The 144,179-nt window shown below is 40.1% G+C and overlaps 2 protein-coding genes, 1 long non-coding RNA gene and 1 pseudogene across 6 annotated transcripts in view; 1 reads left to right on the top strand and 3 right to left on the bottom strand.

Annotated features, from left to right (window-relative positions):
• Positions 1 to 18,984, bottom strand: part of LOC127445369 (von Willebrand factor A domain-containing protein 7-like) — a 19,589-nt gene extending 605 nt beyond the window's left edge. The window contains exons 1-15 of the mRNA XM_051705407.1: positions 18,854 to 18,984; positions 18,294 to 18,493; positions 12,403 to 12,687; positions 12,076 to 12,169; positions 11,759 to 11,887; positions 10,960 to 11,146; positions 9,825 to 9,994; positions 5,267 to 5,379; positions 4,913 to 5,029; positions 4,500 to 4,709; positions 2,636 to 2,768; positions 2,280 to 2,429; positions 1,923 to 2,012; positions 1,312 to 1,577; positions 1 to 1,082 (exon numbers count right to left, since the gene is read on the bottom strand). The exon at positions 1 to 1,082 is cut by the window's left edge and continues 605 nt beyond it. Coding sequence (XP_051561367.1) covers positions 702 to 1,082; positions 1,312 to 1,577; positions 1,923 to 2,012; positions 2,280 to 2,429; positions 2,636 to 2,768; positions 4,500 to 4,709; positions 4,913 to 5,029; positions 5,267 to 5,379; positions 9,825 to 9,994; positions 10,960 to 11,146; positions 11,759 to 11,887; positions 12,076 to 12,169; positions 12,403 to 12,687; positions 18,294 to 18,493; positions 18,854 to 18,896 — 2,568 coding nt within the window. The 5' untranslated portion in view covers positions 18,897 to 18,984 and the 3' untranslated portion in view covers positions 1 to 701. The remainder of the gene's footprint in view (positions 1,083 to 1,311; positions 1,578 to 1,922; positions 2,013 to 2,279; positions 2,430 to 2,635; positions 2,769 to 4,499; positions 4,710 to 4,912; positions 5,030 to 5,266; positions 5,380 to 9,824; positions 9,995 to 10,959; positions 11,147 to 11,758; positions 11,888 to 12,075; positions 12,170 to 12,402; positions 12,688 to 18,293; positions 18,494 to 18,853) is intronic.
• Positions 16,960 to 18,442, top strand: LOC127445395 (uncharacterized). The gene is made up of 3 exons (XR_007897984.1): positions 16,960 to 17,016; positions 17,473 to 17,517; positions 18,296 to 18,442. It is a non-coding gene; the product is annotated as an uncharacterized LOC127445395 (long non-coding RNA).
• Positions 18,985 to 33,619: 14,635 nt separating the features above from the next.
• LOC127445370 (von Willebrand factor A domain-containing protein 7-like) lies at positions 33,620 to 49,914 on the bottom strand (annotated as a pseudogene).
• A 45,447-nt stretch (positions 49,915 to 95,361) lies between these two features.
• Positions 95,362 to 141,901, bottom strand: LOC127445366 (von Willebrand factor A domain-containing protein 7-like). Of its 4 annotated transcripts, none has more exons than XM_051705402.1 (17): positions 141,851 to 141,901; positions 141,605 to 141,650; positions 141,033 to 141,240; positions 134,677 to 134,961; positions 132,708 to 132,801; positions 132,409 to 132,537; positions 128,392 to 128,523; positions 119,617 to 119,803; positions 117,249 to 117,418; positions 116,780 to 116,892; positions 116,409 to 116,525; positions 110,123 to 110,332; positions 100,736 to 100,868; positions 100,392 to 100,544; positions 100,072 to 100,161; positions 99,542 to 99,807; positions 95,362 to 96,001 (listed from the first exon to the last, which is right to left on the bottom strand). In XM_051705402.1, the coding sequence occupies exons 3-17, from the start codon at positions 141,234 to 141,236 to the stop codon at positions 95,630 to 95,632; spliced, it is 2,655 nt and encodes an 884-aa protein (XP_051561362.1). In that variant the 5' UTR covers positions 141,237 to 141,240; positions 141,605 to 141,650; positions 141,851 to 141,901; the 3' UTR covers positions 95,362 to 95,629. The 4 variants fall into 4 exon arrangements, with proteins under 4 accessions (XP_051561362.1, XP_051561363.1, XP_051561364.1 ...); XM_051705405.1 differs by having other exon boundaries at positions 95,802 to 96,001; positions 99,502 to 99,807; XM_051705403.1 differs by lacking the exon at positions 100,072 to 100,161.
• Positions 141,902 to 144,179: the final 2,278 nt, after the last annotated feature.

The raw sequence follows: 144,179 nt of genomic DNA, 5'->3' as shown, positions 1-144,179 counted from the left end.
TTAACTTTCCATGCAGTGCAGACATCTGTCTTTTTGAGCCAATCTGAGCTTTTTCATAATAAAAGTCTCCACTCAAACCAGCGCTTTACTAAGCAGTTTCAAATTAAAGGTCCCCAACAAGACACTTTAAAAATAATTAAATAAACAAGAAATACAAACTGACTTCTAAGACAGGTACACTAGCATTCATAATATGTTAATATGAGTATGCTAGTTTAAAAAAAACAAAAACACTTTTAAATAAATTCATGAGAGAACAGTCATTCACGAATCACTATTAAAGGAAAAGTTCACGCAAATTGAAAAACATTTTGTCACACAAAGCTGTCTTATGGCTTAAGAAGGCTTGGAGTACAATGCATCAGTCATATGGACTAGTCAATAGTAATTAGAGTTTGGAATGACATGAAGCTAATGATGACAATTTTTTACATTTTGCATGAACTATTCCTTTAACTGTAAAATGTATTCCTGAACTTGATCTGGAATACACATAATAAAAAAATCAGTATTAAGTCCTTTAATTTTAGACCAATGATTTTTATTTCAATTCTGTAGTATTTATACAGGCTTTTTTGTCTGTCATAATTCAAGAAAAGTACAATGAACAGTTGTTATTTGCTGTGGAAAAGTTAAGCAACAATTAATGTACTATGATAGAAGGCCGTTTATTGTAATTTAGGATTGGTCTTTGAGTTATCTTAATCATATATACAGGAAACAAATAATGCCATGAGAGAAAGACACATTGAAAAGTACACAGAATACCATCTACTGGCTTCAGCACTTGCAGCTGAGACAATGAACCACTGCGTAACAAAATTAAAGTCAGTGCCTCCTGGAGCTTGAGCCTCAATGGTGAGTGTGACATCTGTTCCTAACTCTGTGTTGGATGGTGCGGTCACTGTTACAGTTCCCTGAGCGCTGCCCCATATCCCCAGGCTCAGAGAGCCAGAAAAGGATAGGCTGAAGCCACGGTTAGTCCTGGCCCGTATAGTGTAGTTGCCAGCTGTAGTGGTAGAATTCACTGTAAAGTTGAAACTGAAAGGGACTCCAGGCGCAATAAGGCTCTGTGTTTGGGACTGAGAAATAAACAGATATTGAGTTAATATATGCTACAGTATGTCTCTCATACAGTGTAATGCAATTTGACACATATTTTTAGGTTCTGGACAGTCTTTTCTTTAACAAACTCTGGTGTAAATGTAATTGTATATTGCATTTTTTGTTGTTGTAAATGACAGTATTTGTATCTGTGTAATGACTCATAATGTGTTTGCTCTGAGAAATGTTTTCTGTCTTTAAGCTTACCATTATGATAACTCTAGAGCTTCTCTGCTGGGTGGGTGACTGCCTCTGGAATCGGGTAGATGTTGAGGAGGCATTCAACAGCCCATTCAGCTGGACCAGAAATGCCCCCTCTGGGATTCTGTCAAAGTTAACCAGATATTCTGTCCCTACCACTGCTGTGATAGTTCCATTAACAGCACCAGATCCTGAAGCATTAACTAGAAGCACGTCTGTCACTGTGGCTGAGTTTCCTCCAGTTAGAGAGAGAAACAAAGTGGCATTCCCACCTGAACAGCAAACACAGAAAGATAATAAAGGATCAGCATTAATAAAACCCTAATATTGTTTCTCTCTGGACCATTTACCATTCACAACACTGAAAATAATGACTTAAACAATAGCTGAATCGAGATGGATCATCACATGCTTTTCTGAATATGGATGCTTTCTTTAAAGTTTCTAATTTGTGGAAACTCTTAGAAGTGAGCATAGAATTATGAATCCATGTGGTGGTCCCAAACAAAGAAACTTGATTTGTACCTTTCAAACTAAAGTAAAATGACGTTATTTGCATAACTCCATACCGATAGCAACATTCAGAATGTTTTAGAAAGTTGACAATTGTGTCATACCGGTTAAAGGGCGACTGTCTTTTGGAATAAAGTCTCCACGATTTCCATCATATTCCACAAAGTTAAAATAGAAGTCCACAGAACTCTGACCTGTATTTACAATTAAAGTTAACATTGCAGGGAAACTTAATCCATTGAAACAAAATGTTGAAATTGACACAAAAAATAGTAGTGAACTGTCTGTGAATTTTTCAAATTTTTAAAAAGCCATGTTATTGCTAAAATTCCAAGCATTGTGCAACTTTAGGGAAAGAAATGATCAAACTGGGATAAAAAAAAAGAAAAGAAAAGCTGAACAAACAGATATCTACAACGATACTCAGAAACCATATTGAGTCAAATGCAGAAAAACTTTACCAAAGACTTTCAGGGTATAGAAGCTTGTAGAATTAATGCTTATTCTCCATTGCCCTGTCTGGTTGCCAGAAATCTGTAACATCCACCAATTTCCTGCATTCTGGGTACTACCCAGAGGGCCATTTCCCTCTGACCCTGACTGAGACACACCTGAAAGGAAGGGGGAAAACATAAATGCAGTTATATTAACAGTGACTTACATTCAGAATATTAGCATACCATATCTAATTATCAAACAGTCATAGCAATAATACAGGAACCTTAATGAGCTACCTGCCATCTCAACTTTAAAGATCTGTGGGGAGTTAAAAAGAGAACAGTCAGAGACTGATTTGTTTAGAGTTATTCTGGCTCACCTGTAGGACTGTAGAGTGTAAAGACTGGAGAATCCCCAGTTACATACACAGTCACATTCGACAGAGTCTCATCCAACACAAAAGAGAAGTTTTCGGCCTTGGCTGGATTTCTCACCACCTGAAGAACGGTCACCTTCAAGAAACAGTGATGTATCAATATTAGATTCAAATAAGAAATTAATAATAAACTAGATAATGTAGATAAAGTTTGTCAAGACAAACTTAAATGTTGGCTTGAAAAAGCCTTGTCTGAAAGTTTAAACTAGTTTAAAAAAATGTTAAGTTTGATGGATATACAGACATTACAGTAAGACAAGCAGCCAGCTAGCTGAATAGTCAGACAGACTGTTACATAGATATTCAGATAAACCATCAGAAAGAGAGAGAGAGAGAGAGAGAGAGAGAGAGAGAGAGAGAGCAACTAAAAGGAATAATCTGGGTTAATTGTTGGGCCAATTGACAGCATTTGTGGCATAATGTAGATTACCACAAAATTAATTTAATTTTTTTTATAAAAAATAAAAAATCTAGGTTATAGTGACGCACTTACTGTACAATGGAAATTAAGGAGGGCAATTTTTTAGGGTTTAAAGGCAGAAATGTAAATCTTAAATTGTATAAAAGCATTAAATACATTCCTTCTTCTGTCATAACTTTTGTATTATTTGAGCTGTAAAGTTGTTTAAATTGTAATTTTTACAGTCGTCTTTGGATATAAGTGGTTTCAGCGTTACGTCGTTATAAAATTGGACATACTGTAATTTTACACAGAATAGGTTAGTAAGCGATTTTATCGAACTAAAATTTGATAAAACTAGCACGTGCAGTGTTTACGTCTTTTGGCTATAAATTTTTTTATTTACTGTATCTATATTCTGTGGATCTATTCTTGTGCACTGAGGCCTTTTTACGCAATTTGGTTTCCAGTGGTCGCATTTCCAAATTGCCTGAAAACTGACAATCACACTATTTGGTCAGTGCAGCCAGCCCACTATTGTGTTATGGAGCCCCAAATTTTGCGGGTCATTTTATTTAATGTATTTATTCTTATGGATCTAATTTTATATATTATCACCTATCTAAGGAATTTACTTGCGATTCATTTTGGGAAATCTGAGCACTTTGCTCAGCCAGCCAGTTAGAAATAAATAGGCCTATCATACTAGGAGAACTGGACCTCGTAAATATCAAGTAAGTTCCATATAAAGGCCTTAATGCATAAGAAAAGGTTAATAACCCTATATTTAAAAGGAAATGAAAAGCAATTTAGAAGAGATCACCATAGTTTATTGTGAGCATGCTAAACTTAGAGAAAAACATCGAAGTGGTAAGTGAACTGACACTTATAATCGATCAGTTCTGCCAACCAGCGAGACATCAAAGTCCTATCATCATCTCAACTGCAAGCAGAAAACAATGCAAGGCCAGACCTTTTATATTTGCGCAACTCGCTAAAAGTGTAAAGACGAGCTTAGCCCTCTATGGGTAGCGCAATGGCTTGTCCATTCTCTCGCTATTGCATGTATTGTACTAATGGTGGCACGCATAGGTTTCCGACCCTTGGGCTACCCTTTTAAACAACTCCTCAACGTCCATGCAGTAAGCAATCTGTTCTCCAACCCATATCCCCTTGTTAATAGTAGCCTACAGCCCACAGCACAAATAGCAAGACATAAAATGTAAAAATAGGAAATTGGTGAGAATTTGTTTATTAAATTGTATTTTTCTGAAGTTACAATTTAGAAAAGTAAAATTTAAGAAAAGATGATCAAATGTCCATAATCTATTGCTGAAATAACCGGAATTGGATTGGCATGGTCTGAAAAATAAATTTTGAAGCATTACAGGGACCATTCGATCATACCAGTGCAGAGGTAGATGTATCTGGAATGACTTTCGTGGCCTGAGGCAGTGTGGCCTTTGTGACTTCTATGACCTGTCCACCAGAAGCATGGGCCAGGTCTCTGTACAACTGTATCTCTGACTGAGACATTGCTCTTGATGAAGAACTCTGTCGTTCCGAGACGCTTCTTCTTTTACGGAATGAGGTAGAGTGTGTCAGCATAAAATTCACCTGGGTGGTGAGCAGAGAGAGAGAGAGAGAGAGAGAGAGAGAGAGAGAGAGAGAGAGAGCACAGATAGTATATAGACAGTATTATAAAAAATAAAAATTTATAGATATTAAGACATCTGTAGCATCACTTAACCAGAGAGCTGAGCCGAATTAAATGAACAAATTCAGCAGTGATGACACACAAGTGTCCAACAGTTACTCACTGTTGACTTGGTGCTTTCTATCAGGGCCTCAATTGTGCTTTTTAATTCCGAGTCCTTTGCTGCAGCATCAGTGAAAACAAAAATGTTTGAAGATGGAGGAGCTCCAGCAAGCGCCAACTAGAGAATCATGAATTACCGAAACAGAAAAGACTGGAATTTTTCAGATTCACATTCATTTATTTTCAGTCAGACAAAACTTTGGTGGAGATTTGGCTTAAACTTCATAGTATCTTGTATGGTTAAACAAATATTTCACCATTAGTTTTTGTTTGATCTTTTTTTTTTTTTTTTTTTCATGCCAAAAGAAGGTTTACAATTGTGTCCACCTGTACACACACATGCAAATGCACACACCAGCAGTCCTGATAAGCACATCTCTGGGGCGTCTCCTTCACCAGATGCTGTAAGGGAATTCATTTTCTCTTTGAAAATATCTGCATTCTCAGTCCTTATAAGAGGTCCAAAACCTGCAGTCATAACACACACACTCAACATCTAGGTTTTATATCATTGTGGGCACTCTTCATTGATTTCCATGCATTTATGGATTTTATACAGATCTATTGATAATTTCAATCCCCTAAACCTAACCCTACCCCTAAACCTAATCCTCACAGAAACCTTTTTGCATTTTTACATTTTCAAAATAAATAAATTAAAATAAAAAAATTTAAATAAACATAGCGTTATTTTTAATAAGCCATTTCCCTCATGGGGACCACTGCCTGGGCCCCACAATGTAGGTGATCTCAGTTTTTACTATCCTTGTTGGGACATTTGGTCCCCACAATGTAGTATAAACAGGTACACACACACACACACACACAAATCACTATAGAGTTCTACAATAACAAAAACATCCACAGTTCATAGATTTAACAGAAAATCACCAACAATCATAAAGTTGCTCAATCATCAATCATCAAATCGTCAGCAACCAAAAACCAAAAAAAAAAAACCAAAAAACAAAAAAATGAAAAATGGCCTTCATAGGGGGACGTTTAGTCTAATTCACCTACGCCTTTAAAATGAGTGTGACACAACTATTCTATGAATTGCAATACCTCCTGAGCAGAGGTGGATAGAGTAGCCAAAAACTGTACTCAAGTAAAAGTACAATTATTAAAAAATAAATAAATAAATAAATAAATTACTCAAAGAGAAGTAAAAGTGCTAACATAAATAATTACTTGAGTAAGAGTAAGAAAGTATCCAATTAAAAGAGTACTCTAGTAGTGAGTAACTTGTTACTTTCACAAATGACATAATGGATGCTAACTCCCTACATTCCATTGCATAATACACATTTAACATGTATTACAGAATTATTATTATTATTATTATTATTATTGTTATTATTGATGGAAATTCTGTCATCATTCACCATCATGTTGTTCCAAACCCGTATGACTTTCTCTCTTCCATGCAACACAATAAGGAGATTTTAGATAGAATGTTAGCCTTGTTTAATTTCAGTGAATGTGTTTTTTTTCCTCTATATTTTGAAAGTGAATGGTGACTGAGTATGTCAGTCCCTAACATTCTGTCTAACATCTTTTGGGTTCCACAGAATACAGAAGGTCACACGGGTTTGGAACCACATGAGGTTAGGGAAATGATGATGGAATACTAAATTATGGCTGAGCTATCACTTTAAAGGGGTAGTTCACCCAAAAAGGAAAATTCTCTCATCATTTACTCACCCTCATACCATCCCAGAAGTGTATGACTTCCTGTCTTCTGCAGAACAAATTCAGATTTTTAGAAGAATATTTCAGCTCTGTAGGTCAGTACAATGCGAGTTAATGGGTGCCAAAATTATTATGCTCCATAAAGCAAATGCAGGCACCATATAAGTAATCCATACGAGCAGTTAAATCCATATCTTCAGAAGTGATATGGTAGTTGTGGGTGAGAAACAGATCAATATTTTAGTCATTTTTTGCTAGAAGTTCTTCTCCCAGCCCAGCAGGGGGCGATATGCAGAGAAGAATGTTAATCACCAAAAACACAAGAAGAAGAATGTGAAAGTGATCTGTTTCTCAACCACACCCAGGGGCGTAGATTCCAGGGGGGATGGGGGGAGGTAACTCCCCAATAATCAAAACAAGCAAGTACAAACCCCCCAAAATTGATACCATAATCAATGGAAACATGTAAATGCTTCACGCTGCAACCTCCCCAATGTTCAAGCCAAATCTACGCCCTTGTCCACACCTATCATATCGCTTCTGGAGATATGGATTTAACCACTGGAGTCTTATGGATTACTTTTATGATGACTTATGTGATTTTTGTTTAGCTTAAAATGTTGGCACCCATTCACTTGCATTGTATGGACCAAAAGAGCTGAGAAATTCTTCTAAAAATCTTAATTTGTGTTCTGCAGAAGAAAGGAAGTCATACACATCTGGGATGGCATAAGGGTGAGTAAGTCATAAGATAATTATTTTTTTTGGGGGGGTGAACTATCCCTTTAAGGGCTCTTGTCAGATCTGGATGAATTTGCCAATAGGAGGAGAGGTTTGGAAACCTTTCTAGTAATTATTACAGTGAAAACATGAACAATGTCCCAGAGGGAAATATAAACCAAAGCAAAATCATATTTTATGATCTACTTTCACTATTTCATAGTTTTTAGTTGTTAGTTCAGTGTCAAAAGAATTTAGATCATTAGTCCTGTACAGCTGTACCACCGCTCCCTAAACGCAGAGTACGCAGTCTGCGTAGGGCACCACGTGCAGAAATGCTGTCTGTTCATGCTCCAGTTGTCAATAATGCGATCGTCAGAGTAAAACGTTTACATTTAACGTGGATGTTTACATGGATTTATACAGTTAATCAGCTCGGAGTAGCTGCGATAGTTTCCAGTACACCTGCAAGGGCACGGGTTAAATGCGTAAATACTGCTTATGGCATGTGGGATGTGGGACATAGCACACTGATATACTGCTGCAGATTTGAAAATGTACACTTAAAAACTGATGTCACAAGAGCCCATATTTACAGAATCACCCTGAAAATGACAATCAACATGTCATAGAAAATCCTGCATTATCATTAGAGCAAAAACTTACAGTACCTGCAATTTTAATCTTGAAATATCCACTTGTCTTGGTGTTAAATGAAGGCATTGCATGACGAAACTATTCTTTTTTCACTGTGCGGAGCGAAGAAAGTGTTTCACTTAGTTAGAAGAGCATGATGCTGCAGCAGTGATGGACTCGGCTTGAGTGACACTGTGACAGCGCGTGCAGCTGTGTGAACTTCTGCGGTCGTAAAAGTCCCATTCAATAATCTCTCAATAAATGACGCATTAATTAAAATTAAATCCAGTAATGAATGCCGCCAATTGTAATGAAATAAAAGTAAAAAAATTTCATTTGAAATTTACTTGAGTGAGAGTAAAAAGTACTTACTTTTAAACCTACTCTAAAGGTAATTTTTTTCCCCAAAAAAGTTACTCAAGTAAATGTAATGGAGTAAATGTAGCACGTTACTAGCCACCTCTGCTCCTGAGACCGAGCCGTTCATTTCTGGCCTCTGTAGAGGACATTTTGTTTATCGTATTTCTCAGAGACCAAATGCCACAGTGGTTATCTTTCAAGTCAGTTCACTCGGCAGCCATCTTTGGAATGCTTCCGGCAGGATGGGCAGCTATTTTTCTATTTAAATAAGTGGCATAAAAGTACAGCTTCCTATCTACTTGAATGGGGAAAGACCGAAATCTCCAAAGCGGTTCACCAAGTTTACGATCAAAGAACATATTTCAAATCAGCAGTAAAATCTGCCAACAAAGGTATCATAAATTGTGCTTCTTTATCTCAGATCACACTAAAAAGTGCTATCTTAGGCTGGTTCAGTTAATGCGCATGCGATCTTGAGTTGACTGACAGGCGATGTCTGTATCTGAAAGGTGATTGGCTCTTTTACTTATAAGGCAGGACTTCCTTTTCTACATCCATTGGCCGTTGGGCATTCCAATTTCTCCCATTCACTTTAATACCAGTGGTTTGTCTGTGCTAAAATGTTTATGGATTTATTCACTGATTTTAGATTGCCAGTTCTGTATGTGAAATACTTAAATTGTTAAACTAAAATTGTTAGAGAGACATTACTTTGATATAGGGGAGAGTGGGGCTTGTTTTCACTAGGGTTAGGCTAAACTGTATCTAGGTAACTATAAGGTTTTGAGTCGAAAGTCTCCAATGTGTAGTTCAAAACCCTCTTCACTTAGAATAATTTTTGTGAATTCAACTTAATTGAATTAAACTTCAGTACCATCACATTTTTGCTATAGCTTTTACAACCCGATATCAGGAGATTTTATAACAATTATACGAGATGGTAAAATCGTATGAAATTGTACAAGTTGATTAATACAAGATTGTACACTTTGAATGGAATCATAACCAAGTCCCACCCCTAACCCAACCCCTAAACCTTACTATGAGTTGAATAGGGAAAAAGTTCTGAAAGTTGCACGTTTATGTATGCAAAATGTGCAAGAGACTGTGTTGGCTGCTAGGTATACAAATGAACACAATAAAACCACAATAGTGAAAATGAGGCAAAGGTCAACCTTTTCATGGGTATATGTGTATATGGGTATATGCATTATAAAAGTCAGGTTGATATGTTTTTTTGTTTTGTTTTTTACCAATTAAAAGTTAACAATTTGTTGGTTTGATATTTTTTTCTGATTGTATGTAGTTGTCATGAATTGTTTTGTGCTTCATGTTTTAAATGTTGTTGATTTTGTTGAATTGCATTTTTGTAGCCAACATTTCAAGTTATGTGGTAAATAGACTTTCAAATTGACCCCAAGGATCACTTATTTTGGGCTTGTTTTTCCAGTTCAGGTTGTTTTTAGGTTGCTCTTCAAAATCTGGCAACACTGAACTATACCTACCTGGATCATTAAAAGCAACTAGAATATATTCTGAAGGTTCCTCTGATGTTCCTCTCCTGCTGTCTATGATACTGAAGGACACTCTCTTGGCCTCTGCAATATCATCAGACATACTGGCTGTGGTGTCAATCACAAAAGCCAGCACTGATGTCTGACTGAGCCCCATCAATCTGAGAGAGAAAGATGGCATCAATATATATACATGCATATACAATACAAAATACCAATGAATCTGACTCAAACTATCAGTTATAGGATCTGTTGCATTATACTGTATGGCAGTGAATTGTGATTCTCCTGAATCATTTCAGCTGCATCAAATTTCAGCAGCTAATGAGTCATCATTAGCTGATCTTCATTATAGTATATGTGAAGAGCCTTCCCAACCACCATAACATGGTAAAATGGCAGAAATATTGAATTGTGGTCTGTTGTGAAGTGCCCATTACATGTGGTGTATCATGTAGAGCAGTGGCATAACAACAGGCAGTGCAGGGTGTGCAGTTGCACTGGGGCCGGTATAAAAGTGTGGCCTGTGATGACCGGTAAAAAGATTACTTGTGACTTCACCGCAAACTCTGCTGAAAATGACCCTGTATGGCAAAGTAAGGGGGGCCTAACAGGTACTATGCTCTGGAGACCATAAGATTCAAAGCACGCCACTGATGTATAGAAACTTGTGAAAAAATGTAGTCAGAGAAGTTTAATTCATCAAATTGTTTGATAGGTAAGAAACAATGGGCCTTTTCCAAAAGCTAGTGATCTGCCTCAGAAGGCAGCATTTTAAGGCATCATAGCTGGGCTATGTTGGCCAATACAGGTAGGCTGCTTCCTATGTACAGTAGGCAGGAGTGAAGCAGCTCACTATGTCTTGGAACAGACCGAATGAAATTTTTGGCAGTGGCTCAGTGGCAAAAATTTGGCAGCGGCTGATTGGTGCATTTCTTTGTTGTTGTTAGGTATTTCTGAATAATAGATCAATTCTATTTATTTCTAAATCAAATCATTTAGAATTTCAACTCAGTCTTAATTACAGATTGGTAATTTGAGAAAACTTATCAATGCCAAGGCACAAGAATGTGCTCCAAAAATCAACAGTGTAAAAAAAGAGAGAAAAAAATAAAAGTTTTCATACCGAAGAAAGGCTGTGTTGTTTGTGGCCAGTCGAATATCTTCCAGCACTTCCATGGTTGCGTTGATGGCCAGGTTAGCAGCTCTGTTGTGAAGAAAGCCATGTTGTGAGCTGATCGTATCCTTATTGATTCCTCCAGTGGGTTCTCTTCTACTTGTTAAGTCAAAGAAGCCACCATGGCTACACTTGCCTGAGTGAGAGAAAAGGTTATAACTTTGTATAAAACAAGTGTTTTGAGTACCAGTAGATTTGTATAAGAAATAAAAATATATATTAAAAATGGTCTCACAAATGTTATCAAAGTATATTACATTGAGTTCCAAAGTTCCAAAAATGTGCTCTCAATATCATGCAACGAGCACAATGCAGGGTGTCTGATCATGTTCCTAACCACATATACTGTACATTTTTAACACACTTCACCTTTAGTCAAAGACATCCTTCTATAATTATATTCAGCTAAAGTCTTGTCACGTGTTCAAGGTGTTGGGTTACCAACTTTTTGTCATGTGAATATGGGACACTTCACTGTTTTCAGTGCTGAGAGGGACCAGGGCCCTCTGAGCATTTTGTAGCTTCAATATGAGACACAACGTGCAGTATGGGATGTTTTGAGCAATACGGGATGGTGCCATCCAATGAAATACAAGGATATACAGTAATGGACGTCAGAATTTTGGCCAAAATATGTTACGTCCCGGCTAATACAGGACAGTTGACAACCCTATCAAAGTTGAAGACAAGTTTATGATAGCCTATGAAAGCCAATGCTGCATTAAACCCTTCTGCTAAGCTGTCATACCTGCAGGTTTGGAATTGGAGAAAAGGCCGGTATATCCTGTAGTTAATATCTTCTGCTGCAGGATCTCTGGGAGAATGTTGTCACTGCAGTCGTCTCCATTGCAGCTTTTACATGTCGGTGTTTTGGGGCCTAGACATCCATACATTATATAACTGTGTGTGGCATTACACTATTTTTAAAGTGTGGCCAAACAAAAAATGCTAAAATAAAGACAGGTTGGCAATTGCCATGTTATAGCTGATTAGAGAATGTAGCTCTGAGGTAGAGATGAAAGAAACCACTTTAAGACATTTCTGTCTTTGTGACTCTTGCTATACCTGCTAGGTTGTTGAGGGGAAGGTCAGATCTAGTCATGTTACGGAGAGGTGTGGTGAATCCTAATTCCACCCAGTTACTGTGGCTATAGAAATCCTGCAAAACACATTCATTGGTTATATTGATTTTGTCGAAAATTACCTAATTTTTTCTCTTCAGAAAACTAATATCCTTAATACAATGCTATAATGAAAAGCAGGAAAGAGTGAAACTGCACCTTAGATTTTGAACTTTCGTAAAACAATGCTATGTTAATTAGATTAAAAAATAATAATAATAAATAAATAAAAAATTGCACTTTAAAATTGCATTGAAGAAAGACAGCTTACCTGTAAAGTATGGAAAAGAGCCCCCAGTCTGACACGTGCAGAATTGTAGTTCTCCTGTTTCATGCTGGCCTTCACTGCAGCCAGTCCTTGAGTAATAATATCCCGTGCCTCAATGAAAGCCTCATTATCAACATGAGGTGGATCAGTCAGTAAGTATACTAAATCCACAGCTGCATTGCTGAGATAAATCTTGGCAATGGCCAAAGTAAAACTGAGTGTGGATAGGGCAGCATATGAATTTGAGCAGGCTGCTCGGACAGAAGCTACAGTCAGTTTGTTGTTGATCTAGTAAGCGGGTATAGAAATGGGAAACAGACAAAAAAAAATTTTTTTCCATGAGCTCACACTTTTTGAATTCTTGGAAAAATGTGACCTTTTAATGGCTATTAATGGGATAGTTCACCCAAAACATTTTAAATTCTCTCATTATTTACTCACCCTCATGCAATCCCAGATGCGAATGACTTTCTTTCTTCTACAGAAAACAAATTAAGAATATTTCAGCTCTGCAGGTCCGTACAATGCAAGTGAATGGGTGCCAACATTTTGACACACCAAAAAGCACATAAAGGCATAATAAAAGTAATCCATACGACTCCAGCGTTTTAATTCATATTTTCAGAAGTGATATGATAGGTGTGAGTGAGAAACAGATAAATATTTAAGACATTATTTGTTATAAATTCTTCTCCCTGCCCAGTAGGGGGCAGTATGCATGAATAATTTGAATCACCCAAAACGTAAGAAGAAGTATGTGAAAGTGAGCTGTTTCTCACACACACCTATCATATCACTTCTGAAGATATTGGTTTGACCACTGGAGTCTTATGGACTTATGTGATTTTCGGAGCTACACAATTTTGGCACCCATTCACTTGCATTGTATGGACCAAAAAAAGCAGTGAAATTCTTCTAAAAATCTTCATTTGAGTTCAGCAGATGAAGAAAAGCCATACACATGGGATGGCATGAGGGTGAATAAATGATGAGAGGATTTTCATTTTTGGGTGAAATATTCCTTTAAGTGCATGGTTAATATTCATAACATGGAAATAGTTGGTAATAAAAAGTAAATTATTATTAACCAATAATTATTGTCATACACTAATTTGTTTGAATGAATGTTTTTGTTTACTGGACTTTCTCTCTCTTACAAAGCCACTAAAAAAAATAGACTGAATGTTTGTTTTTTTTGGTTTTTTTTATTTTTTTTATTGTCCTCCCAAATGTGTAAGTCTCACGGTTTTCTCTGAATTTGAGCATATTTTCAAACACTTCAAACATCAGTTGCTGTCTAAAACCCTTAAATGAGTGGCACTTATCCTAAAGACATTTTTATGGTTATTTGTGACAGAAAACCTCTTGTAAAATGTAGGTGGCAACCAGGGTCAGACTTTAACATAAGCTCAGGGTAAAAAATAACACAGACATTGTAAAAATGCCCCCAAACTTCAAAATATGGGAGTGAAAAATGTCCCCCTAAAGAATTTTTCTGTTATGTTTGTGTCATCTGATATATTGTATCAGCCTTGTATGTTATCAGACAAAACATTTTTATTCCTATTTCATTTATTAATATAGTCGTAGTCTACAACGTAATTAGATTGAAAGTGTATTTCAGTTAATTGATTAAAAAGTATTTTACATGAAAGGATGAAACACACAGTGGTTTTATATTGTTACAAAGAAATTGTGCCCACATAAAGGTAAAAATGCCACAACAAAATCAATTCCAGGTGGTAAATATTTCCCCATAATGAAAAAGGTAATTACTGACACTGGTGGCAGTAAGAAAGATCAATGACCCAACCCCCAAAAACATCTGGTAAGAGTGTAAGAGACTGTCAACCCTACATCTAGGATACCATCAAAAGATGGTATTAAGCAAGATTTGAGCTACAGTATGATTATGGGACATATAAAAAATTAGCTGAAGGGAGAAAAACATTTCAATTGATGATTGAAATATACAAATACTCAAACCAAATATTCATATATTTTGTATATTTAGATTTATGATTTGTATGTATAAAATATACAACATACAGAATGCAAACTGCCTCCTCTTATAATGGCATATAAACCAAGAGTACGTAAGTAGTAACTATTTGTATTAGCTTTTTAGAAGTCACAGTTTTGTAAATCTCTGTTATTAATTTTCTGTATTTAGTTTAGCTCTGAATGAAACTGTTCTATCTCTTTATGTTAGTTTTCATTTATTCTGAGTCTTTCTGGTAGGAATGTTTATTAATGTGCACTGTCCATGTAAATTTTAACTAAATAAAATAAATTTTAGGGCTGTCAATCGATTATAATCGCAATTAATCACATACATCATTATTTGCTGAGAAATGCCCTCAATACAGATAATTCATATAAAATGCATAATAATTCAAATATTTACAAATATAATATGTAGGATCCTATAATAAATATATAAAACGGATTCAAATTCAGTTTGAAATAAACTGCATTATTGTGACAGATGGATAAAGCGTTGATTAGACAATACAGCAAGTGGCTTAAGTGAACTCATTATATCGAGTATTATTTTATTATTCTCATATCATTGAACAAGCCTACAGTTGACAGGACTCTGTTTAGCACCGAGTTCATCATTGTGTCCAGTTCTCACAGTACGCATTCTTGCGTACCGTCTGTGCTATTTTTAATTGTCGCTCTACAGTACGCAGGGTTGGGGAGTAATGGAATACATGTAATGGGATTACGTATTTAAAATACAAAATATAAGTAACTGTATTCCACTACAGTTACAATTTAAATCGTTGGTAATTAGAATACAGTTACATTCAAAAAGTATTTTGATTACTGAAGAGATTATTTTGCATTTTATTTTCATTTGTTTCATTTAATATTTATTGCTTTCAGATGGAATATATTTATACATATAAATGATGCGATCCAAAGTGCATTTGAACAGCGGTGAAACACTTTCTTATGATGTGTTACATTCATACGAGCAGACAGAGAAGTACGTTTGAAGTAAGTTTGGAGCAGAAGAAATAGAAATAAACCTTGTGTAAATTGTCAGCTTTACGCTAAGCTAAAATGCTATTTCTAACCATTTTACATGCATGTGTTACCAGGCACAATCTTGTTTTTTATAAAGAAAATTCACGTTAGATCATAATTTCTTTCTTTCTTGTTAGACCTTTGATATTAATGCAAAAATCTTATTCTTGATAATTGTTTATTGTTTTCCTGTAAAAATATCAAAAAATCCTTAAAACAAGATCAGTTTGATTTATCTAGTTTTAGAAACAACACTGCATAAGATATTTAGGTTTTTCAGAGAATGTATTTTTAACATGTGTATTTTGTCTTACTGTACTGGCAGAGTTTTTACAGTCAAAACAAGTGAAAAAATCTACCAGTGCTGAAGAAGTAATCCAAAGTATTTAGAATACATTACTGACCTTGAGTAATCTAATGGAATACGTTACAAATTACATTTTACAGCATGTATTCTGTAATCTGTTGTGGAATACATTTCAAAAGTAACCCTCCCGACTCTGCATGTGTGTGCCTCAGACGGACATGTTCTGAGTGTCTCACTGGAATTCAGCATCATAAGCGGCACATTTTTAAGATGCTTTGTCAAACTAAAAGTTGTGAAAACTTGAAAATTGCGTCTTAAGATTCCTGTACACTGTTGGACTTCGTCCTGTGCGGTTCTCACTCGGTGGCTGCTCCTTATGAGGTTTGTTGAGGTGCGCTGCCACCAATTGACGCATCTCCTAAAAACAGATGTACTTCAAGCTTGAATTGCTCATATAGTAGGAAAATCTGTACTTTTATTACAGAATTTACTTAAACGTCAGGGGCCATAATTGCGTAAAAACAATTTCACATTATTTTTTAGATAATTAATCGCATTAAATAAACGCATTAAATAGACAGCCCTAGTACATATACCATGATTTCTATTGCCGTGTACATGAGAGAACTCATTCACACTGGCTTGTGCTTCAAATTCCCACGTGTATGTGCAAAGTTTAAGCTAGAACCAGTGTGGATGAGCTTTTTTCATTAACGTGCCAAGAGCTATAGTGGCCAAAATTTCAGCGAATAACTTCTTGAATTTAGGTCTATTTTATGGCTTCAGAAGATCTGGAATATAAAGCATGAGTCGTATGGACAACGTTTATAATACTTTTTATGGTAATTTTGCACAATTTTTACACCAGTCTCCATACATTGCTATTGTAAGGAAAAAAACTGACCAGGACATTACCCAAAATTTCTTTAGCATTTTTCAGAAACAGAAAGTCATACCAGTTTGGAATGACATGAGGGTGAGCAAATGGTGACAAAATGATAAGTGTCTCCAGTTTTTAAAGTTTGCCTGAAAACTTGGGTTGTTTTAGAACATGCACTCTCATATACGTCAGAGACTATTTAACAGAGACGGGTCACTTCTATTTTTAAATAGAATGGTAGGAACTGGAATGCCCAGCAGTCAACGGATGTAGAAAAGGCCCTGCCTTACAGATAAAAGAGCCAATCACCTTTTAGATACAGACATTGCCTGTCAAGCGCATGAACATTAGCTGTGCAAGCCGGGAAAATGCCGTGTTTTTAGCATAATCTCAGGTAAAGAAGTATTTATGATACCAGTGTTGTCAGATTTTACTGCTGATTTGAAATATGTTCTTTGATTGTAATCTTGACCAACCATTTTTGAGAGAATTTCACCATTCAAGTAGAAAGGATCTGCACTTGTATGCCGCTTGTTTACATAGAAAATGCCCAGGAGCCTTCCAAAGATAGCCGCCAAATTGACTAACTTTGCATAGGTGCAGCAGACATCAAGATTTTCTCTGGATAATTACTTTGTTGATTTTGTTGTTTTTAAGCAAAACCTATTGTATGCCTTTTGTACCTATTGTATGAAGATTTGGAAAATGATGCACAAGTTGCATGGACTACTTTTTTTTTATACTTTTGCATCCTTTTTTAAGCTGAAAGCAAATACACTATCCACTGACACTGTATTGAAAATGGGACAGGGACAATTCTTTAAAAAAAAATCTCATTTTTGTTCTGCAGTGGAACATTTTCTCTTTGGAATGTTGATAATGGAACAACATGAGGGTGAGTAAATTATGACAGAATTGCATTTTCATCTCAATTTCCAATTTAGGATGAACTATTACATTAATCGAGGACCTAGAGTTGCCACCACGAAGACCTAGAGCGCATTGGGAATTGCACATTCCAAATTGGGAAGAGAAAGGGGAGAAAAAAGCATTTAATTCAGCAACAGCTGATTTTATAGTTTGTTTGAATATGATGAAAATAGTGAATATTGAAAATATTCAATATGAATATTGAAAAAGTTTATTTGAATATCCTTAAACATGCTGCTTCATCAGCAATATCCGGAGGTAGAAAGACTTCAAGGCATTTTTGAATCCATGTTTAAATCATTACAATAACAATAATTATAACTATTTTTACCTGAGAGATAAACATTGTAGTCATAAAATACTAGGTCATAAATACCACCAACAAAACAAGAAACCACCTTAATTTATATAACTTATCTGGACATAGTGCTGAACAGCAGTATTTAACTAAATGTTAAATTATTTTGAAAAAATATTGTAATACACATTGTAATATTTTGTGAATTGGTGTGATTATTAGTATGCTGGGCTGTGTAGTACACGCTACCTGTTCTGTTTATAACAGAACAGGTAGTGTGTTTCACCTCGGTACACCACTACTTGTTAGCTTGTTACTTGAAAAGATACTAGTTTTTGAAAACAGTTGAACTACTGTCACACTTAAAAAAAAAAAAAAAGAAGAAGATACAGTTTCTGTCATTACTTTACTGCCAAAGACTTAATCTTATGTTCTTCTCTTACAGGTAGTGTGAATTCTCGCCCCTGGTCAACAGCGATGTCCCGGCACACTTCTGCAGTCTTCCGGAGGATGGCGATCTGTGTGATTTCTCGGTGGGTGAGGGAGCCATTAGAAGAGAGGGGTTTGAAGGCTGCAGCCAGGGGTGGTTGAGAGAGGGTCCCCAAAAGGAGAAACACAGCCACTATAGCCAGCGAATCCATGACTGTCCACAATCATTGGTGCAATGAGGAAATTTACATATTTGCAATTATGCATCAATTTCTTCTAACACCCAGCATTCCTTAATTCTCTTAGCACTTTATTATTTATGTGAAACTACCAAGACACAACGTTTGCATGAAATATGACATATGTTCAAAAATTATTTTCCAAAAATATTCATATATCATATTTCATATTTATTCAAAATAAATAATAATAATTACAAATCTTATATTTGTTTTTAAAATGTTCAGAATTTTATCTATTGGTTGTCTTTTAGTGGTGAAATTCCCCACTGAAAATATGACATATTACACAATCAGAAAATTTTCACAATTACTTTCAATTAGAAAATAATTACCTTTAGCCGCTTTTGGAGCTTCAAATACTGCTTCTGTCAGCATACTTATATACTTTTACACATTTGAAGAATGTCACCAATCTTGTTACTGGCAAGTATGAGAACTGTACATGAGTGCTGAATGAGAGCAAATAAAAAGCGAAACTAGAAAGAACATGCACAATTGAGCTTTCACAGTATTACACGCCTCTTGCAAACAGATAAAGAGGACTGTTTGGACTGGAATGATGATTGAACTCATTCCTGCACACCTCTGAACAAAGTGTGGGCTTGAAAACTCATCTCAGACATAGCTGGTTTACAGATAACACTATGTAACAAAATTTTTGTTCCTGGGTAGTAAGTGTTATTTCCTAATTGCTTATGCCTCAAAAGAATAGAAAATGACTATTATTCCCCACAAACTTTGCTTTTGTGACCAGGACGGTGATATTTTGAAATTTACCTGTTTTCCAGAACATTCCAGATAGATTCAGTTTCTTTTTAATGGTCTGAGGTTGATTTGAAATCTACATCTCTGCATTTGCACTGTCTCAAAATGTTTCTCCCAACCCCCATGAATTTAAGCGTGCCCCACAAGGGGAGGTCTGTCATTTTATTTTGGTCTTCTATGAATGAAAGTGACATCAAATTCATTTGTAGGCCCTGCCATCTTTGTACTTTCATAATAGTTATTTTAAAATAAAAATGCAAATTTTTAAACAGAAAACATGCTAAATGAGACAAATTAGACAACAAAAATATTTGTATTTCACTAGTGTGAAGAGAACAGTAGGCTATATATGTAGTAGGTGATACTGATCAAATTGCTTTCAGTCTGTTGCTCTGACAGTAAATGGAGTTAATCTGTTGTCAGTCTATATTTGAGGAGTGGGAAATGAAAAAATAAAATAAAAATCGAAGCATAAACAAATACTTCTGTAAGTTTACAAAACCATAAAGGAACATACTCTTAAATTAGTACATGCTGTCTGCCACTTCTGTGAACATTGGCATAAATACATTTGCAATTTTTCTTATTTGTACTGTATACAAATGCTTTGCAAAGGATATGACCCCTCCAGCTGTCATAGATTCATATTCAGAGAATTTGTCAACCAAAATGAGTTTTTCAATGGCTGATTTTTTATTTTTTACCCCAATCCTAAATGTGGTTAAAGCCTTTCAAATATTTATATATATTTAACCCTAAAGTGCTACATTATTTCAATCCTGTCACAGTAAGTTTGGAATTCATATGCTTATAATTTGAATAGACAACAGAGTCAATTCTGGTACTATAACTCAATTTATAAACATTTAAGCAACTAATGGTATATGTATGTCTTTTGCACTGTACACATAGAGTAAAATCAATTAAAACTCCCTGATGAAAAAAAAAAATCTGCTTAAACCAATCTAAAATTGTTGGCTGTTCTTAGATGGTTTAAGGTGGTCAAAGCTGGTTTAGGCAGGTCTCCCAGCCTGGCCAAGCTGGTCTACTGGGATGGTCAAACTGGTGCTCAACTAATTTTGCTGTTAGTCCAGCTTGATCCCCATGTCAGCTAGCAGCTTCTCTAATCTGAAGCAATTTAAAAGCTACATGAAACAAAACAGGATGAATAGGACTCAAATAAATTTGGTGTGAGTGCAGAATAAGCTGCATGAGAGCAAATAAAAAGTAAAAACAGAAAGGAACATACGCACAATAAAGATTACATGCCTGTTACATGCCTCTTGCAAACAGATAAATAGGGCTGTTAAGACTGGAATGATGGTCGCGTTCATTCCTGCACTATTCTAAAAACAAAAGCGTGCACACAAAAAATGTAACCCACACATACAGAAACCGTTTCAAAGATAAAAACAACAACAAAAAAACAGGTCAGGCAAAGTGTCAGTCTGTCATTGCTTCACCTCCAGTCAACATTTTACAGAGGAATGTAGATTAGAATGATCATTTTTAGTTGTCTGAGGTTGATTTGAATTCAAAATCTCTGCATTTGGACTGTCTAAAAAATCTTTCTCTAATGTATTTAAGCATGTCTCACCAGAGAAAGTATTGTATTTTTATCTGTTCTTCTTTGAATGAAAGTGCCCTTAAAGAATTTCTCCTTTATGTGTACTTTTATTTTGTGTGAAAAGAGTTGAAATGGGTTGAAAATTGAACTACAAATTTTTTTGCATAGAAAACATCTTTAATAATACAAAATCAGACAACAACCAAATTAAATCTGATTGTGGAGAGAACATTACATGTAGCACATGATATTGATCAAATGCAGTCTGACCATGCGGACCTAATTTATTTTTTATTTTTTATATATATTTATATATATATAATAAAACAATTTATTCAGTTCTTTCCTTTATAACCTAAAACGTCCTGGTTACTTTCATAACCTCCGTTCCCTGAAGGAGGAAATGAGACGTTGTGTTGATGTAGTGACACTAGGGGTCACCTTTGGGAGCCCCAAACACCTCTGATCTTTGAGAAAAGGCCAATGGGAATTGGCGAGTGGAATCCGCATGCCACTCCCCCGGACATACGGGTATAAAAGGAGCTGGCTTGCAACCACTCATTCAGGTTTTGTGCTGAGGAGCCGAGACAAGGTTCCGGCCATTTCAGCGGGTAGTTCAATGTTGTGGCAGGAGGGACACAACGTCTCGTTCCCTCCATCAGGGAACAGAGGTTACGAAAGTAACCCCTGTAATGGGCCAAGTTAGCACACGCACTGGTCCGGCTCTGAGTCCAGGAACCAATCGTCGAGCTGCGAGGGTTCAGGGGGTAGTGGAGGGTTCCACTCCAGCCTGACACTTGCAGCCGCCCGGGCAAGCATGGCAGCCAGCTCCGCGTCAGCCTGCGACTGGGCGACCGCACCTTGGGAGCCCAGTCGAGTCCTCAGCATCAGAATGGACGAGCCCGCTCTCCGATGCTGTGATCGAGAGCTCATCGTCTTCGCGAGCCCAGAGTGAGATTGCGAACTCACCTTGAGACGAGCCGGCAGTCTCATCCCAGAACTCGACCGGGTCACACGAGCGTACTGGGGAATGGGAGGTCCGTGGGGGATTTTCCCAGCAGAGAAGCTCCCATTGAGGTCCCCAAATCGCCCCCAGTGCTAACTGCTGAGGCCTCATACCCGTTGGTAGAAGGATTGAGGCGTGAAGCCACTGGGGTGGCTTTCCCTCTGATAAAGGAAAGCCACGACCGCAACGTTGCCATGGTCATGTTCTCGCAATGAGGACATGACCCATCCATGAACGATGTCTCCGCGTGGGCAGCGCCCAAGCACATGAGACAGTGATCGTGGCCGTCAGAAGTGGAGAGATAGCGACCGCAACCAGGAATTATACACAGACGGAAAGGCGTCTTTTTAAAGACGCTCCATCTGTGCCACTCTTTTAGTAAGAAAATATACTCTTTTATTAGGAAGAATATACTCTTTTAGCTGTTGAAGCGCCCAGGGGCGTTCTCTGCTCACCACCGGTGCAAGAGGGGGAGAAACCGCTGTAATGCACCGTAAATCCAACAGTTTTTGAGGTGAATGGATCGGCGGAGGAATTCAGCTTGCTGAAACACAACCGCTCGGCTCCGAAGAAAAAATCTGAATGAGTGATTGCAAGCCAGCTCATTTTATACCCGTATGTCCGGGGGAGTGGCATGCAAATTCCACTCGCCAATTCACACTAGCCTTTTCTCAAAGATCAGAGGTGTTTGGGGCTCCCAAGGACGACCCCTAGTGTCACTACATCAACACAACGTTGAGTGAGTGACAGATATGGAACATGCTACTCTGTTATATCTTTTAATTATGAAAAAGAACTACATCATTACAAAGTTTTTTTTTTTAGACATGCTCTACATACCATGTTTTTTGACAAAACAATGGTATTCTTGAAGTTCCTTGGAGAACCATAAAAAATATGGTATCTGGTAATCATCCAGTGCCATGGTATTACTACTGTAATGCCACATTTTTTTTTTTTTTTTATAGGGGATCTTATCTGATCTTGTCTCAACACTCCTTGATTTTCTGTCTCATCTCTGACACTTTTCTTAGAAGACTAGCTTACTACATTTCATTTCACATTAATATACATTTATTTTACTATTCTGCCATTTGTATTTAGGACTTTAAAATCCCTTGTAACAATACTGTGGCAGAACAATGGTATCAGATGGAAATAGTATTAGATATAATAATACCATGATGGCTCTGTATGTATATATACACACACACGCGTGCACACACACACACACACACACTGGCGGCCAAATGTTTGGAATAATGTACAGATTTTGCTCTTATGGAAAGAAATTGGTCCTTTTATTTGTGTCATTATCAGTGGCATTCAACTGATCACAATGTATAGTCAGGACATTAATAACATGAAAAATGACTATTACAATTTGAAAAGAAGTTCCTAAACTACTTCAAAGAGTTCTCATCAAAAAATGCTCCATGTGCAGCAATGACAGCTTTGCAGATCCTTGGCATTCTAGCTGTCAGTTTGTCCAGATACTCAGGTGACATTTCACCCCACGCTTCCTGTAGCACTTGCCATAGATGTATGTCTTGTCAGGCACATCTCACGCACCTTACAGTCTAGCTGATCCCACAAATGCTCAATGGGTTTAAGATCCATGACACTTGTCCAATGTCTGTGTTTCTTTTTGTTTTTCTGTTTCAAAAGTGGCTTTTTCTTTGCAATTCTTCCCATAAGGCCTGCACCCCTGAGTCTTCTCATTACTGTTGTACATGAAACTGGTGTTGAGTGTGTAGAATTCAATGAAGCTGTCAGCTGAGGACATGTGAGGCACTCTGATATACTTATCCTCTTGTTTAGTTGTACATCTGGCCTTCCACATCTCTTTCTGTCCATGTTAGAGCCAGTTGTCCTTTGTCTTTGAAGACTGTAGTGCACACCTTTGTATGAAATTTTTTTGGCAATTTCAAGCATTGTATAGCCTTCATTCCTCAAAACAATTATTGACTGATGAGTTTCTAGAGAAAGCTGTATCTTTTTATTTTTTTGTTGCCATTTTTGACTTAATATTGACCTTAAGACATACCAGTCTATTGCATACTGTGGCAACTCAAAAACAAACACAAAGACAATGTTAAGCTTCATTTAATGAACCAAATAGCTTTCAACTGTGTTTGATATAATGGCAAGTGATTTTCTAGTACCAAATTAGCAATTTAGCATGATTACTCAAGGATAAGGTGTTGGAGTGATGGCTGCTGGAAATGGGGCCTGTCTAGACTTGATAAAAAATGACTTTTTTCAAATAGTGATGGTGCTGTTTTTTCATCAGTAATGTCCTGACTATACTTTGTGATCAGTTGAACGCCACTTCGGTAAATTAAAGTACCAATTTCCTTCCGAAACAGCAAAATCTGTACATTATTCCAAACTTTTGGCCACTGGTGTATGTATATACAGGTGCATCTCAATAAATTAGAATGTCGTGGAAAAGTTCATTTATTTCAGTAATTCAACTCAAATTGTGAAACTCGTGTATTAAATAAATTCACTGCACACAGACTGAACTAGTTTAAGTCTTTGGTTCTTTTAATTGTGATGATTTTGGCTCACATTTAACAAAAACCCACCAATTCACTATCTCAAAAAATTAGAATATGGTGACATGCCAATCAGCTAATCAACTCAAAACACCTGCAAAGGTTTCCTGAGCCTTCAAAATGGTCTCTCAGTTTGGTTCACTAGGCTACACAATCATGGGGAAGACTGCTGATCTGACAGTTGTCCAGAAGACAATCATTGACACCCTTCACAAGGAGGGTAAGCCACAAACATTCATTGCCAAAGAAGCTGGCTGTTCACAGAGTGCTGTATCCAAGCATGTTAACAGAAAGTTGAGTGGAAGGAAAAAGTGTGGAAGAAAAAGATGCACAACCAGCCGAGAGAACCGCAGCCTTATGATTGTCAAGCAAAATCGATTCAAGAATTTGGGTGAACTTCACAAGGAATGGACTGAGGCTGGGGTCAAGGCATCAAGAGCCACCACTCACAGACGTGTCAAGGAATTTGGCTACAGTTGTCGTATTCCTCTTGTCAAGCCACTCCTGAACCACAGACAACGTCAGAGGTGTCTTACCTGGGCTAAGGAGAAGAAGAACTGGACTGTTGCCCAGTGGTCCAAAGTCCTCTTTTCAGATGAGAGCAAGTTTTGTATTTCATTTGGAAACCAAGGTCCTAGAGTCTGAAGGAAGGGTGGAGAAGCTCATAGCCCAAGTTGCTTGAAGTCCAGTGTTAAGTTTCCACAGTCTGTGATGATTTGGGGTGCAATGTCATCTGCTGGTGTTGGTCCATTGTGTTTTTTGAAAACCAAAGTCACTGCACCCGTTTACCAAGAAATTTTGGAGCACTTCATGCTTCCTTCTGCTGACCAGCTTTTTAAAGATGCTGATTTCATTTTCCAGCAGGATTTGGCACCTGCCCACACTGCCAAAAGCACCAAAAGTTGGTTAAATGACCATGGTGTTGGTGTGCTTGACTGGCCAGCAAACTCACCAGACCTGAACCCCATATAGAATCTATGGGGTATTGTCAAGAGGAAAATGAGAAACAAGAGACCAAAAAATGCAGATGAGCTGAAGGCCACTGTCAAAGAAACCTGGGCTTCCATACCACCTCAGCAGTGCCACAAACTGATCACCTCCATGCCACGCCGAATTGAGGCAGTAATTAAAGCAAAAGGAGCCCCTACCAAGTATTGAGTACATATACAGTAAATGAACATACTTTCCAGAAGGCCAACAATTCACTAAAAATGTTTTTTTTATTGGTCTTATGATGTATTCTAATTTTTTGAGATGGTGAATTGGTGGGTTTTTGTTAAATGTGAGCCAAAATCGTCACAATTAAAAGAACCAAAGACTTAAACTACTTCAGTCTGTGTGCATTGAATTTATTTAATACACGAGTTTCACAATTTGAGTTGAATTACTGAAATAAATGAACTTTTCCACGACATTCTAATTTATTGAGATGCACCTGTATATTTAGGCAAATCTGAAATTCAGATTTGGATTTAAAATTAACCTCAGACCATTTAAAACTTTCATGCTAATCAACATTCCTCTCTAAAATGTGGATTACAGGCTGAAGTGTTGACAGACTGACACTTTGTTCTTTATCTGTGATGTCTGGGATTCATTTTCATGTGCACACTGCATTTAAGAGTAGTGCTGGAATGAACTTGATCATCCTTTTAGTCTTAACAGTCCTGTTTATCTATTTGCAAGAGGCATGTAACAGGCTTACTTTCAGTTTTCACTTTTTATTTGCTCTCATGCAGCTCATTCTATACTCGCACGCAAAGATATAGTTATGGTTATTTGAGTTTCAGTCATATCTTTGTGTTTCATGAATAGCTTTTAATTTGCCCCAGACCAGATAAGCTGCCAGTTGAAATGGGGATCAAGCTTGACTCATGGTTAAATCAGCTGAGTACCAGCTTGACAATCTCCATAGACCAGCTAGACCAGCTGGGGAACCTGCCCCCCATTTTTTAGCTATGATGTTTGTTTGTTTTTCATCTGAGACTTAACCTAATCACATTTTGTGTGTGTGTGTACTATGCAAATGTAACAATGAGGGAGGTCTCAAGAGCAGGATCTAAACGCAGCTTTCTTTAATAATAATAAAACAAAATACAAAGCAGGTTAATGCAGAAACAAGATCAAGATCACCTGCCATATATTTCTTTTCACATTCCATTTGGAATTTATTGTTCTCTTATTTTGTCTAATTAAATGTGATTTCTACTTAAAATATGAAATAACATTTTTACCCATTTCAACTAATAAATATATATATATTTCAAGGCACTTTTATTTTTTTAAGGCACTTTTATTTTTGGAGAATAAAACAATAAAATAAATACCTCCCCTGGTAAAAAACAAAAACAAAAACCTTTAAGATCGGACGGTTATTTCCTTTTAAAACGCTAATAACCAGCAAAGTTTAAACTCTTAGCGCAGCAACTGATTGACAGATCAAGCAGCTTCGCTGCTGCCGGGACGCAAACAATACAGATTAGCTTAGTTTACACCTCAAATGTGATGCAGTCATTTAAGTTTTTGACCACATTCATATGTGGTTTATGTAATCCGATCACAAAATATTTTGGATCTGTATTTAGCGCTAACCACATGTGATCGGATCACCAAAAACACATCTTAATACCAGGTGTAAATGGGGTCAATTTCCTGGGATTTTTTTTTTACGCACAACAGTCTCTAGAGTTTACTCAGAATGGTGGCAAAAACGTCCAGGGAGCGGCAGTTCTAAGAACGGAAACACCTTGTTGATGAGAGAGGTCAACGGAGAATGGCCAGGCTGGTTCGAGCTGACAGAAAGTCTATGGTAACCCAGATAACCACTCTGTCCAATTGTAGTGAGCAAAATGCCTCGAACCTTAAGGAGGATGGGCTACAACAGCAGAAGACCATAGCGTTCCTAATAAAATGCTCGGTGAGTTTATATATAAAAATAAATTAAATTTTTTTTTTAAAACTACCTTGCTTTGCAGGGGGCTCAGGGGCCCTAAGTGGCCGCTTATAGCTAGAAACGGCCCTGGATTTAGGGGTAGGGTTAAGGTTAGGTTAAGGTTAAGGGAAAGGGTTGGTGTAGGGTTTCTGTGGGACTCCAAAAAAACACAGTAACTACAGTCTGTGAATGTGGCATGCGACTCTTGCAAAACTCGTTCCTTCTAGACACGACCCATCAACGAGAGCATGTACAGCACTCTGTGTATGCATCGAGTGGGAGATAGTGGAATCAGATTATAATTATGACATGCTGACTTTTCTTTTTTGGAACTTGAAAGTGTTGGACCCCACTGACTTGCAAAATGAGCTTGGTTGGTGTAACCTAATGTATTCAGGTATATTCATATATATATATATATATATATACATATATATATATATATATATATATATATATATATATATATATATATATATATATATATATATATATACTGTATATCACTTGCCATTATATCAGAATTATATCACAACTAAAAGCTATTTGGTTCATTAAATGAAGCTTCACATTGTCTTTATGTTAGTTATTGAGTTGCCACAGTGTGCAATAGACTGGCATGTCTTAAGGTCAATATTAGGTCAAAAATGGAGAAAAAACAAACAGCTTTCTCTAGAAATTCATCAGTCAATCATTGTTTTGAGGAATGAAGTCTATACAATGCTTGAAATTGCCAAAAAACGTAATATTTCATACAAAGGTGTACACTACAGTCTTCAAAGACAAAGGACAACTGGCTTTTACAAGGACAGAAAGAGATGTGGAAGGCTTAGATACAATTAAACAAGAGGATAAGTACATCAGAGTCTCTAGTTTGAGAAATAGACACCTCACATGTCCTCAGCTGACAGCTTCATTGAATTCTACCCACTCAACACCAGTTTCATGTATACAGTGCATCTGGAAAGTATTCACAGCGCTTCACTTTTTCCACATTTTGTTATGTTACAGCCTTATTCCAAAATGGATTAAATTCATTATTTTCCTCAAAATTCTACAAACAATACCCCATAATGACAACGTGAAAGAAGTTTGTTTGAAATCTTTGCAAATGTATTAAAAATAAAAAACGGGAAAAAAAAATCACATGTACATAAGTATTCACAGCCTTTGCCATGACACTCAAAATTGAGCTCATGTGCATCCTGTTTCCACTGATCATCCTTCAGATGTTTCTACAACTTGATTGGAATCCACCTGTGGTAAATTCAGTTGATTGGACATGATTTGGAAAGGCACACACCTGTCTATATAAGGTCCCACAGTTAACAGTGCATGTCAGAGCACAAACCAAGCCATGAAGTCCAAGGAATTGTCTGTAGGCCTCTGAGACAGTATTGTATCGAGGCACAGATCTGGGGAAGGGTGCAGAAAAATTTCTGCAGCATTGAAGGTCCCAATGAGCACAGTGGCCTCCATCATCCGTAAATGGAGGGAGTTTGGAACCACCTGGACTCTTCCTAGAGCTGGCCGCCCGGCCAAACTGAGCAATCGGGGGAGAAGGGCCTTAGTCAGGGAGGTGACCAAGAACCCGATGGTCACTCTGACAGAGCTCCAGCGTTTCTCTGTGGAGAGAGGAGAACCTTCCAGAAGAACAACCATCTCTGCAGCACTCCACCAATCAGGCCTGTATGGTAGAGTGGCCAGACGGAAGCCACTCCTCAGTAAAAGGCACATGACAGCCCACCTGAAGTTTGCCAAAAGGCACCTGAAGGACTCTCAGACCATGAGAAACAAAGATTGAACTCTTTGGCCTGAATGGCAAGCGTCATGTCTGGAGGAAACCAGGCACCGCTCATCACCTGGCCAATACCATCCCTACAGTGAAGCATGGTGGTGGCAGCATCATGCTGTGGGGATGTTTTTCAGCGGCAGGAACTGAGAGACTAGTCAGGATCGAGGGAAAGATGAATGCAGCAATGTACAGAGACATCCTTGATGAAAACCTGCTCCAGAGTGCTCTGGACCTCAGACTGGGGCAGAGGTTCATCTTCCAACAGGACAACGACCCTAAGTACACAGCCAAGATAACAAAGGAGTGGCTACGGGACAACTCTGTGAATGTCCTTGAGTGGCCCAGCCAGAGCCCAGACTTGAACCCAATTGAACATCTCTGGAGAGATCTGAAAATGGCTGTGCATCGACGCTCCCCATCCAACCTGATGGAGCTTGAGAGGTCCTGTAAAGAAGAATGGGAGAAACTTCCCAAAAATAAGTGTGCCAAGCTTGTAGCATCATACTCAAAAAGACTTGAGGCTGTAATTGGTGCCAAAGGTGCTTCAACAAAGTATTGAGCAAAGGCTGTGAATACTTATGTACATGTGATTTTTTTTTTTTTTTTCGTTTTTTATTTGTAATACATTTGCAAAGATTTCAAACAAACTTCTTTCCCATTGTCATTATGGGGTATTGTTTGTAGAATTTTGAGGAAAATAATGAATTTAATCCATTTTGGAATAAGGCTGTAACATAACAAAATGTGGAAAAAGTGAAGTGCTGTGAATACTTTCCGGATGCACTGTATCAGTAAAGAGAAGACTCAGGGGTGCAGGCCTTATGGGAAGAATTGCAAAGAAAAAGCCACTTTTGAAACAGAAAAACAAAAAGAAAAGGTTAGAGTGGGCAAATAAACACAGACATTGGACAACAGATAATTAGAAAAGAGTGTCATGGATCTTAAACCCATTGAGCTTTTGTGGGATCAGCTAGACTGTAAAATGTGTGAGAAGTGCCCGACAAGACCACAGAAAGCGTGGGGTGAAATTTCACCTGAGTATCTGGACAAACTGACAGCTAGAATGCCAAGGATCTGCAAAGCTGTCATTGCTGCACGTGGAGGATTATTTGATGAGAACTCTTTGAAGTAGTTTAAGAAGTTCTGAACATTTGTTTCAAATGTCCTGACTATACATTGTGATCAGTTAAATGCCACTTTGGTGAAAAAAAGTACTAATTTCTTTCCATAAGAGCAAAATCTGTACATTATTCCAAACTTTTGGCCACCAGTGTATATATATCTGCTCTCTCGCCTCTCAGCTATAGGTGTCTCAGGCACTGCACTACAATGGTTCATATTTTATCTGACCGTTAAGAACCACAAATCTTCCACGGCTTCTGTCTCATTTGGTGTTCCTCAGGGTTTGGTGCTGGGTCCGCTCCTTTTTATAATTTACATGCTCCCAATGGGGCAAATCATGAGACAACATGGCCTTAGCTTTCACAGCTATGCTGATGACATTCAAATTTATTTCAGCTATTGCTCCTCATCAGCTTCTCCACCACCATGACTTTCTGCATGTATTCAAGGTCTCAGATACTGGTTGACTCCAACTTTCCAAAACTCAATGCAGAAAAAGCTGAAATATTACAAGTTGGCCCCAAAACCCTTATTACCTCTGAACACAACCTTAGCTTGGACATAGATGGCATTGCCATTCAGCCCTCTCCCACTGTTCGTAATCTAGAGGTGATACTTGACCCTTTGCTGACATTTGAAGAACATTAATCATTTCACAAAAGCATAATTTTTTTCAACTACGCAGTATTGCCCGTCTTTGGCTTCTGCTAAGCATGAACGATGCTGAAACTGTTATTCATGCATTCATAACCACTAGGCTAGATTATTGTAATACACTTCTTTTTGATCTTCCATCTAAAACTCCCAAACAACTTCAATACATTCAAAACTCATCTGACAGGGTCCTTACACATATGAAGAAATCTGACCATATCACTCCCATACTATGTCAGCTTCACTGGTTGCCAGTATCCTATCGCATCAAATTTAAAATTCTAATCATAACTTTTAAATCTTTACATGGACTTGCTCCACTCTATCTTTCTGAATTACTATCTTCTTACTCACCCTCTCATACTCTACGGTCCTCTGGAGCTAATCTTCTCACCATCCCTAAGTTCAGGTTGTCTTCTATGGGTGGCAGGTCTTTTTCCTCTGGAATTCTCTTCCACCCTCTCTCCGTGAACTTTCTTCCTTGTCTGCCTTTACATTTCAACTCAAAACTCATCTTTTTGCTTTGAGTTTTTTTTTTTTTTTTTTTTTTTTTTTTTTGTCTTTTGTTGTTGATTGATTGTTTTTGTTTTGCTTTAATTTTGGTTTTGCTATATGACTTCTTTGTAAAGTGACCTTGAGTATTGTGAAAGGCACTATATAAATACAAATTGACACACTACCGGTCAAAACTTTTGAAACACGACTGAAATGTTTCTCATTATCTTAAAATATTTTGATCTGAAGGCATATGCTTAAATGTTTGAAATTAGTTTTGTAGACACAAATATAATTGTGCCACCATATTAATTTATTTCATTGTAAAACTAAAATTTAATAATAATAATAATAATATATACATATATATATATATATATATATATATATATATATATATATATATATATATATATATATATATATATACGTTTTTGAAATTGATGACCAAATAATAAAGCAGCCAATAAGTGCCCAACATAGATGGGAACTCCTTCAATACTGTTTAAAAAGAATCCCAGGGTGATACCTCAAGAAGTTGGTTGAGAAAATGTCAAGGGTACATTTCTGCAAATTCTAGGCAAAGGGTGACTACTTTGAAGATGCTAAAATATAACACAGTTTTGATTTATTTTGGATTTTGTTTAGTCACAACATAATTTCCATAGTTCCATTTATGTTATTCCATAGTTTTGATGACTTTACTATTATTCTAAAATGTAAAAAAAAAAAAAAAAAAAAAATATTATAATAAAGAATGAGTGTTTCAAAACTTTTGTCCAGTAGTGTGTATGTATGTATATATATATATATATATATATATATATATATATATATATATATATATATATATATATATATATATATACACACACACACTCTACCAAACAAAAGTTGTATAAGATGTACACAGCTCTGGGAAAAATTAAGAGACCACTACAAAATTATCTGTTTCTCTGGATTTACTATGTGTTTGAGTAAAATGAGTAAAATTTCTCCCAAATTCCAAATAAAAATATTGTCATTTAGAGCATTTATTTGCAGAAAATGACAACATGTCAAAATAATAAAAAAGATTATTGTGTTTTCAGTCCTCATATAATGCAAAGAAAACAAGTTCATGTTAATTTTTAAACAACACAGTACTAATGTTTTAACTTAGAGGAAAAGTTCAAAATTTGGCGGAATAATCTTGATTTTCAATCACAGTTTTCATGCGTCTTTGCATGCTCTCTACCAGACTTTCACATTGCTGTTGGGTGATTTTATGCCACTCCTTGTGCAAAAAATTCAAGCAGCTTGGCTTTGTTTGATGGCTTGTGACCATCCATCTTCCTCTTGATCACATTCCAGAGATTTTCAATGGGGTTCAGGTCTGAAGATTGGGCTGGCTATGACAAGGTCTTGATCCCATGGTCACACATTGATTGACCTGGCTATGTGGCATGGAGCATTGTCCTGCTGGAAAAACCAATCCTTAGAGTTGGGGAACATTGTCAGAGCAGAAGGAAGCAAGTTTTCTTCCAGGATAACCTTGTACATGGCTTGATTCATGCGCCCTTCACAAAGACGAATCTGCCCAATTCCAGCCTTGCTGAAGCACCCCCAGATCATCACCGATCCTCCACCAAATTTCACAGGGAGTGCGAGACGCTTGAAGGCCTATCCATGTCTCTGTCTAACCATTAGATGACCAGGTGGAAGATCGGTGAAGATCTCCCAGCCTTACCATGCTTGTCTAGCTACATCCTACAGAATTATGCAGATTTTCTTTACAATCAGTTCAAGTAATTTAGTTTCTGTGTGGGCCTTTCCATGGCTCCAAAGTGTGTAGATATGAAACGTCCATACGAAACACAGTCTGTGGCAACATTTTATCTATTGTCTTATTGTACAATAACTGTGAAATGCACAGTCCCTCTAGAGCAACAATGTAGACCTACAGCCTCAAAGTTACCTAACCATGGGCCTCATGAGTAAAACTCTGTCCAATTTGGTCAAAAAATATAAAAAGTACAATAAACTATATAATATTTTACATAGTATAATATACACTATCCCCTTTAAAGTATTTCAGTATTCAAAGTTGAACTCACAAATGTGCTGTGATCAGTATATACAGTATATCATCTCAGTGATGACAGATCAGTAGAAAAAATAAAACTTTCAATCAAATTGAAAATATATATTTATTAATCCCCATTAACAATATATGGAATAATATATGTACACACATCAACACGCTATTAATATTTAGTCTTCGACAAGTGTTAGGGCTATTCCATAATGACATTTTTTTCTTAATCCTTTTAATTCTTTAATATTCACACAGGCTATATTATACATGATCATTTAAAAGAATAAAAATGTAAATGTAAAACATTTTTACTTGCTGTGTTAATGTTATATTAATCTCAGAGCAGTTTTCTCTGTTTGGGTCTTCAGTAACTATTAATCTATATAAGGGAAACAAAACACCTGATGAGAGAAAGACACATGCAGAAGGACAAAGAGTACCATTCAGTGCTTGCAGCTGAGACAATGAACCGCTGCGTGACATAATTCAGGTCAGTGGACCCAGGAGCTTCAGCCTCGATGGTGAGTGTGACATCCGTCCCTGACTCTGTGTTGGAGGGTGCGGTGATTGTTACAGTTCCTTGAGCACTGACCCCTGTCTCCAGATTCAGGGAGTTTGGAACAGACACGCTGAAGCCGCGGTCAGTTCTGGCTCGGATAGTGTAGCTGCCTGCTGTAATATTAGTAGCCACTGTAAAGTTGAAACGAAAAGGGACTCCAGGCTCTAAAATACTCTGTGACTGAGCCTGAGTAGAAACAGAAAAGATCGAGTCAATATATGCTATGTATTTACCAAACTCTGGTGTAAAAGTAAATGTATTGCGATTTTTTAAATTTTTTAGTATAATGACCCATCATCTGCTTGCTGAGAGACATTTTTTCTGTCTTTAAGCTCACCATGATGGTTATTCTGGAGCCTCTCTGCTGGGTGGGTGACTGCCTCTGGAATCGGGTAGATGCTGACAAGGCATTCAACAGCCCTTTCAGCTGGACCAGAAATGCCCCCTCAGGGATTCTGTCAAAGGTAACCAGATATTCTGTCCCTGCCACTGCTGTGATAGTTCCATTAACAGCACCAGATCCTGAAGCATTGACTAGAAGCACGTCTGTCACTGAGTCTCCTCCAGTTAGAGAGAGAAACAAAGTGACATTCCCACCTAAACAGCAAACACAGAAAGATAATAAAGTATCAGCATTAATAAAGCCCTAATATTGTTCCTCTCTGGACCATTTACCATTTGCAATGCTAAAAATAACAACATAACAACAAAAGCAGAAACGAGATGGACCATCACATGCTTTTTTGAATAGGGATGCTTTCTTCTATTTTCTAATTAGTATCATAAACAATTACATAATTTACATGACTCCGTTCAAGTAGTGACATTTAAAAAACTTCAGGAAGATGTTGCCATACCGGTGAAAGGGCGACTGTCTTTTGGAATAAAGTCTCCACGACTTCCATCATATTCCACAAAGTTAAAAAGGAAGTCCACCGAACTCTGACCTGTTTGGACAATTAAAGTAAACAGTATATTGCAGGACAAAAACAATTGCAAGGTAGTGGAGAACTGTCCATGTCTCATATTTCAAAAGCAACTTTATTGCTGAAGCATTGTCCAGTTTAAGGGCTAATTAAAATGTTTTATTATTAAGATCCCTGTTTGTTTGTTTGTTTTTAACTGAACGAATGAATAGCAAGTCATATGCAATGAAAAATGAAAAACTTTACCAAAGACTTTCAGGGTGTAGGAGCTTATAGAATTAATGCTGATTCTCCATTCCCCTGTCTGGTTGCCAGAAATGAGTTGTAATCGCCACAAATTCCCCACAGTCTGGATGCTACCCAGAGGGCCATTTCCCTCTGATCCTGACTGAGACACACCTGAAAGGCAGGGAGAAAACATTAATGAAGTTACAGTGACAGTAGCACACACTGTTTTATACAAAGTAAACAATTAGCTGATTGTCACAAATTCACAGCCCTTACACAGGTACCTTGATGAGCTTCCTGCCCGTTCATTTTTAAGATCTGTTAGGCAGAGACCACTCAGACTGATTTGTTTAAAGACATTCTGGCTCACCTGTAGGACTGTAGAGTGTAAAGACTGGAGAATCCCCAGTGACATACACAGTAACATTGGACAGAGACTCATCCAACACAAAAGAGAAGTTTTCAGCCTTTGCTGGATTTCTCACCACCTGAAGAACGGTCACCTTCAAGAAACAGAGGGATGTATCTATATTAGGTTCAAATAAGAAATGTAACCATATTTTAAAAACTATTACTATATAAATATATACATTTATATACACATGGTATAAATTAAGATAAAACTGATAGCATAATGCAAATATTTACTTAATTTTTTTTTTTAACTTTATTTCTACTTATACCACAGGTCTATTGAATGCGTGATTCTGATTGGTTGACAGACGTTCTAAGGTGTGCAATTATTTTCCAGTAAATGCACGGCTGTGAAGTAGTTCCAGGTCTTGACCGCATAATGGTTCCATATCACTTTGCCAAATTATTTGAGCTATTTCAAAGAGCCATAGTGCGCAAGTATGCTCACCACACACCAGCTGATGGTGGAGAGGAGAGAGTGGATTTATACTGCCAATTAATGGATGGGGATTATTAGGAGGCCATGATGGATATGGGCCAATGGGGGAAATTTGGCCAGGACACCGGGGTTACACCCCTAATGTTTTACGAGGAGTGCCCTTGGGTTTTTAATGACCACTGAGTGTCAGGACCTCGGATTAACATCTCACTCCGAAAGATGGTGCATTTTTACAGTACAGTGTCCCCGTCACTATAGTGGTGTGTTAGGACCCACACAGACCGCAGAGTGAGCACTCACTGCTGGCCTCACTAACACCTCTTCCAGCAGCAACCTTAGTTTTCCCCAGGAAGTGTCCCATCCAGGTACTAGCCAGGCTCAACACTGCTTAGCTTCTGTGGGTAACCAGGGGAAAGCTGCAGGGTGATATGGCTGCTCTATATATACAGTACTGCGCAAAAGTTTTAGGCACTTGTGAAAAATGTTGCATAGTGAGGATTTCATCAAAAATAAAGCCATAAGTAGTATTCATTTATCAATGAACATCATACAAAGTCCAGTAAACATAAAAAATCTAAATCAATATTTGGTGTGACCACCTTTGCCTTTAAAACAGCACCGATTCTCCTAGGTACACCTGGACACAGTGTTTCTTGGTTGTTGGCAGAAAGGATATTCCAAGCTTCTTGGAGAAATTGCTACAGTTCTTCTAGGCTGTCTAAATTGCTTCTGTCTCTTCATGTAATCTCAGATTAACTCAGTGTTCAGTGGGGGGCTCTGTGGGAGCATGCCATATGTTGCAGGGCTCCCTGTTCTTCTATTGTATTCTTTTTGCAAAAGGAATGTTTGGAAGTCTGTAGTTTATATTTCCTACTGACACACTAAAGCTGAAGATATAAATAACCATCTTAAGACGAATGTTTTTTGTGAAACATTTTATGTGCCTTAAACTTGTGCACAGTACTGTATATACAGTATATATTCATTATTTGAACATACCAGTGCAGAGGTAGATGTATCTGTAATGACTTTCGTGGCCTGAGGCAGTGTGGCCTTTGTGACCTCTATAGCTTGTCCACCAGAAATGTGGGCCAGGTCTCTGTACAACTGTATCTCTGACTGAGACATTGTTCTTGATGAGGAATTCTGTCGTTCCGAGATGCCTCTTCTTCTACGGAATGAGATGGAGTTTGTCAACATGAAAGTGACCTGGATGGTGGGCAGAGAGAGAGAGAGAGAGAGAGAGAGAGAGAGAGCGCAGAAGGTATAGATGAAGACATAAAATAAATATAATTATTAGAAATGTTGCAAGATAGCTGAGCCTAACTGAACAAAAATAGCAGTCATGATTTATGGGACAATTTGCAGGAACTCACTGTTGACCTGGTGCTTTCTATCATCGCCTCAATTATGCTTTTCAATGCTGAGTCCTTTGCTGCAGCATCAGTGAAAACAAAGATGTCTGAAGATGGAGGAGCTCCTGCCAATGCCAACTAGAGAACCATGAGACACAAAAACAGAAAAGACAGAAATCTTTGAAATAAACAATTGTATTTACTTTCATCATAATTTACTTTCAGTCGGGCAATACTTTGGTGGAAAGCTGGCATAAACTTCATAGTATCTTATATGTTTGAACAAATATTTCACCATTAGCTTAGATTTCAGTATGAACTTTTTTTTAATTTTCCCATGCCAAAAGGAGGTTTACACTAGTGTCCACCAGTACACACACATGCAAATGAACATACCAGCAGTCCTGATAAGCACATCTCTGGGGTGTCTCCTCCACCAGATGCTAAAAGAGAACTGATTCTCTCTTTGAAAATATCTGCATTCCCGGTCCTTATGAGAGGTCCAAAATCTATAATCATCACACACACACACACACTGGAAGTGGTGAAACTACAGAGTTTTACAATAACAAAAACATCCAAAGTTCATAGATTTAACAGAACACAGTATGTGCATCAACAATCATCAAATCATCAGCAACCTATTGACAAAGCCTTAAATTTGCCTGAAATTGGCCAGCCTTACATTTTTTAAACAAAACATAAATAATCTTAATTTGTAAAGATGGCCTAATAGAATCATGATAGTGTTGTAAATTTACAAGCAAGAGTCTATCCATCAATATGCTTGAGCATAAAAGTATATTTTTATGTTCAGAATTACGTTTAAACATACAGTATGTATGTTTCCATTTTTTAAATAAAACCAAATTATGCCTGCCTGGGTCATTAAATGGGACTAGAATATATTCTGAAGGTTCTTCTGATGTTCCTTTCCTGCTGTCTATGATACTGAAAGACACTCTCTTGGCCTCTTCAATGTCATCAGACATACTCTCTGTTGTGTCGATCACAAAAGCCAGCACTGAGGTCTGACTGAGCCCCATCAATCTGAGAATGAAGTAGAATGTCATCAAAAAAATATATCCAATTTGAAATACCAATAAATCTGACTCAAAACATCAGCCTACAGGGTCATGTAGAATTAGGCCAATACCCTCGGCCAATCAAGCTAATCAAATTGCAGCAGCCAATGAGTGGTGGATCATTAAGTGAACAACTTACATTTCATTTTAAAGTTTAATAACGCAGGTACTGTATGGGCTAGAACCAGCTTTTTTTTCTCTGAGACTCTGAGATTTTTCCATTTAACACTAAGTTCTTTTTTCCATAACAGGAAACATGTCTGACACTTAAAAATAAATAATATAAATAAATAAATACACTGTATATAGATACACACACACACACACACACACACACACACACACACATATATATATATATATATATATATATATATATATATATATATATATATATATATATATATATTCAAACAATATTTCAAACAATCATGTTGAGACACTCCAGAAGTGTGAATTACAGAAGTAGTACAGTATTCAGGGAAGTTTTATCATGTTTTAAAAATCAGTCAGTGTCATATAAATTAAATAGACGAAAACGTAATTCAGTAACAAATGAAGTGCTTCAAAAACCAAAAGTGTAGAAAAGAAAAAAGTACATTTCCCATACCGAAGAAAGGCTGTGTTGCCTGCAGCCAGTCGAATTTCTTCCAGCATTTCCATAGTCGCGTTGATGGCCAGGTTAGCAGCGCTGTAGTGAAGAAAGCCATGCTCTGAGCTGATGGTATCCTTATTGATTCCTCCAGTGGGATCACTGTCTACTAGTTCTGTCAGCAGAGGTCCCATGGCTGCACTTACCTGAGAGAGAGAAGAGGTTAATATAATTAGGCTAACACACAAGAGTTTATTGTCTAAAATCTGCAGAGCCCAGGAGATCTTGACATTTGTTTCAGACAATATTTAAAAAAAAATTGGTTTCACAAAATATCATAAGGTTATCACAATATATTACACTGTTTTTACAAAGTAATAAAAATGTACTCACGATATCAAAACAAATATCAATATGTTTATGAAAAGGAGTGACTCGTAAAATCTATTTTTCTATCTTTTGCCTTTTTTAAGCAATTCATTGTGCAGAACTTGACTTACAAGATCACTAAGACATGAATGCAGTTATTTGGAGGGACTTCTTGAATAAGCAAGGTGTATGATCATATTCCTAACCCCCTTAACAAAGACTCTATACATTCCGTTTCAACCCAGTTTTGGGCCTCATTATGTTTGGCCATCATATCTTGTAATTTAGTTGAGAAGCAGTCAGATGGTGCAATTTAAAAGCATACAACTTTTAGCTTGACAATTAACAGAGCTACTCTCTCTCAGGAACCAGAGGCCTCATTTCAGGGTCATTTCTAGCTATATGCGGTATTAGCGGCCGCTTAGGGCACCTGAGCCACCAGGGGGCCACGCAAAGCAAGATCATTTATATATACAGTATATATATATATATATATATATATATATATATATATATATATATATATACTAAAGGCTGCCAGTGAGACAAAGTAGGATTTTGCTTAGGGCCCCCATATTCTCAGAAATGGCACTGCCCCATTTGTAACTGATAACAAACAAACAAACAGGTGTCCAGTTGGCAGATAAGAAAAGTAGTATTTAGTACAGGCGTCACCACTTTTTACCATATGTAGTGATAATCACACTGGGCACCAAATAAAAGGAACTGGGCCTCACACAAGACACTAAAGTATGTGGTGATTTTTGATCAGTCATTTAAGGTGTGTGTGTGTGTGTGTGTGTGTGTGTGTGTGTTTGGACATGATTTGGAAAGGCACACACATGTCTATATAAGGTCCCACAGTTAACAGTGCATGTCAGAGCACAAACCAAGCTATGAAGTCCAAGGAATTGTCTGTAGACCTCCGAGACAGGATTGTATCGAGGCACAGATCTGGGGAAGGGTACAAAAAAAATTCTGCAGCATTGAAGGTCCCACTGAGCACAGTGGCCTCCATCATCCATAAATTGAAGAAGTTTGGAACCACTTGGACTCTTCCTAGAGCTGGCCGCCTGGCCAAACTGAGTGATCAGGGGAGACGGTCCTTAGTCAGGGAAATGACCAAGAACCCGATGCTCACTCTGACAGAGCTCCAGCATTTCTCTGTGGAGAGAGGAGAACCTTCCAGAAGAACCACCATCTTTGCAGCACTCCACCAATCAGGCCTGTATGGTACAGTGGCCAGACGGAAGCCACTCCTCAGTAAAAGGCACATGACAGCCCACCTGGAGTTTGCCAAAAGGCACCTGAAGGACTCTTAGACCATGAGAAACAAAGATTGAACTCTCTGGCCTGAATGGCAAGCGTCATGTCTGGAGGAAATCAGGCACCACTCATCACCTGGCCAATACTATCCCTACAGTGAAGCATGGTGGTGGCAGCATCATGCTGTGGGGATGTTTTTCAGCGGCAGGGACTGGGAGACTAGTCAGGATCGAGGGAAAGATGAATGCAGCAATGTACAGAGACATCCTTGATAAAAACCTGCTCCAGAGTGCTCTGGACCTCAGACTGGGGCGAAGGTTCATCTTCCAACAGGACAACGACCTTAAGCACACAGCCAAGATAACAAAGGAGTGGCTACGGGACAACTCTGTGAATGTCCTTGAGTGGCCCAGCCAGAGCCCAGACTTGAACCCGATTGAACATCTCTGGAGAGATCTGAAAATGGCTGTGCACCGACGCTCCCCATCCAACCTGATGGAGCTTGAGAGGTCCTGCAAAGAAGAATGGTTGAAACTGCCCAAAAATAGGTGTGCCAAGCTTGTAGCATCATACTCAAAAAGACTTGAGGCTGTAATTGGTGCCAAAGGTGCTTCAACAAAGTATTGAGCAAAGGCTGTGAATACTTATGTACATGTGATTTTTTTTTTTTTTATAAATTTGCAAAGATTTCAAACAACCTTCTTTCACATTGTCATTATGGGGTATTGTTTGTAGAATTTTGAGGAAAATAATGAATTTAATCTATTTTGGAATAAGGCTGTAACATAACAAAATGTGGAAAAAGCGCTGTGAATACTTTCCGGATGCACTGTAAGACAGAAAGATGCAAGTGGCTGAATTGGATGGAGCATTGGTAGATTATGACTATTATTATCTTGTGGAAAGATAATTAGCTGTTTCTCTGTTAAATGATAAAGTGAATACCTTATTTCTAATGGAACAAATAACAAAGATTATTTGCTAGATATTTGATCAGATATGCAATCTAAAGAACTTCAGAAAACTGATAGTGTACACTAACGCTAAGGTCTCTGAAACAGAAGTTTAGATAGTGATATTTATGTTCTGCATAATCAATGGGTACGGTGATGCCGACATTTTCCACTGGTAGTTCAGGCCACGTTACAGTTGGGAAGGAGCTGGATTTCTTTTCAACAGCCTTTCAAAACAAAGAGCTGAGGAATTCTGATCTCCTGGAGCAACAAGAGGGTCTTTGCAATCTAGAACACGCAGATGAAGCCCTTTTGACGGCGCAAAATTTCTTTATCTGGAACACGCAGATGAAGTACAACTTGGAAGAGGTTTGCTCGCCAGAGCTTAACCTTGATGGCGGTATTTCTGTAGAAATCTCCCTGATGGGGACTCCAAACTTTGTTTTTTACTGTCTCTCTAGGGTATTATTATGTTAGCATCCTCTGGCATGCCAGGTGGAGACTCAGAACTTGATGTTACTTTTATGCCTCCCACCACTCACGCCAGAGACTCAGAACGTTGATCCATCTGTTGCTCTCGCTCTGGGAGGTAGCCACAAAACTTGGTGTATCTGTTGCTCTCTCTCATGGAGCGAGATAAAACTTTATCTATCTATCATTATTTATTTTCCAAACCACTTCCAAAATATTCTTGCCATTGTTTTGAATGCATAGAGTCTAAATATGATACTGAAAGATGAAATATTACCCATGCATTAATACCTTAATAATTCAAATTGTGTGAGCTATTGTGTTAATCAGAACAGCAACTTACATAAACAGTTCTGTGAAGAAACAGTGGATGTGTTGCAGCTGATGTCCATTTTAAGGCATACAGTATGTATGCACATTTTGTCTTTCTTTGTGGCTTCTTTGTTTCAGTCACATGAGCAGTCAATGCTGCTTAGAGGTCCTGAGGAATTAGTATGGCTTTCTTGACTTAAACCTTAGGATGGGGGGTTTGAGATGTCAGAGGATTTTGCCAATTAGAACCCACCCATGGACCAATGAGAAGTCCATTCCAGTGTGGAGGTTGATCAGTTGGTTGTTGATTGTTGGTGTGAGTCCACCACGATCCAATCAAAATGTAGCCACTTTTCATTCCTATAACAGTTAGTGAGGTGCTCTGCCATAAACCAAGGCCCTTGCAATGCCATCTTGATCTGATGTTTACCTCACATACCAATTTTGACCCTACCACTTTTTGAAATGGAGAAAATATCTCCAGTTTTCAATCAGGATTTTCCATTTAGTTCATGTGTTAAAATTAGTCCAGCTGGAATTTGTTATTTTAATTGTTTTGTTGAATGCTCGATGCAGCTGTTAACAGTGGAGTTGATAGCTGCAGTTTTCTTGTGTACTCTACTCGCTATCCGTTACAATGAAATGACAAAATAAAATGCAAACAAATGTGTCTCTACTAAATACATCCGATAAGTTACAGCTGGAATCTTGGTATTTTAAAATAAAAAGTGGTTGGGATTTTAACAGGGAACCCCATGTACTTAAAGCAAATACGTTACCACTAGGCTAATAAATATTGCTTTCAATAAATTGCTGATCCGTGTATTTATCCACTGACTTAAGATATCCCAGACAGACAGTGGTCAATTTAAGTAATCAGATGATTCAGTTACCAAATATTATCAAAAATAAAATAAGTAAAAAAACATTTTCATCTCTTGAATTGGTCATCAAAATTACTATTTATCAAAAGAGTAAATGATTATTTGAATTATCAGTGCATAACCTAATGAATATTCATGAGCTTCACCATTCCATGACATCACAACCAGCATATATGTGCTGATGTTATTATGTGAAATTATTTGGTGATTTTTGCACCTGAGAAAACAACGTCAGAGGCTTATATATAAATCGTCATGTAAAAATTTACTTTTTATTTGAATTAATGTTAGAAAGGCTTAATCAAGTTTTACATAAACGAAAAAGGTAATACATAGACTATGACTGTGTCAATTTAAGGTAGCTACAAGGTTTAAATGGCTAAATCTTAATATAACTATTCTAAACTGCTTAATTGGCCTAACTTCCCATACTTTACAGCTGTAAACAGCTTTCCATTGTATCATTCACTAGAGTTGTGTGGGGTGGGGGTTGATGAGGTGCAGTCTGCTGTGATGTCACAATAGAGTTGCATTGTGGGTTATGGAGCTGCCTCAAGCATACATCTGAGTAGGCTCGCTCCCTTGGTCAAAATCAAGGGGTTGAGGGTGTGTCAGCAGAAACTTCCCTCACTCACATACAAAGTGGAATGGACTTCCAAAACAGCAAGGATTCCACTGAGGGGAAGTGCTTGGGAAGGTTAGTGAGTGGATGTTTAAAGTGAAGTGGAACGCAGCCCTAGTCATGTGAAAACAAGGTTTCAGTCACGCCACGCAAACACATGTTTCAGATGAGAAGCATACAATATTAAGCACATGGAAAGGACTGAACGTGAGATGAATTTCCCAAATTTTGCTTCAGTGGCTGGAAATTTTGCTTAAGCAGCGGCCAAAAAAACAAAAAAAAAGTATGCAGGAAAAACCCTGGACATCCCAAAAAGTTGGACACTGGGCTCTTCAAAACTCTGGTTTTGAGGGGGGGGCCTGGGAAGCTCAGCAAGCAAAAATGCTGACTACCACCCCTGGAGTTCGCGAGTTCGAATCCAGGGCGTGCAGAGAGACTCCAGCCAGGTCTCCTAAGCAACCAAATTGGCCCAGTTGCTAGGGAGGGTATAGTCACATGGGGTAATCTCCTCGTGGTTGCTATAATGTGGTTCGCTCTCGGTGGGGCGCGTGGTGAGTTGTGTGTTGGTGCCGCGGTGGATGGTGTGAAGCCTGTCTCCGTGGTAACGTGCTCAACAAGCCACATGATAAGATGTGTGGATCGTCCTCCGCCACCCGGATTGAGGCGAGTCACTACGCCACCACGAGGACTTAGAGTGCATTGGGAATTTGGCATTCCAATTTGGGGAGAAAAGGGGGAGAAATTAAAATTAAAACTCTGGTTTTGAAAGAAGAAGGCAGATTTTGAATAAAGAAAGTTTTTCCCATGAACATAAAATGAATGTGAATTATTTTTTTTATTTTTTTGGTGCACCAATATTGATAAAATATCATCAGGAAAAATATTGTAATACTTTAACATATTTTTTCCCCACATCTTATATGGAAAAATAAAAACTACACGTTTCACCCTTAACCTTGTGCGACCCCACGTCCTTCTGCATGGACATTGTGTTTTGTCTTCGCATAAATTAATTTAATTAAAACTGACTGATCTCTGTTCAGATGACTCTGGGCTGTCAGTAAAGCGTTAAACATTTGATTCACCGAGACATGTGACAAAACAATATGGCAGCATTTTTCAATAGTGATAATTTTTCATTAGAAATCCGATTTACTGTGCATTTTCACATTGAGAAATTTGTTTTGCTTTCAGAGGCTTTATATTGAGTTTGGATGAAAATAAAGTGTATTTCGAACTGTTGTGAGACCAGTGCAAGCATCCTGTAGTTTACTATGCAGCTAAGAGTGCATTAATTCCTAACATCTGACCAAAAGTTCAGTTTCAGGTTGCAGATGATGTTTGGATCACTAAACATGTTTGGCAGACATGGGACAATGGTAATCAGTACATAGATTCAGAACTGATAATGTATCATTTTATTTAAACATGGTTGGCAGTGATTGGATGATGATGGCCATTCCTTTAAATAAGAATTATTTATGCTAATTTCTGATTGGTAAAATGCTTCAGCACTGGCTATCACTTGTTTGTCTGACAGTACGAAAGGAGAACATTGAGGTTTATTTTTTGCCAAAGTAGAAAAAAAAAAACATTATAACATAAAATTAAAATCAAGTAATTTTAAATTTTAAATCAAGTATATAAAGCCTCATATGGCCTTGCTCATCATTCACTTTGTGGCAGCACAATGGCCAAGTGGTTCTCTGTACATGAGGCCCTTGATCACATCCTTGATCATGACACTAGACCACTTGCCTGGTTCATTTAAAAATTAAATTCTTGTTTTTTGTGATCTTCCCCATTCATTTTCAATGGCCAGTCATTTTTGACCGGGAACACTACAAGTGTGACTATCTTATTTTTTTTTATAAAATAAGTGCTTCAAAATGAACTTCCATGTGAAACATTAAAACAAACTAGTGTGTATTTTTATTGCACAGATATTTTCTTATGGTATTTAATTTAGTCAAAATAACCCATAAAGAATGCTTTTTTCACTCAAAAACAGAGGAGCATAAGCTCAGGTCAATGAGGCCTGTGATCAATAAGTTCCAAAAAGAAATACAAAACCTGTCCTAAAAGAAAACAAGTTGACAAAAAGATCTAATCCAATATTTGGTGATAATATAGCATAATGAGAGATTTAAAAGCAATTTTAATAGACTGGTCATTTTTTGGGAACACCAAAAGTGTGATTTTGTGCAGTTATTTACTATATAAAAGTGTTTCAAAACAAACTTCCTGCTTAAACATTTAAAGCATAATAGTGTGATAAACAGCACAGCATGTTTTCATATTTTATTTAACATTGCCAAAATTATCCACAAATAATTTTTTTTTTTTTCCACTCAGAAATTACATGCATAAGCTCAGGTCCAGGAGGCTTACGATCATTAAGTTCCAAACAGAAATACAAAACCTGTGCTAATTGAAAGATAAATTGACAAAAAAATCTAATCCAATTTTTGGTAATAATATAGCATAATGAGAGATTTATAACCAATTATTAATAGGCCGGTCATTCTTGACCGGGAACACCAAATAAAAAGTTAAAGACAGCACAAGGGTTAAATAGAAACATCATTCATTTATTTGATTTAGCAAAAGTCATATAACAAGTTCAGTTTGGAAGACTAGATGATGAAAGACCTGTGGCTAAAACAGTAATTAAACTTAGCAATGCTTGAGATGGTAAGCATCCCTACCTGCAGTTTTGGAAGATGAGATTAGGTTGAAATACCCTGAGGTTAATATCTTCTGCTGCAGGATCTCTGGGAGAATGTTGCCACTGCAGTTTTCTCCATTGCAGCTTCTACATGTTGGTATTTTGGGGCCTATACATCCATACATTACATAACAGTGTGTACATAACATACATTCATAACAGTTCAGATGTTTATTGTAATTGTCATCAGATGTTTATTGTAATTGTCATACTGCTATGTTGCTTGGAACCGCACCCAAGACTTTCACCCACTGTTGCATTTGTGTATATAGTTGAGTGACAATAAAGGGATTTGATTTGAATACACAACTTTCAAAGTGTGGTGAAACTAAAAATGCTAAAGTTGGGCAATTGTTATATGATACAATTGATAATAAAATTTAGCTTTAAGGTAGAGATGATAAAAACTACTATTCAGTACTTTAAAACATGTCTCTCTTTGCCTCTGTTACTATACCTGCTATGCTGTTGAGGGGAAGGTCAGATCTAGTCATGTTACGGAGAGGAGTGGTGAATCCTAATTCCACCCAGTTACTGTGGCTATAGAAATCCTGAAAAACATACTCAATGTTTAATTAGTTTTAGCATCTAACAATACAGTGTTAATATATATATTCTTATTGAGATTGTTTTAAATATTTTCCACTGACACCTGGAAAGTACCACGTTCACAAATGCAGACATTGATAGCCTACTAACTTTTCTTAATATTCCAAAATCACAGTCCCATTTTTGCATTTTAAAAAACGTATTTGGTCAGATATGACCTTATTTAGAACTAGCCCATTTTTATTTATTTTTTTCTCTTGCTTTTCAAAACTGATATCCTAATAATGCTTCTATAATAATAAATAAATAAATAAAAAGCAGAACGAGTAAAAAAAAAAAGAAGAAAAAAAAAAGAATGCTCGAGCATATATTCTCACAGTTAAAAATTTATTAATTCATACTGTAACATACCTGTAAAGTATGGAAAAGAGCCCCCAGTCTGACACGGGCAGAATTGTAGTTCTCCTGTTTCATGCTGGCCTTCACTGCAGCCACACCTTGAATTATGAGATCTCGTGCTTCACTGAAAGCCTCATTATCTACATGTGGTGCATCACTCAGTAAGAACACTAAATCCACAGCTGCATTACTGAGATAAATCTTGGCAATAGACAATTTAAAACCGAGTGTGGATAGGGCAGCATATGAATTTGAGCAGGCTCCTCGGACAGAAGCTACAGTCAGTTTGTTGTTGATCTGGAGAGCAGGTTGAGAAATGGGAAGTGGAGAACAAAAATAAAATAAAATAAAAAAATAAAAATAAAATAATAATAATATCTGCATAAATCCCCCAGCATTTCAAAAATATCTTTTTATGGAATTTTTGGGAAAATATGTGAACATTAAATGACTTGCTTAGTGCATTCTTAATTAATACTCATCACATCTCATCTCACTGGTAATTCAATAATAAATCAATATTAAAAAACAATTGCTGTATATCAGTTGTACCTTATTCCAAAATTCTGTGTGTGTGGTTCAGCAATTAGTTGAATTTTTTTTACATTTTACAATGAGGTTGCATTTGTTTACATTATTTAGTGCACAGTTAACATTAGTTAATGCATTACTTAACATGAACTAACGATGAACAACACTTATTTACAGCATTTATTAATCTTGGTTAATGTTAATTAATATAGGCCTAAAACATTTTTAACATTAAAAAGATATAAGTAAATATAAGTAAATATTAGTTAATGCATTAGTTAATGTTAACTAACAATAAACAAGACCAATTTTGCGGTGAGAGTGTGTAGAATGTTAACTAAGTCATTAACTAATGTTAACAAATGCAACCTTTTTGTAAAGTGTTACCGAAAAAAAGGCGTTCAAGGAGAAAATAAATTTATTTAAAATTGTTGGTTTTTAATGTAAAAAAAAACAACAAAAAACGCTTATATTGTAATATGTTACTTTCTACTGAGAATTAATTGTAGTTGTTAATTAAATATCTCACTATCTCTAAAGTTCACTCAAACATGCACTTCTGCTTTCGGTTTTGGGCTGTCGTAGTGATAAAAAATATTATTCGACTTTATATTTTTTAAATCACGGTGACATGCAAAAATGGAGAGGCAATATCTTTTTAAATATGTTAACTGATCAGATCCATCCAATATCGGTTTATTTATTTAATTATTTAGTCTGCCTTTGTTTTTGTTTTTTGCAATAGGCTAATTTGCATAACTGCCCTAAAGTAATGAAACGCAGCATTTGACAAGATGTTATCACTGTAATAGCCTACTATTATTAAATAATAATACAAATTATTGCAATTAACATACGTCTCTACTTTTAGTTACTCCCCAGCACTGCTAATGAATTCATTCAATGCTCTTTTCTTACAGGTAGTGTGAAGTCTCGCCCCTTGGCATTGGCTATATCCTGGCACACTTCTGCAGTTTTGCGGAGAATTGCCGTCTCGGTGATTTCTCGGTGGGTGAGGGAGCCTTCAGAAGTGAGGGGTTTGAAGGCTGCAGCATGGGGAAGCTGAAAGAGCGTCCCCCAAAGGACAGCCACCACAACCAGTGAAACCATGTCGACAACCATTGAACTGAGAGAAAACGTACAAATACACAGCAATTACGCATCCATTTCTTCCAAAAACCAGCATCCTTTGTTTCTTTAGCCATTTTATACCAAACTACAAGGCGGAAGTTTTGTATAAAATATTTCTATTCTAGCGCCTGACTCTGTTAAATGAATTATTGCCAGTTTCCCAGAGTTACATTTCAATTGTTTTAAACATTTTCAAAATTATATTTAGCAAAAATTGTTTTTGTGTTAAATTTCTTTGTCAAATATTACATGATCCGACAAAAAAAAAAAAAAAACACAACAAAAAATACTCAATTAGAAAATAATTTGATTACCTTTTTGTCGATTTTGTACAGCTTCTGTCAGCACATTTACACACCCTTGCAAACAAGACGATTATACACGTCACTGTATATGTCATCAATCTTATTTGACTGAGAAATTATATTAGATAATTACTTTATATATCTTGAGAGTAATTATGTGTGAGTGCAGGATAAGCTGAATGAGAGCAAAAACAACAAATTAAAAGTGAAAAGAAAAAGTTACAAATGCAGAATCAAGATTACATATTACCTGTGTCTAACAAAATGCCTACAGTGTGGACAGGAATGATGACTGAGCTCATTCCTGTACAACTCTAACGACAGTGCGCATGGAAACTAATCCCAGACAAACCAGTTCATCAGTTCAGTTCACCACTTCCCAGGTAGGCTGTAGTAAATATCCAACCTAGTGTTAATGCAGTCAACATTTTAACATCTGTTTTTCTATTAATTTAATTCCTGTAGCATACCACTTAACCTTAAAATGTGTTATACCATAAACAGATTAGTCACACACAGTAAAATAAATAAACACATTTACAGTATATACTGTACATATCAAGACTGTCACTAGGGGGAGAAATGCGACTGAGACAGTGGAAAGACGGCTTTAAGGAAAAGTTCATTCATAAATGAAAATTCTCTCATAATTTTCTTACCCTTTATGCCATCCCAGATGAGAATGGCTTTCTTTTTTCGGCTGAACATAAAGATTTTTAGAATATATTTAAGCTCTGTAGGTCCTCACATTGCAAGTAAATGGGTACCAAAATTGTGAAGCTCCAAAAAGCACATAATGGCAGCATGAACGTAATCAATAGGGTCCCAGTGGTTTAGAGAATTTATAGTAAAAAAAAAAAAAAAAAAGACTTTAATATCGAGGCACTTGATCACATCCTTGATCATGACACTAGACCACTTGCCCTGGTTCATTTAAAAATAAAAGTCTTGTTTTTTGTGATTTTCCCCATCCATTTTCAATGGCCAGTCATTTTTGACCGGGAACACCACAAGTGTGACAAAATAAACTTGCTTCAAAACAAACTTCCCTGTGAAACATTAAAACAAACTAATGTGTATTTTTAATAGCACAGATGTTTTCTTTTGGTATTTAATTTAGTAAAAATAACCCATATAGAGGACTCATGACGGCGCCGAGTATGGCTGCTGTGTTGCGAGCTCCGACACAACATAGTAGTGTTTTGTTTGTTTTGTTCACAATTCTTATGTTTTTTGTCTTGGATGTTGTCTGCCTTATTGTCTACGACAGACAAACACTTTTTTGGACATTGGTTCAGCAATTTCACACCGTAAACCGGACTTCAAATTCCTCAATGCCGACCTGCTGTTTACAAACACGCAAGCAGAGCCCTTTGTCTGGGCTGCCCGGCCGCGGAAACCAAAAGGAAAAGGGGAAACAGAGCCAGCGTTCTCATCAGAGTAAGACAGCGCACAAATCGACCCCCGCTACCCACTATTCTACTGGCAAATGTTCAGTCTCTGGATAACAAACTCTGCGAGCTGAAAGCGCGGATCTCTTTCCAACGAGACGAGGGACTGCTGCATTATCTGCCTTACGGAAACTTGGATGTCTGCGGAGATTCCAGACTCAGCCACTGAACCCGCGGGGTTCTCCGTGCACTGAGCGGACAGAGCGAAAGAACTCTCAGGTAAAAGCAGAGGTGGTGGTGTATGTTTTATGATCAACAAATCCTGGTGTGATCAGAGGAACGTACATTCTATCAAGTCTTTCTGCTCTCCTGATCTGGAATTTCTCATGCTTCTGTGTTGACCATTCTGGCTACTGAGGGAATTCACAGCGGTCATTATCACTGCTGTGTACATCCTGCCACAAGCCGACACAGACCGGGCACTCAAGGATCTGTATGGGATTATAAGTGAGCAGGAAACTGCGCACCCTAAGGCCGCGTTCATTGTGACCGGGGACTTTAATAAAGCCAGTTTAAAATCAGTCGCACCAAAATACCACCAGCACATTAGTTTCAACACACGAGGGGACCGGGTTTTGGACCATTGCTACTCTCCCTTCCGGGATGGCTACAAATCCCTCCCCCACCCACCATTTGGCAAATCGGACCACTCTTCCATTCTGCTTCTGCCCGCTTACAGGCAGAAACTGAAACGGGAAGCACCCACCCTCAGAACGATCCAGTGCTGGTCGGACCTATCAGACTCTACGCTACAAGACTGCTTTGATGACACGGACTGGGAGATGTTCCGGTCCGCCTCTGATGACGACATCGAGCTTTATGCTGATAGCGTAATGTGTTTCATCAAAAAGTGCGTGGAGGACATGGTTCCGACCAGAACAATATGGATCTATCTGAACCAGAAACCATGGATAAATAATGATGTTCGCGCGGCACTTAATGTGCGGACCTCCGCTTTTAATTCTGGGAATGCAGAGGAGCATAAACAAGCCAGTTATGCCCTCCGAAAAACGCCAGTACAGGAGCAAGATTGAAGGACAGTTTAACACCACCAACTCTAGAAGCATGTGGCAGGGAATTAACATCATCACGGACTTTAAAGGGAATAAAAACTCCACCATGGAATTAAAAACTCCGCTGCCTCTCTCCCAGTTGAGCTAAATACTTTTTATGCTCGTTTTGAGGGAAATAACACTGCCCTCGCGGAGAGAGCTCTCGCGGCCGAAGCTACAGAGGTTAGTTCACTCTCCGTCTCTGTAGCGGATGTAACCCGATCCTTACGACGGGTGAATATCCGCAAAGCCACGGGCCTAGACGGCATTCCGGGCCACGTCATCAGAGCGTGCGCGAACCAGCTGGCTGGTGTTTTTACGGACATTTTCAACCTTTCCCTCTCTTTGTCTGTAGTCCCCACATGCTTTAAAACATCCACCATTGTGCCTGTTCCAAAGCAATCAAAAATAACTTGATTAAATGACTGGCGTCCTGTTGCTCTGACCCTCATCATCAGCAAATGCTTTGAGAGACTAATCAGAGATTACATCTGCTCTGTGCTGCCTCTCTCTCTTGACCCGTTGCAGTTTGCTTACCGCAACAACCGCTCCACTGATGATGCCATTGCATCTACAATACACACTGCTCTCTCCCACCTGGAAAAAAAGAACACTTATGTGAGAATGCTGTTTGTAGACTACAGCTCAGCATTCAACACCATAGTGCCCTCCAAGCTAGATGAGAAACTCAGGGTTCTGGGCTTAAACAGCTCGCTGTGCAGCTGGATCCTGGACTTCCTGTCAAGCAGACACCAGATGGTTAGAATAGGCAGCAACATCTCCTCATCACTAACCCTCAACACTGGAGCCCCACAGGGCTGTGTTCTCAGCCCACTACTGTGTTCCCTGTACTTACATGACTGTGTGGCAACACATAGCTCCAATGCTATCATTAAGTTTGCTGATGACATGAAAGTGGTAGGTCTGATCACTGACAATGATGAAACAGCCTACAGAGAAGAGGTGCACACTCTGACACACTGGTGTAAGAAGCACAACCTCTCCCTCAATGTCAGTAAGACAAAGGAGCTTGTGGTGGACTTCAGAAGAAAAGACAGAGAACACAGTCCCATCACCATCAATGGAGCACCAGTGGAGAGAGTCAGCAGCTTCAAGTTCCTGGGTGTCCACATCACTGAGGAACTCACATGGTCCATCCACACTGAAGTCGTTGTGAAGAAGGCTCATCAGCGCCTCTTCTTCCTGAGACGGCTGAGGAAGTTTGGAATGAACCGCCACATCCTCACACGGTTCTACACCTGCACTGTAGAGAGCATCCTGACTGGCTGCATCTCCGCCTGGTACGGCAATAGCACCGCCCACAACCGCAAAGCACTGCAAAGGGTGGTGCGAACTGCCAGATACATCATCGGAGGTGAGCTTCCCTCCCTCCAGGAAATATATACAAGGCGGTGTGTGAAAAAAGCTTGGAGGATCATCAGAGACTCCAGCCACCCGAGCCATGGGCTGTTCTCACTGCTACCATCAGGCAGGCGGTATCGCAGCATCAGGACCCGCACCAGCCGACTCCATGACAGCTTCTTCCCCCAAGCAATCAGACTTCTGAACTCTTGATCTCCCACGATCAAAATACATCAGCACTGCACTTTATTACCCTTACTCTTATATCTCACACCGGACTGTCATAAATTATATTATTATTATATTATATTCTCTCTTAACAACTGACTATCAACCGACAGCCTGAATGTCAATACAGTACAATACTGTACATTCTATATATACTACTATATATACTTTTTTATATATTTTTATTTTTTATTTTTATTGAATTATGTGTATCTATATAGTGCGTATTGTATACTGTACAGTGTAAGTTATTATTTGTATATTGTTGAGTGTAATTATGTGTATATCAGACGTTTAAATTGTGCTGTGTTAATTTGATGTTATTGTAAATTGGTATATGTCTCATCACTGTCACGACTGCTATGTTGATCAGAACTGCACCCAAGAATTTCACACACCATTGCACTTGTGTATATGGCTGTGTGACAATAAAGTGATTTGATTTTGATATAGAATGCTTTTTTCAGTCAAAAACAGAGGTGCATAAACTCAGGTTAATCAGGCCTGTAATCAGTAAGTTTCAAAATGTTGCATTGATAACAGCTGTAATGTAGCTTATTTATTTTAGCAACATACAAAGCAGTTTTGCCATTAAGTAACCCATTCCCAGACTAAGCAAAAAGCCCCACCATTCTTATCCATGGTGACCCAACAAATTCAAATAATAAAAACATTCCCAAAACCCACATAGAAAAACATAAAACATGAACACATATCTATTATTTACTTTGCTGAAAACAGCCATAAAATAACATTTAACTGTTCCAATAACCTGCTACAACACAGCCCCATGCAAAGCATGCTGGGAAATCTAAATCTATCCTTTCCAGACTCACTAACCTTACATCACATTACCTCCTCCCCCGGAAACAAGAGAGTCCCCAGGCTGTCCAGCCTTTATAGATAACAGTCCCCGAGATAGAGGGGGTGCACGCCGTGGACACTGGCCTCTTCTATTCCCTGGAGTCGATGGCTGTGTCGATGGCACCACCTTCCCTCTATCTTCGTCATTTGGTGTCACCGGCAGCCATTACAGTGGTGGTGTTTGAGCCGGTGAATTCACCAGTGAAGCTGATGTTCCCGATGCTGTCGATTGTGGGGCCATATCAGACAATCCCCTCTCCCTGGGGCTTGGTCTCCCCTCCTGGTCCTCAAGATATGGTGCCAGGTGGTCCCGATGGATCACTACCCGATGGCAGCAAGCTGAACCCAATACACAGAATCCAAAATCTTACCCAGTATAGCACAAGGACCCTCCCAGTCCGATGCCAGCTTTGGAGATTGACCACATCGTCGGCGGGGATTGTAGACACAAACTTGTTCTCCAACTCGAAACTCTCTCCCTTTCTGCCACAGATCGTAGTTGCGTTTCTGAAGCACTCCAGCTCGCCTCAGGTGTTCTCTTGCAATCTGGTGGGCATTGATGATAGGGCAGGAGCTGCGCACTTCAGTGGAACTGACATGGAGATGGCCTCCAGACAGCACACTTCCAAACTTTGCTGATTCAGATTATGTAAAGGCCCTGCAGGATAGGATGGAGGCCATCTCCATGTCAGTTCCACTGGAGTGCGCAGCTCCCTCCCTACCATCAGTGCCACTGGGGTGTATCAAGTGGAGTCCTGGACGGCAGTACGATAGGCAAAGAGGAGAAGGGGAATGTGCTGGTCCCACTCCTGCTGATAGCGTTTGGTGAGAATAACGAGCTGAGTAGTTTGAGTATGGTTGAACCGTTCAACAGAGCCGTCACTTTGTGGGTGCAGGGGGTAATTCAGGTCTTGTAGACACCCAGCCTGTCACAAAGTTCAACCGTGACTCGAAATTACGTCCCTGATCACTGTAGCTCTCCAGGAATTCCAAACCGACTAAAAATTCCCTCCATCAAGCAATCAATTATGGTTGCAGCCTCTTGATTTGGGATCGCATATGCTTTGGGCCATTTTGTGAAAGAATCCATCGCTACTAGCACATAGCTGTTGCCTCTCTCTATTAGGGGGAATGCAAATCAACAGCAACCCTCTCCATAGGAGCCCCACAGCCTGCCACCTATTCCTTCCACCACGGCCAATAATTCCCTGTGTTTCAAGCAGTAATTCCACTCTGGCTTTGAAAAGGCCCTGCTGTAATAAGCCATGACCCATTCACCATCCTCATATGGCTGGGGCAACACCGCCCCCACACCAAAGTTACTGCCGTCAGTGTCAAGAATAAAAGGGAGGTCTGAGTCAGGCACAGCAAGTACAGGGGCACTCACTAGTGATATCTTCAGTCGGTTGAAGGCTTGTTGACATGCCTCTGTCCAAACAAAGCATTTGCCTTTTTTGGTCAGCCCGTGGAAAGGTTGGGCAATATCAGCAAAGCCCGATGAACCGCCTATAATATGAGGCCAGTCCTAGAAAGCTGCGCACCTGGCGAACTGTAGTGGGAACAGGCCACTCACTCACTGCCCTCATTTTCCCTGGGTCAGTTGACAACTTCTTTCTCCAAATATGTGCCCAAAGATGCTTGTCTCTCTCTGAATGAGGGTATACTTCTTTGGGTTCAGTGATAGCTGGGACTTTTATATGCACTCAAAGACATCTCATTGTTTCCGCAAGGCTGCCTTGAAATTGGTAGCATGCATTAAGATGTAATCCAGATATACAATGCAATCACTTCTAGGTATAACCTCTAACACCCAATTTATGAGGTGCTCAAATGTTGCTGGACTGTTGCAGAGCCCAAACGGCATCATTCTGAATTACCATAAGTCTTTTGGCAGGCATCTTGTGCAAGGGGGACTTTCTAATACACACTACGCAAGTTGAGTGAGCTGAACCACCCCAATTTGGCAATACAATCATAGCATCATCTATCCATGGAATAGGGTACAAGTCCTTTCTAGTCACTGCATCCAACTTGCGACAGTCCATGCAAAACCGCAAAGTTCCATCTTTCTTCCTAACCAGCACCACTGGTGTTGTCCAAGGACTGAATGATGGCTGGATGATGCCCGCCCTTGCCATTTCAGCTATCTTATACTCTGTCTCTCTTTGCAACGTCAGGGGAAGGCGCTGGACTCACTGCCAAATAGGGGAATTGTCACCCGTGTCAATGTGGTGCTGCGCTAATGGGGTGAGATGGCACTTTTCATCCTTTACAGCAAACAGAGTTCTGAACTCAAATAGGAGTAAACATAATCGCAAACACTCCTCTTTACTTTGGCCTTCACTGCTATGCTCGAGTAGGGAATTTAGTGCCAGTGCCAGATCCTGCTGCACCCCACACCATTCATCTTAAGTCCTGCTGGCTTCAGTGGTGACCCAGATGATTTTTTTTCCTAATGCTGCTGCCTTTACTGTTTATGCTGAGAGGCTTCGGGAGTACCACTTTGGCTCACTGCTGCTGCCTAGGATTGTGCCTATTCAAAGTGGCCTCTATTCGTTCTCCAGCAACTGTCACACAGCGCTTAGTAGGTAGCACAGCTGCTTTCAGGACAGTCAAGGCATCAAATCCCAATATGCAATCATCCAACAATGGTGCCACGTAAATCCATTATTCAACAGACACGGGACCCAACTGTAGGCGCAATTTTTGCTTCCCGTCCATATCTGCTGTCTGCCCTGAAACAGTCTCGAGGTGCAGCATGGTGGCCTGCCATAACTGGAAACTAATGAGTTTAGTGACTGGAATTTGACCGGGCCTTATTAGACTGACGCTTGAGTCAGTGTCAACCAGAGCCTTTATTTGTTGTCCATCTAGCCTGCACTCTACCACCAGCTGCTCGGAGTGACCCAGTCATCCCACCTTCACAATTTCGGAGGCTGCTTGGGCTGGTAATGCCTCCAATATGCCAGCCCAGTCAAGATTTCCTGCGTCTGGATCCCAGCTGCTTTCTTTTTCTTCCGACACTGTGCCATAATGTGTCCAAGATGCTGGCAAAAGTAGCACACCAATTCCCAGGCTGCCCTGACAGCAGTTTCCTCCTTATTACTTCCCTCTTCCAGCCAGCCTTCAGCCATCCTCACTGGTACCCACAGAACAATCTCTCCCAAAATGGCCTCAATTTGTAATACAGTGGTTACAGAACAAAATGAGGTAGACTTCATGCAGTCATGTGGTCTGTTGAAAGAATTGATTAAAATAATTATGAAAAACTATAGTAGCAGAGTTCAACACTAATGATGTGCATTTTTCCTTTGTTTTTTTTAACTTTTATTTATTTTTTTGTTAAGATCATGAAACCTACCTTAGTCAAGACAGTTAGCCGCAGCGTCATGTAATTCAAGTCAGTGGACCCTGGAGCTTCAGCCTCAATAGTGTGGCATCAGTCCCTGACTCTGTGTTGGAGGGTGCTGTCAGTATTACAGTTCCCGGAGTGCTGCCTCCTGTCTCCAGATTCAGGTAGTTGGGGACAGACACATTGAAGACACGATCAGTCCTGGCCCGGATAGAATAGTTGCCTGCTGTAGTTTTAGTGTCCACTGTAAAGGGGAGAGTGAAAGGGATTCCAGGTTCTATAGTGCTATTTCGTTGGGCCTAAGAAGGGACAGATATGGTTAATGAATTTAGTATGCGTCTGGAGAGAAATAATTGAACTAGAGATGCTTCAGTTGTTTTTGAAATGCAATCTCTTTACTGAATTCTGGTGCAATAGTCAGTAAATGTAATTTTTGTATTATTCAAAATGTATTGTGTAATGTGCATTTGTGAAATGAGCAGATGTCAGATGCAATATAACATGTTTCCATCCTTTAAGCTCACCAAGATGGTTATTCTAGAGCCTCTCTGCTGGGTGGGTGACTGCCTCTGGAATCTGCTAGACAGTGAGAAGGCATTCAACAGCCCTTTCAGTTGGACCACAAATGTCCCCTCAGGGATTCTGTCAAAGTTAACCAGGATGTCTGTCCCTCCAATTGATTTGATGGTCCCATTAACAGCACCAGATCCTGAAGCTTCAACTAGAAGCATTTCAGTCACTGTGACTGAGTCTCCTCCTTCGCATTTTGCTTATTGTTTGACCATTTATCGTACCATCGAATATACTAACAAATTTACAATAACAGAAATGGTCTCTAGCAGTCTCCTTACTAATAGCCCATGTGGAGCCCAAGTTGCCCACAGAGCACATTCTATAATAGCCTCAATTTCAAACCTTAATTTTCTAGCATTTACTTTCTTTTTCATAAATTTGCAGGAAATTGTAAGAAATTTGAAAGAAGATTTGCTCATTTAAAAAATGTTGTTCCTACTTAATTTTAGTTGAATTAACTAAAATTTAGATCAATAACACAGTTCAAATAAAGATTATAACCAATTCTAGGTCAAACATTAAATAAACTTCATTCTCCAATGAATGCATATATACTTGTACTTCAATTGTGTATGCACAAGATGAATTAAAATAGAGTTCACAGGGTCCAACTTGACCAAAGGGGACACAGATCGTCCTAATGGTGTCATCACATGAAACAACTATTTGCAACAAAACATGAATACTACTACAAGAGAGCAAAAACCCCTATAAATTCTTAATAACAAATATTTAAATGCCCTTATAAGTTCCTTTTGACTAAGGCAGGGCCATTTCTGAGCATATGGGGGCCCTAAGCGAAATCCTTTTTTTAAAAGTAATATTTAAGACAAATTGGTTTTTCCAGTAAATGAGAAGATTATGGTTTACAGTGAAGTGAGTAGTTTGCTTCAGTATTTCATGTCGTTTCAGTAAAGGCTATATTGCTAAACACTTTGAGGTTAAATTGGTTTGAACTGCATTTTCGTTGTATTTTCTGCTGAGCAAGCCATGAGCAGCAAAAACAGGCTCAAAAATCTAATTGTCATGTCTGGTATGTTCCTGCTACCCATCAAGATGCTGTTCACACTTCCAGTGTGAATACTCTAACCTGTTAACATGGGCAGTGAAAAAAATAATACACTTATGGACTGCTTTAGCCAAAAGTGACATCACTGTGGTGCCACTATTGTTACACTTGCCCCTTGTACAGTGTCACTGGCCTCACTGGATGTATGCAATAACCCAGCTATCCAGCCGCTAAACACATGCACAATAAACTTCATGGAGACAAAGATGCTATTTATCAAGCCTTATCATGAAAAGTGGGAAACTACAAATAAAAGAAAATATCCAAATATTAATTTCAGATATAAATTTTGCAGCAAGTAACATTATGCATTGATATTCTCAATACAGAGGTAGAAAATGGAGCGCAAGTGGAAGAATACAAAATTTGAGGTATTTCGCAGTGCATGGAAGGATAGTGTCTATAGATACAGACAGGCACTAAAAGCTACCAGGTCAGCATATTTTAGCAAACACATAGAAAATAACCACAACAATCCTAGGTGTTTATTCAGTACTGTGATTAAATTGGTTAGGAATAAAGCCTCAACTGAACCAGATATTCTGTCACAGCACAACAGTAATTACTTATTCTCTCCACAAATGTCATGTCAAAAATATTCAACCCCTAAAGTCAATCATTTGTGGAGCATCCTTTATCCTTAATAACAGCAAATAATTGTTTCAGGTAAGTGTTCTCAGGCTTCAGACACCTCTCTATTAGAATTTTTACACATTTCTCATGAGCAAAAGCTTCCAGCTCATTGATATTCTTTGGTTTCTGTGCTGCCACTGCTTCCTTGAAATCCCAACAAAGGTTTGCAATGGGATTTTAATGATGGACTGAAAGAGCCATTTAAGGACATTCCACAACCTATCCCTGAACCAGATTTTGGAAAACTTGGATGTATCCTTGGTGTTACTGTCTTGCTGGAAAGTCCAGTGATCACCGAGCTTCAATTTACACACTGAAGGCATCACATTTTTCATGCCAAAATGGCTTGATATCTGAAAGAATCCATGGTGTCAGTCACATAGTCAGGATAGCCGTTTCCTGCAGCCAGCAAAACACCCCCATAACATGACTGACCCACCTCCATGCTTGACTTGATGGTGTCGTTCTTGTCATCACCTTGTCATCTTACTCCAGACGTACTGCTGACCCATGGGTCTAAAACTCATTTTCAGTTTAGTGTCATACGTCTATAAAACCTTCTTCCAGGACTCCACAGGTCTTTCCTAATTACTTCTTGAATATTCAGTCAACTGGAGTCAACATTTCCCTTGGTGAAGTTTCGCTTTCTTCCACACCCCAAGAAGGTTGCTGTTGTACCATATTTAAAAAAATTTATGAATGGTGCTGCCAACTTTGTCTATTGGAAATTGAAGTGCCTTGGAAATGTATTTTTAGCCATGACCTTTCTTGTGTAATGAAATAATCTCCTCTATTAGCTTTTGAGAAAGATTATTTTTATTTGCATTTTTTGCATAGAAATACAGTTTTTGCTTACAACGCTAAACTTAAATTTTAAAACTTAAATATGTGCCATTGCAGATTGATGACTTAATTTTATTTTAAAACAATTACTTGTGTAAACTTACATATTTAAGAAACAGCTACATGCAATATGGGTTGAATAATTACGACATGGCTGTATTTTAAAAAAATCCTGCTATTTAGAAATATTAGGTTCCCTAGCTGTCACTCACTCGACGTTGTGTCGATGTAGTGAAACTAGGGGTCACTCTTGGGAGCCCGAGACACCTCTGGTCTTTGATAAAAGGCCAATGAAAATTGGCGAGTGGTATTTGCATGCCACTCCCCCGGATATACGTGTATAAAAGCAGCTGGTATGCAACGACTCATTCAGATTTTCTCTTCGGAGCCGAACGGTCATGCTCTCTGAGCTGAATTCCCACGACTGTTCATTCACCTCTGCTGGATCTGACGGCACATTTCAGCGGCTTCTCCCTCCTCTGCACTGGTGCACTGCAGAGAATGCCCCTCGGTGCTTCGGCAGAAATAAGAGTATATTTCTCTAAAAGAGTATATTTCTCTAAAAGAGCAGCACACACTGAACGTCTTTTTAAAGACACGTCTTTTTAAAGATGCCTTTCCTTGTGTGTTATTCCTGGTTGTGCTCGTTATCTCTCGCCTTCTGACAGTCACGATCACTGTCTTTCGTTTCTGGGCACTGCTCACGCAGAGACAGCGTTCGTGGATGGGTCATGTACTAATTGCGAGAACATGTCCATGGCAACGATGTGGTCGCGGCTTGCCTTCATAAGAAAGCAAAGCACCCCAGAGGCTCCCCGCCTCGGTCCTTTTACCCACGGGTATGAGGCCAGCGCGGCTAGCACTGGGAGTGATTTGGGGACCCCAATGGGACCGCCCTTGCCGGGTATCCCCCCGCGGACCTCCCATTCCCCAGCACGCTCGTCTGCGCCGATCGGGCTTCCGGATGAGTCCGTCGGCTCACCTCACAGCGAGATCTACCTCTTATTCCTGAGCCTGCGAGCGGGCTCATCCAGTCGGACGCTGAAGCCTCAGCTGGGCTCCTCCCTTCGGGTACGGTCGCCTGACGCGGAGATGACGACATGCTTTCCCGGGCAGCCGCAAGCGTCGGGTTAAAGTGGAACCCTCCGCTCTTCCCTGAACCCTCGCGGCTCCATGATTGGTTCCTGGGCTCACGGCACCGTTCAAAGCCATGCCCCGCCCCCATTCCTTTCTTCCCGGAAGTGCGTGAAGAGCTGACAAGGTCGTAGGAGGCACTTTTTACTGCCAGGTCCCGATCTTTTCAGCTTCCCCGCCCTCACTACTCTCGATGGTGGGGCGGCCAAGGGCTATTCGGCAATCCCCCGGTGGATAAAGGCGCTCGCGGTGCACCTTTGCCCGCAGAGCGCCGCCACCTGGCGCAGGTGCCCAAAGCCCCCGTCCAAGGCCTGTAGGTTAACGTCATCTCTGATGGCCAAGGCCTATGGTGCCGCTGGAAAAGCCGCCTCCGCCCTGCACGCCATGGCTCTCCTGCAAGTCCGCCAAGGCTCTAAAGGAACTGCACCAAAGTAGTTCCGCCCTGGGATTGATGCAGGAACTGCGCTTGGTGACCAACCTCACTCTCTGAGCGACGGAGACAAAGTCAAAGACAAAGCACTGGCTTCAGACTCGATTCCCGAGATGGGCATGGCGCCGTGGGACACATTGCGTGGTCATCACACCGGTCTGTCACCGTCTTTTCAGCCCTTGGACCAACCTCTCATTTCTACGGGCAGGTGTTCCCCTAGAACTGGTCTCCAGGCGCGTCGTGGTCACAACAGACACCTCCAAAACGGGCTGGGGTGCTGTTTGCAATGGGCACGCAGCTGCCGGCTTGTGGACGGGCCCGCAAATGCATTGGCACATCATCTGCCTCGAGTTGTTGGCAATTATGCCACCCTGCGGAGGTCACGGCGCGGTCTCTCGGGCGGACGAGGTCCACGTTAGTGGTCCAGGAGCACCACCTTTGGCTCAACCTGGTCGAGATGGGTGAGGCTGACAGGACACGGTTCCTTGCTGCCCCCATCTCCCAGGCTGGCCTATTCGGTGACACCGTCAAGGACTTTGCCCAGCAGTTCTCAATGGTGGAGCAGCAGACGGAGGTTATCCGGCATATCCTGCCTCGGCGCGGCTATCCGGCATATCCTGCCTCCGCACCCCGTCTGCTCATCGCCAAGGGTGTCACCCTGTGGTGACTGCACCGGTTCCGCCACAGCTCGCCCCTTCAGCCTGCCCCGGCATGGAACCCACCACAGGAAGCAGGCGCCACCCGTCTCGTGGTGGCCAAGTACCCGTGGAAGGCTTCAAAGCGCCCCTGAGATGGGCGACCCAGGGACGACGAAACCCGCTGCTCTGGAGCTGGCAAGCAGACCTCTCCATCCCCTGGCCAGGGCCGGGAGAAGAATCTTTTTGTTACCTTTGCATTTAATTGCGCTGCATGTCCAAGTGGCTGCAGTACCCAAGAGTTCAGCAAGAGCGGTTTTCTTGTTCCCTAGGTCACGTATCCGGTGTGCATGGCCGTCATCACGACCACCATCCACCACTCTATTTGGCAGGTTTGGCTCTCCAGCGGCGGTCTTCCGCCCCTGAGCGCCCAGCTGTGGCACAAATCTGCCCCCGATGTGACAGTCTCCACGGGTCACGAGGATAGGCCTCTTCCTCCCCTGTCCCAGGCTGTTCTGGGGGTGGTCACAAGGAGCCAGGTAAGTGCTTCGATGTCCCTAGACTCAGCACGGCCACGACATGGTGTGGCACCTCGAGCTCCACCCCGCCACGAGGCCCCATCTGCCGGTACATCCGACGACATTGTCCCTTTGGTCCCCCTTGCATGGAACTTGGATGTGTGGCTTGCGCTTTCCAATCCGTCGCGATGGCTGGCCCGGAGGTCCGACACGGCTACGCGATTCAGTTCACCAGACATCCGCCCAGATTCAGCAGTATCCACTTCACCTTGGTGAAGGACGAAAATGCTGCTACCTTGCACGCGGAGATTGCTACCCTCCTACGGAAGGGCGCGATAGAACCTGTCCCTCCGGCCGAGTTGAAGAAGGGGTTTTACAGCCCCTACTTCATCGTACCGAAAAAGGCAGTGGGTTGCGGCTAATCTTGGACCTGCGAGTACTGAACCAGGCTTTACACAGACTCCCGTTCAAGATGCTGACGCAAAAACGCATTCTGGTGAGCATCCGGCATCAAGATTGGTTTGCGGCGGTAGACCTGAAGGACACGTACTTAAACGTCTCGATTCTACCTCGACACAGACCCTTCCTGCGGTTTGCATTCGAGGATCAGGCATATCAGTACAAGGTCCTCTCTTTCGGCCTGTCCTTGTCTCCCCGTGTCTTCACGAAGGTCGCAGAGGCAGCCCTTGCCCTGTTAAGGGAAGTGGGCATTCGCATTCTCAACTATCTCGACGACTGGCTAATCCTAGCTCACTCTCGGGACATGTTGTGCGCACACAGGGACTTGGTGCTCTCACACCTCAGACGACTAGGGCTTCGGGTCAACTGGGAAAAGAGCAAGCTCCTCCCGGTTCAGAGCATCTCTTTCCTCGGTTTGGAGTTGGACTCGGTCTCTTTGACAGCGCGCCTCACGAACGAGCATGCCCAGTCGGTGCTGGCCTGTTTGAAGGCATTCAAACAGAAAACAGCGGTTCCACTGAAACTTTTTCAGAGGTTCCTGGGGCATATGGCATCCTCAGCGGTAGCCACCCCGCTTGGGTTGACGCATATGAGACCGCTTCAGCACTGGCTTCAGACTCGATTCCCGAGATGGGCATGGCGCCGTGGGACACATTGCGTGGTCATGACACCGGTCTGTCACCGTCTTTTCAGCCCTTGGACCAACCTCTCATTTCTACGGGCAGGTGTTCCCCTAGAACTGGTCTCCAGGCGCGTCGTGGTCACAACAGACACCTCCAAAACGGGCTGGGGTGCTGTTTGCAATGGGCACGCAGCTGCCGGCTTGTGGACGGGCCCGCAAATGCATTGGCACATCATCTGCCTCGAGTTGTTGGCAATTATGCCACCCTGCGGAGGTCACGGCGCGGTCTCTCGGGCGGACGAGGTCCACGTTAGTGGTCCAGGAGCACCACCTTTGGCTCAACCTGGTCGAGATGGGTGAGGCTGACAGGACACGGTTCCTTGCTGCCCCCATCTCCCAGGCTGGCCTATTCGGTGACACCGTCAAGGACTTTGCCCAGCAGTTCTCAATGGTGGAGCAGCAGACGGAGGTTATCCGGCATATCCTGCCTCGGCGCGGCTATCCGGCATATCCTGCCTCCGCACCCCGTCTGCTCATCGCCAAGGGTGTCACCCTGTGGTGACTGCACCGGTTCCGCCACAGCTCGCCCCTTCAGCCTGCCCCGGCATGGAACCCACCACAGGAAGCAGGCGCCACCCGTCTCGTGGTGGCCAAGTACCCGTGGAAGGCTTCAAAGCGCCCCTGAGATGGGCGACCCAGGGACGACGAAACCCGCTGCTCTGGAGCTGGCAAGCAGACCTCTCCATCCCCTGGCCAGGGCCGGGAGAAGAATCTTTTTGTTACCTTTGCATTTAATTGCGCTGCATGTCCAAGTGGCTGCAGTACCCAAGAGTTCAGCAAGAGCGGTTTTCTTGTTCCCTAGGTCACGTATCCGGTGTGCATGGCCGTCATCACGACCACCATCCACCACTCTATTTGGCAGGTTTGGCTCTCCAGCGGCGGTCTTCCGCCCCTGAGCGCCCAGCTGTGGCACAAATCTGCCCCCGATGTGACAGTCTCCACGGGTCACGAGGATAGGCCTCTTCCTCCCCTGTCCCAGGCTGTTCTGGGGGTGGTCACAAGGAGCCAGGTAAGTGCTTCGATGTCCCTAGACTCAGCACGGCCACGACATGGTGTGGCACCTCGAGCTCCACCCCGCCACGAGGCCCCATCTGCCGGTACATCCGACGACATTGTCCCTTTGGTCCCCCTTGCATGGAACTTGGATGTGTGGCTTGCGCTTTCCAATCCGTCGCGATGGCTGGCCCGGAGGTCCGACACAGCTACGCGATTCAGTTCACCAGACATCCGCCCAGATTCAGCAGTATCCACTTCACCTTGGTGAAGGACGAAAATGCTGCTACCTTGCACGCGGAGATTGCTACCCTCCTACGGAAGGGCGCGATAGAACCTGTCCCTCCGGCCGAGTTGAAGAAGGGGTTTTACAGCCCCTACTTCATCGTACCGAAAAAAGGCAGTGGGTTGCGGCTAATCTTGGACCTGCGAGTACTGAACCAGGCTTTACACAGACTCCCGTTCAAGATGCTGACGCAAAAACGCATTCTGGTGAGCATCCGGCATCAAGATTGGTTTGCGGCGGTAGACCTGAAGGACACGTACTTAAACGTCTCGATTCTACCTCGACACAGACCCTTCCTGCGGTTTGCATTCGAGGATCAGGCATATCAGTACAAGGTCCTCTCTTTCGGCCTGTCCTTGTCTCCCCGCGTCTTCACGAAGGTCGCAGAGGCAGCCCTTGCCCTGTTAAGGGAAGTGGGCATTCGCATTCTCAACTATCTCGACGACTGGCTAATCCTAGCTCACTCTCGGGACATGTTGTGCGCACACAGGGACTTGGTGCTCTCACACCTCAGACGACTAGGGCTTCGGGTCAACTGGGAAAAGAGCAAGCTCCTCCCGGTTCAGAGCATCTCTTTCCTCGGTTTGGAGTTGGACTCGGTCTCTTTGACAGCGCGCCTCACGAACGAGCATGCCCAGTCGGTGCTGGCCTGTTTGAAGGCATTCAAACAGAAAACAGCGGTTCCACTGAAACTTTTTCAGAGGTTCCTGGGGCATATGGCATCCTCAGCGGTAGCCACCCCGCTTGGGTTGACGCATATGAGACCGCTTCAGCACTGGCTTCAGACTCGATTCCCGAGATGGGCATGGCGCCGTGGGACACATTGCGTGGTCATCACACCGGTCTGTCACCGTCTTTTCAGCCCTTGGACCAACCTCTCATTTCTACGGGCAGGTGTTCCCCTAGAACTGGTCTCCAGGCGCGTCGTGGTCACAACAGACACCTCCAAAACGGGCTGGGGTGCTGTTTGCAATGGGCACGCAGCTGCCGGCTTGTGGACGGGCCTGCAAATGCATTGGCACATCATCTGCCTCGAGTTGTTGGCAATTATGCCACCCTGCGGAGGTTTCGGCCGTTGATCCAGGGCAAGCACATGTTAGTTCAGACAGACAACATGGCAACGGTAGCATATGTCAACCCACAAGGCGGTCTGTGCTGTCACTGTATGTCACAACTCACCCGCCATCTCCTCCTCTGGAGACAGCAGCACTTCAAGTCGCTGTGAGCCACTCACATCACAGGCAACCTCAACACTACAGCAGATGCGCTGTCATGGCAGGTTACCCTCAGGGGAGAGTGGAGACTCCACCCTCAGGTGGTCCAGCTGATTTGGAGTCGATTCGAACAGGCACAGGCAGACCTGTTCGCCTCCCAAGAATCCTCTCACTGCCCACTCTGGTACACCCTGACCAAGGCACCCCTCGGCATAGATGCGCTGGCACACAGCTGGCCCCCTGGCCTTCACAAATATGCGTTTCCCCCAGTGAGCCTACTTGCACAGACTCTGTGCAAGGTCAGCGAGGACGAGGAGCAGGTCGTCCTGGTAGCACCCTACTGGCCCACCCAGACGTGGTTCTCGGACCTCACGCTCACACTCCCTCTCTTTGGGTGAGGTGTGGTCTCCGTGGTGTCCTCCCCTTGGGAGGGACACCCCCCGACTAGACCTGGCGGCCCGGTCGGATAATCCCCCTTCTTTTTTAGGGAGTGGAAAAAAGAAGGGGAAAAGAGGCCATGACTGGGTTAGCCTGTATCTATCTTTTGGGTAGTCGACTTGTCCCCAAAGGGCCGTTCGACACTCATAACTATGTTGGGGGAGGTTACGTGTCAGCCTGGTGCGCTGGCTACGAGGCACCCAGTAGTCTGCCCATCACACACCGCCAGTTCACGTAACACAGTTCAGCCAGTTGTGGCATTTCGTATAGGGACCCCTAGTGTCACTACATCGACACAACGTCGAGTGAGTGACAGATAGGGAACGTCCTGGTTACTTGCGTAACCTCCACGAACGAGACGTTGTGTCCCTCCTGCCACAACGCTGAACTACCTGCTGAAATGTCCAGACTTTGTCTCGGCTCCTCAGCATAAAACCTGAATGAGTGGTTGCATACCAGCTCCTTTTATACCCGTATGTCCGGGGGAGTGGCATGCAAATTCCACTCGCCAACTTTCATTGGCCTATTATCAAAGACCAGAGGTGACTCGGGCTCCCAAGAGTGACCCCTAGTGTCACTATATCGACACAACTTCTCGTTCCCTCCATCAGGGAACGGAGGTTACGCAAGTAACCAGGACTGATATAGATGTAAAGTTTAAAAATTCTGGGTCATCAGAAAAGCTCACCTTTGTAAATCCTTACTCTCTTGGGGAGGGTGGGGGGGTTGAATAATTTAGTTAGCAACTGTATATATATATATCTATATATATATCTATATATATATATATATCTATATATATAGATATATATATATAGATATAGATATATAGATATATATATATATATAGTGCATTCAAAAAGTATTTAGACCCCTTCATTTTTTCACATTTTGATATGTTGCATGTTAAAATGCTTTAAATAATTATTTTTTCACATCAGTCTACACTCCATACTCCATAGTGACAAAGCAAAAAACAGATTTTTGATAACTTTGCAAATTTATTAAAAAGAGAAACTGAAATATCACATTAACTTAAATAATCAGACCCTTAACTCAGTACTTAGTTGAAGCACCCTTGGCAGCGATTACAGCCTCAAGTCTTTTTGGGTATGATGCAACAAGCTTTGCACACCTGGATTTGGGGATTTTCTGCCATTCTTCTCTGCAGATCCTCTCAAGCTCTATTAGGTTGGATGGGGACCATTGGTGGACAACAATTTTCAGGTCTCTCCAGAGGTGTTTGATTGGGTTCAAGTCCTGGCTCTGGCTGGACCACTCAAGGACATTCACAAAGTTGTCCCTAAGCCACTCTTGTGCTGTCTTGGCTGTGTGCGCTTAGGGTCATTGTCCTGTTGGAAGGTGAACCTTCAGCCCAGACTGAGGTCCTGAGTGCTCTGAACCAGGTTTTCATTAAGGATATCTCTGTATTTTGCTGTGTTCAGCTTTCCTAAGGATTTCTCTGTATTTTGCTGTGTTCAGCTTTCCTTCAACCCTGACCAGTCCCCCAGTCCTTGCCGCTGAAAAACACCCCCACAGCATGATGGTCCTCACCACCATGCTTTACCGTTGGGATGGTATTGCACAGGTGATGAGTGGTACCTTGTTTCTTCCAGATATGACACTTGAAATTGAGGCCAAACAGTTCAATCTTCATTTCGTCAGACCAGAGAATCTTGTTTCTCAGTCTGAGAGTCCTTTAGGTGTTTTCTTTTTTTTTTTTTTTTTTTTTTTTTTGCAAATTCAAAGGGGGCTTTCATCTCCGTATGGCCACTCTGCCATAAAGCCCAGATAATTCGAGTGTTGCAGTGATGGTTGTCCCTCTGCAAGTTTTCCCCATCTCCACACATGATCTCTGGAGCTCAACCAGAGTGACCATCTGGTTCTTGGTCACCTCTCTTATCAAGACCCTTCTCCCCCGATTGCTCAGTTTGGCCGGGCGGCCAGCTCTAGGAAGAGTCCTAGTTGTTCCAGACTTCTTCCATTTAAGAATTATGGAGGCCACTGTCCTCTTGGGAACCTTCAATTCAGCCAAAAAATTTTGCAGCCTTCCCCAGATCTGTGCCTCGACACAATACTGTCTCTGAGCTCTGCAGGCAGTTCCTTCGACCTCATGGCTTGGTTTTTGCTCTGATATGCATTTTCATCTGTGACACCTTGTATAGACAGGTGTGTGCCTTTCCAAATCATGTCCATTCAATTGAATTTTCCACAGGCGGACTCCAGTCAAAGTGTATAAACATCTCAAAGATGATCCAGAGAAATAGGATGCACCTGAGCATTTCAAGAGTCATAGCAAAGGGCCTGAATACTTATGTCAATGTGATATTTTAGTTTCTTCTTTTTAATACATTTGCAAAGTTATCAAAAATCTGGTAATTGTCATTATGAGGTGTGGAGTGTAGATTGATGTGAAAAAAATAAATAATTTAAAGCATTTTTGCATAAGGCTGCAACATAACAAAATGTGAAAAAATGAGAGGGTCTGAATACTTTATGAATGCACTGTATATGTATGTATATATTACAAAATATGTGATCAAATTGTGTGTTTTCCAGGGTAACACAGTGAAAGTGATACCAGTGGATAACATTTCAGAGAGAGGCAGTGTCTCTTTCTGTATCTTTTTTTATATCACAAAATGGAACAACAAAACACAGACAAAAGTCACGATAGATGGCAGCTTCTTCAATCACGCTATGAATGGCTGATTACCTTATCAATGTAACAATGCCCACCTCTTATGCTCGCAATCAGAGGCGGAGCTACGGGACAGGCAAGGCAAGCAATTGCCTGGGGCCCCAAGCTGGGAGGGGCTCCCCGTGGGCGGCAATTACAGTAGTTCACAGCAACGAGACTTGAAAATGATTGGCAATGCTTAGTAAACTAGTATGACATTCAAGTAAATTCAAGTAAGAACGGGATGCAGGCATCATGAAGAAATGTCTGACGTATCAATCTGGGAGTCAGAAGAGGAAAGATGAAACAGGAGAAAAAGAAGCAGCATGACTGGTACAGAATCTGTAATATTTACTGAATTATCCCTTCTCACGAAAAGATTGCCAACAGCTGCGCGAGTCACAGTGGCTATTGTTTACATTCACAGCACGTTATTCTCACGTTATTAAAGGGGCCTGCTTTTTTTATTTCTTTCTTTTTCTTTTTTTTTTTTTTTTTGCCTAGGGCCACCAGAGTCCCTAGAATTGCCTCTGTTCGCAAATCTCTGGGTCAAACTGGTGAAAATTAGTGAACTAATTACAGAGTGAACAGTTCTAGTGTTAGGTAGTGTTTACTGATTATTTGCTGCCTAATGGGCAGTTAATGTCACTATTTAAAAAAAAAAAAAAAAACACAGAGGTAGAATCCACTTTGCCTTTTGCACACATCAAGCACATTTACATGGACCTTCTTAAACAGATTATACTTTAATGTGTAAAGTCAAATTCAAATTTTAAATGTATTTCCTTTATCGGGGTAAGGTTTTAAATGGTTTAAGCATAAACCGTTCACTTATATTTTTTCCCATTACCTTGATTTTGTATTGCATGTAAACACCTTTGTTGGTGTTCTTAACGGCTTATGCAATGTGCGCAACCTTTTTGTTTTTACATCAAAAGAAAAGAGTGATCCTTTGATTTCAAGTCTCATGTAAACTTTGTTTTCTTGAGTTATCTGTTTTTTTAAAGCTGATTTTTGGTAGTTATCAGCATACTAGTGTGCATTTAAACACACTCAGTGTATCGCACAAAGGTCATCTTGACTATACCACACTAACTCCACAGCCCTTACACATGTACTTCAATAAGGGACCTGAATGCTCAGTGATATTGAATGGTGGAGAATCAAGTTAAGATTATTTCTAGGCTAAACTATTTTGTACAAAACTGGACATTCTATTCAGAGATCTGTTGCTCACCTGTGGGGCTGAAGAGGGTAAAGGCCGGGGAAACCCCAATGACATACACAGTCACATTGGACAGAGACCCATCCAACATAAAAGACAATTTTTCTGCCTTGGCTGGATTTCTCACCACCTGAAGAACGGTTTACCTTCAAGAAACACAGATGTTAGATGCATTTGAGGAAGAAATTCTATCGAGAGTGTTTGGAAGCCTGTTTGGAAGCCTGTTTGAAAACAGTCTTTATTTTTGCAAATGTCGTTTCTTTAGAATAAAAAAAGTAAAATGACTTTTTTTATTGTAACTTTATTTGGTTTGTCTAAAGTGAAATTGGCATAGTTAGTGGTGATCTTGAGGGTGTTACATGTTAATGTGGAGATTTGTATCACTAGAACATACCAGAGCTGAGGTAGATGAATCCATATTAACTGTAGTGGCTTGAGACAGTGTGCTCTTTGTCACCTCTATGGTCTGTCCACCTGAAACATGGGCCAGGTCTCTGTACAGCTGTATTCCTGGCTGAGACACTGTGATGCTCCTTCTTCTATGGAATGAAGCATCTGTCAGCATAAAAGTGACCTGGTTAATGGGAAGAGAGAGGGAGAGAGAGGGAGCATAGATAGTGACAGATAGAAACAGTTACAGAGCTGAAGTAACAAAAGCGGCAGTGATGACCAGTGTTGGGGGTAACCCGTTAAAAGTAACGTGTTACGTAATCAGATTACATTTTTGAGTAATGAGTAAAGTAACACAATATTTTTTTTTAGACCATAATATCGGAGTTATAATATTCGTGCCCACATTCTCTGGATGGAAACCTTGCATGACTTTCCACGAGAGCCACGTCTGCCATTTTGTGCCCTCCTCTCCTCACACACACACACACACACACACACACACATTCACACACACACCTCTCATGTATTATAGGCTTATCTGTTACCATATCTAATCATGTTACGGTTTAGTTTGTAGTTGGAATTCGTAAGTTTACTGACTGCATTGTATTGATTATTAATTGATATTCTGCATCAATAAACTTTGTTATACTTTAAAGAGAAGTGTTTTGGTATTGTTCTGCATGCACCTGTGCCAAGGGCTGGCAGGGCATGTCAGTGCACGGATTCAAGCCTTCATTGTTTTCCTTCTGAATGTTGATGTTCTCTGGACGTCGACTTTCTTAAGAAAACAATCCTATATTGGGACTGCTATACTGTCTGGTTATTAGTCCCTGATTCCAGGGTGGTGCCCCGGCAATATTAATCCTAATTAATATTCTATTGATTTTGATAATTGATAGTTGTCTTTGATGATTGTTGATTTGAAGGATTAATAAGCTAATGTTGATTCTAATCAATGTTCTATTGATTTTAATAATTAATAACTATCTTTGATGATTGTTGATTTGAAGGATTAATAAGCTAATGTTAATTCTAATCAATGTTCTATTGATTTTAATAATTATCTTTGAAAATAATTAATATTCTATTGAATTTGATAATTGATAGTTATCTTTGATGATTGTTGATTTAAAGGATTAAAAAGCTAATGTTGATTCTAATCAATGCCCTTTTGATTTTAATAATTAATCATTATCTTTGATAATGATTAATCATTGCTAATAACCAGTGAACACAAGTGTTCAATATCAATTCCCTTTCAGCATTAAACAGGTGAATGTTTAATAATAATAATAAAGAATATAAAGAAATTGAAATCCAGTAATGAAATACAAAAAATGAAATAAGGTTCAACAAAATACAACAAATGAAATACGGTAGAGGCTAATGTAAAAAAGAAAATACAAACAGAACATTAGCTTACCCATATGCTTCAGCATACATTACCTTAATACTTGCTGATGCCTATATCATTCACAGCATTTTACCCATTTAACACATGCTTAAACACTCACAGGATTTTATGCCTTGAACACATGCCTAAATGCAGTATTTTCCTTTTTTCAACCAGGCTTTAAGGACATGTATTGTAGTTTAAAACAATATAATTCTCATTACATGTTTCCCCATATAACACATATTTCAGTTATTCACTATACACTGGAAAACACTCTGGACTATAAATTATTAAATAAGATATGGTTAATTCTAAATTTACATACCCAGTCGCCACATGTGTGCACAGAACGTGGTTAAAATTCACACATGCAATCCATATGCATCCTTCAAATATAACCCATAACAAACACTCAATTTTAACATACAACTCTTATGAACCAAGGTTATAATAGTTTTACATTTTTAATTTAGTTTTTTTATTTCTATTTTGTTTTAAATTGTTCTCTTCAATTTAGTTTAGTTTTCGTTTTGTTTGTTAGTTTTAGTTTTTAAATATGTTATAGTTTAGTTTTAGTTTTTCATTACATTTAGTTTTTATTTTAGTTTTAGTTTTTGTATCAAGTGATATATATATATATATATATATATATATATATATATATATATATATATATATATATATAATGGGGAAAACAAGCATTTGTGCAACATGGGTCGTATAGCTGGACATCCAAATGTACAGTTTATAAATAATACTTATAATATTAAAAATCTTCATTTTAATAAAACCAACTGAATTTCATTACTGATATTAGAGTAGAAGAAAACACATAATTCAGATTTAAGCTTCCTTTTTTACCTAACTTTAACCACAAAGTCCTCTTTAGTGCATTTGACATGAGAAAGTAAGTCTTCTTGCAACTCTGAAAACTGAACATCAAACAAAACCCTATACGAGGGGTCTTTAACCATTTTCAGGCCAAGGAACCCCTTGGTGAGTAGAGAGACAGAGCGTATTGTATAAAACTGAGTGTTGCGTTTTATGCCTATAAAAACTTGTATGGTAGGCTACCATATTATTGTATGTACATATTTCATGATGTTTACATTGCAAAGCCATTGAAATAATCATTAATTGCTGCCCTGCTGAAAAGACCAGCTAAAACCAGCACAAGCTGATCATAGCTGGTCATGCAGATCTTAGATGGTCAGGCTAGTCAGGGTTCTTAGTTGGTCAGGCTGGTCTTGGATGGTCAGGCTGGTCTTAGCTAGTCTCCCAGCCTGGCCAAGCTGGTTTAAGCTTGGAGGCTAGCTGGTTTTCCAGCCTGACCAGCTAAAAAGTGTTCAAATCCCCTCTGAAACCAGTAAACTGACCAGCATGGCTAGGCTGGGTGACAAGCTAAAACCAGCCAACCATCTTAGGCTGGTTTTAGCTGGTCTTTTCAGCAGGGACAGCAGGGGTCTGCAACATTTTTTACATGAAGTGACATTTTTAATTTTCCTTGTTAATCCCTGTGCCAAATCTCCTCCAAAAAGAAAGAAAAAGACAGACAGACAGACAGACAGAGAGACAGAAAAAAGACAGACTCTGCCCATGCAGAATAAAACAACTTTTATAAGGTTTCTAAAATGGAGTCTTCATCTCACGTGAGTAATCGATTTTATACATATATTTCAAAATTGCTGTTCAGTTCATTGAGTAAAAATTTGTTAAGAGAAAACAATGACTGAGTGCACCTTTAAAAGAGCAATATGAAACATTGACATCAAGCATTTAAAATGGGTACTGCAGTCCAAATTCAAAATAAACAGAAACTAGCAAACTGACAATTGGCAAGCAACGAGCCTTACACTGTAAGTTGATCAGCTAATGTATACGTTTGCAAATTTTTTATTGTTTTCAAATTATAAACCACCTCTTGTGGATTTTTTTATAACTCTTTCAATGTTAGCTAGATGTTTTGCTGACTTCCATGGCTGCAGCGCACTGTGTTTGCCCGCTAACTTGTTTCAAATCTGGCAACTCGGGGTGTCGAAATACTATTGGGAAATGGACAGTGGGCGGGATCACACACAGGCCAAAGCACAAACAGAAATTCCGGCCCGGAATGGACATTTCAAAGTAGAATATTCTGGCTGTGGCATTGTTTTCGGAGAAGCCAGTATTTCAACTTGTCATGTTTCCTAAATCTCTGATAACATATTATGATAATTTTTTATATTAAAGATATTACATATTGCACCTTTAAATATGTTGTTTTAGAGTCACCATCTTGTGTGTATGGAACGTTAAAGACTGTGTATGTCATCTTGATAATCTCAGTGGTAACTATTTATTTACACCAGGCAAGTAAGCTATTGTTCTGAAAGCAAAAAGCAACTAATAATAATAATAATAATAATAATAATAATAACTGTATGCTGTCATCTGCTCAACCGCACAAAGCAACCAACGCAAAGCAGACGCGTTTACTCACGCGACCCTCCACTGCAGCGCTGCTGAACCAGTGTGTCGCGCTTCGAGCGGCTCGTGATGAGCGGTGATCGTGTGAAGGGTTAGTCCGGGCTGCGAGCTTCTGACTAGCGCTGTTCAGTCACACTTTAAGATTTGTCATGCACGAAGGACTTCAACATGTGTATAGACTAAAATTCATACTGCTCTGTATGCTGTCACATTGCTGTCACTTGCGTTCGAGTGAGTGATTATTACAAATACAAATGGTGGATCAAACAATAAATTGCGGACCCCCTGTTGAAGACCCTTGCTCTATACCAATTCCAAATGAAATGTAAAACAAATCACTGATTGACGGTGTAAGACAGAATGAGTGAAAAGACTGTGTGTGTGTGTTGTGCGCGGTTTATGAGGAATTTTTTTTAGATAACAGACTGGTAATCACAAGGGTATTATGCTATAAATGTGGTTTATGAGGACATTTCTAGTGTCCCCATAATTAAATCGCTTAAAAAACAGCCCACTAAACGATGGGGTAGGTGTAGGGGATAGAATCTATAGTTCGTACAGTATAAAAATCATTATGTCTATGGAGAGTCCTCATAAGGATAGCCGCACCAACGTGTGTGTGTGTGTGTGTGTGTGTGTGTGTGTGTGTAGGAGAGAAAGAATGAGAAAGTACTGAATATTATATTGTTTCTGTTCTCTTTGTTTTAACATCATGCATTGGCAACACAACGAACAGTCATTCCAATAAAGGTTCAAATGTGTCATAATAAGTCAAATAAGGGGGTTCCTGATACACACTACAGGTCAAAAGTTTTGAAAAACTTACTCTTTCTTTATTATAATTTATTTTCACATTTTAGAATAATAGTAAAGTTATCAAAACTATGGAATAACATAAATGGAACTATGGGAATTATGTTGTGAATAAACAAAATCCAAAATAAATCAAAACTGTGTTATATTTTAGTAGTCACCTTTTGCCTAGAATTTGCAGACATGTACTCTTGACATTTTCTCAACCAACTTCTTGAGGTATCACCCTGGGATGCTTTTTAAACAGTATTGAAGGAGTTCCCATCTATGTTGGGCACTCATTGGCCAAAACTCATGTGAGCCAAAATCATCACAATTAAAAGAACCGAAGACTTAAACTACTTCAGTCTGTGTGCATTGAATTTATTTAATACATGAGTTTCACAATTTGAGTTGAATTACTGAAATAAATGAACTTTTCCACGACATTCTAATTTATTGAGATGCACCTGTATATATATGTATAGAGAGAGAGAGAGAGAGAGAGAGAAAGAGAGAGAGTACTGTCTCAGGCACATAAGATATTTCACAAAAACTTTTGTCATAAGATGGTTATTTATATCTTCAGCTTTATTGAGTCAAAATGAAATATACATTTTAGATTCCCAAACATTGCTTTTGCAAATAGAATAGAATAGAATAGAATAGAACAGAAGAACAGGGAGCCCTGCAACAGATTGCATGACCCCCACAGAGCTCCCCACTCAACATCGAGTCTGGGATTACATGAAGAGACAGAAGCAACTGAGACAGCCTAAATAGATAAAAGAACTGCAGCGAATTCTCCAAGAAGCTTGGAATATCCTATCTGCCAACAACCAAGAAAAATTGTGTCCAGGTGTACCTAGGAGAAACCGTGCTGTTTTTAAGGAAAAAGTTGTCACACCAAATATTGATTTAGCATTTTTTGTTGTTGTTGTTTACTGGTCTTTGTATGACGTTAATTTATAAATGAAAACTATTCATGGAATTACACCGTGTAACAAATTGTTTTTATTTATTTATTTTTTTTGTTCCTGGGTAGTAAGTGTTATTTCCTAATTGCTTATGCCTCAGAAGTATAGAAAATATTTATTATTCCCCACAAACTTTGCTTTTGTGACCAGGACAGTGATATTTTGAAACTAACCAGGTCAGAGAGAGATGTGGACAGCCCAAGTGCATTTACACAGGTACAACAAGAAGACAAGTACATCAGTCTCTAGTCTGAGAAACAGACTCCTCAAAGGTAATCAGCTGGCAGCTTCATTGTGCAGTAGACCGCGACCATGTACAGTCAGTTTTTGCTTTGCATAAATACTGAGCAGAGTAAATATGCCATTTTTTAACATGAGATTCCTTTCTCAGTGACATGCACACACATGCAAACAATATATATATATAACTACAAATGTTCGCTTCAGTACATCTCTGTGACATGCGCTTATGAGAGGGATGACGTAAGCTCTTTGGTAAGGTCAAGCGTCACGTGGAGGAGGAGTCAGGAAGCGCGTCATTGTTTACATCGTTTTAAAAAAAAAAAAAATTATTATTTGGAAATTATAATTTTTTTATTTTATATTGTTTTGGACTGTTTTGGTTTGTGAACGGCACAAGTTTCTCTTGTAAACAATGACGCGCTTCCTGACTCCTCCTCCACCTGACGTGTGACCTTACCAATGAGCTTACGTCATCCCTCTCATGAGCGCATGTCACAGAGATGTACGGAAGTGAACATTTGTAGTTAAAAAGTATATAAGTATTGTTTTGTTTCTAAAAATAATCAATCGTTTGCATTCAGAAGAACTTTATTTGTCGACTGGAGTCGTGTGGATTATTTTGATGCAACCTAAATATGCATTTTGGACTGTCAAAAAATGGAGGACATTCATTTGCATTGTTTAGAGGAGGAGGCCTGAAATGAAATCCTAAAAATCTTAAATTCTGTTTTGATGAAGAAAGAAACTCAGATATATCTTGGATGGCCTGAGGGTGAGTAAATTATCAGCAAATTTTCATTTTTGGGTGAACTATTCCTTTAAGGAGATAGTGGTATGAAAAGTGCTGCATTACAAAGTTTCAATCGCTTCAGAAAAATACTATCCAAGACAGAGATTAGAGTGCAACAAGTATATATTTATGTAATTTTTATTATTATTATTATTATTAGTGTATAGTCAAGTGCTCATATTGGTACGACAAGGTGTCGCTCATTTGCAGACCGCAGGCTTCTGGTGGGAATGTAGCTCTGCAGAAATGATTGTAGGCAGGGATGGGCAGTATTTCAGATACATGAAAATGAAATACAAAATACTATTTTGTACTTTATATTTTAAAGCCTTTGAAAAAATACATTTAAGTTTGGTATTTGTGTATTTTCAAAATACATATAATATTTTGTGGCTGCTGATTTCCTGTATCAACTAGTTCAGGCATGCCCCCCAACCCCAACTTTCATGTACGTGAGCTGCAGATGTCAGAGAGTACGGCTCCATCTCGAAATTTGGTGAGTGAATTTTCTGCGTTCCTGCAAGGAGATATGGAGTCATGCTGTGTTCCATTCAACTTGGATGTGGGATATTCCTACTTGATATCGCTGATCTCCAACCATAAAGGCATTCCATTGCCAGATGCTCAGAAGATGACATGTAAGGAAACAAAACTGTAATGCTCTCGTTAGCTTGGCAGATGTTTGACTGTCACCAGAAATGTCTCCTAGCAAACCAACTGAGAAACAATGCTGCAATGCTAGCATTTGTGCTGCAGGTGTACGATTATCAAAAGAGAGTATAATATATCATGTTTTATACACCTATTTCTGCAGACATTTGTTAAACATGCTTTAATATCATGTTATGTAGGAACTTTGAGTCATTTATTGATATTACCTAATAAAAGTGAATGTGTATCACTTACTTTGTATATCTCCCCTGGTGCCGACACACCTGCATTTTGGCGAAATCGGATGCTGCGTTCAAGTGCACCTAGGAAGCTCGTACCTCCAAGTCGGGCTTTCGTTACAATGACACGTCATGCATTCATGTGGGAAACAAAATAAGGAAGAGACCAAACTTAAACAATTACACAATGAACGATGGCAAAAGCCCTTTTACTGTTTGTGTCGAGCAGAGCGGGGCCGATTTAAGGAGAGGAGACAGTGGCAGACAAGAGAGAGAGAGATGCAAGAAGCTGTCTGTGTGTGTGTCTGCATGTCAGTGTGGTGGATGCTGAAAAGCAAACTTTTGTGTACTGCTGAAAAGCGGTGTCTTGTTGTATATGACTGAAAAGTGAAACAATAATTGTCTACGTGTATTGTCAAGCCAGCCCCAGCTTCCACCTTTCCTTAATTTTTACACTGGTGCCAAAACCTGGGATGGAGAAAGGATGCGCCGTCAAGGAGTCCTCGCCGCTGACTGAGGATTGCGATGCTGAGGGAGTGCTCGATCCGGTGGCGCTGGAGCTCTGCGTCAACCGGCAACCAAAAGGGACGCCAATGTCCGGCGTCGCGAACGGAAGCAGTACAGCAAGCTGAGGGCAAGTGGACGGTGTGTCTGGGGCCGGCGAGCCCGTTTCTCTCTCCTCTCTCTTTCCTCTCTCTGCTTTCTCCTCTCTCTCAGTTCTCCCCCTCCCCCTCTCCTCTCCCTCATCCTGTTCCCACTCCCAGGCACGTGCAGTTCGGACCCGGAGACCATCCTGACGCGTCAACGCTCCCTCCCTAGAAATGGTGGTGGGTGGGGGGGTTGTGTATGTCACAGGCCGGAGAATTCCCCGACCTGAGTTTGGTGATGGGGGTATGTGACGAGCAGGGCGGGGCCGGGAAGATAAGTGGTGAATGAGGTCTACCTGTGTGCCACACTGGTCTCGCATTCCAGTGAGGGGCGGCGGGAGTATTTAAGGAGAGGAAACAGCAGTAGAGAAGAGAGAGATGCACGAAGCTGTCTGTGTGTGTGTCTGCATGTTAGTGTGGTGGATGCCGGAAAAGCAAACCTTTTGTGTACTGCTGAAATGTGGTGTCTTATTTTGCGTGACTGAAAAATGCAACAATAAATGTCTACGTGTTTTGTCAAGCTGGCCCCAGCTTCCTCCTTTCCTTAGTTGTTACACTGTTGTACTGGTGAGTAAACATTAGTGAATAAACCTGTGCAGGTTCTACTGGTTGTTTAGATCAGTGTTACTATCAGAAATAATTCATAATTATTTCTTTAGTTATTAATTAATATTTAAATTAAATAATAGAATCAAACTCAAAGCCTCATACAGGGCACCAGTAAATGTAATGCGCTACATTCAGGAGGGGGGTTGGTTATTAGCAATAATTAACAATTATCAAAGATAATCATTAATTATTAAAATCAATGGAACATTGATTAGAATTAACACTAGCTTATTGATCTTTCAAATTCAACAATCATCAAAGATAATTATCAATTATCAAAATCAATAGAATATTAATAAGGATTAATATCGCCGGGGCACCACCCTGGAATTAGGGACTAATAACCAGAGAGTATAACAGTCTCAATATTAGATTGTTCTCTTAAGAATATCAACATTCAAAAGGAAACAATGAAGGCTTGAATCCAAGCACTGACATCCCCTGCCAGCATTTGACACAGGTGTATGCAAAACAAACCAAAACACTTCTCTTTGAAATATAACAAAGTTTATTTATGCAGTAATATCAATTAATAATCAATACAATGCAGTCAAGAAATTTCTGACTTACAACTACAAACTAAAGTGACATGATTAGATATGGTAGCCAAAATAATCCTATAACACATGAGAGGAAGGTGTGTGTGTGTGTGTGTGTGTGTGTGTGTGTGTGAATGGGTGTGTGTGTAAGGAGTGACGCGCACAAAATGGTGGACGTGACTTTCATGGAGAGTATGTCACGCAAGATTTCCGGACAGAGAATATGGCCACAAATGTGAGCGGAGAGAAGCTGGTTAATGGCGTCTGCCCGTTTACCGCGTGTCTCCACTTGTACGATAACTTAGGGACAAAGCTGAGCTTTATCACAAAGTTATCTACTAGCCAAAAGTGTGTGCGAGGATGTTTGTGAGGGGTCAGGCGTGTGTGTGTGTGTGGTTAGTACGAGAGAGAGAGAACAAAGTAGTGGCACAAAAGCCGGTTTCGGGATCGTGGGAGAGAAAGCAGCTGTTAGTTTATCACTCAGAGATGCAGTGGACGGCTTGTAAACCGTCCCGCGGTCTTAGATTCTTTAATGGATAAACTCAGTGTGCCAGACTCACCCACTATGGCGGAAATACACAACAGTCCAATGTAGTTGGACTACAACACAGCAGATCTCATTCGTGATAACAGTACATTACAGTAATACCTTGAGTATTATTAGCAGCAATAAACGGACTCGGCAGTCTGTAAACTGTACAAGCAATAACCTTGATACACAAGAATAACACACTATAATATTCTCTCTCTGCCCAGACGTAAACCTCTGACTTGAATCACGTGAGGACGCAGGTAGAATGTGTGTTCATCCGTCGTTTGAGTCCGACTTGGTTCCTCGAGGCTCGGGTGATGACGGCAGGCCGTTTCCTCGCTCTGTCGGCGGGCGGTACGGCTGCTAATTCTCAGCGGGCTGGCGGAGAAATCAACGATGTCGACTTTATTGAAGTGGGAATAGAAATATTTTTCTCTTCACTTCTGCAGGCAAATGGATGAAGATGTGGATTGCTCGGCGGTCTCCTTCGGATCCGTTAGAGTGTTCAGTGGAACACAGAGTAATCTCAACTCGTCCAGCGAGATGGAGATTGTATGGCCACAGTTTCAAGTCGGATGTTACTTCCTTGTGCCACGAGGCTACACCTGAGAGCAGCGATGAGCTGTGTCTACACACGGCAAGCAAAGTTGCTGGAAGCAATGCCCGGAAGGATCTCAGAGGTGTTTCTACTCACGATGACGTCATGGTTGAGGGGTGTTCTGTTGTGTGCCTCATCCAATAGGAGTTGAGAGTTCGATCCTTTAGTGAGCAAGGCTTCATGGGATTTGTAGTCTGTTTTGGACTCCCTTTGTTTGATTTTGGCACGGTTTGTGGGCCTCAGTCTGGTTTTACGACTGTGTTAGGCCTGCCTTTGTCTTCTATCTGAATACATGAGGCCCAACACCTGCATCACTTCTAAAAGACATATATGATTTATTAATGCATAGCATCTAACATAATATTAATTAATTTGCTTAAAACAAAACATTAAGGGTGAGTCATTAGTTGACTGTCAAATACAACAAATTAATATTATTGAAATAAATTACAGAAGTTGAAGTTGAGTTAATTTCGCTAAATCATTGCTTTTCATCATCTTTCATGTCGACATGCCCCTTCCAACGTCCCAGCTTGAAAACTCATGTATCATCTAGAATTCCGAGTTTCCCATTCGTTAATACAACTTTGCGGGGTCATTCATGTGCTTGGAACTCGTAATCATGATATTTCCGACTCCACTTGAAGGGCACATATGTTGAAACTTTCTGCACAAGTTTCCCAATTGGAATTCCTACTTGAAGTGGTGTTCCATTGCACTTTTCCTAGTAGGAAGTTGGAAAATCGTTGCACTTTTCCTTGTAGGAAGTTGAAAATCGACTTCCCAAGTTGAATGGAATGCAGCATAATATAAGGTGAGGATGTGATGGTCGAATCTACTTGTTGCAAAAAACATAATAATTGCTGGCAACTGTTATTTAATTTCCATTAAATTATTAAAGTAGCTATGATACTCCTCACAAGCCAATGTTAAGTGTGTCAGCAGTGAGGAAATCAAAACTAGTCATCAGCCAGCTAGTCAGCTAGTCTAACTCTAATTGTTAGCGAGTTCACTAGCTATCATTAGCTAGATTGCTTGCTAGCTAGCAAGCTAAAATGGAACATCATTCAGATTTGCCTTCAGTTAACATGAAGGAATAAATGAGCACTGGCAAGGGGAAAATAGCATTAGCACTAGCACTGGACATTAACGCTAGCAAGACAGTCTTGCTAGCTAATTGTTCACTATCTGTCACTCACTCGACGTTGTGTCGATGCAGTGGCACTAGGAGTCACACTTGGGAGCCCGAGACACCTCTGGTCTTTGATAAAAGGCCAATGAAAATTGGCGAGTGGTATTTGCATGCCACTCCCCCGGATATATACGTGTATAAAAGGAGCTGGTATGCAACCACTCATTCAGATTTTCTCTTCGGAGCCGAACGGCCGTGCTCACTGAGCTGAACTCCCATGACTGTTCATTCACCTCTGCTGGATCTGATGGCGCATTTCAGCGGCTTCTCCCTCCTTTGCACTGGTGCACTGCAGAGAATGCCCCTGGGCGCTTCAGCAGAAATAAAAGAGTATATTTCTCTAAAAGAGTATATTTCTCTAAAAGAGCAGCACACACGGAACATCTTTTTAAAGACATGTCTTTTTAAAGATGCCTTTCCGTTTGTGTGTTATTCCTGGTTGTGCAGTTAAATCTCACCTTCTGACGGTCACAATCACTGTCTTTTGTGTCTGGGCACTGCTCACGTGGAGACAGCATTCATGGATGGGTCATGTACTCATTGCGAGAACATGTCCATGGCAACGATGCAGTCACGGCTTACCTTCGAAAGAAAGCAAGCCACCCCAGAGGCTCCCCGCCTCAGTCCTTCTAACCACGGGTATGAGGCCAGCATGGCTAGCACTTGGGGCAATTTGGGGATCCCAATGGGACCACCTCCGCCGGGTATCCCCCCACTGCCCTCCCATTCCCCAGCACACTCGTCTGCACCGATTGGGCTTTCGGATGAGTCCGCCGGCTCGTCTCACGGTGAGTTCGACCTCTTAATCGGAGCCCGCAAAAGTGATAAGCTCTCGAGCGCAGTATTGAAGAGCGGGCTCGTCCAGTCGTACGCGGAAGCCTCAGCTGGGCTCCTCCCTTCAGGTGCGGTCGCACAGTCACAGGCTGACACGGAGATGATGACATGCTTTCCTGGGCAGCCGCAAGCGTCGGGCTAGAGTGGAACCCTCCGCTCTCCCCTGAACCATCGCGGTTCGATGATTGGTTCCTGGGCTCGCGGCGCTGCTCAAAGCCACGCCCCGCCCTCGTTCCTTTCTTCCCGGAAGTGCATGAAGAGTTAACAAGGTCATGGGAGGCACTTTTTACTGCCCGGTCCCGATCTTTCAGCTTCCCCGCCCTCACTACCCTCGATGGTGGGGTGGCCAAGGGCTATTTGGCATTCCCCCCGGTGGATAAAGGCACTCGCGGTGCACCTATGCCCACAGACCGCCGCCACCTGGCGCGGGCGCCCAAAGCTCCCGTCCAAGGCCTGTAGGTTTATGTCGTTTCTGACGGCCAAGGCCTACGGTGCCGCTGGACAAGCCACCTCCGCCCTGCACGCCATGGCTCTCCTGCAAATCCGCCAAGGCACTAAAGGAACTGCACGAGGGTAGTTCCACCCCGGGATTGATGCAGGAGCTGTGCTCGGTGACCGACCTCACTCTCTGGGCGACGAAGATCACGGTGCGGTCTCTCGGGCGAGCAATGTCCACCTTGGTGGCCACCTTTGGTTCAACCTGGTCGAGATGGGAGAGGCCGACAAGGCACGGTTCCTTGCTGCCCCCATTTCCCAAGTTAGCCAGTCCGGAGACACCGAAGACTTTGCCCAGCAGTTCTCAGCGGTGAAACAGCAGATGGAGGTTATCCGGCACATCCTGCCCCGGCGCGGCTCAAGATCCCGCACCCCATCTGCTCGTCGCCAAGGTCGTCCCCCTGCGGTGACTGCACCAGCTCCACCGCAGCCCGCCCCTGTGGCCCAGCCCTGATGTGGAGCCCACCGCAGGAAGCAGACGCCACCTGTCTCACGGCCGCCAAGAACCCACGAAAGGCTTCGAAGTGCCCCTGAGACGGGCAACCCAGGGACGACGAAACCCACTGCTCTGGAGCTGGTAAGCAGACCACTCCATCCCCCGGTCGAGGGCCGGGAGGATAATCTTTTGTTACCTTTGCATTAATTGCGCTGCATGCCCAAGTGGCTGCAGTACCCAAGAGTTCAGCAAGAGCGGTTTCTTTGTTCCCTTGGTCATGTATCCGGTGTGCACGGCCATCATCACGACCACCGTCCACTCTATTTGGCGACTATTTCGTCTCCCCGACCCTGAGCGCCCAGCTATGGCACAAATCCGCCCCCGATGTGACAGTCTCCACAGGTCACGAGGACAGGCCTCTTCCTCCGCATCCCAGGCTGTTCCGGGGGTGGTTCCAAGGATCCAGGTAAGTACTTCGATGTCCCTGAACTCAGCATGGCCACGACACAGTGTGGCACCTCAGGCTCCGCCCTGCCGCGAGGCCCCACCCACTAGTACGTCTGACGAGATTGTCCCTCTGGGCGAGATGAAGAAGGGGTTTTACAGCCCCTACTTCATTGTACTGAAAAAAAGGCGGTGGGTTGCGGCCAATCTTGGACCTGCGAGTACTGAACCGGGCTTTACATAAACTCCTGTCCTAGATGCTGATACAAAGACGCACTCTTGCGAGCATCCGGCATCAAGATTGGTTCGCGGCGGTAGACCTGAAGGATGCGTACTCGATTCTACCTCAACACACACCCTTCCTGCGGTTTGCATTCGAGGGTTGGGCATATCAGTATAAAGTCCTCCCTTCCGGTCTGTCCTTGTTCCCTCGCGTCTTCATGAAGGTCACAGAGGCAGCCCTTTCCCCGCTAAGGGTAGTGGGCTTTCGCATCCTCAACTATCCCGATGGTTGGCTAAACCTAGCTCTTGGGATGTGTGGTGTGCACACAGAACCTGGTGTTTTCGCACCTCAGCTGACTAGGGCTTCGGGTCAACAGGGAAAAGAGCAAGCTCCTCCCGGTTCAGAGCATCTCTTTTCTAGGTTTGGAGTTGGACTCAGTCTCGTTGACAGCGTGCCTCACGAACGAGCGCGCACAGTCGGTGCTGACCTGTTTGAAGGCGTTTAAACAGAAAACAGCGGTTCCACTGAAACTTTTTCAGTGGCTCCTGGGACATATGGCATCCTCAGCGGTGGCCACCCCGCTCGGGTTGATGCATATGAGACTACTTCAGCACTGGCTTCAGACTCGAGTCACGCCAGTCTGTCACTGCCTCTTCAGCCCTTGGACTGACCTCACGTTTCTACGGGCAGGCGTTCCCCTAGAGCAGGTCTCCAGGTGCATCGTGGTCAAGACAGATGCCTCCAAAACGGGCTGGGGCGCTGCTTGCAAAGGCTTATGGATGGGCCCATGGCTGCGTTGGCACATCAACTGCCTCGAGTTGCTGGCAATTCTGCTCGCCCTGCAGGGGTTCCGGCCATTGATCCAGGGCAAACACGTGTTAGTTCAGACAGACAACACGGCAACGGTAGCATATGTCAACCACCAAGGCGGTCTTCGCTCTCGTTGTATGTCACAACTCGCCCGCCGTCTCCTCCTCTGGAGTAAGCAGCACTGTGAGTCACTGCGAGCCACTCATATCCTGGGCGACCTCAACACTGCAGCGGACACGCTGTCATGGCAGGTTACCCTCAGGGCAAAGTGGAGACTCCACCCTCAGGTGGTCCAGCTGATCTGGAGTCGATTCGGACAGGCACAGGTAGACCTGTTCGCCTCCGAAGAATCCTCCCACTGCCCGCTCTGGTACACCCTGACTGAGGCACCTCTCGGCATAGAGGTGCTGGCACACAGCTGGCCCCCTGGCCTGCGCAAATATGCGTTTCCCCCAGTGAGCCTGCTTGCACAGACTCCGTGCATGGTCAGGGAGGACGAGGAGCAGGTCGTCCTGGTACACCCTACTGGCCCACCCAGATGTGGTTCTCGGACCTCACGCTCCTCGCTACAGCCCCCCCCCCTGGGGAATTCCCCTGAGGAAGGACCTTCTTTCTCAGGGACGGGGCACCATCTGGCACCCGTGACCAGACCTCTGGAATCTCCATGTCTGGTCCCTGGACGGGATGCAGAAGATCTAAGTGATCTACCACCCGCAGTGGTAGACACGATCACTCAGGCTTGGGCCCCCTCTACGAGGCGCCTGTATGCCTTTAAGTGGTGTCTGTTCGCTAAGTGGTGTTCTTCCCGATGGGAAGACCCCCAGAGATGTGCAGTCGGATCGTTGCTTTCCTTCCTGCAGGAGCGGTTGGAAGGGCGGCTGTCCCCTTCCACCTTGAAGGTTTACGTTGCTGCTATAGCAGCACACCACAACACAGTGGACAGTAAGTCCTTAGGGAAGCATGACCTGATCATCAGGTTCCTGAGAGGCACCAGGAGGCTGAACCCCTCCAGACCGTGCCTCGTTCCCTCATGGGATCTCTCTGTAGTTCTTCAGGGTCTACAGAGAGCCCCCTTTGAGCCTTTGCAGTCAGCTGAGCTTAAGGCACTCTCCATGAAGACTGCCCTCCTGACTGCGCTCACTTCCATCAAGAGGGTAGGAGACCTGCAAGCGTTCTCTGTCAGCAAAACGTGCCTGGAGTTTGGTCCGGGCTACTCTCACGTGATCTTGAGACCTTGACCGGGCTATGTGCCCAAGGTTCCCACAACCCCTTTTTGGGACCAGGTGGTGAACCTGCGAGCGCTGCCCCAGGAGGAGGCAGACCCAGCCCTGTCGTTGCTGTGTCCGGTGCATGCTTTACGCATCTATTTGGATCACATGCAGAGCTTTAGGATCTCTGAGCAGCTCTTTGTCTGCTTTGGTGCACAGCGGAAATGAAGCGCTGTCTCCAAGCAGAGGATCACCCACTGGCTCATTGATGCCATAGCTATGGCATATCTCGCCCAGGACGTGCCACCCCTGGTAGGGCTACGAGCCCATTCTACCAGGGGTGTAGCGGCCTCCTGGGCCCTGGCCAGGGGTGTCTCTCCAACAGACATTTGCAGAGCAGCGGGCTGGGCAACACCCAACACCTTGCGAGGTTCTACAACCTCCTGGTGGAACCGGTTTCATCCCGGGTAGTGGCACGCAATACAAGCGGATAAGCCCGGGGTAGCCGGCCGGGTGTATCGCTTGCAAATAGCGCCTTTCACCTCCTCTGAGCTGAAGACGTTCGCCATTAATTCCCAGTAGTGTTCACAAACTATGTTCCCTGGTTGACTTCCTCAGAGCCCAGTGGCAGTCAAGTTTTCGGAGCGACTCGCTGCCGGCCCAATACACGTGCTAATTAAGAGCCCTGTTCTGGAGTAGGTGCTCCACATGTGGCAGTTCCCTGTAAGGTAACCCCATGCGATGTATATCTTCCGCTAATTTGTTTCCCTGTTGGCAAACTGTGTCTTCCTTGGCCAGAGCCCCCTCTGCCACAGTCTCCATGTTTGTAGTAACTCCTCCCCCGTTAGGTAGGATCTACCATGAGACTACTCCACATGATCGGCAAGACCATGTGACATATTTTCCACTTAAATATCCCCCCTCTCTCTGGGCGAGGTGTGGTCTCTGCGGTGACACCCCCTGACTAGACCTGGTTGGCCCAGTCAGATAATCCCCCTTTTTTTTTTTTAAATTTTGGAATGAAAAGGGGAATTGCTTGAGCCCTGGGAAAAATTACTTTAACTTTTTATTTATATATATATATATATATATATATATATACATTAAGTAGGATATGTCCCCTCCAGTTTTCTTAGGGTCAGATTCAGAGTTTTGCAATGCTGATTCTCATTTTTACCTCCAGTCATAAATGTAGTTACTGCCTTGCAAAGTATCAATGGTTGTTTCATTCTTAACACTGAAGTGCTACATTATTTTAACCATGTCACGGTAAGTTTGTAATTCATATGTTTGTCATTTGCACCCAAGACTTTCACCCACTAAAGCACTTATGTATATGGTTGTGTGACAAAGTGATTTGATTTGATTTTGATTTGAATAGGCAGTTCTGGTACTTTCCCTCAGTACTCAGTGTAAAAATGTTATAACATTTAAACAATACATTTTATATTTATGCCTTTTGCATTGTGCACTTCAAGTTAAAATAAGCACAAAAAAATTATAATAAAAGTCCCTTATAAAAAAAACTAAAAAACATCATAGCTAAAAAAAACAAACGGGGGTGGGGGGGGGGGGGCAGGTTCCCCAGATGGTCTAGCTGGTCTATGGAGACTGTCAGGCTGATACTCAGCTGATTTAGCCATGAGTCGAGTTTGATCCCCATTTCAACTGGCTCTTTTGAAAGCAGGTTATTTGGTCTGAGACAAATTAAAAGCTACTCATGAAACACAAAAGGATGAATGAGGATATAGTTATGGCTATTTGAGTTTCAGAGTAATCGTGTGTGAGTGTAGAATGAGCTGCATGAGAGCAAATCAAAAGTGAAAAATGAAAGTACCATGCCTGATACATGCCTCTTGCAAATAGATAAACAGGACTGTTAAGACTGGAAGGATAATCAAGTTTATTCCAGCACTTCTGTAAAACGCAGTGTGCACATGAAAACTAATCCCAGACATCACAGATAAAGAACAAATTGTCAGTGTCAATGCTTCAGCCTGTAATCAACATTTTAAAGTGTAATGTTGATTAGCATGAGTTTTAAATGGTCTGAGGTTCATTTTAAATCCAAATCTCTGAATTTCAGCAGCCTAACAAGAGGCTATATACACTATATTGCCAAAAGTATTCGCTCACCCATCCAAATAATTGAATTCAGGTGTTCCAATCATTTCCATGGCCACAGGTGTATAAAATGAAGCACCTAGGCATGCAGACTGCTTCTACAAACATTTGTGAAAGAATGGGCTGCTCTCAGGAGCTCAGTGAATTCCAGCGTGGTACTGTGATAGGATGCCACCTGTGCAACAAGTCCAGTCGTGAAAATTCCTCGCTACTAAATATTCCACAGTCAACTGTCAGTGGTATTATAACAAAGTGGAAGCGATTGGGAATGACAGCAACTCAGCCACAAAGTGGTAGGCCACGTAAAATGACAGAGCGGGGTCAGCGGTGCTGAGGCGCATAGTGCGCAGAGGTCGCCAACTTTCTGCAGAGTCAATCGCTACAGACCTCCAAAGTTCATGTGGCCTTCAGATTAGCTCAAGAACAGTGCGTAGAGAGCTTCATGGAATGGGTTTCCATGGCCGAGCAGCTGCATCCAAGCCATACATCACCAAGTGCAATGCAAAGCGTCAGATGCAGTGGTGTAAAGCACGCCGCCACTGGACTCTAGAGCAGTGGAGACGCGTTCTCTGGAGTGACGAATCACGCTTCTCCATCTGGCAATCTGATGGATGAGTCTGGGTTTGGCGGTTGCCAGGAGAACGGTACTTGTTTAACTGCATTGCACCAACTGTGAAGTTTGGTGGAGGGGGGATTATGGTGTGGGGTTGTTTTTCAGGAGCTGGGCTTGGCCCCTTAGTTCCAGTGAAAGGAACTCTGAATGCTTCAGCATACCAAGAGATTTTGGACAATTCCATGCTCCCAACTTTGTGGGAACAGTTTGGGGATGGCCCCTTCCTGTTCCAACATGACTGCGCACCAGTGCACAAAGCAAGGTCCATAAAGACATGGATGAGCGAGTTTGGTGTGGAAGAACTTGACTGGCCTGCACAGAGTCCTGACCTCAACCCGATAGAGCACCTTTGGGATGAATTAGAGCGAAGACTGCGAGCCAGGCCTTCTCGTCCAACATCAGTGTCTGACCTCACAAATGCGCTTCTGGAAGAATGGTCAAAAATTCCCATAAACACACTCCTAAACCTTGTGGAAAGCCTTCCCAGAAGAGTTGAAGCTGTTATAGCTGCAAAGGGTGGGCCGACGTCATATTAAACCCTATGGATTAAGAATGGGATGTCACTTAAGTTCATATGCGTCTAAAGGCAGATGAGCGAATACTTTTGGCAATATAGTGTATATATAGGTACTTTAATTCACCAAAGTGGCATTCAACTGATCACAAAGTATAGTCGGGACATTACTGATGAAAAAACAGCACCATCACTACTTGAAAAATTTTATTTTTGATCAAATCTAGACAGGCCCCATTTCCATCATGCTAAATTGCTAATTTGGTACCAGAAAATCACATGCCATTATATCGAACACAGCTGAAAGCTATTTGGTTCGTTAAATGAAGCTTAACATTGTCTTTGTGTTCTTGAGTTGCCACATTATGCAAATAACTAGCATGTCTTAAGGTCAATATTAGCTAAAAAATGGCAAAAAAGAAACGGCTTTCTCTAGAAACTCATCAGTCAATAATTGTTTTGAGGAATGAAGGCTATACAATGCTTGAAATTGCCAAAAAAACTGAAGATTTCATACAAAGGTGTACACTACAGTCTTCAAAGATAAAGGACAACTGGCTCTAACAAGGACAGAAAGAGATGTGGAAGGCCCAGATAAACAAGAGGGTAATTACATCAGAGTCTCTAGTTTGAGAAATAGACGCCTAACATGTCCTCAGCTGACATCTTCACTGAATTCTACCCGCTCAACACCAGTTTCATGTACAACAGTAAAGAGAAGACTCAGGGGTGCAGGCCTTATGGAAAGAATTGCAAAGAAAGACACTTTAAACAGAAAAAAAAAGAAAAGGTTAGACTGGGCAAAGAAACACAGACATCGGACAACAGATAATTGGAAAAGAGAGTTATGGATCTTAACCCCATTGAGCTTTTGTGGGATCAGCTAGACTGTAAGGTGCATGAGAAGTGCCCGACAAGACAGCCACATCTATGGCAAGTGCTACAGGAAGCGTGGGGTGAAATGTCACTTGAGTATCTGGACAAACTAACAGCTAGAATGCCAAGGATCTGCAAAGCTGTCATTGACTTTTGAAGAACATATTAATCATGTCACAGAAGCATAATTTTTTTCAACTACGCAATATTGCCGGTCTTCGACCTCTGTTAAGCAAGAACGATGCTGAAACTGTTATTCATGCAATCATAACCACTAGGCTAGAGTATTGTAATACACTTCTTTTTGGTCTTCCTTCTACAATGCTCAAACAACTTCAGTACATTTAAAACTCGTCTGACAGGGTCCTCACACAAATGAAGAAATCTGACCATATCACTCCCATACAATGTCAGCTTCACTGGTTGCCAGTATCCTATCACATCAAATTTAAAATTCTAATCATAACTTTTAAATCTTTACATGGTCTTCCTCCACTCTATCTTTCTGAATTACTATCTTCTTACTCACCCTCTCGCACTCTACGGTCCTCTGGAGCTGTTGGGTGCTTCGTTCAGAAGCGGGTTTGGTTATTAGCATAATTAATAATTATCAAAGATAATTATTAATTATTAAAATCAATAGAACATTGTTAATCCTTTAAATCAACAATCAAGATAGATAACCATCAATTATCAAATTCATTAGAATTTTAATTATTATCAAAGATAATATTAATTATTAAAATCAACAGAATATTGATTAGAATTAACATTAGCTTATTGATCCTTCAAATCAACAATCATCAAAGATAATTATCAATTATCAAAATCAATAGAATATTAATAAGTATTAATATCACCAGGGCACCACCCTGGAATCAGGGACTAATAACCAGACAGTGTAGCAGTCTCACTATAGGGTTGTTCTCTTAGGAAATTCGACAGCCAGAGAACATCGACATTCAAAAGGAAAACAATGAAGGCTTGAATCCGAGCACTGACACAGGTGCATACAGAACAATACCAAAACACTTCTCTTTAAAGTATAACAAAGTTTATTAATGCAATAATATCAATTAATATTCAATACAATGCAGTCAATAAACTTCTGACTTCCAACTACAAACTAAACAGTACCATGATTAGATATGGTAACAAATAAGCCTATAATGCATGAAAGGAAGGTATGTATGTATGTATGTATGTGTGTGTGTGTGTGTGTGTGTGTGTGTGTGTGTGTGTGTGTGTGTGTGTGTAAGGAGAGAAGGAGGGCACAATATGGCTGAGGTGGAGAGTACGTCACGCGAGGTTTCCGGCCAGAGAATGTGGCCACGAATGTGGGCGGAGACACTGGTTGATGGCGTCTGCCCGTTTAATGAGTGTCTCCGCTGGTACGATAACTTAGGGACAAAGCGTGTGCCGGTCTCACCCGGACAGTCCAGCAAATCTCATTTGTGGTAAATAATACCTTGAGTATAATTAGCAGCAATGAGCGGACATGGCAATCCATAAACTGTACAAGCAATAACCTTGATACACAAGAATAACACACTATAATAATCTATCTCTGCCCAGACATAAACCTCTTACTTGAGTCACGTGAGGATGCGGGTAGAATATGTGTTCGTCCGTCATTTGACTCCGTTAGCATGCTCGGTGGAACACGGGGAAATCTCAACTCGTCCAGTGAGATGGAGATCGTACGTACGTGTGTTACTTCCTTGGGCAATGAGGTTATACCTGGGAGCAGCAAGGCTGCATCTGGATGAGGCACATACTGTCGCTGGAAGCAATGCCTAGAAAGATCTCCAAGGTTTTTATACTCTCGATGACGTCATGGTTGAGGGACGTGTTCTGTAGTGCGTTTCATCCAATAGGAGTTGAGAGTTCGAGAGCCCTTCTCAACCAACTTCTTGAGGTATCACCCTGGGATGCTTTTTAAACAGTATTGAAGGAGTTCCCATCTATGTTGGGCACTTATTGGCTGTTTTCATATTATTTGGTCCAAGTCATCAATTTCAAAAACTTTTTTTTTTTTATATAGTTTTATAATGAAATAAATTAATATGGTGGCACAATTATATTTTTGTGTACAAAACTCATTTCAAACATTTAAGCATTTGCCTTCAAATCAAAAGATTTTTTAAGATCATGAGAAACATTTCAGTCAAGTGTTTCAAAACTTTTGACCAGTGGTGTATATGCATACAGCTCTGGAGAAAATTAAGAGACCACTGCAAAATTATCTGTTTGACAAAAATTAACATTTTTGTTTTATACTATAAAGTACTGACAAATTTTCTCCCAAATTCCAAATATAAATATTGTAATTTAGAGCATTTATTTGCTGAAAATGACAACTTGATAAAATAATAAAAAAGATGCTGTATTTTCAGACCTCATATAATGCAAAGGAAACAAGCTCATATTCATTTTTAAACTCCACAATACTAAAGTTAACTTTGAGGGAAAGTTCAGAAATCAATATTTGGTGGAATAAACTTGATTTTCAATTACAGCTTTCATGCATCTTTGCATGCTCTCTACCAGACATTCACATTGCTGTTGGGTGACTTTATGCCACTCCTTGCACAAAAATTTAAGCAGCTCAGCTTTGTTTGATAGCTTGTGACCATTCATCTTCCTCTTGATCACATTCCTGAGGTTTTGTCCCTCTAGAGCAACAACCAAGACCTACAGCCTCAATGTTACCTAACCATGGGCCTCATGAGTAAAACTCTGTCCAATTTGGACAAAAAATATAAAAAGTACAATATACTACATCATATTTGATATAGTATAATATACACTATCCCTTGCTGTCTGTCACCAAACTAGTCTGATTATAGCCTACTGAATGTGTTTCAGTATTCAAAGTTGAACTCCCAAATGTGCTGTGATCAGTATGTACAGTATATCGGTATCATCTCAGTGATGACAGATCAGTAGAAAAAAAAACACTTTCAATCAAATTGGTGAGAGAATATGTATTTATTAATCCCCATTAACAATATCTGGAATAATGTATGTGCACACATCAACACGTTGTTAATATTTAGTCCTTTGACAAGTGTCAGGGCTATTCCATAATGAACATTGATCTTAATCCTTTTAATTCTTTAATATTCACGCAGGCTCTATTATACAGGATAATTTAAGAGAACAAGAATGTAAATGTACAATTTTTACTTGCTGTGTTAATGTTATATTAATATCTGAGCAGTTTCCTCTGGATGGGTCTTCAGTAACTATTAATCTATAAAAAGTGGAAAAAAACACCTGATGAGAGAAAGACACATGCAGAAGGACAAAGAGTACCATTCAGTGCTTGCAGCTGAGACAATGAAACGCTGCGTGACATAATTCAGGTCAGTGGACCCAGGAGCTTCAGCCTCAATGGTGAGTGTGACATCCGTCCCTGACTCTGTGTTGGAGGGTGCGGTGATTGTTACAGTTCCTTGAGCACTGACCCCTGTCTCCAGATTCAGGGAGTTTGGAACAGACACACTGAAGCCGCGGTCAGTTCTGGCTCGAATAGTGTAGCTGCCTGCTGTAATATTAGTAGCCACTGTAAAGTTGAAACGGAAAGGGACTCCATGCTCTAAAACACTCTGTGACTGAGCCTGAGTAGAAACAGAAAAGATTGAGTCAATATATGCTATGTATTTACTAGGGGTGAAAAAAAATAAAATAAAATCGATACAGCATAGTATTGCGATATTTTGTGTGGCATTATTGTATCGATACATGGATGCCAAGTATCGATCTTTTATTATATAAATTGCAAATATGATTGAACTTTTTGGTACTAGAATGATAAAATCAATTGCTTTTTCAGTCCACTACTATGGTGCTGTTGATGTTTTTTTCTTTGGTGAGGTCAGCGGAGGTGACGGTCAGCGTGCGGGAGGAAGTTGGTAAAACAAAGATGGAGGCATCCGAGAAATAAATCAGAAAAGCACCGTCCACATTTAAATAAAACGTATGGACTTATTTTGGATTTTTTTAACAAGGAAGGGACGAAGGAGATGGATAAGACACATGGGATTTGCAAGGAGTGTCGTATGAAAATAAAAATACTCTGGGAATACTACAAACATGAGGACTCAACTCGCACACCACCATCCAGAGACAGCGTTAGCCAAGGACGGCAAAGCTAATGTTAAATCAGCTCCACCGAAAAACCAACCAACACTGGACACACTTAGCTTGACAAAGCTACCTCCCAATTCAGAGTTAGCCAAGAAAATAACACAATCCATCACTTACTTCATGTGCAAAGACCTGCGTCCATACAACATTGTGGAAAACGAGGGCTTTTGTTATATGCTCAAGACACTGGAACCGGGGGCCTGGGTAGCTCAGCGAGTAAAGACGCTGACTACCACACATGGAGTCACGAGTTCGATTCCAGGGCATGCTGAGTGACTCCAGCCAGGTCTCCTAAGCAACCAAATTGGCCCGGTTGCTAGGGAGGGTAGAGTCACATGGGGTAACCTCCTTGTGGTTGCTATAAAGTGGTTCTCACTTTCAGTGGGGCGTGTGGCGAGTTGTGCGTGGATGCCGCGCAGAATAGCGTGAAGCCTCCACACGCGCTATGTCTCCATGGTAATGCGCTCAACAAGCCAGCTGATAAGATTCATGGATTGACAATCTCAGACACGGAGGCAACTGAGATTCGTCCTCCGCCACCCGGATTGAGGCGAGTCACTACGCCACCACGAGGACTTAGAGCGCATTGGAAATTGGGCATTCCAAATTGGGGAGAAAAGGGAAGAAAAATCCACAGACACAGCCGTACCCAAGCTCTACAGAGAAGTGAAGGAAAAGGAAAGTTTGAGTACAGCAGAAAGGGTTGCATTAATCTAAGACGTGTGGACGTCACGGGCAGTGGATTCTTATGTGACTATAACAGCCCATTATCTCACAGAGGATTGGCAACTGCTGTCTCACATTCTCCAAACTAGAGCAGTACACGAAAGTCACACCAGGGTGAACATTGCACCTCCTACAAAATGCAGCAGAAGAATGGAGGATTGCCGGCAAAAACCTGGTGGTTGTCACTGACAACGCTTCTAACATGACCGTTGCCATTCAGTTAGCGAGATGCCTGCTTTGAAGTGTTTCGCTCACACGCTCAATCTGGCATCACAGCGGGCGTTAAATCTGCCAGCAGTAGCCAGGCTCATGGGGAGAGTGCAGCGCATAACTGGATTTTTCAACCGAAGCACGGTGGCAAACCACACTTTGGAGAAAAAACAGAAAAAGTTACAGCTCCCGACACACAAACTCAAGACTGATGTCAGCACGAGATAGAACAGTTCTTATGAAATGATCTGGTGGTTCCTTGAACAACAGCCTGCCATTTGTACAGCGCTGTTGTCTCCCGAAGCGAGAAGGAATAGCACAGATATCTTCACCCTGAATGAGATAGATATTGGGAACGCCGAACAAATTGTCCGGGCCTTGAAGTCGATGCAAGTGGCGACCACTGTGATGTCTGAGGAAAAGAATCCTACTCTGTCACTCGTAGCACCGCTGCTCGCACAGCTGTTGCATGACACACAGGACAACACTGGTGACACAGCACTGGTCAGAGACATCAAACAAAGCATCAGTCAAAATCTTAAGAAGAAACATGCCAGTGCAGTAGAGAAGAACACCCTCTACACAGCATCAGCCCTTGACCCCCAGTTTAAAACCCTGCTGTTCCTGTCCCCAGAGAAGAGACAAGACACCTATGCTAGAGTGGTTGCTGAGGCTATAACCCTTCAGGTAAACAAACATTTAAATAATAATGGCAGAATATATTCTAACTCACTTAAGCAATGTCACTGCTCAACTAATATTGTAGTCATATTCGTAAAGATTTATTTAAAAATTAAAGGCAAATTAAGTATACTTTTCCAAAGAGAAACAACATAATTGCTGCATACTTATATATTAAACATTTATTATCTCTCTCTCTCTCTCTCTCTCTCTGTGTGTATTCTACAGGAAGAAATGAGGCAACAGACCATCTCTGAGCCAGAAGCCCAGTAACATCAGGAGGAACCTAACTATACTGAAGGGGATCCCAGACCCCCTGTCATACCAGCCAAGATGAGGAAGTCATGTGTGCTAGCAGACTTGCTTGGTCAGACTTATGGTGATGTTGGAGCCCCAACAAAATCATTATCTGCCATAGCTGAGGAGGTGAAAAGATACCAGGAGGTCACACCACTGGCACTCACAAAAGACACATAAGCTGGTGGAAATCACATGAGCAAGTCTATCCTTTCCTGGCCAAGCTGGCAAAAAGATACCTTTGTATCCCAGGTACTAGCGTCTCAGTCAAGAGAGTGAACACTATGACCTCAGAGCATGTTGATCAGCTCCTCTTTCTGAGCAAGAATGTTGACATTCCTTCACTGTCCAAATGTCTTTGAACTTTTTTAGTCCTAAGGCCACATTTTATTTATTTTCATTTAAGGGTACTTGTTTTATTTTCATTTATTTCAATTAAAAATTTACTTTAAAAACATTTTTTGTAATATTACGTTTTATTTTATTTCATTTCAATTTAACAGTAATTTACTTTCAAATTCCCCAGTTGCTGAAGGGCCTGCATAACTTTTTTTGTACAAGTTGCATTGTTCAAAATGCCTGTGATAGTACAGTTGTCCACACACGTTTGCATTCAATTAAGTTGGACTAGACTGTAATACAAACAGTTCAGTTTGTCAGGTGCATGCAACATTTATGACAGGTTTTTATGACAGTGTTGGTCAGTCTGTCTGCTTGACAATCCCACTTTGCAGCAATAAAAATGAAGTGAGATGAACAGACTGAGAACTTTATCTTATTAGATAAAACAGATGTAGACAAAGTTTTCCTTTGTTACATATGCAGTTGAAAAACGGTAATAAATCACAATATATGTTATCACAATACTCAGCATATCGCAAAATGTTTAAAATCGCAATAATATCGTATCGTGACTTAAGAATCATGATAATATCTTATCATGGGCCTCTGGTGGTTCTCACCCCTAGTATTTACCAAACTCAGGTGTAAAAGTAAGTGTATTGCATTTTTTTTTTTTTTTACATTACAGTACTTTGTGTTTGTGTAATGACATCACCTGCTCGCTGAGAGACATTTTTTTCTGTCATTAAGCTCACCACGATGGTTATTCTGGAGCCTCTCTGCTGGGTGGGTGACTGCCTCTGGAATCGGGTAGATGATGACAAGTCATTCAACAGCCCTTTCAGCTGGACCAGAAATGCCCCCTCTGGGATTCTGTTAAAGGTAACCAGATATTCTGTCCCTGCTACTGCTGTGATAGTTCCATTAACAGCACCAGATCCTGAAGCATTAACTAGAAGTACGTCTGTCACTGTGGCTGAATCTCCTCCCATTAGAGAGAGAAACAAAGTGGCATTCCCACCTAAACAGCAAACACAGAAAGATAATAAAGTATCAGCATTAATCAAACCCTAATATTGTTTCTCTCTGGACCATTTACCATTTACAATGCTAAAAATAACAACATAACAACAACAAAAGCAGAAACGAGATGGACCATCACATGCTTTTTTTAAATAGGGATGCTTTCTTCTATTTTCTAATTAGTATCATAAACAATTACATAATTTACATGACTCCGTTCAAGTAGTGACATTTAAAAAACTTCAGAAAGATGTTGCCATACCGGTGAAAGGGCGACTGTCTTTTGGAATAAAGTCTCCACGACTTCCATCATATTCCACAAAGGTAAAAAGGAAGTCCACCGAACTCTGACCTGTTCGGTCAATTAAAGTAAACAGTATATTGCAGGATAAAAAAATTTTGTAAGGTAGTGGAGAACTGTCCATGTCTCATATTTCAAAAGCAACTTTATTGCTGAAGCATTGTCCAGTTTAAGGGCTAATTAAAATGTTTTATTATTAAGATCCCTGCTTGTTTGTTTGTTTGTTTTTAACTGAACAAATGAATAGCAAGTCATATGCAATGAAAAATTAAAAACTTTACCAAAGACTTTCAGGGTGTAGGAGTTTGTAGAATTTATGCTGATTCTCCATTTCCCTGTCTGGTTGCCAGAAATGAGTTGTAATCGCCACAAATTCCCCACAGTCTGGATGCTACCCAGAGGGCCATTTCCCTCTGATCCTGACTGAGACATACCTGAATGTCAGGGAGAAAACATTAATGCAGTTACAGTGGCACACACTGTTTTACACAAAGTAAACAATTAGCTGATTGTCACAAATTCATAGCCCTTACACAGGTACCTTGATCAGCTACCTGAAGTTCATTAAGATCTGTTAGGCAGAGACCAATCAGACACTGATTTGTTTAAAGACATTCTGGCTCACCTGTAGGACTGTTGAGTGTAAAGACTGGAGAATCCCCAGTGACATACACAGTCACATTCGACAGAGTCTCATCCAACACAAAAGAGAAGTTTTCAGCCTTTGCTGGATTTCTCACCACCTGAAGAATGGTCACCTTCAAGAAACACAGGGATGTATCTATATTAGGTTCAAATAACCTAATGTATTAAAAACTAATAATATACACTACCGGTCAAAAGTTTGAAACACTCGTTCTTTATTATAATTTTTTTTTCACATTTTAGAATAATAGTAAAGTCATCAAAACTATGGAATAACATAAATGCAACTATGGGAATTATGTTATGACTAAACAAAATCCAAAATAAATCAAAACTGTGTTATATTTTAGCATCTTCAAAGTATTCACCCTTTGCCTAGAATTTGCAGACATGTACTCTTGACATTTTCTCAACCAACTTCTTGAGGTATCACCCTGGGATTCTTTTTAAACAGTATTGAAGGAGTTCCCATCTATGTTGGGCACTTATTGGCTGCTTTTCTTTATTATTTGTTCCAAGTCATCAATTTCAAAAACTTTCTTTTTAATTATATTTTAGTTTTATAATGAAATAAATTAATATGGTGGCACAATTATATTTTTGTCTACAAAACTAATTTCAAACATTTATGCATACGCCTTCAGATTAAAAGATTTTTAAGATCATGAGAAACATTTCAGTCAAGTGTTTCAAAACTTTTGACCGGTAGTGTAAGTGTGTGTGTGTGTATATATATATATATATATATATATATATATATATATATATATATATATATATATATATATATATATATATATATATATACCTGTGGTATAAATTAAGATAAAACTGATAGCATAATGCAAATATTTACTTGAATTTTTTTTTACTTTATTTCTACTTACAGTTGAAGTCAGAAGTTTACATACACTTAGGTTGAAGTCATTAAAACTCATATTTTAACCACTCCACAGATTTAATATTAGTAAACTATAGTTTTGGCAAGTCATTTATGACATCTACTTTGATCATGACACAAGTAATTTTTCCAAAAATTGTTTACAGACAGATTGTTTCACTTTCAATTGACTATAACACAATTCTAGTGGATCAGAAGTTTACATACACTAAGTTAACTGCGCCTTTAAGCAGCTTGGAAAATTCCAGAAAATGTTAGAAAATTAGCCAATTAGCATCTGATAGGAGGTGTACTGAATTGGAGGTGTAACTGTGGATATATTTTAAGGCCTACCTTCAAACTCAGTGCCTCTTTGCTTGACATCATGGGAAAATCAAAAGAAATCAGCCAAGACCTCAGAAAAAAAAAATGGGGACCTCCACAAGTCTGGTTCATCCTTGGAAGCAATTTCCAAATGCTAGAAGGTACCACGTTCATCTATACAAACAACAGCACGCAAGTATAAACACCATTGGACCACGCAGCCATCATACCGCTCAGGAAGGAGATGCATTCTGTTTCCTAGAGATGAATGTGGTTAGGTGCGAAAAGTGCAAATCAATCCCAGAACAGCAACAAAGGACCTTGTGAACATGCTGGAGGAAACAGGTAGACAAGTATCTATATCCACAGTAAAACGAGTCCTATATCGACATAACCTGAAAGACTGCTCAGCAAGGAAGAAGCCAATGCTCCAAAACTGACATAAAAAAAAATAAATAAATAAAAAAAAAGACTACAGTTTGCAAGTGCACATGGGGACAAATATCTTACTTCTTGGAGAAATTTCCTCTGGTCTGATGAAATAAAAATGTAACTTTTTGGCCATAATAACCATCATGTTTGGAGGAAAAAGGGTGATGCTTGCAAGCCAAAGAACACCATCCCAACCGTGAGGCATGGGGGTGGCAGCATCATGTTGTGGGGGTGCTTTGCTACAGGAGGGTCTGGTGCACTTCACAAAATAGATGGCATCATGAAGAAAGAAAATTATGTGGATATATTGAAGCAACATCTTAAGACATCAGCCATGAAGTTAAAGCTTGGTCGCAAATGGGTCTTCCAAATGGACAATGACCTCAAGCGTACCTCCAAAGTTGTGGCAAAATGGCTTAAGGACAACAAAGTCAATGTATTGGTGTGGCCATCACAAAGCCCTGGCCTCAATCTGATTTGTGGGCAGAACTGAAAAGCATGTGCAAACAAGGAGGCCTACAAACCTGACTCAGTTACACCAGTACTGTGTGGAGGAATGGGCCAAAATTCCAGCAACCTATTGTGAGAAGCTTGTGGAAGGCTACCCAAAACGTTTGACCCAAGTTAAACAATTTAAAGGTAATGCTACCAAATACTAACAAAGTGTATGTAAACTTCTGACCCACTGGGAATGTGATGAAAGAAATAAAAGCTGAAATAAATAATTCTCTCTACTATTCTGACATTTCACATTCTTAAAATAAAGTAGTGATCCTAACTGACCTAAGGCAGGGAATGTTTTCTATGATTAAATGTCAAGAATTGTGAAAAACTGAGTTTAAATGTATTTGGCTAAGGTTTATGTAAACTTCTGACTTCAACTGTATACCACGCGTCTATTGAATTCGTGATTCTGATTGGCTGACAGATGTTCTAAGGTGTGCAATTATTTTCCAGTAAACGCACAGCTATGAAGTAGTTCCAGGTCTTGACCGCATAACGGTTCCATATCACTCTGCCAAATTATTTTTGCTATTTCAAAGAGCTGTACAATCTACCATAGCAAAATAACCAATTAATACAAAGACATTGACTAAGTACATTGCATAAGAATGACAGTCTATAATATCCTAAATTTATTTCAGTTTTGGTTGAAAAGCTCCCTCGCTCTCGTCTCAACTACACACACACACATACACATACACACACACATATACGTAAACACACCCCCACGACTTTATCAATACAACAGTTTCTGTATTATCTGAAATATCTATGGAAAGCACCCTCAATCTCCCCATCTCTTTCGCTCTCACACACATGGACACACATACACATTACACCCACACTTATTCGTGAGCGAGAAACAGAGCCGTCATGTCAGCACACACCTGCATCTCAGTGGGGTTGAAAACAGTTGTTAAGGTTTACATCAGTGAAGCTATATACAAAAAAGACGACACTCGCTGCTGAAAAGTGTGCTAAAACTTACATCCTGGCAAATTTGAAGTGATGTTACATCTGATGAGAGCTTCAACAAACAAAATTAATCCCACACGTGATCTCTCTCAGTTTCTGATTTTCTCTTTCGATCATTTAAACACAAACTCACACAAAAACGCACACACACACACGCACAAATGCACTACATTGTTACTCCAGTAAGTGCTCCAGTAAACAGCGCAATCGCCTCGCAATACTCTGTTGCTAGTTCTAAAGTGACGTTTTTGAACTAGCAACAAAGGCTCGGACTGTATCACAGCAAGATGCTGAATCCGTGGTGGAAAAAAGTAGTTCTGTTCACAAGAGCGTTTTAGGGAAGAAAACCAGAAAATGCCTTGAGATAAAACTCTTAACGATGTCTTAAAGTGAGGTAACTGCAGTATAACCAGAATAATTGACTCTAGCCCATTGAATTATTGAAAAATAATGCACAACAAAAAAATAAAGCTGAGCATCGATGGCCGCATGATCACCTAGGGGTATTTTTCAATAATTCAAAGGTCTGTCATCAATTATTCCATACATATTGTAATGATATATTGTTAATAGAAACGAAGGACGGTCGCAAAGCACTTGCATGTCCCAATCAGGCAATGTCCTTTATTGAATCAATGGGTGAGTAAACCATTGGGTGTTTCTCATGTGAGTGGGTTGACTCGCTGTACTTACTCTTGAGGAAGCTGGGCGTCATTTTGGTTTCTTTTTTCTTTTTGCATTGGCTCCGCCTAGCGGCTGGAGTTTGTTTTGTGAATAACACTTTCCTTAAAGAAACTTTTGCACTGATGAAAGATTACATTGCATTGAAGTTCCCGGCCAGTTTGAGAGTGGACACTACGGATGACCGCAAAATATCTACATGCTCACATAAAGGATGTCTTTTATAAAGTTGACGGATTGTGTAAGTCATGGTATATACTTTTATGCGGCCTCCAAGTGAATTGACTCGACCATCCGGGAACCGGGATGCCGGTTTTGTTTCTTTTTGTATTGGTTCCGCCTAGCGGCTGGAGCTTGTTCTATTGAATAACACTCCTTTGGAACAGCTGTGGATTAATCTGTTCATTCTTCGTGCTTATTCCTCCTGCTGGCTGTAGTTTGTTTTGTTGAGTATTTTTACGGGACATTGGAATGATTACGTCATCCGTTGAACTCATAACAGCCAGCTCACTGAACATATCTGAACAGTTTTATATCAGCTGGAATTTGTTTTGTGGAAGATCACACCTTTGAGACAGTTCTGTGAATGAATCTACACATTCTTTGTGTTCATTCTTCCTATTGGCTGGGTTTATTTGACAAAGTATTTTCTGTTATGTAATTTTGCCTCACAAATTTGTGAGGCACAATTGTGCAATCCGATGGCAAAGTTGTCGTGGGGGCTCGTGGGCGTTCATGGACCTTTTGAGTTTAGAGGGATTTTTGCCGTTTGGCGCTTTCGTCCGCAGGGTTAATGCGCACGTTTTTCTTTTTTCTGTTTGTTTTGTTCGGGGGGAAGTTCAGGGTTTGATTGTTTCACTAATGGGGAATGTGGTCTGTATAATTTTGTTTTTGACACACAATTTATTTTTTCTACTATATCACACTGTCAAATGTTAATATGAGTGTACTATCTCTCTCCACATGGAATGTAAATGGGTTGAGGCACCCCTTAAAAAGGAGGAAGGTTTTTACTTTTCTTAAACGTAAGAAATATGATATAGTGTTTCTCAAGAAACACATCTCTCTCCGCAGGAAGCTGAAAACGTTGGGAAGATATGGGATGGACATATTTTTTTTTTTAGTGCTGGCTCAAGTAAGAGCAAGGGAGTCTCTATATTGGTAAATAAACATTTACAATTTAAATGTCTCAAACAGACTAAAGATAAATTAGGGAGAGTCATTATTGTTGTTGCTGAAATTCAAGGGCAAAGGTTGATTTTGGCTAATATTTATGCACCTAACGCTGATGATCAGGGCTTTTTTATAGATCTTGAAGGGATGCTGCAAACAGCTGGCACCCCTCATGATATAATATTGGGAGGAGACTTTAATCTTTTGATGGACTCAGTCCTTGATCACATTGAAGCAAAAGTGTGTAAACCCCCTAGAGCAACATTGACGCTTCACAGGATGTGTAAAAATCTTGGTTTTACGGATATTTGGAGACTTTTGAATCCATCTGGTAGGGACTATACATTTTTTTTTCATCAGTCCATAAGATTTATTCTAGAATAGATTTTTTTTTTTATATCCAAATCCCTCATTTCATCTGTTGTGGATTGCTCAATTGGAAACATTTTAGTCTCAGATCACACCCTGGTGAGTTTAGAGGTGATGCCACATATAGAGAAAAAGACATCATATAGTTGGCGCCTTAATGTGTCCCTTTTGCAAAATCCTGATTTCCAACAAATGTTAAAGACTGAAATCAATGTTTATATGGAGACCAACTGGTCCTCAGTATCCTCTGTGGGCTTGGCTTGGGAAGCACTTTAGGCAGTTCTTAGGGGCCGGATCATACAGTATGCTTCATTCATCAATAAATCCAAAGCACGAGAACTCGTGGAGTTGGAAGGAAATATTAAAAGTGCAGAGGCAGAGCTGAAGCGCTGTATGTCAGCTGATGGCCTCAGAGTATTGACCCGATTGAAATATAGATATAATACTATTTTGTCGCGGAAAGTGGAGTTTTGGTTATTCAGGGCAAGACAGTCATACTTCGAGTCGGGGGACAAAGCAGGGAAGCATTTGGCTAGACATATAAAGCAGAGAGAGTCTCTTTCTATCATTCCCTCAGTGAAATCTGCTGGTGGTGAAATTTTTACCTCAGCCTTTGATATTAATAATGCCTTTAAAGAATTCTATGTTGATCTTTATAGTTCCACGTCTTCATCTACTGATGAAGATATTAGAAACATTGTGGAACCATTAGATCTTCCTAAACTGGCGATTGAGCAAAAAAACTCTTGATTCTGAGATAACCTTGGAGGAGCTTGATGAGGTAATTAAGTCCCTACCTACTGGCAAGGCTCCGGGGACAGATGGTTTTGCTGCCGAATTTTTAGATCTTATGTTACAGAACTGGCTCCACTTTTGTTAGAAGTTTATACTGAATCATTAAAGAATGGAAAGCTTCCTCCAACCATGACACAAGCCCGGATCAGTCTAATTCTTAAAAAGGACAAAGATCCAAGCGAGTGTAAAAGTTACCGTCCAATCTCCCTGATCCAACTAGATGTTAAAATTTTGTCTAAAATTTTGGCTAACCGTTTAAGTAAGGTTATGACATCTCTTATACATATAGATCAGGTGGGATTTATTCAGGGCCGTAACTCTTCTGATAACATCAGGCATCTCATCAATATCATGTGGTCAGTGGCGAATGATCAGTCTCCGGTCGCTGCCAGCTCACTTGACGCCGAAAAGGCATTTGATATGGTAGAATGGGATTATCTTTTTAAGATTTTGGAAATGTATGGGTTCGGGAGTACATTTATTGGTTGGATGAAGTTACTTTATAGATACCCTGTAGCAGCGGTACAAACAAATTGATTAATTTCAGATTATTTTACTCTGGATAGGGGCACTCGGCAGGGCTGCCCTCTTTCCCCTTTATTGTTCTGTCTTCCCTGGAACCATTAGCAGCCGTGATAAGAAAGGAGGATGATTTTCCAGGGGTGATGGCGGGAGGTATGGCGCATAAGCTTCTGCTTTACGCAGATTATATTTTATTATTTGTCTCTGAACCTACTAGATCTTTGCCTTGCCTCCACAGAATTATTAATTCCTTTTCCAAGTTCTCAAGATACAAAGTTAATTGGTCTAAATCCGAAGCTTTGGCTCTGACAGAGTACTGTCTAGTAACGGCTTTCCAGCCGGGCGCCTTCCAATGGCCCAAACAGGGCATTAAGTATTTGGGGATTTTATTCCCAGCAAATTTGTCTGATTTAGTTAGTGTTCATTTTGACCCTTTAATAAAAAGATTTGAGCGATGTGGGCAGGTGGGCTTCATTACATTTATCGATGATTGGGAAGGTTAATGTTATTAAAATGAACTGTATTCCAAAATTTAACTACCTGCTACAATCTCTCCCTGTAGATGTCCCCCTCTCTTATTTCAAGCAATTTGATAACATAGCGAAGTCCTTCATTTGGAATGGTAAATGTCCCAGATTACACTTCAGTATATTACATAGGCCGATGGACAAAGGTGGGCTAGGCCTACCAAAGATTCTGTTTTATTATTACGCATTCGGTCTCAGACATTTGGCTCATTGGTCGCTTCCACCTGAAAGAGCCCCTCCCTGGTTCTGCATTGAACAAGAACTGCTTGCCCCTATTTTGCCATTGCAAAGCCTTTCCATCAAACTAACCAGAGAAGTTAAATCACACCCCGTTATTTCACATTTGCACTCAGTATGGACAAAAGTGTCCAGAGTGTTTAACTCAGAAATGATCTAAATGTTGCCTCGAGCCTATGGCTAAACCCCAAACTATGCATTAATAAGTCCCCTTTTTGTTGGTCAGAGCGGATTGCAAGGGGGGTTAATACACTCGGTGATCTTTATGAGAGTGGTGTGATGAGATCCTTTGAAAATTTGGTTCAATATTTTGGGATCCCCAGATCTCAGTTTTTTAGGTATCTTCAGTTATGCCACTTGCTCTGTACTATTTTTGGGAGTAGCATACACCCACCCAAAGCAGCAGATACTCTAGGAGAGGTGATTTCTGCTTTTGGAAAAGGTCATGAGGCATCAGTGTATTACTCCCTGTTAATTCAGAGTCTGGGGGACAGAACTTTGACTTCTCTCAAGAGATTGTGGGAGAAAGATTTGAACTTAGTATTGGAGGAGTGAGTGTGGAATAGGATTCTAAAAAACATCAAGTCTACATCTAGAGATGCAAGGGTCAGTCTGATGCAATTTAAGATTTTGCATCCATTATATTGTACCCCCTCTAGATTGTATAGGCTGGGTTTAAAAGACACACCCACCTGTTGGAGTTGCCAGTTGGAGGATGGAGATTTATTACATGCCTTCTGGTCTTGTTCGAGGATTCAGGAGTTTTGGTTGAGAGTCCAGAATTTTGTTTCCGAGGTCCTGGGCACTCAGGTTCTGTTTTGTCCTAGACTTTGTGTGTTGGGTGATGGGGCGGTTATGGATATAGCTGATGGGTATGTAAAGAGGTGGGTCCTCACCGGCGTGTTGATCGGGAGACAGATAATTGTGAGGGGATGGAAGTTGACGGGCGCTCCCTCTTTTTATAAATGGTGCACCGAATTGGGCAAGGTAGCGTCATTTGAAGAGATGTCATATAGACGGCTTGGCAATTTGGCTGCATATGATAAGAAATGGGGCAGGTTTTTGGCCTTTTTGGGGGGTGCTCGGTGACGGGCTGTGGAGAGAGACGTTTTGTTTGGATTGGATATATATTTGTTAAATAAGATTGTTTTTTATATATATTTATTCTTAAGTGTTTCCTTTTAAAAGTTTTTGTTTTCTTTTCTTTTTTTTGTAAAAAAAAAAAGCTGGGGGGGGGTGTTCAGGGGAAGGGATATACAATTTTATAAATTGATTCAGTGTGAGTATGCTCTGTTTGTGTAATCCTGCTTGTTTGAATCAATACAAATTTTAATAAAAAAAAATAAAACATATAGCGCTTTTCTGACACTACATTTAAAGCGCTTTACACAGTGAACAGGGGACTCTCCTCAACCACCATCAGTGTGCAGCATCCACCAAGATGATGCAACAGCAGCCATAGTGCGCCAGTATGCTCACCACACACCAGCTGTTGATGGAGAGGAGAGAGTGGACTGATACTGCCAATTAATGGATGGGGATTATTAGGAGGCCATGATGGATATGGGCCAATGGGGAAATTTGGCCAGGACACCAAGGTTACACCCCTATTCTTTTACATGAAGTTACCTGGGGTTTTTAATGACCATTGAGAGTCAGGACCTCAGTTTAACGTCTCAACTGAAAGACGGTGTATTTTTACATTATATTGTCCCCGTCACTATAGTGGGGCGTTAGGACCCACACAGACCGCAGAGTGAGCACCCACTGCTGGCCTCACTAACACCTCTTCCAGCAGCAACCTTAGTTTTCCCCAGAAAGTGTCCCATCCAGGTACTAGCCAGGCTCAACTCTTCTTAGCTTTTGTGGGTAACCAGGTAAAAGCTGCAGGTTTATACGGCTGCTCTATATATAGTATATATAAAGTATATTAATTATTTGAACACACCAGTGCAGAGGTAGATGTATCTGTAATGACTTTTGTGGCCTGAGGCAGTGTGGCCTTTGTGACCTCTATAGCTTGTCCACCAGAAACGTGGGCCAGGTCTCTGTACAACTGTATCTTTGGCTGAGACATTGCTCTTGATGAAGTATTCTGTCGTTCTGAGATGCCTCTTCTTCTACGGAATGAGATGGAGTTTGTCAACATGAAAGTGACCTGGATGGTGGGCAGAGAGAGAGAGAGAGAGAGAGAGAGAGAGGTTTAACATGCACTTTTATTTTAAAAACAATTATAAACAATCATATTTGTTCACAACAATGTAATGATGATGATAATAAAATCACAAAAATCATAATAATAATAAAAATAAATAAATAAAAATAAAAAAAAACGACTAAAAATTCAACACCAATTCATCTTCACAAACTGTACATAAGACATTGTTTATCCCCCAAATTTCCATTTAAATTAGTAAACACCCAACCAATTTGTAATATGCATATTCCACTCTAAGATGAGAAACCACTAGGCCCAATAACATAAAAATTGTATTTACTGCACCTTGTCCTGATCTCTTATTTTTCCTTGTTTTCCAGATAGCTAATTTGGCATTACCAAATAAGAAATTAAGTAAAACCAAAACATTATTTTGCTCAACTGTGTACTTTGGACCAAAGATAAACAACTGAAATGAAAAGGTTTCACGCAAAGACATAACCCACTTTGTTAACAAGGAAAAAAGTTCCATCAACCTTGTACATTGCATAAACAGATGAAAAACAGATTCAATCTCTGAACAAAAAGAACAACCCACACTGACACTAGGATCAATATGCACCACATGTCTGTTTGTAGCTATAGATCCGTGTACAATCCTCCACTGGAGGTCAGCAGTCCGCTTGTCAATTGGACATTTGTACAGGATACGCCATCTACCTTTAGGGGAAGAGTTAGTGCCAAAAACTTCTGTCCATCTCGTTGAAAGAACCGCAACCAAAGAATGTAAATTAGACACCTTTACGCAGGTGACATAAAGGGCTTTCTTTCCTACTGACTAAAAGTCATCCATTTGTGGAGTTCTAAAAGACAGTATACATCTCTCCTCTTCCTGCCAGTCCCCCACAGCAGCTCTTACAACCAGAGAGGGAAAAAAATACTCACATCCCCTTCTCCATTCATCAATTATAGTTGGATTGTCCAAGAAAGAATGATAGTTAAAATCCAGTTCCCCAAGCACCTCTGTGGTGAGTTTTTGTAATCGTCGAGTTGACCTCACCCCAGCTTTCTTGCCCAAAGTTTCCAAACTGGTATGCAATATATGACCCAGCTTTGTGCACCCGGCAGACAGTAAACGTGAACGCAAAAATGCTGAGAATAAAAGTCTCAAAGGCAGGAAGAAGTTAAAAAACAATGGTTCCTCCAACAGCCACATCCCAGCAGATACTTCAGGTGATCTTGAAAAAGCAAAAACCTTCCAGGCTTCCAGAACAGATTTGTAGAAAGGAGTAAGATCTATAAGCTCAGCCTCTTCTAGCTTCATCAGAAACAAATGCTTATCAAGTCCCATTCCACCAGCTCTTTTCAAAAGTACCACTGCGGTGTCAAACCAAGCACTATCATTGTTATATAATAGTCTCTGGGCAGCTTGTAAATGAAAAGTCATTAGCCTGGACCTGATATCCACCAAACTGTGCCCCCTTCTTGTACTGGAAGAAATAGTACAGAGGAACAAACCCAGTGTTGTCCCGACCAGAAAAAAAGTCACCAACTTTTTTTGGACTTCTTGCACTAGTCCAGCAGGTTGTTGTAGCACATTAAATCTGGCCACAAGGTGGAAGTGACCAAATTATTGACAATCAAGGCTCTCCCCCTGTAGGATAGTTTGGGTAGCAACCAGGTCCAGCGAGACAATCGGGTGCATACTTTCTCCATTACACCCTCCCCATTTAACTTTTGAAAATCACTTGAACCCAAATGGACTCCTAAGATTTTTAACCCTTCTTTGCCCCAATTAAGCTTTCCTGGCAGTGATGGTAAACATCTTGACCTGCCCAAAAAGCCTCACTTTTGTCCCAATTTACTTTTGCTGATGAAGCCTTCTCATATAACTGAAGAACTTCAGACAGGGCATTAAAATCCTGCCCATGATTAACAAACACAGTCACATCATCAGCATAAGCAGTAAGAGTAAAATTTGAATTCTCAAACACATTTGGTGTCTCAATGGCAATACTATACAACAAACCAGACAACGGACAACCTTGCCTGATTCCTCTTTGGACAGAAATTGGTTTGCTCAACCCACCCTCCACTTTTACCATGCATGAAGCACCAGTATAAAGCAGTTGTATCCAATTTAAAAAACCTTCCCTAAAACCAAAAGCTTTAAGTAAATTAAATAACTGTGAGCTACCAGATCAAAAGCTTTTTCCTGATCTAAGACAACTAACCCAACCCCTAAATAAAAAGTTTTACAAATGTCTAAAATGTCTCGTACTAAAAACAAATTATCCATTATTGACCTATTTGGTACACAATATGTCTGATCTTTATGCGCCAAAGCAGTCCAAAGCAGTCTTTGAATCAGAGTCCAATTTAGGAAGACCTTGAAATAACTGTTCAGCACAGTCCGAGTCACAATGTTCTGCAGTATATAAACAGGAATAAAAATCCACTACATGATGACACATCTCCACAATGTTAGTGGTAACCCTTCCATCAGGCAGACGGAGGCAAACCATTTGTTTGTGCTGTGCTACTGAATGTTCCATATTTAAAAAAATATGCACTTGGAGCATCCATATCATTAACTGAAATAAAACGAGACCTCACCAAGGCTCCTTTCGCCCTTTCGACCCCAACTCACTCTTTTTTTTTTTTTTTTGTAAACAGAAAAACAAACCAGGATCATATCTGTCCAACAATTCTTTCTCTATTGAATCTATAGATCTTTCAAGAGTTTGAATAGCTGTTTTTGTCCTATTTGTAGAATTGACTGTATATTGCTGACAAAACATTTGTATTTGTGTTTTCCCAATTTCCCACCATTGTCTAAAATTTTCAAAAGTATGTTTTTTTTTTTTCCAACATTCCCAGAAAACCACAAAATGTTTACAGAAATTGGCATCTTGCAATAACTTAGCATTAAAGTGCCAATATGAAAATTTCATAGAAAATTGTAACAAACTTAATGACATAACCATATGATGATCTGAGAAACCCACTGGAAAAATTGAGCACTCAATGACCTGATTACTAAAACACTTCGATATATAAATTCTATCCAACCGGGCAGCACTCACTCTATTATCAGAGACTTTTACCCAAGTATATTGTCGGGCAGTATTATGTTTGATCTTCCACATATCTAAGATTTCAGTTTCTTTTACTAATTCAGACAGATAAATAGAAGCTTGTATATGAAGTTCTTCAGAAGTTCGATCAATGGTAAAATTTTCAGTGCAATTCCAGTCTCCCCCAATAATCACACTGCCATTATAGTAACACTGTCTCAATATTCCACTTAAAATACTGAAAAATGTGGGGCAAGAGAGAATCACATTCAGTGCATACACATTTATAAAACAAAAAAGAAAACCTTCAATTTCAGCTTTCACTAAAACAAGATGACCTTGTTTTACTTCTTCTGAACTTAAAATATTAACTCTAGTTTCTGGTGAAAAAAGAATTGCCACTCCCGCATTAAAATTTGTCCAATGGCTAAGTATCTGTTGCCCCTTCCAACAAATTCTCCAATCAGCTTCATTATCTACATCACTATCACTACATCACGGTTCTACACCTGCACTGTAGAGAGCATCCTGACTGGCTGCATCTCCGCCTGGTACGGCAATAGCACCGCCCACAACCGCAAAGCACTGCAAAGGGTGGTGTGAACTGCCAGACACATCATCGGAGGTGAGCTTCCCTCCCACCAGGAAATATATACCAGGCGGTGTGAAAAAAGCTCGGAGGATCATCAGAGACTCCAGCCACCCGAGCCATGGGCTGTTCTCACTGCTACCATCAGGCAGGCGGTATCGCAGCATCAGGACCCGCACCAGCCGACTCCATTATAGCTTCTTCCCCCAAGCAATCAGACTTTTGAACTCTTGATCTCCCACGATCAAAATACATCAGCACTGCACTTTATTTTTATTACTACTCTTACTCTTATATCTCACACCAGACTGTCATAAATTATATTATTATTATATTATATTCTCTCTTAACAACTATATATACTATATATTAATATATATATATTTTTTTATTGAATAATGTGTATCTATATTGTGCGTATTGTATACTGTACAGTGTATGTTATTATTTGTATACTGTTGTGTGTAATTATGTGTATATCAGACATTTAAATTGTGCTGTGTTAATTTGATGTTATTGTAAATTGGTATATGTCTCACCTATGCCTCATCACTGTCACAACTGCTATGTTGATCGGAACTGCACCCAAGAATTTCACACCATTGCACTTGTGTATATGGCTGTGTGACAATAAAGTGATTTGATTTGACTATGAGTTTCCTGAAGCATTACAACATTTAGTCTTTTTAGCTGTATGCTTTCCAAGACCAATTCATGTTTATGTCTATCCCTCCCACCTTTAACATTAATGGAGCCCACCCTCAAGATATCCATATATGTATTAAAGAGGGAGAAAGACAGACATATCACAAAAAGAAAGAAAGATAGAAAGCCCATGTGATGCATTTCTGGTCTGTCACTCAAAAACTTGTTTTCCCTTTTCTGCATTTTCTTATCGCTGTAAGATGTTTCTTTAACCGAAAACGCTTCTTTTTACTCAAAAGATCAAAACCAACTGCCTTCTGATAAACTGTAACAGACCTAACAAACTTCTCAATGTCTGGGAAAAAAATCTTTAACATTCACCTGTTTGCCAAAAGTATCATCCAGAAAATGATTTATTTCCTCAAGGGTATATAAGGAAAATTCCTTTTGAAGATCTCCCTGTGAACTTATCAATGTCAACAGAATCGGTTTCATCAGACATGGCATCAATCATGTCATTGTTTGTACAATTTAATGACCCACTCTGGTTAATTCCATCAGATTCTTCAACATTACAGTCACTTTGCTCAACATTGCTGTTACCTGGTACTTCAAAAGTAGAAACGCTATTCCGTTCAACAACACTAGTTACAGGTGTAACGTTCTCAGCATTACCGCTGCGAGTAACATCACTAACACTGCTCCCAGAAATCTCTGTCATGTCTGACTGTGTCTGCACTTCAGGCACTGGCTCAGAGATGACACGCGATGCCGTACCAGTATCTGATTTTCGAATTCCAGAAGGACCTGCAATTTCTTTCAACAACATTTGCGGGGGCAAGCACAACATCATCCTCCCCCTCTGAAGCAGTATTTTCCGCTCCTCCCTGCTCCCTATGTGGACAAGCAAGCCGCTTATGCCCTATGTCACCACAATCAAAACATCGCAAGTTACCAGTAGTTGCATAAATCACGTATGATCTTCCTTCATGTTTTACAAGGAAAGAAACATCCAGTGTATTTTCTGGAGAGTCCAAAAACATATAAACTTGTCTTCTAATAGATTGAACATGTTTTAAAGACGGCTATTTACAACCTAAAGAGATCGTTCTAAACGCACTAGCAAACTTTCCGAATCTCATCAATTCAAGTTCCAACGCGAAATGAAAGGCTTCATATTTGAAATCATGATTTTGCTGGAAGATGCATAAAGCGGAGTAACTCGCACAAGATTATCACGTATGACAATACCATTTTCAATCAACCTGCTAGCAATGTTTTTCACTTTTACAAACACAACAACTGCTTTATTCATTCGGGACGCAGATAAAATACTTTCAAAACCTACCTCCTCTCCCACTACCACGAGAACATCCTCCACCATAACACTGTCATCAGGTACACACCGCACACCGTGCTGCAGCGATAGAGAAGGCGTCTCCTATCGCCCAACTTTGTTACGCTCTAATGAAACACTTACAAAACAAAAACTGCCAGAACATGCAAAAGAAAAAAAGAAAAGGAGGAAGAGAAAAAAAGCTTTTGCACTCTCACCCAAGCACTCCCAGCATAGAGAGAGAGAGAGAGAGAGAGAGAGAGAGAGAGAGAGAGAGAGAGAGAGAGAGAGAGAGAGAGAGAGGTTTAGATGAAGATATAAAATAAATATAATTATTAGGAATGTAGCATCAATCAACAAGATCGCTGAGACTAAATGAAGTAACAAAAATAGCAGTCATGATTCATGGGACAATCTGCAGGAACTCACTGTTGACCTGGTGCTTTCTATCATCGCCTCAATTATGCTTTTCAATGCTGAGTCCTTTGCTGCAGCATCAGTGAAAACAAAGATGTCTGAAGATGGAGGAGCTCCTGCCAATGCCAACTAGAGAACCATGAGACACAAAAACAGAAAATAAAGAAATCTTTGAAATAAACAATTTAATTTATAATCATAATTTACTTTCAGTCAGGCAATACTTTGGTGGAAAGTTGGCATAAACTTCATAGTATCTTATATGTTTGAACAAATATTTCACCATTAGTTTAGATTTCAGTATTAACCTTTTTTTTTTTTCCTATGCCAAAAGGAGGTTTACACTAGTGTCCACCAGTACACACACATGCAAATGAACATACCAGCAGTCCTGATAAGCACATCTCTGGGGTGTCTCCTCCACCAGATGCTAAAAGAGAACTGATTCTCTCTTTGAAAATATCTGCATTCCCGGTCCTTATGAGAGGTCCAAAATCTGTAATCATCACACACACACACACACACACACACACACACACACACACACACACACAACTGCAGAATTTTACAATAACAAAAACATCCAAAGTTCATAGATTTAACAGAACACAATATGTGCATCAACAATCATCAAATCATCAGCAACCTATTAACAAATCCTTACATTTGCCTGAAATCGGCCAGCCTTACATTTTTTTTAACTACTTGAGTCATGATAATGTTGCAAATGTACAACCAAGAGTCTATCCATCAATATGCTTGAACATTAAAGTATATTTATATGTTCAGATTTACATTTAAACCTACAGTATATATGTTTCCAATTTTAAAATAAAAGCAAAATATGCCTGCCTGGGTCATTAAATGGGACTAGAATATATTCTGAAGGTTCTTCTGATGTTCCTTTCCTGCTGTCTATGATACTGAAAGACACTCTCTTGGCCTCTTCAATGTCATCAGACATACTCTCTGTTGTGTCGATCACAAAAGCCAGCACTGAGGTCTGATTGAGCCCCATCAGTCTGAGAAAGAAGTAGGATGCCATAAAAAAAAAAAAATATCCAATTTGAAATACCAATGAATCTGACACTTAAAAAATAAATAATAATAGAAATATTATATATATATATATATATATATATATATACACACACACACACACACACACACACACACACACACACACACTGGCGGCCAAACGTTTGGAATAATGTACAGATTTTGCTTTTTCGGAAGGAAATTGGTACTTTAATTCACCAAAGTGGCATTCAGCTGATCACAAAGGATAGTCAGGACATTACTGATGAAAAAACAGCACCATCACTATTTGAAAAGTCATTTTTGATCAAATCTAGAAAGGACACATTTCGAGCAGCCATCACTCCAACAACTTATCCTTGAGTAATCATGCTAAATTGCTAATTTGGTACTAGAAAATCACTTGCCATTATATCAAACACAGCTGAAAGCTATTTGGTTTGTTAAATGAAGCTTAACATTGTCTTTGTGTTTGTTTTTGAGTTGCCACAGTGTGCAATAGACTGGCATGTCTTAAGGTCAATATTAGGTCAAAAATGGCAACAAAGAAACAGCTTTCTCTAGAAACTCGTCAGTCAATCATTGTTTTGAGGAATGAAGGTTTGAAATTACCATACAAAAAATAAAGATTTCATGCAAAGGTGTACACTACAGTCTTCAAAGACAAAGGACAATTGGCTCTAACAAGGACAGAAATAGATGTGGAAGGCCCAGATGTACAACTAAACAAGAGGATAAGTACATCAGAGTCTCTAGTTTGAGAAATAGACGCCTCACATGTCCTCAGCTGACAGCTTCATTGAATTCTACCCGCTCAGCACCAGTTTCATGTACAACAGTAAAGAGAAGACTCAGGGGTGCAGGCCTTATGGGAAGAATTGCAAAGAATAAGCCACTTTTGAAACAGAAAAACAAAAGAAAGGTTAGAGTGGGCAAACAAACACAGACATTGCACAACAGATAATTGGAAAAGAGTGTTATGGAACTTAACCCCATTAAGCTTTTGGCCGCCATTGTATATATTAGGGGTGTAACAATGCATCGATGCATCGTGCATCGATTATTAATTAAAAAAAATCGATTATATTTTTATCAATTGTTACACATAATAATGCTATATGCATAACCTGTTCATTTCCTTTGACAAAATAACAATTGTAACATATTTTAAGTTTACACAATCCACAAATTCCAATCCCCAATCAACTTCCGGAGCAGTCACGAGAGCGCCGGACAGACAGGTGAAAAAACAGTGCGAGCAAGGGTGAAGAGGTGAGAACGCAGGTCATGGTGTCAAGCTCTACTATTAGTCAGGAACAATTATATGATCCTCCTCATGCGAAATTGGATGTTTAGAAACATTTTTGATTTAGAAAGAAGGGCAGCACTCTGGACAAAATGGTTGCAATATGCAAAATATGCCAAACAGAAATTAAGTACAAGGGAACACAACCAACATGGCTAGCCATATTATGCGAAGGCATGAGGCGTGCAGTCAGCAAACTTCTGAGGACGTTACACCTACTTCAACATCGTCTTTTTTGCCCTGTGGGTATTTATTTTATTTTTTTTCTTGTTTACTGGTGTATTGTCACCTGTGCACTTTGCTTTTGTTTGACACTGTATGGTAAGTACAAAGAATTTGCTTTATGTGCTCATATTATAAAGCATTAATGTCTGAAGTGGAGTAATTTTATTTTGCATTACATTTTTGTTTTAGAGTTCAACAGTGGATCCTCAATTCAAACATTGTTATTCTGGTTCTACTTTGGTTAAAATAAATGTGCTGTGAATGTAAAACCTGATGTCTGATTATTCTCACTGTGTATGTTGTTACATTTGTGCTTCCATCATATTTTGGAAAATCGCAAGAATCGATCCAGTATAATCTAATTGAATCGAATCGTGGCCAAATTTCAGATTTCATGATGCATCGTAATCGTAAGGTAAATAATCGTAATCGAATCGTATATATATATATATATACACACACACAAACAATATTTTTTGTATCATGTAGAGACAGTCCAGAAAAAGTTACAGTATTCAGGAAAGTTCTATTTATCATGTTTCAAAAATCAGCCAATGACATATAAATTAACTAGACGAAAACATTATTCAATAACAAAAGAAGTGCTTTAAAACCAAAAGTGAAGAAAAGAAAAAAGAAAATTTCCCATACCGAAGAAAGGCTGTGTTGCCTGCAGCCAGTCGAATTTCTTCCAGCACTTCCATGGTCGCGCTGATGGCCAGGTTAGCAGCGCTGTGGTGAAGAAAGCCATGCTCTGAGCTGATGGTATCCTTATTGATTCCTCCAGTGGGTTCATGTCTACTAGTTCTGTCAGCAGAGGTCCCATGGCTGCACTTACCTGAGAGAGAGAAGAGGTTAATATAACTAGGCTATCATACAAGTAAAGTAATAATTAGTACAGGTGTCACCACTTTTACCATGTGTAGTGATAATCACACTGGGCATCAATTAAAATGAACTGGGCCTCACACAAGACACCAAAGTATGTGGTGATTTTTGATCAGTCACTTAAGGTGTGTATGTGTGTGTGAGTATGAATGTCAGATGGCCCTTCCATCCATCTTCGGGGCACCAGCTAAGGAATTTCAACTTAACAGTATAAGAATCATCAACTGAAATTTGTAAATTGGAGGGAGTTGGTCATCTGAATAATCTGAAGGATTTGTGAGATGCAGCTTAACCTCTAAAGCCCTTCTGTATCATCAACACAAGGAAGAAACAATTGTAATAAAATGAATTTTAATTACAAAAAGATAAACCAGTAAAACTTACTACTAAATGGTACTAATATGCTAAACCATAATATAAATGAATATGTAAAAAAAAGTGCATAGATAGAAAGATGCAAGTGGCTGAATTGGATGGAGCAATGGCAGAGTATGACTATTATTATCTTGTGGAAAGATAAATTGCTGTTTCTCTATTAACTGATAAAGTGAATCCCTTATTTCTAATTTAACAAATAGCTCAAAGATTATTTTCTAGATATTTGATCAGTTATGCAATCTAAAGAACTTTAGAAAATAATAAAACTGATAGTATACACTAATGCCAAGGTTTCTGGAATAGAATTTGTATAGTGATATTTATGTTCTGCTTGATAGGTCAATGGGTACGGTAATAGTGACGTCTTCCACTGGTAGTTCAGGTCACGTTACAGTTGGGAAGGAGCTGGATTTCATTTCAACAGCTTTTGAAAACAAAGAGCTGAGGAATTCTGATCTCCTGGAGCACCAAGATGATCTTTACAATCCCTTATGTTGGTGCAAAATGTCTTTATCTGGAACACGCAGATGAAGTACAACTTGGAAGAGATTTGCTCGCCAGAGCTTAACCTTGATGGTGGTATTTCTGTAGAAATCTCCCTGGTATGGGCACTCCAAACTTTGTTTTGCTTTTGTCTCTTTTGGTGAAACTTAGTACTTGGTTGATTTTCTACTGTCTCTCTTGGTTATTATTATGTTAACATCCCCTGGCATGCCAGGTGGAGACTCAGAAACTGATGTTACTGTTATGCCTCCCACCACTCACGCCAGAGACTCCGAACATTGATCCATCTGTTGCTCTCTCTCTATCTCCTACTGGGAGGAAGCCTCAAAACTTGCTGTATCTCTTGCTCTCTTTCATGGAGCGAGGTAGATAAAGTTTTATCTATCATTATTTCTTTTCCAAACCACTTCCAAAATATTCTTGGCATTGTTTTGAATGCATAGATATAAATATGATAATGAAGTATTAAATATTAACCATGCATTCATTAATACCTTAATAGTTCAAATTGTGTGAGCTATTGTGTTAATCAGAACTGCAACTTACGTAAACAGTTCTGTGAAGAAACAGAGTGGATGTGCTTCAGTTAATGTCCATTTTAGAGCATACAGTTTATATGCAATTTTTTTCTTTCTCTGTGGCTTTGTTTCAGCCACATGAGCAGTCAATGCTGCTTAGAGGTCCTGAGGAATTTGTATGGCTATCTTATCTTAAACCTTAGGATGGAGGTTTGAGATGTCAGAGGATTTTGCCAATTAGAAACCATCCATGGACAATGAGAAGTCCGTTCCAGTGTGGAGGTTGATCAGTTGGTTGTTGATTGTTGGTGTGGGTTCACCACGATCCAATAAAAATGTTGCCAGTTTTCATTCCTATAACAGTTAGTGAGGTGCTTTGCCATAAACCAAGGCCCCTGCAGTGACATCTTGATCTGATGTATTTATCCACTGACATAAGATTTCCCAGACAGACAGTGGTCAATTTAAGTAATAAGATGTTTCAGTTATCAGATACTATCAAAAATAAAATAAGTCAAAAAACATTTTCATCTCTTGAATTGGTCATCAAGAATGACTATTTATCAAAAGAGTAAACAATTATTTGAAATTATCAGTGCATAATCTAATGAATATTCTTGAGCTTCATTCCATGACGTCACAACCAGCACATCTGTGCTGATGTTATTTTGTGAAATGATATGGAAATTTTTGCACCTGAGAAAACAACATCTTCAAAGATTGTTACAATCATAGGTTCAGGTAAAGTTCAGTTGTAATTTCAGAGGCTTATATATAAATCTTGTAAAAATTTACTTTTTACTCGAATTAATGTTAGAAAGGATTAATCAAGTTTTACATAAACGAAAAAGGTAACATTGCAATTAATACATAGACTATGACTGTGTCAGTTTAAGGTAGCTACAAGTCTTATACGACTAAATCTTAATAAACTCAGCAAAAAAAGAAACGTCCCTTTTTCAGGTCACTATATTTTAAAGATAATTTTGTAAAAATCCAAATAACTTTAAAGATCTTTATTGTAAAGGGTTTAAACAATATATTCCATGCTTGTTCAATGAACCATAAACAATTAATGAACATGCACCCGTGGAAGGGTCGTTAAGACACTAACAGCTTACAGATGGTAGGCAATTAAGGTCACAGTTGTAAAACCTTATAACACTAAAGAGACCTTTCTACTGACTCTGAAAACATCAAAAGAAAGATGCCCAGGGTCCCTGCTCATCTGCTTGAACATGCCTTAGTCATGCTGCATGGAGGTATGAAGACTGCATATGTAGTCAGGACAATAAATTGCAATGTCCGTACTGTGAGATGCCTAAGACAGCACTACAGGGAGACAGGAAGGACAGCTGATCGTCCTCACAATGGCAGACCACGTGTAACAACACCTGCACAGGATCGGTACATCCGAATATCACACCTGAGGGACAGGTACAGGATGGCAACAACAACTGCCCGAGTTACACCAGGAATGCACACTCCCTCCATCAGTGCTCAGACTGTCCGCAATAGGCTGAGAGAGGCTGGACTGAGGGCTTGTAGGCCTGTTGTAAGGCAGGTCCTTACCAGACATCACCAGCAACAACGTCGCCTGTGGGCACAAACCCACCTTCGCTGCACCAGAAAGTACTGGCAAAAAGTGCTCTTCACTGATGAGTCATGGTTTTGTCTCACCAGGGGTGATGGTCGGACTCGTTTATCGTTGAAGGAATGAGCGTTACACCAAGGCCTGTACTCTGGAGCGGGATCGATTTGGAGGGTCCGTCATGGTCTGGGGTGGTGTGTCACAACATCATCAGACTGAGCTTGTTGTCATTGCAGGCAATCTCAACACTGTGCGTTACAGGGGAGACATCCTCCTGCCTCATGTGGTACCCTTCCTGCAGGTTCATCCTGACATGACCCTCCAGCATGACAATGCCACCAGCCATACTGCTCATTCTGTGCTTGATTTCCTGCAAGACAGGAATGTCAGTGTTCTGCCATGGCCACCGAAGAGCCCGGATCTCAATCCCATTGAGCACGTCTGGGACCTGTTGGATTGGAGGGTGAGGGTTAGGGCCATTCCCCCCAGAAATGTCCGGGAACTTGCAAGTGCCTTGGTGGAAGAGTGGGGTAACATCTCACAGCAAGAACTGGCAAATCTGGTGCAGTCCACAAGGAGAAAATGCACAGCAGCATTTAATGCAGCTGGTGGCCACACCAGATACTGACTGTTACTTTTGATTTTGACCCCCACTTTGTTCAGGGACACATTATTCCATTTCTGTTAGTCACATGTCTCAGTTGTTGAATCTTTTTATGTTCATACAAATATTTACACATTAAGTTTGCTGAAAATAAAAGCAGTTGAAAGTGAGAGGACGTTTCTTTTTTGCTGAGTTTATATCTCTTCTAAACTGCTTAATTGAACTAAATTCACATACTGTACAGCTGTAAACATCTTTCCGCTGTATCATTCACTAGAGTTGTGTGGGGTGGGGGTTGATGAAGTGCGATCTGCTGTGATGTCACAATAGAGTTGCATTGTGGGTTATGGAGCTGCCTGAAGTGTAGATCAGAGTAGGCTCCCTGGGTCAAAATCAAGGGGTTGAGGGTGTGTCAGCAGAAATTTCCCTTGCTCACGTACAAAGTGGAACTGACTTCCAAAATGGCAGCAAGGATTCCCCTGAGGGAAAGTGCTTGGGAAAGTTAGTGAGTGGGTGTTTAAAGTGAAGTGGAATGCAGCCCTAGTCATGGTTCACATCCAATGGAGCAACACTCATGTGAAAACAAGGCTTCGGTCTCGCTGCACAAACACATGTTTCAGATGAAAAAGCATACAGTATTTAGCACATGGAAAGGACTGTACATGATGAATTTCCCAAATTTTGTGTTGCACCAAATAGAGGACTGAATCAAAAAGCATAATACAGACTAACGGAGTGAGTTTGAGAAACAAATTATATACAACAGATCTGGGAGTGATTGCTGGCAGAGCGGAGCAGTGGGCTGAAGGTTTGGCCTGGCAGGCTTGATTAGGAACAGAACAGAGGGAAGCTGAAGAGGTGGTGTTACTGCACGGGTTGATGGGATGAGTGATGTACCTGGGGCACAGGAGAAAACAGGTGAGTACATGAACAAAAACAGAGAGCGAATCATTTACTAAAGTTCGGCCTTGATGCTAGTACCAAGTAACTAGACTGAATAGTCTGCCGATGAATGGCTGAAGACTGGGTATAAATAGACAGGCTGACTGGTGATGGCAAGATGAGGTGCAGGTGTGACGCAATCAATGGGGAGCTGCCACACCACCAGAAAAAACCAGGGGGAGACAGACAAACAGAAAAACACAGAAAGGGAACATCCTGATAGAACACCCCCACCCCCCAACGGGAGCCAGGCTTGTCCGGGTGTCTATGATGGAACTCCCAGATGAGGGAGGGGTCTAAGATGAAGGACCGGAGCACCCATGTCTGCTCCTCAGGTCCGTAGCCCTCCCAGTCCACCAGATACTGCATGCCACGGACACGACGCCGGTCATCCAGCAGTCTCCTGACTGTGTACGCTGGATGATCATCCATGATCCAGGTGGGTGGAAGGGGATTGACTGGAGGGCAAAATGGTCTGAGACATACTGGTTTCAACTGGGAAACATGGAATGTGGGGTGGATTCTCATGGACCTGGGCAGTCTAAATCTAACAGCTGAGGGGTTGATGATTTTTTCAATGATGAAAGGACCGAGGTAACAGGGGGACAGTTTCCTAGACTATGTTCTTAATGGAATGTTCGTGGAAGATAACCAAACCCTCCGACCTGGCATGTAATGGGGTGCAGGAATCCGATGGTGGTCAGCAAGGTGACGGTCATCTTCAGCCAAACGGAGGAGGGTAGAACGGATATCTCTCCATACCTTACGGCAGCGACGGTGTTGAGCTTGGACAAACAGAACCGCAATGTTGTTCTCCTGGGCTGGAAACAATGGAGGCTGGTATCCCAAGGAACACTCAAATGGAGACATGACTGAGCTGAGAAGGGAGTTGTGAGCGTACTCAATCCAAGCAAGGTGGGTACTCCAGGACAAGGGATTACAGGCTGTAATACATCATAATGCTGCCTTTAACTCCTGGTTGATTCTCTCTGCTTGCCCATTGGATTGAGGATGGAAGCCAGAGGATAAACTCACTGATGCTCCGAGAGCTCGGCATAAGGCTTTCCAGATTTGGGAAGTGAACTGCGGTCCATGATCGGAGACAATGTCATGGAGACAGAAGACATGTAATACCAACAGATTAGTGGTATCATGGGCAATCGGGAGTTTGGGGAGAGCTGTGATGCCGTGGAGAAGCGGTCAACAATGGTAATCCTGTAACGAATTCAAGGGCGATGTGTGACCAGGGCCGACTGGGAATAGGCAATGGGCGAAGCAAATCAGCCAGAGGATGATGCGAAGCCTTCCCACGAGCACAAACAGAACAGGCAGCAACGTAGGCCGAGTATCCGTGTCCATGGTAGGCCATCAGAAGTGTCTTTTAAGGAAGTCTAAGGTGTGACTGGCAATTGGGTGACAGGTGAACAGGGAGGCATGACCCCACTGGAGAACTCGGGAATGAACAGCATCAGGAACAAATAAGGACCATTACCAGGATCTGGTTGCGTGCATTGAGCTTCTCTGACCACTGACTCGATTTCCCAAGTAATAGCTCCCACAACACAGGAAGGAGGAAGGATGGTTTCAGGGCTAGAATGTTTCTCCTCAAGGACAAACTGATGGGAGAGGGCATCAGGCTTGCCGTTCTTGGAGCCAGGGTGGTGAGAGTGAAATTGAAACGTCCAAAGTATAAAGCCCAGCGGGCTTGCCGTGAATTCAGTCATTTGGCAGTCTGTATATACGGCAGGTATTTATGGTCAGTCCATACCAGAAACGGTTGTTCAGTTCCTTCGAGCCAGTGTCTCCACTCCTCCAGGGCAAACTTGACTGCCAGTAATTTGCGGTTCCCGACATCATAGTTACATTCAGCACCGGTCAGGCAGTGGAAAAAGGCACAGGGACGAAGTTTGCCATCATAGGCAGAGCGTTGGGACAGAACCACTCCTACACCTGAGACGGAAGCATCCACTTCCACAATGAACTGACAGATGGGTCAGGCTGGATCAACACCGGAGATGATGTGATTAAATCCTTAAGTTTAGCAAAGGCTTGATCTGCTTCCTTGTTCCAATGAAAAGGGGTGGAAGAAGATGTGAGCTTGGTGATATATGCAGCCACATGACTATAATCTCTGATAAAATGACGATAGAAATTTGCAAAGCACAGGAAGTGCTGTAGTTACTTTAGGGAAGTAGGTTTAGGCCATTCTGCCACTGCTCGGATCTTTTCAGGGTCTGTCTTCACCTGCCTGCCCTCAATTATGTAGCCCAGGAAACTGATTGAATTGACATGGAATTCACCTTTCTCCGCCTTGACAAATAGTTGATTTTCTAGAAGCCTTTGCAGTACCTGACAGACATGGCTGATGTGTTCAGAAGGAGTGCAAGAGAAAATCAGGATATCGTCGAGGTAATGAAGATGAAGCGGTTGAGGAAATCAGGAAGGACTTCATTCACCAAGGCCTGGAACACAACGGGATGTTAGTGAGTCTGAAAGGCATCACAGAATATTCAAAGTGGCCTAGGGGTGTGTTGAAAGCAGTCTTCCATTCGTCCCTTTCTTGAATTCTCACTAAGTGATAGGCATTAAGCAGATCCGGTTTAGAGAAGACGGTGGCTCCGTGAAGTGGTTTGAAAGCTGAGTTAATGAGGGGAAGAGGATACTTGTTTTTGATGGTGATATTATTGAGTCCACGGAAGTCAATGCAAGGGCGGAGGGTGCTGTCTTCCTTAGACACAAAGAAGAAGCCAGCGCCAAGAAGTTAAGAGGAAGAGCGGATTATGCCTGCAGCTAGGGAATCACAAATGTATTTTTCCATGGCCTCACGTTTGGGTCTGGTGAGTTTATACAAATGACTGTTAGGCAAAAGGGCTCCAGGCAGAAGATCAACTGAGCAGTCATAAGGGCAATGAGGTGGCAAAGAGAAAGCCTGATACTTACTGAAGACCTCACACAAGTCATGATACTCCGAAGGAGCAGTGGACAGATCCAAGGATTCCTCCTCTCAGGTGGTTATCTAAGGTTATAGAGAGAGACAAAAGTGAATCAAGAGAGTCAGATCTGTCCTTAACAACCAGTTTTTCCTTAATTCGGTCATCGAGTCCATTCCAAAACATTGTCTTAATAGCCCCATCATTCCAGTCCAATTCAGCTGCTAAGATGCAGAACTACACTGAATATTCAGCCACACTTCGAGAGCCCTGACGGAGCGTGAGGAGGTGCCTCCCGGCTTCAGCTCCATGAACAGGATGGTCAAAAACTTTCCTGAGTTCAGCAGTAAATCAGAAACAGAATCAGAATCAGCTTTATTGCCAAGTATGCTTGTGCATACAAGGAATTTGTCTTGGTGACAGGAGCTTCCAGTGTACAGCAATACAAAAACAATACAAAAACAGCAGCAAGACATAGATAATAATAAATAAAAAAAAATAGTTATACACATATGTACATACACACACAGAGACACACACATACATACACACACACACATACAGTACACATACGTAGTGCAATCGAATACAAATCTGTTATCTGTTATGTACAGTGCAAATGTTTTTTTTGTTTTTTTTCCCAGAGGAATGAAATGGCAGAAGAGGTTGGATGTGTTGGATAAATATAAAAAAGACTAAGCTGTGTATTGCACATAGTTATTGCTCAATGGGGCAATTTAACTGATCATGAGATGGATAAAGGAGAAGAGTAGTGGGGAAACCAGTGCTGATTGTACAGGTGCTGGAAGTGAGTTTCCCCTGTCTCACAAGCTGCTGCCTGTCTGTCAGAAACCTGATAATCCACTGACAGATAGACATGGGAACAGAGAGTTGGTGTAATTGAGGTATAAGAGTTAAACAAGGCGGTTTGAGTGCTCCAGACCGCTGCGGCCTATGCTAAAGCATCTCCCCAAAGGAGCCCAATGACATAAGATATCTTCGCTTCATCTTCGGAATATGCATGTGGACGCTCTCCAAAAACTAGAGAACACTAAAGCAGAAAGGACTTACATTTTTCTAAATCCCCAGGGTATGGTTCAGAATCCGGGACATGAGCCTCACGTAGAGGATGAGTGTGAGATGGAGGTGATGGGGGCACTGAGGCTGCGGGCTGTCTAGAAGTGTGACTCGTAGAACACTGAGCTAGAAGAACCGAAATATAATTTAGTTTTTTACAGATCTGAGAGATCTGACATGTCAAGGCTTGGTTGCAGTCCGTCAGATCCCTGTTTTTCTGCGAGAATTGTTTTTCGTGCTGTCCCAAAAGTACTCCTTGCCCAGACAGAGTGTTATAAACAGTTTCTGTGTCTGCTGGGTCCATAGTGGCAAGATTATTCTGTTGTGCCAAATGAAGGACTGAACCCAAAAGCAGAACACAGACAAATGGAGTGAGTTCGAGAATAAATTTTATTTACAACAGATCTTGGAGGTTGCTGGCAGAGCGGAACGGTGGGCTAAAGGTTTGGTGGGGCAGGCTTGATGGGGAGCGGAACAGAGGGAAACTGACGAGGTGGTGGTAGTGCACGGGTTGACAGGATGAATGATGGACCTGGGGCACAAGAGAAAACAGGTGAGTACACGAACAAAAACAGAGAGCGAATAATTTACTTAAGTTCGGCCTTGATGCTAGTACCAAGTAACTAGACTGAATAATCTGGCGATGAATGGCTGAAGACTCTGGGTTTAAATAGACAGGCTGACTGGTGATGACAAGATGAGGTGCAGGTGTGAAGCAATCAACGGGGAGCTGCCATGCCACCAGAACAAACCAACACAGAAAAACAGGGGGAGACAGACAAACAGAAAAACACAGAAAGGGAACATCCTGACATTTTGCTTCAGTGGCTGGAAATTTCGCTTAAGCAGCTGCCAAAAAAAAATAAATTAAATTAAATTAAATTAATGCAGGAAAAACCCTGGACATACCCCAAAAGTTGGACACTGGACTCTTCAAAACTATGGTTTTGAAAATGGAAGGCAGATTCTGAATAAAGTTTTTCCCATGAACATAAAATGAAGGTGAATTTTATTTATTTATTTATTTATTTATTTATTTTTTGGTGCACCAATATTAAAATATCATCAGGAAAAATATTGTAATACTTTAACGTATCATTTTTTCCCACAACTTATATAAAAACTACACGTTTCACCCATAACTTTGTGTGGCCCCACATCCTTCTGCATGGACATTGTGTTTTGTCTTCGATATATACTACGCATTAATTAATTTCATTTAAACTGACTGATCTCAGTTCAAATGACTCTGGACTGTCAGTAAAGCGTTAAACATTTGACTCACCAAGACATGTGACAAAACAATATGCGCCATTTTTCAACAGTGATCATTTTCATTAGAAATTCTATTTACTGTGCATTTTCACATTGAGAAAAAAGTTTTGCTCTCAGAGGCTTTATATTGAGTTTGGATGAAAATAAAGTGCATTTCGACCTGTTGTGAGACCAGTGCAAGCGTCCTGTAGCTTTCCTATGCAGCTAAGAGTGCATTCATACCAACATCCGAACAAAAGTTCAGTTTCAGATTCCAGATGATGTTTGGATCGCTAATTATGTTTGGCAGACACGGGACAATGGTAATCAGTAAATAGATTTAGAATTTATAATGTATACTTATATTTTATAATGTATACTATTTAAACATGGTTGGCAGTGATTGGATGATGAAGGCCATTCCTTTGAATAATAATTATTTATGCTAATTTCTGATTGGTAAAATGCATTAGCACTGGCTATCACTTGTTTATCTGACAGTGCAAAGAGAGAACAATGAGGTTTTCTTTTTTTTTCTTTTTGCCAAAGCAGAAAAATAAAATAAAACCCCATTGTAACATGAACTGACTTGATTTGAATTTTATTTTTATTTGTGCTTTTCCCAATACACATTGTTCCAAAGCAGCTTTACAGAAAATCAGCTGTAATGTCTGTAACGTCTCAAAAGCATGAATATCCAACAGTCCTGGAAACATAATAAGCAATCTGATTTAAAAAAAATCTGACTTTCTATTCTTGGTTTTGTTTAAAATTTCACAAGTTAATGTTATCCTATTGGACTACTTTCTGACATAGTTTACACAGGGTATCAAAATTATTTTATTTTATTTATTTTTTCACTTTGTTACACTTTTGGTGTTCCTGGTCAAAAATGACCAGCCTATTAAAAATTGCTTATAAATCTCTCATTATGCTATATTATTACCAAATATTGGATTCGATTTTTGTCAGCTTGCTTTCTTTCAGTTAGTACAGGTTTTGTATTTCTTTTTGGAACTTACTGATCGTAGTCCTCTTTGACCTGAGCTTATGCACCTAATTTTTGAGTGAAAAAAGCATTATTTGTAGATAATTTTGGCAATATTAAATAAAATATGTAAACATTCTGCACTATTTATCACACTAGTGTGCTTTTAATGTTTAACCAGGATGTTTGATTTGAAATGCTTTTATTTTGCACAAAATAGCACAAAGTCACACTTATGGTGTTCCCGGTCAAAAATGACAGGCCATTGAAAATGAATGGGGGAGATCAAAAATAAGAGAAAAATGTAGTGTTCAGGAGCATGTTCATTCATTAGATAAGCACATATGTGCATGTGTTCTTGCAAACATAAAGGCTTCTGACCTGTGCACGCGCACATACACACACACAAACACACAAGTGCACGCATACATGCAAAACTATGCTTTTTTTATCACAGAGATGAACTTCATCCTACCCTGAACTGCATCAAACATTATTACACACACACACACACACACACACACACACACACACACTTGAGAAGTAGATTCTTTCTTTTTCAGAGAGGAACTTTATCCTACCCTGAACTTTATCCAATATCTATTCATCCATCCAACATTATCAAACACACACACACACACACACACACACACCTGAACTTTCTTTGCCCCACAGTGACCCCTCTCCAAAAAAAATATTTCTTTCATGATCTTTCTTTCATCACACCATTCAGACAAAATATTATGACAATGTGTTTTGGAACTATAATTTTTTTTCCATACCTGTACCGTTGTGTGCTGGATACATATTCTAACCTTTGACATTGTATCCACCTCAATCCCCGGTTGGTCTTGTTTGACCCAAGGGTAATCGGCAGATCAAAGGCCATTGGCTGTTGGCCCAGAGAAAGCCTCCGAGGAGGCATGATGAAGCCCCAGATGTGACAGTGGGAACGCAACAGGCACTAGCATGCCCTCATTTGGCCTGATAGTGGAAACACGGCTAATGTTTACTAATATACAGAAGCTTTCCCACAGCTAAGGTATATAAAGCCTCACAGGGCCTTGCTCATCATTCACTTTGTGGCAGCACAATGGCCAAGGGTTCTCTGTGCATGAGGCCCTTGATCATGACACTAGACCACTTGCCCTGGTTCATTTAAAAATAAAAGTCTTGTTTTTTGTGATCTTTCAATGGCCAATCATTTCTGACCGGGAACACCACAAGTGTGACTATCTGCCATTTATTTTTTTTTACAAAATAAAAGTGCTTCAAAACAAACTTCCTTGTGAAACATTTAAACAAACTAGTGTATTTTTTTATTTATTTATTTTTTATTTTTATAGCACAGCTGTTTACTTATGGTATTTAATTTAGTCAAAATAACCCATAAAGAATGCTTTTTTCACTCAAAAACAGAGGAGCATAAGCTCAGGTCAATGAGGCCTGTGATCAATAAATTCCAAAAAGAAATACAAAACCTGTCCTAAAAGAAAACAAGTTGACAAAAAGATCTAATCCAATATTTGGTGATAATATAGCATAATGAGAGATTTATAACCAATTATTAATAGGCCGGTCATTCTTGACCGGGAACACCAAATAAAAAGTTAAAGACAGCACAAGGGTTAAATAGAAACATCCTTCATTTATTTGATTCAGCAAAAGTCATATAACAAGTTCAGTTTGGAAGACTAGATGATGAAAGACCTGTGGCTGAAACAGTAATTATTAAACCTTGCAATGCTAGGGATGGTAAGCTTCCCTACCTGCAGTTTTGGAAGATGAGAACAGGTTGAAATATCCTGAGGTTAATATCTTCTGCTGCAGGATCTCTGGGAGAATGTTGCCACTGCAGTTTTCTCCATAGCAGCTTCTACATGTCGGGGTTTTGGGGCCTATACATCCATACATTACATAACAGTGTGTGGGATTACACACTGGCAAAACTAAAAATGCTAAAGTTGGGCAATTGTTATATGATACAATTGATAAGAAAATAGGTAGAGATGATAGAAACAACTATTTAGTACTTAAAACATGTCTCTCTTTGCCTCTGTTACTATACCTGCTATGTTGTTGAGAGGAAGGTCAGATCTTGTCATGTTACGGAGAGGAGTGGTGAATCCTAATTCCACCCAGTTACTGTGGCTATAGAAATCCTGAAAAACATACTCAGTGTTTGTTTAATTAGTTTTAGTATCTAACACTACAGTGTTACTTTAAAAAAATAAAAAATAAAAAAATAAATACATATATATATATATATATATATATATATATATATATATATATATATATATATATATATATATATATATATATATATATGGGGATATATAATACAGCCATGTCATAATTATTCAACCCCTATTGCATGTAGCTGTTTCTTAAATATGTACGTTTACACAAGTAATTGTTTTAAAACAAAATTAAGCCATCACTCTACAATGGCACTTATTTAAGTTTTCAAATTTAAGTTTAGCGTTGTAAGCAAAAATATATTTCTATGCTAAACATGCAATTAAACATAAGCTGTCACAAAAGCTTATAGAGGAGATTATTTCATTACACAAGAAAGGTCATGGCCAAAAGTACGTTTCCAAGGCACTTCAATTTCCAATAGACAAAGTTGGCAGCACCATTCATATATTTTTAAAATATGGTACAACAGCAACCTTCTTGGGTGTGGAAGAAAGCAAAACTTTAACAATGGAAATGTTGACTTGAATATTCAAGAAGGAATTTGGAAAGAACTGTGGAGTCCTGGAAGAAGGTTTTATGGACATATGACACTAAACTGAAAATGAGTTTTAGACCCATGGGTCAGCAGTACGTCTGGAGTAAGAAAGGCAAGGTGACAAGGATGACAAGATCGACACCATCCCCACGGTCAAGCATGGAGGTGGGTCAGTCCTGTTATGGGGTGTAGAGCCGAGGAGTGCGGAGCCGGGCTGGAATGATGCACGCCCGGTCCCCAGTCAGCCTGATGGGGCGCGCGAGGGATAAATGTGGCCTGGCACGACAGTTCGAGCGAGAGAATTACAGGCAGTTGCCCTGTGCGTGGTTATGTTTGTGTAGTGCAGCTGCAGGAAATGGCTATCCTGACTATGTGACTGACGCCATGGTTTCTTTCAGGTATCAGGCCATATTGGCAAAAATGTGATGCCTTCAGTGTGTAAATTGAAGCTTGGTCACTAGACTTTCCAGCAAGACAATAACACCAAGGATACATCCAAGTTGTCCAAAATCTGGTTCAGGGATAGGTTGTGGAATGTCCTTGAATGCCCCTTTCAGTCCATCATTAAAATCCCATTGAAAATCTTTGTTGGGATTTCAAGGAAGCAGTGGCAGCACAGAAACCAAAGAATGTCAATGAACAGGAAGCTTTATGATCATAAATGATTCCAACTGAGAGAGTCCGAAGCCTGAGAACACTTACCTGAAACATTTATTTGATGTTATTAAGGGTAAAGGATGCTTCACAAATGACTGACTTTGGGGGTTGAATATTTTTGACATGACATTGTGGGGAGAATAAGTTATTTTTTATTTAACAATTTGGGTAAACTGAACTCTTTGTTCTCAAAATCACTCAAATGTGTATTAAAAACGTACTTTGAATGTTTACTGAGGTTTTAGTTGATGTGTTTTAATTCACATCACCAGAACATAATGCTGGTCAGGGGGGTTGAATAATTTTGAATGCAACTGTATATATATTCTTAGCGAGATTGTTTAAAATCTTTTACACTGACTCCTGGAAAGTACCATGTTCACAAATGCAGACACTGATAGCCTACTAACTTTTCTTAATATTCCAAAATTACAGTCCCAGTTTTAATGTTAATTACTAGTCCAGTTTTAATTTTTTTTCTCTCTTGCTTTTCAAAACTGATATCCTAATAATGCTTCTATAATAAAAAAAAAAAAGCAGGAAAAAAAAAAGAAAAGCAGAATGAGTAAATGAGAAACAAAAATGAGTGCTCAAGCGTATATTCTCACAGTCAAAAATGTTAATTCATACTGTAACATACCTGTAAAGTATGGAAAAGAGCCCCCAGTCTGACACGGGCAGAATTGTAGTTCTCCTGTTTCATGCTGGCCTTCACTGCAGCCACACCTTGAATTATGAGATCTCGTGCTTCACTGAAAGCCTCATTATCTACATGTGGTGCATCACTCAGTAAGAACACTAAATCCACAGCTGCATTACTGAGATAAATCTTGGCAATAGACAATTTAAAACTGAGTGAGGATAAGGCAGCAAACGATTTTGTGCAGGCTACTTGGACAGAAGCTACAGTCAGTTTGTTGCTGATCTGGAGAGCAGGCAGAGAAATGGGAAGTGGAGAACAAAAAAAAAAAAAAAAAAAAAAAATGAGCATAAGTCCCCCAGCATTTCAAAATTATCTTATTTTAGAATTTAAAAAAACTATATGTCAACATTAAATGACTTGCTTATGTGTTCTTTATTAATACTCATCACATCTCATCTTACTGGTAATACAATAATAAATAAATATTAAAGAACAATTGCCGTATGTCAGTTGTACCTTATTCCAAAATTCTGTGTGTGCGGTTCAGCAAATAGTTGAAAAATGAAACATTTTACAATGAGGTTGCATTTGTTTACATTAGATAATGCATAGTTAACATAAACTAACAATGAACAACACTTATTTACAGTATTTATTAATCTTGGTTAATGTTAATTAATATAGGCCTAAAACATTTTTAACATTAAAAAGATGTAGACTATAAGTTAATATTACTTAATGCATTAGTTAATGTTAACTAACAATGAACAACACAATTTTGCAGCATTTATTAATCTTAAACTGTTATTTTATATTTTATATATATAATGTGAACTAACAAGGAACAGCGCCTCTTTACAATGTTTATTAATGTTAAATTATATGAAAGCATAGGCCTATCTTACGTTCCTTAACAGTAAAAAAGTGTTTAAGTTAACATTACTGAATGCATTCGTTAATGTCAACTAACACGTAAAAATAACACTTCTTTACCATATATATATATATATATATATATATATATATATATATATATATATATATATATATATATACATATATACATATATATATATATATATATATATATATATATATATATATATATATATATATATATATATATATATATATATATATATATATATATATATATATATATATATATATATATATATATATATATATATATATATATATATATATATATATATATATATATATATATATATATATGTACGGAAGCCCTGGACCGCAAGGTGGGGAAAAAAATTACAGTGAAAAAAATAAAATTGTGTCTCAGTTCCTTACTGAGCCTAAGTCTTACATATTTTTCTCTTCCTAAAATGTTTTTTCTCTCTTCAAAAAAAATTTTTTCTCTCTTCCAAATTTTTTTTTTCTCTCTTCAAAAAAAATTTTTTTTTTTAAATTGCTCTCTCTTCAAAAAAATGCATGTGGTACCAACCTTGGCCACCAGGTGCCACTATCATTAAACATGTAATCTTATGTAATCTTTTAATGCTTTCTCTGTTGCTATATAGCTGAATAATACATGTATTATTTATTTAAGGGTTTGCAAAATCAGGTTACATATGTTTGATATGGCATTCGTTGGCGTGGAGTGGTGGTGGTGTAGGACTAAAGCACTGAAGCAAAAGGTTGTTGATTCAATCCCCACAGCCACCACCATTGTGTCCTTGAGCAAGGCACTTAACTCCAGTTTGCTCCAGGAGGATTGTCCCTGTAATAAGAGCACTGTAAGTCGCTTTGGATAAAAGGGTCTGCCAAATGCATAAATGTAACAACTGGAGTTATTTTTTTGTTTGAAATTGTTGGTCTTTCTAAACCATTTATGCCATTTGCTCAGTGTTACATGGTGGAAGCGAAGGAATGTATTGAGGAAAACGGGAAACATGGGGAAATTATTATTATGTCTGTCCTTTTGAAGTGTTAGGGGTACATCTGGTAATGTTAATATTGTTGTAAGTAATCTAATTTCTAAACTAAAAGATCATTTATAAATTAAATCCTCGCGACTGAACGGAGATGTCATGTGCAGACTTTCATGGTGGAATTTAATTATAATAATATATTTTAATATAACAAGTTGTCTATGCTTTTGAAACACACTGTCTACTGCAGAAGTGAAGAGTTCCAGATGAAGAATGTCAAATAAATATCCAAATATTAAAATAACAATTCCTTTAACAACTATAAAGCTCAGGAAGGAACTGAGACACTATTTTATTTTTTCCACCTTGTGGTTCAGGGCTTCCGTATATATGTGTCTTGTTTAATGTTAATAATTTACGTTAAATTATATATAATATAAGTTGTCAGATTCATGGTTAACAACAACTACATTACCCACAATGCCGAAGAGTTTTCCCATGGAAACGGGAGGCTCGCTGAAACTCCCGTTCAGCATTGACTGTTCTGATTGGAGAATCTGATTCGGTCAAAGGTGGGTTTTTAAAAGTATTACGACTAGACTCAATGTGGAAGAAACGATGGAGTTGCAAATTAAAGACTAAACTTTACATTTTTTGAAGGAAACATGAGCGGAGCTCTCCTGTGCAAAATCTATTTGGTTTTCCCATTATTGTGTATGTTGCTAAAGATTTAAATGTTTTATTACTTTTCTTCTGCACAGTGCAGAAAATGTTTCTCAGAACTATAGATGTGGTATGGATTGCTCCTTCGATAGTGATTCGATATTTTAATAAATGTGTTACCTTTGTTATGTAATGCTAATAAATGTCCTGTTTGTAACGTGCGAATTGCTTTACAATTGGGTCTGTCAATACCTAAAATTAATACTTTATTGATGTAAAATAATGTTAGTAAAGAGCCTAAAAACATTAGTAACACATTAGGTAATGTTGAAATATGTTACACTTTACAATAAGGTCCATAAACATGCACAGTAAGTAGGCTACTTTATTATCATTATTTATCATTAATTGAGTCAACAAACATTAGTAGTGCATAATTGATGATAATCAATGGGTTTTCACTTTACAATAAGGTTCACAAAACTCAATAATATGTATACTGTATATATATTTTTATTAAGTAGTTAAGTAAAATATCTCCCAAGAACATAGGTGGGTGACAATTCTATTGATATCCCTCCAACTTTTCTCCACCACAATGAATGTTATCACCGATCATTATTGAGAAATGTGTTAGTAGTATATGCAATATACAGTATATTATTATAGGCCTTCACAAAAATTAACATTAATAAACACTGTAAAGAGGCACTGTTCCTGGTTAGTTCACATCAAGATTATCAAGATTATCAAATCAAGATTAATACATGCTGTAAAAGGGTGTTGTTCATTGTTATTTCATGTTAACTAATGTTACAACCACATGTCATGAAAATTCTTACATATTTTATGAGGTGGCTATTTCCAGGGGTGGAAAGAGTGCTGAAAAATCATACTCAAGTAGAAGTACTGTTACTTCCCAAAAAATGCAGTGCGAGTAGAGTAAAAGTAGCTGTCTTAAAAACTACTCAAGTAAGAGTAAAAGAGTACCTCATTTAAAAGTACTCATGAGTAGTGAGTATTGAGTACTGAGTTGCAAAACCTATGCCCCATTATAATGAACACTGTATGCCAACTTTTAAAATACATCACTTATCTATGATAAACACTACATGAATCTGATTCCAAAAAATAAAAGGGAGTCATGATAACAGAAATGAAAAATTAAAAATGTATTTTCAATACACTGATCACCATGTTAAATTGTAATGTATGAAACAATTACATTAAAATCAGTTTATGTGTAGGGTCTAAATTTCCCTTAATGCCGACAGAGCGTTATTGTTGTGCATAAAACATGTTCAAAACAATGCAAGGAATGCAAAAAAATGCTAAATAAGCAGGATCAATTGGCACGTCATGTCCTGCACAATAGAGGTAGAGCAGGCATAGGAAAAGTTGTTTGGTACAGGGGCTACATCATGCTTAAAAAGGAATAATTCTCCCAAAAATGAAAATTCTCTCTTCATTTACTCACCCTCATGCCATCCTGGATGTGTATGACTTTCTTTCTTCTGCAGAATACAAATTAAGATTTTTAGAAGAATATCTCAGCTTTTTTGGTCCATACAATGAAAGTGAATCGGTGCTAAAATATTGAAGCTCCACGAATCAGATAAACCAGCATAAAAGGAACCTAATCCATGTGTCTCCAGTGGTTTAATCCATGTCTTCAGAAGCGATATGCTAGATGTGGTGAGAAACAGATCAATATTTAATTCCTTTTTTACTATTAATTCTCCTCCCTGCCCAGTCAATCTCCACTTTAAATTTCACATTGTTCTTCTTGTGTTTTTGGTGATTCACATTCTTCATGCATATCGCCCCCTATTGGGCAGAGAGAAGAATTTCTGGCAAAAATTGACTTAAATATTGATCTGTTTCTCACCCACACCTATCATATCTCTTCTGAAGTCATGGATTAAACCACTGGAGTTGTATGTATTACTTTTATGCTGCTTTTATGTGCTTTTTGGAGCGTCAAAATTTTGGCACCCCTTCACTTACACTGAATGGACCTACAGAGCTGAAATATTCTTCTAAAAATCTTAATTTGTGTTCTTCTGAAGAAAGAAAGTCATACACATCTGGGATGGCATGAGGGTGAGTAAATAATAAGAGAATTTTCATTTTTGTGTGAATTCTTTCTTTAAGTAGCACATGGGAGGCCACATTGTCCTCCTTTTGAGATACAGTGTTCAACATTGATTTAGTTCTTGTATCTTTTAAGCCCAGCAATAGTTCATCTCTCATTTATCATCTCTACTTTTCTGGTAATTTATTACACCAATTAACACACTCTCTACATCAGGGATCGGTATTATTAAAAAACGAACAATATTATTAAAAATTATTATTATTAAAAATGTCACTGTTTTATTCTGTTACATTAAAAGCTACTCAAGTTATTCAGCCAAAAGTAGTGGGTGGTTTTCTCGTTTCCTTGTTAATGTTGTTTGATTAATAGCCTTTATATGACATAGCCTGCTAGACAGTGCTCAATTCAGTTACATGTACACTTCAAGTCCAACATTTTGATGCAAATACGCTTTTTGTCCCACTGTTTACGCTCACTTTAGACCAAACCACCTGCGTTTACATTAATGCCTCATCAAGACGGGCATTGGTGGAATTATAAAGTGTATTTGATCGTTTAGGCGCGAACCCGCATTAGCGGGTTCCATATCTAATGAAAGTAAGTGCCAGTTCCACACATGAGGCTAAAGACATGCTTATTAATATTATGCCCTTACCTAAACCTCTTGTCTAAACCTAACCAATCAATGGAGTGTGTAAACATGATAGGAAGCTGTTGTGTGTGACAGAAGCAAGGAATTGTTGTGTAGTAGATGGAAACGATGTCCAGCGACGTCATTGGCTGTAGTGAAAGTCAGAATCATAATCAGAATCAGAATGAGCTTCATTGCCAAGTATGCTTACACATACAAGGAATTTATCTTGGTGACAGGAAAGTCGTTCGACTTCATAGGAGTGCTGTCTTCAGATATCATATGAATTAGCCAAATATAGAAGATGATTCGTATGGAAGGTGAAGTCGTATGAATCCTTACAATTTTGCCGAGATCGTGTAGAATGTTAACTAAGTAATTAACTATAAGGTTAACAAATGCAACCGTTTTGTAAAGTGTTACCGAAAAAATAAAAAAAATAAAAAAATAAAAAAAAGGGGGGGGGGAGGCGGGGGGTCATTCAAGGAGAAAGTAAATTAATTTATAATTGTCAGTTTATAATGTTTAAAAAAAAAAAAAAAATATATATATATATATATATATATATATATATATATATATATATATATATATATATATATATATATATATTGTAATATGTTACTTTCTACTGAGAAATAACTGTAGTTGTTAAATAATTAAATATCTCACTATCTCTAAAGTTCATTTAAATATGCACCAGATTCTGCTTTCGGTTTTGGGCTGTATAGTGATAGAAAAAATATTATTCGACATTTTATTTTTTAAATCACGGTGACATGCAAAAATGGAGAGGCAATATCTTTTTAAATATGTTAACTAATCAGATACATCCGATATCGGATTATTAATTTAATTATTTAGTCTGCCTTTGTTTTTGTTTTTTGCAATAGGCTAATTTGCATAACTGCCCTAAAGTAATGAAACGCAGCATTTGACAAGATGTTATCATTGTAATAGCCTACTATTATTAAATAATAAGAATACAAATTATTGCAATTAACATACGTCTCTACTTTTAGTTACTCCCCAGCACTGCTAATGAATTCATTCAATGCTCTTTTCTTACAGGTAGTGTGAAGTCTCGCCCCTTGGCATTGGCTATATCCTGGCACACTTCTGCAGTTTTGCGGAGAATTGCCGTCTCGGTGATTTCTCGGTGGGTGAGGGAGCCTTCAGAAGTGAGGGGTTTGAAGGCTGCAGCATGGGGAAGCTGAAAGAGCGTCCCCCAAAGGACAGCCACCACAACCAGTGAAACCATGTCGACAACCATTGAACTGAGAGAAAACGTACAAATATACAGCAATTACGCATCCATTTCTTCCAAAAACCAGCATCCTTTGTTTCTTTAACCATTTTATACCAAACTACAAGGCGGAAGTTTTGTATAAAATATTTCTATTCTAGCGCCAGACTCTGTTAAATGAATTATCGCCAGTTTCCCAGAGTTACATTTCAATTGTTTTAAACATTTTCAAAATTATATTTAGCAAAAATGTTTTTGTGGTAAAATTATTTGTGAAATATTACATGATCCGACAAAATAACACACACACACACACACACACACACACACACACACACACACACACACACACACACACACACACAAAATGCTCTATTAGAAAATAATTTGAATACCTTTTTGTCGATTTTTTACAGCTTCTGTCAGCACATTTTACACACCCTTGCAAACAAGACGATTATACACGTCATTGAAATATGTAATCAATCTTATGTGACAGAGAAATTATATTACATAATTGATTTATATATCCTGAGTAATTATGTGAGTGCAGGATAAGATGAATTAGAGCAAAAACAACAAATTAAAAGAAAAGAGTTAAAAGAAAAAGTTACAAATGCAGAATCAAGATTAAATACTACCTGTGTCTAACAAAATGCCTACAGTTTGGACTGGATTGATGACTGAGCTCATTCCTGTACAGCTCTAACGACAGTGCGCATGGAAACTAATCCCAGACAAACCAGTTCATCAGTTCAGTTCACCACTTCCCAGGTAGGCTGTTGTAAATATCCAACCTAGTGTTAATGCAGTCAACATTTTAACATCTGTTTTTCTATTAATTTAATTCCTGTAGCATACCACTTAAACTTAAAATGTGTTGTACCATAAACAGATTAGTCACACACAGTAAAATAAATAAATAAATAAATAAACAAACAAATTTACAGTATACACTGTATATATCAAGACTACGACTAGGTGGAGAAATGCGACGGAGACCGTGGAAAGACAGCTTTAAGGAATAGTTCATCCAAAAATGAAAATTCTCTCATCATTTTCTCACCCTTATGCCATCCCAGATATGTATGACTTTCTTTCTTCGGCTGAACATAAACAAAGATTTTTAGAAAATATTTCAGCTCTGTAGGTCCTCACAATGCAAGTAAATGGGTACCAAAGTTTGAAGCTCCAAAAGCACATAAAAGCAGCATGAAAGTAATCCATATGGCCCCAAATGTTTAAAGAATTTATAGTAAAAAAAAAAAAAAAAAAAGGACTTTAATATTGAGGCACTTGATCACATCCTTGATCTTGACACTAGACCACTTGCCGTGGTTCATTTCAGTATAAAAGTCTGGTTTTTATTGTCTTCCCCATTCATTTTCAATGGCCAGTCATTTTCGACCGGGAACACCACAAGCGTGACTATCTGCCATAGTGTGTATTTTTTATTGCACAGATGTTTTCTTATGATATTTAATTTAGTCAGAATAACCCATAAAGAATGCTTTTTTAACTTAAAAACAGAGGTACATAAGCTCAGGTCAATGAGGCCTGTGATCAATAAGTAGCTTATTTATTTTAGCAACTTAAGCAACTTTTAGCAGTCTTGCCATTAAGCAGCCCATTCCCTGACTAAGCAAAAAGCCCCACCATTCTTATCCATGGTGACCCAGCAAATTCAAATAACAAAAATATTCCTGAAACCCACATAGAAAAACATAAAACCTGAACACACATCTATTATTTACTTACTTTGCTGAAAACAGACATAAAATAACATTTAACTGTTCCAATAACATTTAACACAGCCCCACGCAAAGCATGCTAGGAAATCTAAATTTCCAGACTCACTAACCTTACGTCACATGACTTCCTCCCACGGAAACAAAACAGTTCCCAGGCTGTCCAGCCTTTATAGAAAATAGTCCCCGAGATGGGGTGGGGGGGTGCACACGGCCTCTTCTATTCCCTGGAGTCGATGGCTGCGTCGACGGCACCACCTTCGTCATTTGGTGTCATTAAGCAGCCATTGCAGTGGTGGTGTTTGAGCCAGTGAATTCACTGGTGAAGCTGATGTTCCCGATGGTGTCGATTGCAGGGCCATGTCAGACAATCCCCTCTCCCTCCCTGGGGCTTGGTCTCCCCTTCTGCTCCTCAAGGTATGGTGCCAGGCGGTCCCGATGAATCACTACCCGATGGCAGCCAAGCTGAACCTGATACACCACATCTGAAATCTGACCCAGTACAGCGCAAGGATCCTCCCAGTGGACGGCAGTATGTTGGGCAAAGAGGAGAAGGTGAATGTGCTGGTTCCACTCCTGCTGATGGCGTTTGGTGAGAACAATGAGCTGAGTAGTTATAGTATGGTTGAACCATTCAACCAAGCCGTCACTTTGTGGGTGCAGGGGGGTAGTTTGGGTCTTGTAGACACCCAGCCTGTCACAAAGTTCAGTGGTCAACCGTGACTTGAAATTACGTCCCTGATAACTGTGAAGCTCTCCAGGAATTCCAAACCAGCTAAACATTCCCTCCATCAAGCAATCAATTATGGTTGCTGCCTCTTGATTTGGGATCGCATATGCTTCGGGCCATTTTGTGAAGTAATCCATTGCTACTAGCACATAGCGGTTGCCTCTCTCTGTTAGGGGGAACAGCCCAAGCACATCAACAGCAACCCTCTCGATAGGAGCCCTAGCCTGTAGCTGCTACAGCGAGGCTATGGATTGTACCAGTGGTCCCTTCTTGGTTGTACATACATCACACCGCCTACAATACCACTCCACGTCAGCCCTACTGCAGTCCCAATAGAAATCATGCGCAAGTCAGTGCCAGGTTTTAGTGATAACAAAATGCCCAGCACCAGCAGCACCGTGCAGCAGCTGACGGGCCCGTTCACAGAGCCAAGAGGGCACAACTAACTGCAGTACCTCTGCCACTCCACTAGCACTGTGCCACCAGCGGTAA

This window comes from Myxocyprinus asiaticus, chromosome 8, assembly GCF_019703515.2.
Source record: "Myxocyprinus asiaticus isolate MX2 ecotype Aquarium Trade chromosome 8, UBuf_Myxa_2, whole genome shotgun sequence".
NCBI lineage: Eukaryota > Metazoa > Chordata > Actinopteri > Cypriniformes > Catostomidae > Myxocyprinus > Myxocyprinus asiaticus.
This window is presented reverse-complemented; position numbering and strand designations above follow the sequence as displayed.

What these genes read in the sequence shown, in the direction of transcription:
- LOC127445366 (XM_051705402.1), bottom strand. Translation starts at nt 141,236, where the DNA reads ATGGTTGTCGACATGGTTTCACTGGTTGTGGTGGCTGTCCTTTGGGGG. An exon ending in TACACTCAACAGTCCTACAG is followed by an intron (nt 100,545 to 100,735) that starts GTGAGCCAGAAT and finishes CCTGACATTCAG; the next exon opens with GTATGTCTCAGTCAGGATCA. An exon ending in GCTCCAGAATAACCATCGTG is followed by an intron (nt 96,002 to 99,541) that starts GTGAGCTTAATG and finishes GTTTCTACTCAG; the next exon opens with GCTCAGTCACAGAGTGTTTT.